This window comes from Haliaeetus leucocephalus, unplaced genomic scaffold, assembly GCF_000737465.1.
Source record: "Haliaeetus leucocephalus isolate CR32 unplaced genomic scaffold, Haliaeetus_leucocephalus-4.0 Scaffold517, whole genome shotgun sequence".
Taxonomy (NCBI): domain Eukaryota; kingdom Metazoa; phylum Chordata; class Aves; order Accipitriformes; family Accipitridae; genus Haliaeetus; species Haliaeetus leucocephalus.
This window is the reverse complement of record NW_010972953.1, coordinates 6971765-7115943: the sequence shown is the minus strand read 5'-3', so window position 1 is coordinate 7115943 and position 144179 is coordinate 6971765. Positions and strand designations below refer to the sequence as shown.

Here is a 144179-nt window from a genome sequence, read left to right as displayed (position 1 = left end):
TGATAGCTCCCCAAATACAGACTTCCACCCTCTGCTTAACGATAGGAAAAGTGTAGACAGGATATCCCTGCAGGGTGTCTCTTCAGGAGAGTTGTTGGCAAAACGTGTGTTTCTCTATACATGGTGAGCAAAGGTGCTTTGAGCCAGAAGGATTTTTTATTGTGTAAGAGAACAAAACAAGAAAGAACAAAAGTGGTTTTCATGAAAGAAGCATGTGAGTGTGTGTGCGTGTGCTCCCTCTGTAATAATCTGCAATGAAGTGAACGTAAATTGGCTGCCTGTGTCTCTAAATTGAAATCTAACATCACTGTAGACATTAACAGTCGTAACACATACAGAGCTCCATACACGATAGCACACATTTGCTTCCAAATCCTTGAAGAAATTCTTTAGCTGAAAGAGTAGAAGGCTAGTGTTTGTAGGTGTAATGCAAGGTTGGTTGTGGAGGACAAACTTGTCCCCACAGGGTTAGAGACAGTAAGGAGAAATCAGTCTGAGAAAACAGAAGCAGATGCTTAGGATGAAGTTGGTGTTTGTAGAAGGCCATGCATGGTTGGACTGCAAATTGAGGGTAGTTGGGTGTTACCACTCCTTAGAGTTGATTTCTGGAGGAAAGATAGGCACAGCTTCCCCTTTTCAGTCCCACCAGAGGGTGAGAGTGTCAAAATTAAAAGCCAAGGCCTTCCACTGGAATGGCATGTGCAGGACACCTGTTCCTGGGGTCAGCTAGAGCTTTATTGTCTGTGAAAGGAAAGGGAAAAATTGGGTACAGAGAAGAGTGATGTGTATTATTACTAATTGTTCTTCAAAATCCAAGACTTTTTCAAGAGCCTACATCAAAGAGGGCCCAAGAGTCTGGACAAGGTGACTCTATCGAAAAGACTATTCACAGCATCAAAATGACTGAAGAGTCTGGCTGACATTGGTTTGAGCGTCTAGTGGTGGGCAACTAGATGGACTTGCCTTTAGAGGGGGTCTGCCATTGCACTCCAAACCCATGTTCCTCTAAAGTACTGGACACCCAGGAATCAAAACATTTGAAGTTGTCTGTTGCCTTTGAAGGTCTGTCCATTGTGCAAAGTTAGTTTCAGAAAAGTCTTTCCAAACTCAGTTTTGATCTGACTTGGTATGGAAAGCACAGAAGGTCAACTCTTCCTTTTACTGATAGCCCTGCAACTTCCAGCACAGCTCTGAGTGCTCTCACTGTACTCTTAGCAGGACCTAATGCTGTTGCCCATGCATAGCAAGAGGGAAAGGAGTCCATCAGGAACAGATTTTGAACCTACTGTTAGCATTTGCCCTGATAAGTTATGAGCTGAGAGGGGCTGTTAAATGCTTTGGAGGCTCAGCTCTGGCTCAGTCATCCTCTACCCTGCTTTTGCAGTTGTTCAAATCACCATGTTTTTAGGCTCAAACCTTTGTAATTCAGTGCCAGCAAGACAGGATGCTTTGCACAGCTAATTGCACGCAGCAGCAGATGCCTCATTGTGCTATGGTTGTCTGGACATGATATAGCAAAGCCTTGGTCTAGCTATGTCAGAGGGATAAGCAGAAATACTAGGAGGATGATCTGCCCTAGGTTAATGGCATAATGAGAGAGGTGTGAAAATTATGAGTTGTGGCAGCCCTGGGAGGCATCTTATTTATCTACGTGGTGACAGATGCCACCTAAGGAAGGGGTATATATGCTACAGACGGATGATGTAACACAAATCTTAGTTAACATTAGGCACTTTTAACAATAACTATTCAGATGACAGTTCATGGAGAGCACACATTCCTGCAGGCAGAGAAGCTGCAACCAGGAGCATACCCCACCCAGCTCTGCAAAGCAACCCTAAGGCACAAACCTACACAGGCACAAGGGCTTGCCTGAGAAGGGCTGGGTGCAACATGCATGGCAAAGAAGGCAAGATGTTCTAGGGGATCTTAAATGTGTTCCCCCACACCAAATCAAGGGATCAAGCGTTGAGAATGACTCTGTTCCTGAGATCATTTGTCATGACTTCTGCAGCCGTGGAGGTGTTACTCTGTTATGTCCTGTGTCACCATGGTTTTAGGCCACTGTCTTCTGGATCTAATCATCAACATCAGGTGTAACTAGGAGCACTTCAGCTTCTCTAACCTGCTACCCTGTGCAAGCAGAACAAGAGCTCAGGCTGAGGTACAGCACTGTTTGTGGGATACTGGCTTACCTCTGAAATGCATCAGCACCAGCTGTAAGAGTATCATTGCAAATCGTATGAAAATCTTCCTTAAAATCCTGGGCTGTGGATTCATGTGGTGCTGTGAGAATGTCAGTTTACATGATTTGAAAGGAGGTCTCTTAGTCTGTGTGGCTCTAAGGTAAAACTGGAAAACATAAACCTAACTCAGAAAAAACTAATTATGTGGAGGATCTTCCTCGATAATTTTAGAGAAGACGCTGGGAATGCAGGCTGGAGATGATGACCTGACTTTCTTCTGGAGGACCACCTGTGGCTGCTGCAGTGACACTACCTAGGAATCACCACTACAGAACCTCTATATATTACAAAGCAGGGGTGGTTTGTGACCTGTTAGACGTGAATATCTCCCCACTGCCGTGCTGCTGTAATACATGCTGCCTGCCTTAACCTTGGCTTGAATCGGGCAGTCATGCCACATACCTTGAGCAGCCAACTGCACGGTAGCACCGTTCCAATGTGATGCTTTGCAACACGTAGGGTGAAAAGGGACGTCAGATGCTTTCATGGCACCACGTTCCTTAACTGTCAAGAAGCAAATACCTCCATGTGGTCAATCCAAAAATCCTGGATTTTAATCCACTGAGATGCCAGCTTAGTTTGGCCTTGACATAAGTGCTGAGAGAGGATAAAAGCTTCTGGGAGGACAGGTCAGATGGGAGGATTATCTCCACTGTTTTGGGAAAGGCTCTGACTTTACAAACATTCACTCACAGAAATGAACAAAAACATCTTTTGCGGTAAGTGCTGCCTGCACTGAGCCTTCTCCCCAGCTCGCTGATATGCAAATCTCACCACACGCAGCTGGGCTGGAGCTTTGCAGTTGGCAACCTTTCTGTACCAATTTTGGTAATAGCTTTCTACGTGACTTGGGTATGACTAAGCAGAAAGGAATTAGTGGGGACTCTTTGTTCTTGAAGCTCAGCCGAAATATGAACGTGCTGGCCTGACAAAAGCCGGCTCTTTGCATAAAGAAAATAAAGAGGTCTGGAAGGTTAATGAGTGACATAATCAGCTCTCTGGGAAATAAGCATAGGCAAGGAATGAAAACAATGTGCAACTGAGATAATTGATTACCCACAGTGTTGCACTCACCTGTGGCAGCATGGATTCCCCAGCACACTGACTGAACGCTGCTCACGGGGGCCTGGCGATGAGGCAAAGCCTGCAAAGGGCTCAGCTGGGATCCTCAGCACCTCTGTCATGTTCAGAGGAGGAAGACTGGCTCTGAAGGTGGGCTTTTGCAAACAGGCTGTTGAGGTGCAAAGTCTGTAGGTAGGTGAGGTGTGCAGGAGGAGCAGGGAATGCTGTACCCTTTTCCCACCCTAGTTTTAAACCAGGTTGTAGTCTGCTGTTAGGGATAGAAGAAACGTGAATTCCCTGTCTGGTCACCAAGTGCTTAAGCGAGTCTTTAAAGCTCTGAGTTTCTTCCTAAAGCTGGAAAGCAGCTTTTCACAAAGTCATGTCCAAAAGCAGCCCTTGTTCTATATTTGAAATAAACGGTATCTGCCTAATTTCAGGGCAGAGCTGTGCCTTTGGGAAGAGGAATTTCCCTGTAGGCTTCCTGCACCCTTATGGTCAGTAAGCAGCAAGAGTTGAGACACACTTTTCATTTCCCCAATGGCTGTCTCTAAGCAGTCTCCATCCCCTCAGCTCCATGGTGGGAGCCGAGCACCTAAATGTTTGAGGTTACAACACTCAGCAGTCACAGAGCCTAAATACTATCATTGACCTGCCTATGCCGGAGCCTGGAATACCCCTGTGGGATGACAGGGAGGTAGAAGGAAGATGTCCTGGCACCACTGTGTGCTGTGGGATGCCGGGTTATAGCACGGAGCTGTCAAACAAAGCATGGAAATGAACTTGCAGCTGACTTTGGTTAACTAGTTATATCTGCGTCATCTGACATAATGTTGCTTTTGATGACCAGATGAATGAATGATACATGAGCAGAGCTTCCATCTAGCTGCTGAGCGAGGATGTGAAATCCTGTGTATCACTCCCGAGAAGTCTGCTGAACACAGGAAAATAGGCTGGTCTGGGCGGTGACCTCCCTGGCCAGGTCCTTACGACTGCTTGCTTCAGTCAGGCCACCGCGTAGCCTTCACATGGGGCCTCCCATCCCAGGCTGTGGAGACTGTCAAAGATCAAGACGTCTGTGGAAATTATTTTAGCCTAAATACTTCAAACAGAAATGAATGTACTGTCAGGAACAATACCTACTCAAAGGCCAGGACGATCTCAGTGGATTGCAGAAGACACGGGCCTGTGACTGCATGAAGGATTTGCCTCCACTGCCGTGCAATGGGCAGCACACAAGGACATGAAGAGTCATGTCCCTACAGCAATGAGTGCCCGGGAGGCTGGAAGGCAGGACACTATTGTTATCACCCTTACTTAAAGGTTTTGTTTGCTGTTCTCACAAAGAATGAGTAACAGATCAGGCTTGTTTCCTAAAAGGGTATTAATCACTTATGCCTGTTGCCCCACAGTCTGTTCTCTGCAGTCCCTGTAAAATGAGCTTCCAGGTCTGGGAATGTACATATCTGGGTTTTATTCACAGTTATCTCTACTGACATCAGTAAAGATTGCCCAGGAAATCAGAGCACTGAGATTCACCTCTCTCATCTGCCACAGCACCACTGAAGAGTGGCTCAGCTCCCCAGCTTCAAAGAGCGGATGGTAGCACTGCTCTTTCCCACAGAGCACAAGGGAGAGTGGTGAGGAAGTCAAATGGAAATGTAACCAGAACAGGGATGGGCATTGATTTGCCTTTATGTCCTCATGGGGTTTGTATCTGTTGTCTACACTGATCTTTGATAATTAATTGTTGTGACCAGTCTCAGTGTCAACAGGAACATTAGGATGCTCACTTGCCCCTGGAAGCCATCTGTGAATCCACTTCCATTTGCACAGCCTGGAATAGGCAAAACCACCCTCCTCCCAGTGCATTTTCTCATATATGGGTGCCAGTGAACATTTCTACCTCTTGTATTGGCTTCAGCTTAGTAGATGGCTCATTTATGTGAAAATGTGTGCAAGAGTCTTACTCAGGGTCCTGGGAGGTGAGGATCTGGAGCACAAAAGCAATACAACCAGCAATAAACTTTTTCTGATCATGCACAGCAAAAGTTTAAGGGGGGGGGGGGGTGGAATGGTGATCTCCATTCCCATTTATTGGTGTTGGAGGGGACCATTTTAATCATCACTGTCCAGCTTTAGCCTTTCACAGAGTGGCAAATCTCAGCCTGATTCCTATTCTCATTCAGCACCTTTTCCCTATGAATGTGGATAACGCCATGTGCAGAAAACACCTTTGCTGTTTGCCTTTGCTGTGCCTGTTCTACCTTGGTAAGCCAGTTTCCAGGCCCTGAATTCCTGTGCTTTCCCATGCTTTCAGTCCAGCAGCAGCCACCATTATTAATGCATCAAAATGTGAAGGTCAGTTAGATTGGGCATTATCCCCTTTAGCATGATCCTTTACTACATCTGGTGAGTTTCTGTGTAGGAGTCTATGTCCCTCTGAAAGGCTTTCCTCTGAGTAACAGATCAGGCTTGTTTCCTAAAAGGGTATTAATCACTTATGCCTCTGAAGCTGTCCTCTGCACACCACTGAAGAAAAGGCTGACTAGTTTGGACATAGACCTCTGATTTTCAAAAATACATGCTCAGGTGGGTGAATCTTGCACCTGAGGCTGGGAAGGAGAGCATTTCTGGGCTTGTGCTCTTGCCATGGCACAAGCGGGCTTTCTAGACATGTCAGATTTCCTCCTTCCAACAATCACCTCAAGGTGAAAGCCATTTTCCTGCAGGTATTCCTGTCTCCCATGGGCCCCGGGGGGGGGGGGGTGTCCCTGGCCACTGGAATGCAAACCGTGGGGTATTAATCAGCCATGCTGTCTTGAGACACCGCTACTCTTCAGCTCATTAAGTTAGAGTAGGGGGGAATTCTTTGGAGGCTGATAAATTGGACCTGCTTGAGTCAAAGCCCCATTAACACTTGGGGTCATGAGAAGCTCAGAACAGCAGCTATAGCTGAAGGAATCTCAGGAAGATAAATATCAGTCCCCAGGGGATGCCCAAAGGAGGCAGAAGCCCACAGGAAGTCTCATAAATGCATGTCCAATGTTTTCTTTGCTCCTATTTGCAGCCTGCTGTTGGGACAGTCGTTGTTCCCTGGAATGTGGTCACACTTCGTTCTTCAAGTGAGCCGCCTTGCCAAGATACTGATCAGCACACTGGTCTCCTCAATCTGGTCAGTCAGGTATGGAAGTGTGAGGGACCAGGCAGGAGGGAAAAAGTGCATGCTGCAACTAAAAACCCAAATCTTCTGTCACGATCTGGGAAATGTATTGGCAAAGGGTCAGAGAAAACAACGTTCAACCCAGTGGCCTCTCCCATGGCTCCTTGGAGTGGCTCCAGCCTCACACCTTTGTTAGGCTCTAGACAGATTTCAGTTTTGTCTCTGTCAACACTTCCTTCTCTCCAGCATTGCCCTCATCGCCTCAATCGATAACCGTTGGCGTCTCCTCTCACCTGTACATGGGCTGGCACTGTAACCATTCCCTAAATCAGCACCTTAGAGAAGTTATGGCCATGTCTGCAAACAAGGTACAGGGCTTTTAGAAGGAGCACAGTTCATCCCTGGAACAGTGTTGCAAGGAAGGGTTGGCTTGCCATCACTTGGCATCCACAAATGAAGCAGAGTGGCTCATTTGGGGTGATATGGAGCCATGGACCACTGGGGAAAACAGTAGGGCAGAAGAGTCTTCAACCTCCTACACACACAGCACACTGCACCCACATACTCAACTCCAGCTAGCCTGAGCAGCTGCCTTTCGGGAGGTTAAACCATGACTTGTCTTGCAGTTGGACTGCATCGTCTTGCCTTGTCTTTCCATGTAGGAGTTGAAAAACAAGCTTTGCTTGGAGTAGATTAACCATAACAGGCTCAAGGAGATCTTAATGGCATCTGCCATATGCCCAGCCTAGCAAGCACAGCTCTCCCTCACCTGTGGTATTGATGCACGTATTGAAAGCCACACCACAGATGCTAACAAGTTCTAACGTAGGGGGGATCACAGCTGACCTGCCTAGTTTGCTCCTGCAACCTTTCTGCAGTATCTGTGTGTCTGAGGGGCAGTGGTGGATCTATCTTGACATACTTGTGAAGGAGGGCAGGCCCAATACCCTCATTTCATAGTTGAGAAGCAAAGGCGTGACAAGTAACAGTCCAGATCCACACAAATCGGCACCAAACTCCTAGTGAAGCACATACTTTCCCCACTGAAGCCAACAGGCAGTTCAGGATAGAAAACAGAACACCCCATGTCCTACAGCTTCCCCACATCCCAGTAGTGATGGGTTCCTTATGGGAGATGTCTGCCTCTCAACCAACGATCCAGCGGGGACAGTTAGGTGCCATCTTCCTCTGAGGATCCAGTCGGAGAGTGTTTGGGGTAACAGCCCTGTATAAAAAGCACTTCCCCAGGAAGGTGCCTTCTCTTCCTCAGCAGGCCATGCTTTCCCAGTGGAGGGGGCTTTCCCCACTTGCACTCACCCTGGTGTTGCTGAGCTGCTGGGAACTCAACAGAAGGTGTTGGGGCAGGAGGAGAGGGCTCTGGCTGCCCTGTGGTTACAGCACTCCTCTGCATGGATTCAGAGCTGGATCCAATCCCAGATCCATCAAATGCATTTATTTTGTTTATTTTTATTTCATTCAAAGGGTGAAAAAAAGCAGGCAGAAGGGCTCCAGCAGCAGGTCTATTCCCCCCTGAGTGTGTGACTGGAGAGATGACCATGTACAAGGTGGCCAGCACCCACCCTGCTGCCCATCATCCTCAAACAGGAGCAAGGCTGGCTCCCAGCTCATGAAGACAACCGCCATTTCCAGTAGCATCCTTATATTCTCAGTGGGGAGGTGGACACATCTGGAATCACTTAGGCAATGTGCTGTTCACAGAGAGAGGAACAGCAAAATTAGGCTGTTTGGCTCATTTTCTGCAGATTCTCCAAGACAATGGCCTCTCCTCTGACTGACATGGTTACTTTAGGCCATCTATCTCTCCTGACCATCCCTGAGGCAAGGCATGTGACATTTCCAGAGGGTAGCACTTGAATTAGACACCTAAATTAGGCAAACTGCATACAGCCCCAAGTAACTTTACAGTTCAGGTCCTATGTGACTTGTCCAACATCACCAGGACGCGTGAGGCCAGCACTGATCACAGCTCCGATGTTACTTGCCTCCCTATTAGGCACAGGACCAGGAGATAATCTCACATTTGCATCCTTATTTCTTTGGAAGGCAGTGGCTGCAGCAGTGCTGTCAGGATGGACCTGCTGGTTTTATGTCACCAGGTTTAATCGCAGCTTTGTTCTTAAGGATCAAAAATTATTCACATCTGACTGATGCTCTGTCATCAGGGCATCTCCGCTTGGTTTTCCTGTCACCACTGCAGCACACATTGTGGCTGTCACAGGCTGGTCATACATCTTCAGCTGAGCTTTCCTGCCCCAGTCAAAGCCATGATAAAGAGCCTGGAAAAACACATTGGCAGAAAAATGCCAAACCTTTGTCATACATGACATAATACCGAGCCCAAGCCTTGCACTGACAATTCCAGAGGTCCCAGGGGGGACAGCGTATGGGTAAAACTCAGGTGAGGCTATTTATTCTTATGTCTCAAACTTTCATATACTACCAATATCAACTGCAGAAAGCTATTATAACATACAATTTTTATTATTAATACAGCAATTAAAATATTGCCATGCAGAAAATGTCCAGATGCTTAAAACATCCCCCTTTTTGACATCGGAGAAACTTTTCAGCATTTAGTTAATGAGCAGCTTGTTGCTGGGTTAGCTCACGGCTAATCACCTTTACCAAAGAGCCTGTGAATTCTGACCAGCAAAGGGAGCTCCAAAATCAAACGTAAATGATCTTCTCCCATGCCAGCTTCTGGCTGAGCTAGATTTGGGGGTCTTGATAATGGGTGGAGGGATGGAGAGGCCAGATGCTGATTTTAGCAGCACTAGCATGACCTTGGTTCAGCAGTTCGCCTGGAGGTAACGGAGCTGTGAATCCGGCCCTCGACGTGCCTGACATCGGGTAGTGGAGGCTGCACTAGAGGCTGTGGCTGAGAGTGATTGACTCAGATGGCAACAGGTTGGCAGTCCTTCAAAGAGGCTTTCTTTGTCTTCTTTGTGGGAGGTGTAAATGAATTGAATGGAGACGCTGAAGGCTTCCCCGTGCCAGTTATTAGCAATCTCACTTCTATATATAGCTTCTGCCTAACTTACTCTGGGTGAGCAAGCAGAGTGGCATGTGAGTTATCGCTCTTGTCACGTTCACCTCTCTTGATTACATGCATTTTGTTTGCTTGCTCTATCGTGGTGATGTAAGGCAGGCTAAAAGAGGCTGCAGTGCTGCACGGCTTCAACGTGCCTGAGCTACAGGCTCCAGTCTCCAGTTAGGAGCTACCTGAAGCATTGGCACTCCAGGGTATCACAGCCTCAGGACAAGGAGCAGAGCTCCAGGCAATCCTCCATGGAAAGTCGGGCAGTTTCTGAGATGTTTCCTCATCTGTCTGGCCCAGCAGCAGTTCATGTGCAAGAAGAGAAGCAGTGGGAGACTAGCAAAATTATACTGGAGGAAAGTAGTGAAACTTCTTCCCGTGCCCCCCGTCAAGCAAAAGCCAATCAATTAGAGGCTTTTCAGAAGTTTGGTTAATTTTCCTGTTCCTTTTCATTTCTCTGCGTTCTGGACTGGCACCAGAATCAACACGACAAAGGCTGTTCGAATAGCACCATTGAGCTCACCAGATCCCAGCTCTCTCAGGGGAGGCTGGAGAAAAATATCTTGTGCACAGAGCTTGCTTATACTAACCCAGTATAAACATGCCCACTCTGAACAGATTAGCAATATCTATTTTCCCTCTGAGCTGCTTCATCCCCTCAACCAAGCAGCCCTCAGATGAAGGTGCTTTCTTCCTGCACTTTTTGAGGGGCAGCAAGTGCAGCAGCAGCTGGAGCTTCACACCAGTGAGCAGGGATGAGTCAAGGAAGTTAATTAGAGATAGCGAATCTGGGCCCAGTGCCCCACTCCCTTATCCCTGCCTCAATTAGGGGAGACTACCAGGCAGCCTGAGGGCTGATCCTTCTCTGAGTCATCTGTGCCAATGCGAAATGGCTGCAAAGCCTTCTTGTGCTGAGTTTGGAGTACCAGGTCCCTGTTGCATACATGGTTTGCAACGCTCATTTGCACTCACAGGGTCCCAAGGATGCTGGTGTAAAAGGGCCATGGATGTTAATTAGCCACCTCTGGTGATTTCGTTCTCTGTAGGTCTGGGAGCAGCTTTCCCCAACCAGTTGTCGCAAGGGTGAAGGAAGGTTGTATGCCACCACTCACACACAGGCAAAGCCAACGGTGTCCCTGCTGTGATCATTCTCTGCAGATCCCATCTGGGTTCTCTACCATATACATTGTCCCCCCACGGGAGCAGATGCTGGCAGCTGGTACCAAGCAGGGCCCCTCCGCCATGTTCCCATCTAAGCCCTGGTGCCGAGTGCTGAGCATGCCAACAATTCACAACATTAGCAGTTCCCTGGGGCAAGATTTCATGCACGTGGGCCAACATCAAGCCCCTTCGAGTGCTGAGGGGGTGTGTGTGTTGGCAGAATCAATTAAAATTCTTGGATCATCACCAACAGCTTTGACTCTGTTTGGGCCAAATTCCCAAAGGGGCCCCTTCACTGCTTCCATGTTGGCTGTGGCCAAGGTCTCTTGAGAGCAGACTGGTCCAAGTTGGAGTATGTTTTAGATAAACAGTGTGTCAGGTTATGGCATGTACCCAACAGCCTGAGCCAGCCTCAAATGCAAACCCCACCCACAAGCCCAGCTCTCCTGGAGAGACAACAGTGGACCATGACGATGGCTGTGGGCCCACCATGGATGGAGTATGCCATGAAGTCCTGTCGTGGTTTAACCCCAGACAGCAACTAAGCACCACACAGCCGCTCACTCACTCCCCCCCCATCCAGTGGGATGGGGGAGAAAATCGGGAAAAAGAAGTAAAACTCGTGGGTTGAGATAAGAACGGTTTAATAGAACAGAAAAGAAGAAACTAATAATGATAATGATAACACTAATAAAATGACAACAGTAGTAGTAAAAGGATTGAAATGTACAAAGGATGCGCAGGGCAATTGCTCACCACCCGCCAACCGACACCCAGCCAGTCCCCAAGTGGCGATTCCCTTCCCCCCCTTCCCAGCTCCTAAACTAGATGGGATGTCACATGGTATGGAATACACTGTTGGCCAGTTTGGGTCAGGTGCCCTGGCTGGGCATGAGAAGCTGAAAAATCCTTGACTATAGTCTAAACACTACTGAGCAACAACTGAAAACATCAGTGTTATCAACATTCTTCACATACTGAACTCAAAACACAGCACTGTACCAGCTACTAGGAAGACAGTTAACTCTATCCCAGCTGAAACCAGGACAAGTCCTTAATCCCAAAAGAAACCTCGGCAGCCAGGATATTTTCGCTTTGATTATGGCATCCCACTGAACAATTGCTCCTGGGTGTAATTTTAAGAACGGGCAGGATAATTTCAGGTGAAGACTTTTTAAAACACTGCTGGCCTATCTCAAAGCAGTGGCTGTGACAGGTTGGTGGTGACTCACACCTGCAGTACATGGCTATGCTTCCCTATCTGCACTGGTCCTTGGTGTCATTATCACGAGCCTCATTCAGAAGGGGAACTCACTTGGAATAAATTAAATAACTGCTCCTTTCTTCCCCTACAAGAGAAACATGAGCAGGAGTTGCCTGAGTGGAGCAACAGGCTGATCCAGTGAATAAACACAGAGCCTTTTCACAGTGAGGCTCCTCCAGGCACCAGGACTATCTGAGGATGAATTACAGCAAACATAGGAGAGACCACTAGCAGCCATAAGTATGGAGACAAAAGCCAGAGCCAAGCTAAATGTTTCCAAGCCCACTGACCCCACTTGGGAATCTAAACCTCCAACTGGGTTTGAGATTCAATGAAGGCTTTCTCTCTCTCTCCCCCTCGTATGGGGCCATCCGAGGTAAGAGGCAGAGCAGGTAACTGCCACAGAGGAGACACCTCACGTTGACCTGGATCAACCTTCCAAAGCATCACCAACCTATGTCATGGACAACCCCTGTGTTGCCACACAGCCATACCTTGGGTCTGATGCTGCAGGCAGGCATTCCTGGGTGTAGCAATGATGCAGATGTAGTCCTTTTCGGATATCCTGATGATGAGTGTGCAAACAAAGCTAGGGAGATAGCTAAGTATCTACCATTTTATATGATCAGCTTCTCAAGGCTTTACTCAGCTCTTCCTCAGACAAGTCATTTGTGGGTGGTGATTTGAATAAGGAATGAGTAAAATATGATTAATGCTATCTAGGACTGACACTGACAGAATAGACTCACTGGACCCACAAATGGTGGCAGACATATCACCACTCTGGCAGCCCCACCTTTATCATTTTATTTTAAAAGAAAATATAAATTTATGGACAATTTTTGACAATAGATTATGATAAACTGATTATTCTTTTCTGATTTTTAAAACTTCAGTCAATCAGACTGTAAGCACAAAGAGAGGGTGGAAGAGGAAGCACCATTTTTGCCAGCTCTTACCTCTCTCAATAGCCAGAATATATCAGCCATCCACCACACTTCTGGAGTAGGCAGAATAATTGTCTAGCAGTTATTCTGCTATAAATATATCAGAAATAAAATATCAGAAACAATACCTTATATATATGTATATATATGTGTGTGTCTGTAGGATATATATGTGGTATAAATATATGTATATATACCATATATGTGTGAGTATACACGTATTTAAAAATATGTACATACAGTGCTTAGACGAAGATGTCCTACTTTCTATTTAATGCATAAGCATACTGTAGCAACAACGGCAACCCCCCTCCCCCCCTATTCTACCACAAAAATAAATGTTTTTCAAACCTAAGGATTTTTCAGGAAATGAAGCCTCTCCCCACTGGTCTATGACATTTTGTTTCAAGAAAATATTACATTATGTTCCTAGTACAGGTGATCTGATTAGGTGGTCACTAAGATGGAGAGAGTCTCACCGATCACTGGTCTGGGGGTTGATCCCTGGAAGGTGCATCCCCTGCATCACTTCTCCAGAATTTCTTTGAAGGAACATCCTCCTACTTCTCTATAGCAGCCAGCAGAGAACAGCAGACTCCACAGCTGGCAGACTGAGGCATTGGTGTCAGACCAGCTGCCAGGTGAGAAGGGCTGGGAGCATGCATATGGTAAAGGGAGAGACAGAGAAGTCCAGTGAAATCCTGATCATAGCTTACATGGCCTCCAAAGGGCTAAGTCTCTTGCAGCTTTAAACCTGTCCCTTAGCACAGTACTGGCCCTTTCCAGCTCCAATTCCCTTATTGCTGGTCTCCCCTTGTCTCTATTGTTGGTCTCCCCCTTTCAGACTTGTGATTTCCAAACGGGTCCTCTCAATGCAGCCCAGCATCTCCCATTACTTACAGGGACCTCCAAGGACATAATTAGGCTATAAAAGCACTTGAGAGATTTTCGCTGTGACCCCTCCAATCACTCCAGGGTGGAATAACCATAAGCACAAGGATCAGGCTTGCTCTGGTGCAAGGCTCTTGGTCTTGAAGGAGAGATAGGCAGAACAGAGCACAGACATGCTGCAAGGAGCCAAATTCTCCCCTGCATTTCATGTGGAGTGCCACCAGCATGGAGGAACACACATATGTGCCTTGGGCAGGCCCCCACACATACCTGTGCTTGCAGTGACACACTTTGTGTTTTCAAAGACATGCAAATATGCACTTAAACAAGTGCAAACACACACACATATGTGTGCGCACACTCTCTCTCCTTCTGTCACATGTAGTCAGACACACAGAGATGCACGGATATATGCGCTAACAGGTTTAGAGAAGATATGGTTATTTCTGTAGGGTCTCTCACAAGAGGATCTCGATCTTACAATACTTATCCACTCTGTAGTAGCACTGACTTACAGGGCCCTTTAAATACAAGTGAAAACATGCAATATTTTCTTTGCGGAGCTTCTACTCTAAATCAAGATTGATAATGTGCCAGAAAAATGCAGACATTATGCAAGGAAGGGAGATGGAAAAACACAATTGGAAAGGCACTGCTGGGAGAGTGCGCGATAGGGAAAATTTGCATTAATTAGTTTGTTTTCTCCTCTCCGGCATGCATCAACCCTATGCATAACGCTGTATTTTTTTTTTAAGGAAACGCAGCTTTTTTTAAGGAAATACAGATGATAAAATAAAATCCCACTAGATGGCACTCCGTGGACATGCATAATTCACTTTCCAAATCATGCAGAGCCCTCTGCCAAATGTGAGCTGGCTGCAGGCTTGCCGCAGAGCTCGCCGGCCTGGCGCGGCTGATGCAACGCCGGGAGCTGGTGCACCGCATGGCCCACGAGCGCGGTCCAGAGCGTCTGTGCTCGGTGCCAAAGCCTTGTTTCTGCCTCCAACCTGACATGGCGGCACGTTTGTCTCTGTGTCAATCATTCCGGGGATCTGCTTCCCCTTCTGTAGCTAAGGGGGCTGTGATTTGTGTTTCGTGGGTGGGAAACTGAGTCCTGAGGCGAGGATTTGCTGAAATGAAGGGGGGAAGTGTGCTGGGGAGAGAAGCCCTGAACCCACAGCTCCTGCCCCCCTGCTCTCGTCAGGGGCCTTCAGCCAGCCAAGAAGGATGGCATCGCAGCGGTCTACCCTGTGGCATAACCAACATCAAATAGCCTTGAGTTAGGGCAACAGAAAACTTGCTTTGACCCTTCGATCGATAGCTCGTGCCAGGGAGCTGCCCTGTGGTGTAGCTGTAGGACACACACAGTGGAAAGGGGCACCTTCCTCCTCCTGCTCCCCTTGCCCACTGCCTCCCAGCCTAACCCCCCCAGCTGAGGTGACTCGTGTGGGGCACTTGTCCAGAGGAAGACCAGGCTGGGCACAGCCGGGGGTCGCTGCTGGCCTAAAGGGAGCTGGAAAGGGTCCTGTTTCACTTGGAGGATTATAATTATCAATGAGGAGAGGGTCTGGGGGCTTCCCAACTCCATAGCACCATGCCAGGGCTGTGAACAAAGGCAGAAGGGAGAACCAGACCCCACCAGGGAAACCTCCTGCATGCTGTGAAGATGTGGCTTGGGCTAGAGGAACATCTAGTGAAACCCAAGACCCAATCCTTTCTCCCATCCGGCCTCAAACCCTTTTCTTCTGTAGGTGTCAGGCTCAGGGATGCCTGCAGGAGCAGCTGAGCCCATGAGGGTCTTTTCTTCTCCAGGGTGATGCTCTTCATTAAGGGCCCTGCTCCCAGCCCTACTGCTGAGTCATGGGGACACCTCCAGACAGCCCTGCTCCCGGTGCCACCCCTGTGGGCTAATGGTGATCCTGGCTCCTTCATGAGCATCATGACCACAAAATGCTCATTTGACCGAATGGCTGCTTGGCAGCAGGACTGTAACTTGCACAGCTTGACTGACAGCTTCCCGAGGCAATTTAATTAAAGAGACGAGCATGCTCGGGAAAAATCATTAATTTCTCTTAAAGAGAAATCTTTGCCGAACATACCTGCCCGATGCAGGGCTGCGAGGAGCGGGGCTGCGCTCCAGCAGTAATTGGCATGAGCGCCCACATCCGTGCTAATCCAATCTTTTTATGTTTCATTCCTGCAAGCTCATTTTAATACCATCTGTCAGCAATCCGATCCCCTCTTATCACCACTGTAAGACCATCCAGCCATTAGACAGGCAGTGAAGACGGGGCCGGAGGGTACACGCAGCCACCTCCGCACAGGCTGCAAACCCTGCCGAGCTGTCGAGGAATCGTCGTGCCCAGGACGGCAGCAACCGGCCCCAGGAAACGCTGGCCTTTGAGATGACAACATCTCCAATGCCATTGCCACTGCTCTGCAGAAACAAGGGCAAATACGTCCAGTGCTGCAAGGGGTGGATGGAGACTGGTGGCACTGGGGATGGCTATGACTGGTTTGATTTTAGCTGTTCTGTGTGCAGGGTTGGTGGGAAAAAGGAATTTATTGCTAAGGTGATGCTGCTCAAGGGTTGGCTGAAGGTGAGAGGAGGGATGCTGGTGGTCCAGATACCTTACAGTGTTTGAGACTGAGGGGCCAAGGGCCACAGAGGGTGACTGGGGAGGCCTGTGACCATCTTTAGTCAAGCAAGGAGGAGAATGAAGAGAATGAAGGAAGCCTATGACAGGAACCCAGATCTGAGTGGGTCCCAGCCTGAGAAACCCAAGTGCAGATTCCTTTTGCCTGAGTGCCACTGCAGAGAGGGGACATGGCACATCATCACTGCGTCTGGAGTGACTCAAACCTGGCCAGCAAGGTCAGGCTGCCACTTGATGGGTGGTTTGTGGGGAACCATCTGGGACATTCAGCCTCGCTTCTGTCGGTGGCCATGTCACTGAAACCACCACCACAGCTACCATGGCCTGGCAGGCCTGAGGCAGGCACAACCACGGCCAAGAGCCAAATGAAAGCAAAGGGACCAGCTGTGGGAGCAGTAGCCCAAATTGCAAAGGTCCCAGGAGTGAGCCATGGGTCTCCAGACAGAGCCATGGATGGAATACCAAGCAGCACACAAGTGATCTCCCCTAGAAAGGCTGCTCAGGCTTAGATAATAGCCACTAATACCTCGATCATCTGCAGTATTCTTGTTGCCATCAGCTTAAACAGTACCCTCACTGCTTCTGTGGCTTGATCCTCTTGCACTGCCCTGTCTTGTCATTGCAGAGCTGTGTGTCCCACTGGCCAGGTGGCTGCTGAACCTGCAGCCCCCCTTGCTCATCTCCCAGCCCATTGCAGGTGGGTGTCTCCAGCGTGGACACACAGTGACAACGTCCATCAAGGGCCAGGAGAGCTAGCAGGTGGTGCTGGCCCCTCCAGCAAGGCCGGGTGCTGGCACCGCAAGGTTTGCAGGGATGCAGCTGACAAACCTGTGTGCACCCTGACCCAGAGCTAAACCAGATGCATATTTACCTGTTTATGCAGACAGAGCTGTCACACATAGCTCCTTGCAGCCACACGTTGGTCTGGGTCTCTGCAGTCAAATGCACACCCCAGCAGCTCTGGCTGGGTGCACACCCTGACATGGTTACACGCTCAGTTACCCTGCAGTTAACACTCCTCCGTACCCCGCTGCAAGGTGGCAGAGGGTGGGGATCTGTGCCAGCAAGAAAAGACAATCTGCTAGCCTCTTCTCTTCCCCTTCAGCCCCAGCCTGGCCCCTGGTGCGTGCCTTCGCTGCCAGCGCTCCCAGGATGCACACACAGAGCTGGAGGTGTTCAGCTGTGGGATTTGACACTTTGCTCCATGGTTTTGCCGCCCACAGGTGAAAAGCAGAGGGTCAAAAAAAAGAATCAGCTCTGTGCCTGTTCTAGCTGCAGGCCAGGGGTTGGGGAGCTCTTTCTTGGGATGTCCTGGACTTATGAAAACACCGCTTAAGAACCCTGATCTCATCGTGGTGCCTGTGGACCCCAGTGGGGCACACAGCCCCACACCATTGCAGTTCATCACCCTGCCGCCCTGCTCAGGACTTCCAGACTGCACCCGTTAGTTCCAGGCATCTCTGGCTCAAGCACAGCTCGAGGCTGGTGTGGTGAGACCATAACCAGACCTGCAGCGTGTGCCATGTGCCCGAGTGTGGGCTGAGCCTGGTCGGCTCCAGACTGTGCTCTTTTTCCTCGAGCAGATGTAACGCCAGCAGCTCAGCCCTGCACACCCCTCCATGCCGATGCAGGTCATCAGTGCCTCTCCCCTTCATCTCTGTGCAGAGGGGGCTGTGACTGAAGCTTCTGTTTGCTTCTGGAGCCCCAAGCATGGGCCCCTTGATGCTCCCCAGGACCAGCAATGGCTTGCACTGCTACCTAGCTTAGTGCAGCCCCATGGCCTGGAGCCCAGGCAGGTCTCTGCCTGCCCACCTCTAAAATAAAGGTTTGGCTGCAATTTTTGCTGGCTTCAATTATCAGCAGCCCAAAATGGGAAACGCAGCCCCTTTTCATCATGCACTGCAGTCAGGAAAACCGAGCTGCATTTTTGCCTTGGATGCTCTCAGAGCTGTCTTTTGGGAATAGCTCATGGGCCAGGAATGTGGCTCTTCAGAGCACAAGCTAGGATCACTGCTATTTTCCCACTTAAAACCAGAGGAAAATAGATCAAATGTTAATTAGCAGCAGAGGAACCTGCTGAACATTTATTAGGATTTTCCCCTTCTGCAGAACCACCTGATTCATGGACAGGCTACAAAACACCATAATACTTTCAACACTGCACATTTGCAAAGAGCATGGCCAGCGCCCGAAGGATGAATAAGTCGGGGGTGGGGGGAAGAATGGTGTAAGTGCAGAAAAGGAGGATGTGAGCTTGCCTAAAGAGATGATGAATCCCAAGCAGCATCCCTTGTTCTGCCAGTGGCTAACAGTAAGATCCTAGCACAGTCACATCTCTGGCTCGGTTCTTTATCTGTAAAATGACCTAACCTCTGAGCTAGTTTAGGCTGTAATAAAAAGGCTAGCGGCTGGTGCGAGCTCTCACCGGTATCACAGCAACAGTGGGAACATTTCAGAGCAAGCTCAGTTTAGCCGCAGCCTCTGGGGTTCTGGGGAGCAGCTCTTTAATGTCTGCAAAAATGCTTTGAAACCCGGGGATGAGAAATGTGGAAAGGGAAGGACGGCTGTTATTACAAACACGGCAGGTTGTGCTTCAAGCGTATCTGAATGCAACAGCTCACAGAAATCACGCCTGAAGAGTGTCTCAGTGAGACAGCTCAGCTCAGATCTCCCTCGACTGATATAGCTGAGAAATATCCAAGGAGACCCAGTGAGCTGCATGACCTAAAGGATGCTTCAGGTGCGATGAAGCCAGCAAAAAAAGCAAATGGGCAATTCTTGATGATCCAGCAGTGCAGAAGCTGTCAGTGCAATGCAATGGCAGAAAGACCTCTTTTTTTATCCTGCTTGCTGGGCAGATGGAGGTTAAGAATTGTAATGTGCTTTGGGCTCCCTCCCTCACACCCAGAGCTGTCTGCATGTCCCCAGAAGGATCCTGGAAACTGCCAGCCTTGATCGTTCCCCAACAAAAAGTCCTCTGGACCTCTAAAAGTGACCGTCTGGGATTTATGCCTCAGCCGTGCTGGAAGGCAGAGTGGGTTTTGTGGCCCTAATTTTAACCCACAGGAAGAAACTGGGCTAGGACAAGGTCATTGCTCTCTCGTGCACATCCCTGGAAGGGGAGGCAGAGAGAGAGGAGAGCCCAAAAATGAGCCACGCTGCCTGGAGGGGATGCACTTTGCCATCCTCAGGTGCCCTTTGGCTCGATCCAGGGGAGCAGCCCACCTCCGCGTGTGCTCAGCCATGCTTAACACCTCGCCAGGCTGCGTGACACTAATCCACAGGAACAGACCTGCACCGCCATTCTTCCATTTCAGCAGCTGCTGGCACGTTTTGTAAATGGAGGCTGTCTGACGAGGCACAGCTCTCCAGATCTCTTACTTGCCAATGGCATAAAGGGCTTAAAATGTTATAATGGGACCTCTGGTGTCCACCAAAGCAGTTCATAGGAGAGACTGTAGGATTTCACAGTTTCTCCTCCTTCCTGAAGCAGTACCCCTGGGTTATTGCACTTATTAAATTAGGAGCTGTAAAGCAACTGAGTAAATAATAAATTGCTAGAAGGAAATAAAAAAAATGCCACCCATTTCAGTTATTAGTCCAGATGAGTGAATTAGGTGTTGAAACAGCAGCTTTGAAGTTCGACTCATTAAATCACACACCAATTCAGCGCTTATTAGGTCTCCAGTCAGATATATAAAAACACCAGGAAGATAGGTTTGCTGTTAGCAATAGCCATTACTTTTTCTGCTGTGAGCAGCCTGTGAGTCTCACGCTGTTTACTGGGTTGTGAGAGAAGAATTTAAAGCACCAGATCCTGGTGCCACATGAGAGTTTGGGAATTGTGGGGTTTATTTCTGAAGAAGGAGTTCAGAAAGTGGGTGATAACTACACAAACACTCACAAAGAGTCAGGAAGAAATAGAAAATGAGCTGGGAGGAGACTTTCCGGTCTGTCTGCCCCAGAGGAGGATCAACCAGGATGCTCACATGCCATCAGCCACCACTGCAGTGTCTACTTCAAGAAGTTGAGCTCTTCCACTAAACAACATGGACCCACATTTTGGAGGCTTCCCCCCCTACGTCAATCCATCCATCCATCTATCCTGGATATCCTTGTCCTCATGCATCTCCTACGTACCTTCCCCATAACCCTTATTTCCTCTTCTCCCCACGCTTGCCTCCTGCCAGCTGGCACTGTCAAAATGATGGGCCAGCAGACACGATCCTCACGTGCCACCAGCTGGGCGAAACATGCCCCAAACCCAAAGGCACTGGTATAAAGCTTGTCAAAAAATATGAAAAGACCTTCCTTGAGCACAATACTTACTTTAAAACATTGCCTGATTTTTATCTAGTAGGACTCCTTTAATAAATTTGCATCCTAATGGCTTACAGAGATCTTAAAATTGGAGATCTCCTCTGCTGGACCTTAGTGTTCAGACATGGCACTCTTGGCACTATGCATTGAAAAGTCCTAAGTGAAGTCTTTGATGTTATGATGTTAGAAGAATAATACATTTTGCATTCTTCATATTTGCCTTATGTTAGGAAATATAAAGTCATGATTTCCAGCTTTTTTCACAGCCACAATATTTAGAAATCTATTTTTAAAGTGAAAATTTGGATTCTTAGTTAATAACCTGATTCCAGGAGCAAAAAGGTATAAGTGAAATATGTTGCAGGACTGAACAATCCAGACCTAGCAATGGCACGCATGTGCCTGGGAATTCCCAGTCCTCACACATTTGTAGGACCAAAGGTTTTACCAAACATTCGGACCACGAACCCAATCCTCTCTCTGGGAGTGTAGTATTTCATCTCCTAACCCAAATATTTCAGCTGGAACGCTGCATTTCTTTAGGACTGAAGCAACTGGGCATATCTGTGGCCTAAGCTGCCTTTCAACTTTGCCACTAAAACCAGGGAAGACCTTCTGAGATAAATAATACATAGAATATGCTCCCACCCACAGCTGCCTCTTACTGAAACCATGTCCTTTCTGTAGCTGATCTGTAATTTGAGGAAGAATAACGCCAACTCATCTCACAGGCTTTTTTTCTGAGGTTTAAAGTGGTTGCTGGTTACCTGGTTAAAGATGTGCCATAAGGGCAAGTTACTTGTGTCCTTTCAACACTACAGCTTGGAGAGTGCAGCAGCAGTAGGATGTGGTGGACTCACAGATCCCCTGAGCACAGTGGTGCAGAAGCAATGTTTGGCTGGTGTTGCCTTCACCATAGCTTCTGAGCACCTGGAAGGCTTTAACCCGTTCCTCACACATTGATGTACACACTTAGGATCATAGGATAATTCAGGTTGGAAGGGAGTTGAGAGCAGGGTCAGCTAGGAGGTCAGACCAGGTTACCCTGGCCTTTATCTAGTCTGGTCTTGAAAACTTTGCTTATGCTCCCTTTAGAAAAGTCAGGGCCACATTCCTAAGGGATGTGACCAGGTCTCACAGGAAGGCAGTGGCAGAGTCATGAATTTCGCATGGGTGTTAATCCCTCTTCGCAAGCATGCAGGAGCCACAGTTCCAAGGTTTCCTTCATAACCCAGAGGATACAGTTGTTTGCATCTTTCTAACAGTGAAAGCCAAGGTTTTCACTTAATCATCTGGGTCCGGGAGCTGTGGTTTTACAAAGAAGTGCACATTATGAGACACCTGATTAAAATGAAAAGCACAAGCTGACACTGTGGACTTACCCTAACAGCTTCCTGCATCTCTTGATTTTATGCTGACCCCCTTTTGGGCAGGAAAGTCTGTGAGGGCACACTGGTGACTCCAGTAGGACACAAAGTTTGTTATTAGGTGATTTTTTTATTTGTCTTGCTAACCGTCCAAGAAATGTCTGTAAGGAGAATGAAGTCATGCTTCGCCTGCCAGTGCTCCCCATGAGTGATCTGCTGCAATAATCAGCAGAGTCTGTTATATCGGGCATTATTTTCCCAGTTTTTGCCCACTGCACAAGTCCCACCAGCCGCACGCATGATGCTGGTGGGGTTTAAGCTGCCGGCATGCAGCACTGCAGGCATGCCCAGACCCTTCTTGTGCACACTGGTGTCATGAGCCGTGGGAGAAGGTGCAAAGACCAGCCCCTCCTGATGGCTGCATCCCTGGGGGTGTCCTCCATCCCTGCACCCTGCATGCTAACCCCATGCCTCTGCCTGACCCCTTCCTGGCTAAGCCCTTCTCCACCGCCATCCCTTTTCCTTCCCTTCCTCCCGTGCCGCTCTGCACGCAGCAGCCTCCTCCTGTTGTCATAACAACAAGCATCGGCCCGTGGCAGCCACGCAAAAACACCTCCTCGTGGGAGAAAGCATCGGCTCCTGCCCCAAACCGTCTGGCTGCGGTGGGGAGGAGGCCGAGCTAACCCCCAGGCAGAGGGATTGGGGGGCTGCTTCACCACATTTTGCCTGGGGCGCAGGGAACGCGCTGTCCCCCGGCCGGGCTCTGCAGTGTTGGCTTGCTGACACCCCCCACTCCCTCTGCGCTCGCCCGCATCCTTCCCTCTGTCCGAGCCACAGCAGGGGGATGTGGGGCAGATGCAGAAAGAGCCGTGTCCCTGCCCAGCACCCCACGGCGAGGCAGCAGGTACATCTGCAGCGCACATCCGTGACCTGCCCCAGCAATCCCTCCTCCCCACCAGCAAGACGGAGTCCCGATATCCCCGGAGCCAGGTCCCCTGACCCTCTCAGCCCTCGGGTCTCCTCTCCTCCCTGTATGACACAACCCCAATATGTAGCACCCTGAGGCACAGGCGGGATCAAACAAGACCAGGTCCATGCAGTTTAAGGAGTCCCATAGGCTCACTGTGGCTTAGGACGTGCTTCTCCGAGGGGCACCAGGATGACAGGCACAGCCAGAGCTACTCTTGAAGGCACCGGGGACACTGGGCATCCATCCTGTGTTCCAGAAAATCCATCAAATCCAAGGCCTCAAAGGCATTTCTCCTTCTGGAAGCCTGTGGCCAGCAACAGATTAAAGCTGCTCAAGACCACCCTGTTCAGAGCAAGAGGATGCTGCGACACCCAGAGTTAAGTAGGAAACAGAGCACCAAGATAAAGCAACAAAGATCTGAGGTTTACCTACTCCTTATTCATTCCTCACAAGCTTTGTGTGAGTTCCATTCAACCCAGACCCTCTATGCCAGAACTGAAGACCAACACCCTCCTTAGCCGCTCTCAGCCTCTCTCTCCCAGCTGGTTTCCAACAAGCCCTGCCAGCTCCACCCCCCAGGGGAGCATTCACAGCCCCTTGCACTGGTGCTGGTGTGGAAAAGCAAAACCAGAAACTGACAAAAAACTTGCTGGCAGGGCTGGGTCTTGGTGTAGACAGTTGCCTGTGCCCACCTCCACCCCGTCTCAGCTTCAGTCCTGCCGCATCTCCCTGGAGGCATTACTTCATCCCCGTCCCCAGTCCTTTCCCCTCTCTTATTCCTCCCACGCCAGCAGCTTGTTTTGGTGCAGCTTTGTGCAAGACTGCGGAGTGACTGGAAGTGGGTAAACTGATTTTTTTTTGCTAAAGCCATCCAGCTCACTCTCCACACAAGCTCATCAGCCCTTCCCAGTAGTGATGCTGGGCTACATCTTCCAACATGGAGCAGCTAAAACCCACCCCTCAGCTGTGTAATCTGGTTCCTTCTTCAGCCAAGAGCCCTATGAGAGGTCAAGGAGTGGATTTCTGAAGGTGCTTTAATGCCTGTGATGCACATAAAGGCCTGGTTATAATAGGAATTCATCTTTCCAGGTTCTCAGGTCAAGCTCCCGAGCTGCTGAGAGGCTGAGCCTGAACCTGGGGGGGAAGGAAAGACCATTTCACCATGGGACTTGGGTATTTCAAAAGAACAGCAGAAATTTCAGCTTCCCAGAGAGAGGCACTGGTTTGAACTTCCTACAGCATTGTCACAACCTTCCCCGCTTCACACGGTTATCGGTAGCTGCATTTCCCAGGGGGTAACCAGCCTGTAACATCAGCCAAAGGATTCTTAATGTTTTGATACTATGTTTGGCTTCCCAGGGGAGGAAATGTCTGGTCTCTGTGTCTAGGAAACAAAGCCCCTTTAGGGGGAAGGAATTTCTTGGGACACCTGATTAATTGGAGCCACTCTGGAGATTCGTGTAAACCAAATTGCTTCCAGGTTTGGGAGATTAGCAGGGTTTAGCTGCAGCATTCTCCAGACAGCTCTGGCTGCCTTTAAAGCGTCTCTGTTTTTAAGCATTGGAGAAACTATTTTTTTAAAAGGAAAAATCATTGCTCCATTCAGTGGCTAAAGCACACACTGGAGGAACTGGCAGCATATCTGGAACAAACGTCACCATCCCGCAGCCTCCAGCCAAGACTCGTTGCCTTCAACCACCATAAAGGAAAATACAAGGTGTTATCAGGGTAGTAAAGGATCGAGTCTTCCCCAAGCCCTGACTCTCACATATCTCCCTGGGCCCACAGAGGCTCTTTGGATGAACGGACCAAAATGCTAGATCCACTTCTACCACACCTAGCAGACTCTTGGAGCAGGGACAACAGCAAAAGTGGGAACCCCTTGGAGCAGAGGGACACAGAGCATAGCACCCACCACCCAAATGTTTCTAAGCCTTTCCAACACAGGAGAATCCCTGGGGAGCTGTTACCCAAAGCTGTGCATCTTTAGGCCTTGCAGTTGTGTATGCTTTAACCACTGGAGTTTTCTCATAGCCTTATGAGGAGGCCAGGATTGCTCCGTATTTGGGGAAACTGAGGCACAGAGCAGGGACCTGCTCCCCCAGCTGAGAGCTGGGGACTGGTTCGCTCCTTCCTCCTAAGCGATGAATAAATTAAAAAACAGTAATTGCTGCAAAGCCCGCCAGATCTCAGAGAGGAGGAAGCCAGAGGTTTGCACGCTGCCACCAACACCTCTCACTCCTCTTCATGCAGAAATGTGGCTTTTGTGAGACTAAATGGAGACCAGATGAGCTTCCCCACCCCTTCCCTCATCTCACTCATCCAGCACAGCCACCGTGCTCAGAAACCAGTGCCAGAGAAGCCAACTATTCAGGCTATGGGCTCTGATGTTTGGACAGGGAGCAGGTGGTTCTGCTGGCTGATGCAGCCTCAGCTGCAGGGTCACAGATAGAAATCGGATAGAGATTTCCTTCCTTGACCTATTTTGCAAAGCCTCTCTCCACCAGCCCCCCCCCGCTTTAGTCTCTGAACTTGTCTGCAAATGTCCATCAAAGGCTGGTCAGACCGCTGGAGGCGATGGGGTGAAGATGAGCAGGTGGGAAGTTGCCCAGGAGGGTTTACTGATGCATAAAGAGAACTGATGGGCTGAGGGCAGCCTGCTTCGTTGGAAGGACAATTAGCAGGGGGAAATTACAGGCTTTTCTTTTTTTTTGTTTGTTTGGTTTTTTTTTTCTAATGGTCATGCTCATTTCAGGAGCAGCACTGGCGGTGCCCCAGTCTCAGGCAGGCCTGGCTCCCGCGACGCAGTGCTTGCTGCACTGAGGCTTGTATTAGCTGGAGAGCGTGGTCAGAAAGGTTGGGGTTCGCAGGGGTGCAGCAAACCCCCGAGCTGCTCCCTGCCAGCAGGGCGAAGGGGCAAAGCAGGACGAGGAGGGGAGCAGATCCTTCCTGCTCCAAAATGACCTCTTCGGGGTTGCTTTCCCTCAGCTGGCCCCGTGCCGGGGTGCCCAGGCAGCGGGGCAGGCAGCACCCTGGCACACGAGTGGGGCAGAGGAAGGACGCAGCGGGGAGAAATGCCCAGACGTGCCGCGGAGGGCGAAGGACAGTCTGGAGGGGTGCGACAAGGAGGGAATGAGGAAAGCAGCCCCTTGGCTTTCTGGCAGGGCACATTGCTTCAACTGGCAGCAGAAAGCCAGGCAAGACCCCTGTAGCATATACGGCCACCTCGGGATGCTGTGCAGCATCCTAGGTTTTGGGGGACCCAGCAAGGAAAGACGCTTCTTAAAAAATCAAACCCAGCGATGCTTCCTGCAGATGGTCTCTGATCAGTGCACTGAATTCAGTCCGGCCTCTGCAGAGCCCCATTGGAGCATCCACCACGTACCTTTGCTTCCCTACCTCTGCACTGCAAGGAGGAAATTCTGAAAAAAACTATATTTGTCGCATTTCTGTGATGGCAGCACTTTACATGCAACTGGGGTGTTTCAGCAGCGATTGCTTGGGAGGGGTGGCTGCAACTTGACACTGGTTTATCTGAAGTTGCCTCCATCATTTTACATCCCAGGTCCCTGACTGTGCTAAATAAAATGAAAATTAAAGACTGCCAGTCATGCAAGTAGTAATATGTTGGGACTGTAAAATTTATTCCAACATGCTATTTTTTTAAAAATACGCTCAGACTGAGCAGACAATCTGAGCTGTAGTAAAGGCAATATTATACTTGTAAAAACTTCTCATTCACAGTACAGATGTCATTTACAATAAGGGTCACAAACATCAAATACTGAGTATTTTTTCTTCTTCTTTTTGTTTTTTTTGTTTGTTTTGTGTTTTTTTGTGGTTTTTGTTTGGTTTTGTTTTGTTTTTTTTTTTACATCAGACTGTGCTTTTACCTGCATTTTTTTGCACTGATATAACCATACAGACATTGCAAGATGCAAGTGTAGAAACTGGAGTTAAAATAAAATTACAGGCAAAACTACCAAATTACATTGTATGCTGTACATATTTACAGTACCTTTTTTGGAATGTATTGCCATTTTAAGAACATATAGAAACTTTCTACAGACTATTCCACTTACAGAATACATACACCTTTTAGAAAAAAAGGCAAATATTTATCTTACATGAGACCATGTATATTAAATTTGCGTACACATTATTATTATTATTATTATTTTTTACATTACATTTACTAAAGTGATCGTAAGTGCCATCATATCTCAGTAATGAAAACAGATTGGTTTTATGCCATCAGGACTGATTTTTTTAATTTTTTTTTTTATTTTTTGAAAATAATTTACAATATGGTTTTATTTGTAAATACTGTGCAATAGATGGAAATATTAAAAAAAAAAAGAAAAGCACATGATGAAACCAAGTCAGCAAATGAAAAGCTATTGCAAGACCAGCAGAAAAGGGCTAGATCAAATTGTCCAGGATTTTGCATGAAAATTGGAATAATTTTAATGACTTTTGCGTGACCAAGTATATTGCTTGTTCAGGTGCTGTTTCTGTGGATTTAAAACAAAAACCAGGTAAAAGTGAAAGCTGGCTTAAGAGAAAACCAACTCTTTTGCAGATTTTTTTGGTGGAGGTGAAAGAAGAGCGATGGGGAGGTGGCCAGTTGTGCCCGACATTGGTCCGATGGAGCCAATGGTCAACAACTGGAAGGGTGCTTGGACACGTCCCTCTGGTTGACTGCAGTCGGCATCACCCAGCTCTGCCCGCAGACATCTCCTGCCGTGTCCAGCTCCAGGGCTCGGCAAGTGAGTGGGCAGCGGGACCGAGCGAGCGCTCGCAGCAAACCCCGGCAGCTTTGATGGGGCTCGAGCGAGAGCAGGGTTTGGGACTGGCGGGTGGCTTTTATCAGCGAGCCCGAGCGCTGGCCCGGGAGTGTAACTTTATAGACACCAGGGTGAAAATGTCACCCCTTAGGAGCAGGTGATGAAATACATGTCCCAGTCATAAGCTGTAAAGTCACAGCTACTTCATCTTTACTTTTAAGAGTTTTCTGCTGCAGTTCCTGGGTATCCAGCCAACAACCTGTGAATAATTAGAGCTGACAGAGACCTGCTTCAAGGCACGGGGTCATTTTTGAGAGCCAACTGCCCCCGTCTCCTCCTCCCATGGTCTGCTCAGTCCCGCAAGACACTGAGCTCTGTAACCTTGATGAAAGAAGCTAAACTCATGCTTAAGCACAACGAAGTTACTGAAACTCCAGAAATGCTTAAGCCAACATACAAGTGCTTTATTAGCTCTGGATATAAGGCTTGGTATGTAACATGACTACTTCAAGGAGTAATTTAAGAGCATGGGCCAAGTCCTCTGTGCAGAATGATTTCTTGGATGCCAGAGCATCCGTTTGCCATTGAGTACCTGCATTCATGGGAGCTACACAAACAGCTTACCAGGGAAGGAAATATCAGAGTAGGGTTTTGGCTGATTAACCAGTGTCGTAACAAAGAGCAGCAGCCAGTCTCTGGAGGCTATGTGCCTTCATGGACTATAAATTTAAGAACCTCTGCCATAAGAAAAGCAGGGGATTTTATTTCCACCTGCTGATGAAGAGGAAGGGCTGGGCTCTGGTTTTTAATTTGCCTATTGGCATTATTAATACATTCTCTTGCAAATAATACTGCTAACTGCTCTGCAAAGTGTCTGTACAGATACAAGCTTAGCCACCTCTGCAGCCCTTGTGGAAAGTAAATCAGGATTATCCCTATTTTGCAGACAGAACAGACACCCAGAGCGATATTAAAAGCTGTGACCTGCAAACAGCTTTCACCAAGTGTGACACAGGGAAGTCAATGGCTGCTCCAGGTAGGAAAGGCAGCCGCCAGTGAAGGCTGGGTCTTCAGCCCCGCTGTAAATAACGCACAACTCTGAAAATCGGTAGAGCTGCATCACTGTGCTCCTCGGGTGAGTATGAGGCAGAGGGGAGACACGATTTGCACAAGGTCACGCTATGGTTTCACAGCAGGGCTGGGGCTGCCCCTCGGGGATGCCCGCCCTGCCCACAGATGGAGATGCTGGTGCCGGCGCGGAGGAGGACACCCTTCCCGCGGAGCTCTGAGCTGTCAGTGTGATAATTAGCCCTTAAATACAATTTTTTTTTTTTTGTGATCCTTTTTGCCTATCCAGTAGGCCATATTGCGCCCGTTAGGTAAAGCATGAAGCACCATTTCACTCCAGCCAGAGCCTCCCCTGCCATGCCCGCAGCCGCTCTGCTAAGGAGCCGAACCGGGTCAAGATTCAGCACAGCCTTGGGGTTTTTTTGCCCATCTCCTGAGTTTTCAGCGGTCCCTGCATGCACCCGCTCCGTGGCTGCCAGGTGGTGTGCATGGGATCTGAGCAGGGCCTGACCTGGGGAGCACCTCACTGCTGCACAGCCCTTTCCCAAACTCCTCTCCCCGCTTTTGTTTGGCTGCGGGCGAAGGCGTCTGGATGGTCACACACACCGCTGCCCCACGCAGCGCCGGCTGCCAGCCTGGATGCTCTGCAGCTGAGATGCAGAAAGCTTCAACTCATCTTGAGGTGCTGGAAAAGCTTTAAAAAATAATAATAATAAAAAAAATAAAGCACAATAACAAAAGCAAGAAACCAATGTAATGACTTCTGGGTTTTGTTGGGCCTTTTTTTTTTTCTTCTGCCCAGAAATGACAGAGGGAGAAAAAAAAAAAAAACCCCAATGCAAAGTAACAACAAGTCAAGGATTAAAATACAGTTACAGAAAGAAGCCGAGCAACTTTGATCTAGCCCAAAGCTCATGTCAAATGCACCTAACAAAACCAGGATGCTGAGTGCACAACTGCTGCATTATTTTTCTTTATGTACAATTTTTTTATATATATATATATATATATATATATAAAATTAAATACAAAAAGCTACCGTGGAATAATGTTAAGTGTGTGACAAGGGCAAGGGGAAGAAAAATGGCAGAAGCCAGGAAGGTCAAAACTGTCACTAGATTTGGTGGATGGTTTCCAGGGATGCTCACACAGACCCTGGTTGAGCAGTCCACTCTGAGTCATCTTGATATTAAGCACACGCTTAAAGTCTGAGTAGGATTTAAGCTGGTGCTTAAGAGTTTCACTGAACAGAGTTGCTACGCTGAACTGAACTCTCAGCCCCTTACTCCTGCCATGGGATCTGGCCAGGTTTGAAAGCAGGACCAGCTTCCAGGCTTGGGGCCAAAGAGGGGGAGATGGGAAAAAGGGAAACTTGATAAAAGTGCTAATTAAGGTATAAATGGGTTCTGGACATTGTTTTGGTCAGTGTCACAGCCTTAATGTTATTTCCATGATATCTTCTTTTGTACTTAATTCCCTTTACAAGAAAAGAAAAAAAAAATCACAGAAGATTATTAAAAAATTTATATTATTTGCCCGTGAAACGGGAACAGTTCATAGCTCATCAAGTCTGGCAAGGAAATATGTTCTCATTCAGGGTTTTATTTGATTTCTTTTAATTTTTTTTTTTTTAAAAAGTGTATTACGTACCCGATAAACTGGAACAGCTCTGAAAGAAGAAAGAACTGGTCCACTGGTTAAATATTTATATCTTTTTTTTCTTTTTTTTTTTAAATTAAAAAAAAAGAGGTTTGTACAGATTCCATAGACCAGAAAACCCTCTGAAGTAGTAAAGAGCCTGCTGTCTGCTAGGGCAAACATGTATCGAACATTTGTATTTTAAAAAGTATGTTAATGTGACAGAGAGGAATGGCTCCATCGGGTCTCCCTGTATTTGGTATCGTATCTATTGGCAGTAGAGGCCATTGCTCTGCTACGGATGGTCATAGTTAAAATTTGCTCTGGAAAAAGTTACTGTGCATGCATAACAAGCTGACTGCAAACATTAACCACTCAGCATCATAACTTTTTTCTTCTAAAACACCAAAAAAGGGCCCATCTGCACAATAAGGACTACGTTTGCGACGTTCCGCTTAAATAAATAAATAAAATTAAAATAAGACACAGAGTCACTCGTGAGTTACAGAGCCGCAGGCGTGCAAACGAGCAGAGCACAAACTACTCCTGCATCCCTAGAGCTCAACGAAGCCAAAGCAGCCAGGACAGAGCGGGGATGGGATGGAGGGAGCTTGTCCGCAACTAAAAAATTACGGAGGAAAAATGGTTGCAAGGCTGAGTTTACTTCCACTCTTAGACCAAGGGAGGGTGTTTACAGAGGGCTTCCAAACCCCAGAAAAGAGGGGCTCTCAGGCACAGGCATGACTTTGCCAGGGCGACATGGGGGGCATCGCGGAGCGGCCGTGCGCACGGGGAGGGGGCGCGGGATGGAAGGATTAAAGCAAGCAGGAGGCCGGCTCGTCCAGCGAGAGACACCATTCCTGGCACTGGGTCTACATTTGATACATTCCTATGTTCTTGAAGTTAAATCTTTGAAGAAGAACCTTTTTTTGTCCCTTTTTAGAAAAGTGCTTTGATGGGTTCTGCAGGAGGGAGGGATGCTCAAGATTCATTTTTCTCTTTTGAGTGACAATTTCTCTCGCTGCGAATGAACCTCCCCCTACTCAAGGAAGTGCTAGTTTCACTTACAAGTTCAGGGTAAACATGTTTTTCAAATGTAAAGCAGTCTCAACTGTTTAAAGCACAACCATAGGCAATCAGAGGGATGCGAGAAAAAAAAAAACAAGCACTTTGCGAGAATTAAATAAAGCATGTAATAAATACGAATCATAAACTTCTGTACACAGGAGCAAGGGTTTGGTTTTTTTTTTTTAATCATTTAATCAATATAAAAAAGTTTTTCTGTTTTGTTTTTGTTTTCAGTGCATCTTCTTCCTCTTAAAATGCTTAACCCTTTCCTTTCTGCATCTCTCAGGCCCATAATTACGCACACCTAAATGGCAAAAAAGACAAGGTCTAACAAACCCCTTTCCAAAAAACTCTAAAAAAATATTCACAGCCTCAAACAGTTTTGTACATTTCAAGCAACAAAAGGTATAGAAAAAGGCACAAGTAACTGCATACATGTGGAGATAATACCAGACTGGGACAAAGAAAACCAGGAATCTTCCATGGGTTTGGTCATTCACTAGAGTGCTTCTTATAGCGATGATTATACTAAAGGAAATAGTGTTGAAAATGTCTGTTGATTTTACATAGGAAGCCTAAAGGTGGAACAGATGGTGGAGGCTTAAGTACTTCCCGTGTTTTCATCCACCTTTTTTTGAGTTTGACCTAAATCTGCGTGCTCTAGCTGTGGACTGCTCTTCCTGGAGGTTCCCCCTTGGCGACTGGGCTCTCCGGAGAGGTTTCTCCTCCGGACAGAGAACGGCTGGGCATGCGAATGGCTCGATGAGGGCTCTGAGAGGCAGCCGGTGCTGCTGCTTCGGTCCAACGGCTGGGGGGGGAGATCTGAGATGAAAGTGCAGGATGATTCAAAGGAAGTGCTCGAGCTGCCAGATTGCTTCTTGCCCGGTTTTTTCAAGGGTTCTTCCCCGCTTGTCGAAGGCTTTGGAGAGTGCTCGTCGGTTGTGCTGGGGCTGGCTGGGGATGCCGAGCAGCCTGCCTGCTCCGCGTGGCTAGACTCAGCGAACATTTTTACCCTGTATTCCTCCTGGTCTGTCTTTTGCTGAAGCTCACTAGTCCTCATTTTCTCTTCTAAGCAACCACTGCTCGCAAGCTCTGGGGACAGTGTATATTTAGAAACCTTTGCAACTGGGGAGACAGATGCCGACGATGGCTCCCGTGGGACCTGTGGTTCCTCATCCCTCTTGGGAGCCCGGCTGAACTCAGTGAAGCTGCTGCCACCAGAGGCAAAGTATCCCGCTTGCAGGGATACAACTGAACTGGGCACCAAGCTGGGATGGGTGCTTGGCCTCGCCTGGACCATCTGGATGCCCCCAATGGGAATCATAGGATACGGGGTCCTCGTGAGCTGCTGCGAATGCAACGGGAGATGGCTGAAGACATTCTCCTCCCCTCGGCTGGGAGCGTGGACATGTATTTCATGAGGTGCCTGCAAGGGTCTGGAGCAGACAGGCTGCGTGATGCCAGGTGAGCATGTTGGGCTTCGTGGTTCTATCTTCTGCACCGGAGAGGGAAAAGAAACAGCTGCATCAGTGCAACGTAGAAGTTACAGCATTAGCATCATTAATGCTCACTGTAAGTATTGGTTTTCTTAATATTTTATTCTAATTTGAGGGAGATCAATCAATTGAGGAAGATTTGGACTCCCAAACCTTTAAGGTAGGGAGCAACACAACCCACAGTGTTTGCTTTCTGGGTACAAATATGCCCACAGCCTGTTGGGGCACAGATCCAGGACTTTGGTTCAGGCTTGGATCATTATAAAATCATAGAATGATTTGGGTTGGAAGGGACCTTTCAAGGTCATCCAGTCCAACCCCCCTGCGATGAGCAGGGACACCTTCAACTAGATCAGGTTGCTCAGAGCCCCGTCCAACCTGACCTTGAATGTTTCCAGGGATGGGGCATCCCTGGAATGCCCCTCTAGGCAACCTGTTCCAGTATTTCACCACCCTCATCATAAAAAATGTCTTCCTTCTAGCTAGTCTGAATCTACCTTCTTTTAGCCTAAAACCATCACCCCTTATCCTATTATCAGAGTTGCCTCTGAAACCCTGGCAGAGGATGCCAGTGTCTCCTGCCATCCAAGCTGCTTTGGATCCCTTTCAGTACATGGGGTTTCTGAGAGCCCAGAATAATGTTCTTTATTTTTACTGTACTTTCTTAAAGCAGGATTACATCCTTACAGCTGCTACTTGCAAGGATGTTTTGGACCAAGCGAGAGATAGCATTAACTCTCGTTTGAGACAAAGCACACCCGTCAGTGTGGTCCCCACCACCACCCTCATGGTGTGGTCTGTAGAAATCAAGGGTTAAGACCCTACCATTTTACCTGTTCCTCTTTCTCTCTCGGTGCTTCACATAGTTTCCTAATGTACATCATGGAGAGATATGTGGCTAAACAGAAATGGATTAATTAGTCATGAGGTTATAACTAAACCCTTAAACAGGACTCCCAAGAAGAGGAAGCAACAGAAACTGCAACCAACTTTCCAATAAGATGGGGTTAGCTATAAAATTTGAGGATTCACTGGAGGGCATATTTCTTTGTAGGATTATGGAGAATTGCCTGACCCTGCGAGCTGGATCTCCATAAAGAGGCAACAGAGGAAAGCAGCAAAAGAGAACAGAAGAGAGAGAAAGCAAGAGCCACTGAAGATAATGTATACTTGGTCAGAAGTTACAAGCCCAAAGACTTGCTAAATCTCACTTATCCACATGAAATCTTGGCAGAATCACTATAGGGAGGCTCGGAAACCCCCAAACAAATCATCTCAATGGTGCAACAGCCACCAGAAGGAGAGACTACCTACAGCAAGAGCCAGTGGGAAGAAAGATGGTCATGGTCAGGCCTGATGCACAGACTTGGCAGAAAGCCTTACACTGAAGGTAAGCTAAGATTGTTTCTAAGTAATGCTTAGAGCACCAGTTTTGAGCACAGAGCTCCGTTTGGGATCTGACAAATTCACCTCTGATCTTTCTGTCTCTTGTAGCCTTACCAGGAACATAATTTTGCAATGAAAGCCCAGCTGTCCATCTCGCTGATAAATGGAAAGTTTCCCGGTTAGATCTTTATTGTTGCTTTGGAGGCACATGAGAAAAGCAACAGTGGTGACTTTGGGTGCATAAAAGGAATAGGAAAATGGAGCAAAAAGGTATGTGTATGAGAGTGTAAGTTAAAAGGTGTGAACGGGCAGATAAGCAGGAGTATACAATATTGTCTCCTACTGTGGACTAGGCAGCTTTGGGGATTTGCCACAAGTAGTGGAAGTGGGCAGTTTTCCTGACAGAGGTGCTTTAGAGTTGAAGGACGGGGGTTTCCACAGCCCTGAGATTCACCACAAGAAGTTAATTGACAGGAAAGGGAAATAGCATTAAAGTAACCAAAAGTTTGGACCTAAAACAAAGGGTAGTCTCTGAGAAGGTAAGACAAACACTCATAGTGGAAAGCAGAAGGAAGACAGCACCAGAAGACGGTACGTTATCATAGACATGGAAGAAACGCACACTGGGCAGCGTGGCTTTTCTGGAGAAGACCTGGGTCAGCATCTGCCGTGACAGGCTCTCCAGAGGTTGTATAAAGGCCTCTCTCTTCCCAGTGCAGTCCCTAAGGGCTCGAGTCTCTCCTCACACCAGTTTCACAGCAGAGCAACTCCAGCAACTGAATCTCATGTTCATCAGCATAAATTACAGGAGAGCCAGGCACTTCAGTAGAAATGGGAAACGTTCCACCAAACCCGACGTCTAATTTGCCTGTAGCAGTGGGAGGAACATGAAATTTTCCTTTACCCATAGGATTTGATATGTCCAGCAGAGAGATTAAATAATTTTCTGGACCCAGTGGGACACACCTCTCTGTGCTGAAGAGAGAAGCGAGATGAAATCAGAGATGTCCAAACAAACATTTCTCAGCAGTTAATCTAACAGAGTTGGCTGCGTGTATTCGTAGCCCAGGAGCCAGCAATAGAGTGCAATGGCTAGTTTAGATCTGGTGCAGGTCACTGACCAGTGAAAAATGGTCACAGCTTCATCCCAGCTGGTGAGATCTCAGAAGTGGGTATGAAATTCCCGGGGGAAAAAAGCCTCTCAGTGACAACTAGTCATTGTTAAGTGGTCATCCTTACTGCTTGTCTCAGCAGGAGACTGGTTGGGTCGGGATTTTAAATAATCCCTTGGAGAAGGGACAACTTTTTATTTCTCTTCAACTGAGATGGACAGGACCAAAATGGGTGCAAAACCCATTGTTGTCCACTGTCACTTTTCTCTGGGTTACCTGTGACATTGGTCACAGTCAGAGTCACTGTGCACTTCTGTATTGCAACCCTCATTAAAAAACATATCAGAGAACATACTGCAGGGACTAGAAAGCAAGAGGGTCTTGAACTTACCAGCTTGGACTCATAGAGCTGTACATTTTTGCCAAAGAACCTGTGAGGTAGAGGCATCGAAGATAATATCCCGTGCTGGGCTTGATATGAGCTTTGAACTTTGTCATCTGCTGCTGATTTGCTAGTACCAGGCAAGTCCTCTTTCCCAGGGGATGGATACCTAGATGACTCTGAACAGCCTGGAGACGAGACTTTCTTCAGTGATAAATATCTGACTGATGACATCTCTCTGCTCGGTGACGAGTGCCTCACAGGGGAGACTTCTCCTTCTGGTGGAAGGTATGTTCTTGGGGACAGCTCTCTTCTAGGGGAAAGATGCCTGCTGGGCGACAGCTCAAGTCTTGGTGACACACATCTCAGTGGAGATGCCTCTCTCCTAGGAGAGACACGCTGGCAAGGAGACAACCCTCTCCCTGGAGACAGGCACCTGAGAGAAGACAGTTCTCCAGTTGGCGAAAACCGTTTCGGTGAAGTTTCATTTTTGGTTAATAGGTGCTTTCTTGCTAGCATTGGTCTGCTGCTGCCACCACCTCTGCCAGAGTCCTGGCTCGGAGACCACCTTTTTCTTGGGGAGGTGTCTTTTGAGGTTGACAGGTCCATAACTAAGGACATCTGTGGCCTTGTGACAGACTCTCTTTCAGCAGAAGCCAATTGTTCAGTGGAGGTCAAAGCTGGTCTGTGGAGACTCAAGAAGCTGTGGCACACAGCAATGTCACTGCTGTCTGCTGACCACTTTGTTTCCAGCGCTGAGGAGGAGGCCTGTTGGCCTTCACCTACTTTTTGGCTGCTGGAAACAGTTTCTTGGGCTACGGACAATGATATTTCAGTGCCTTCCTCTTGAGACGATGGAGAGCCACCTGAAGAGTGCATCGGAAGGGTGCTATGTTTGCCTTCCGGCAACTTTAAAGGTGGCTCATCTTGGCTCTCCTCTTCCTCCTCATCTTCCTCATCTTCATTGTCATCATCATCGTCAGATTCCTCTAGGTCTGAAAACTGGTGTTCCTCAATTGGCTCAGATCCCTCCCGCCCCTCAGAGTCCTGGAATAGGTCTTCACTGGTTCCTGAAAGGATGGGCAAACACAAAACAGAGAGTGTAAAGCACACATACAGGACTATTTTTGTGCTAAATCTGCTCAAAAGTTCTAAGGGGACAAGAGGAGAGAGGACCCAGCTATTTCCTAGATCTGAGCATCTTGTGCTTTAAAGCCTGCAGTCTTGCCCTCTGTACCAGCTCCACTCCTGATGATCCCAGCAGAACCCAGTGAATCTCACCACTGGGACCTCCTGCTCTGCCCTAATTTTGGTTCCAGACATTGCTCCATCAACACACGCAGCCATCGGTCCCTGCTTCTGCTGTACACCTTCACACCCCCTGCCTGCCTTTCTCTAGAAATGCAAAAAAGGCTCTTAATAGATGAGGATAACGGCAGCACTATCATCCTTTGGTGGGCTTTTTATGACCATTTGTTGCAATGGTACCTACAAAATATCTACAGCTGCCAAAGTACAGGAAAGTTGCTGGGATGACTGCTCCCATCCTCCACATCTTGGGCCTTTTCCTGCCTAGATTACATGATGGTTAAACATTAGCAAGACAAGACTTGTATTAAAAAGCAAACAATAGAGTTGGAAGAACCTCTGTGGATTTTCCCTTATTTTGATAAATTCTAGCTATGATGCAGACACTTCTTTATGGCAGAGGTTTTTGCTGTCTGTCTGTGGAGGGCCTTGCACGGGGATGCTTTGTGAATAAGACCTTGTAAACAGCGAGGAGTATACAAAAAACAAATTCTAAAGGATTTGAAATATATCTGCAGGTAAAAACCCAGCATCTCTCTTCTACTTTTAAGGGCCAGCAGAAGCTTTCTGAGATCAGTACCAAGCTCCCAAGCAGATTGCTGCCGGCTCACCCGCTGCTCTGCTCTGCACTGAGAAAAATCTGCGTTTCCCCATGCCAGATGTGCAGTGATCCTGGCAGAAATGCAAGCTCAGCCTGAAGAGGTCCATCGGGAACAGCCACTGGATGTCACTGTAGCTCAACAAAATTGCAGTCAGGAGGCTTTCCTGCAAATCCCCACTGCTCCGGAGGGGCTAATAAAATAGCAGTTTCTCAAACTCTGTTTGTGCCAAGCACCAAGATGATGGGTACAGAGCTGCTGGGACACGCTTGGTCCCTGGCTTTGGAAGGAGAACGTCTGGATGCTGCTTTGACACCTGTGTGAAGCCCGGTAACTAATTGCAGCACTGCTGGCCTCCTTTCCCCATCAGTTCAGCCTAGGACACTGTTTCTCGTCTGATGAACATGGAAACGGTTTTCCATTTAGAGCTGCCATCTGTCAGCAGGACGAGCCGGAGGGGAAATTAAACAGAGCTAACACTGAGGCTGGACCACACCTGCCTGCAGCAGGCAGGGTGGTTTTCAGAAGGGGACATGGCCACACAGTGAGAAGTCACTGTAACCCATGGATAAAAAGTCTAATTTTGTTTACCTTGAATAACAGGGCCTTACTAATAAATGCTCATGAAGTATTTGGCATTACCAGTGAAATAAGACATGTATTTTACCAAGGCTGATTATCCATCCAAGACTCAACCTGAAATGAATCTCATTTGCTCCTCACCCCATTTCAAAAGTCCAAACTAGTCCATAAAGTGAGACCTACTGCAGAACTCATACAGCATCGAGTTGAAGTCAGCAGCTCTCCACCAAGAGGCTGACTTGCATTGTGAAATTCTTGTATAATGATGGTGTTTGCGGGACCCGGGATCCAGTGCTGGGTTGTTTGCAAACTCCCAAAGGAACTGAGTTCAGAACAAATATTATTGCAAAGGACCAGTTCTCCCAGCCATAGGGTGAACTGTGCATATTTCTTGCTTGGAAAAGGAATGCATTTCACTACCAGAGCTGTGAGCTAGTCCCTGTCTCTGGTTCCAGGATTTGACATCTATGGGCTTCGGGATGGACAGGCAGCTATAGCCTCAGCCTCCGCTGCATGGCTCTAAGAGCCTTGTCCCATGTGGTCTCCTTTTTTGGCCCCACTCACAAAATGGACAGGCACTGGCCAGGACAGAGAGCAAGGTCAGAAGTATGGGGTGAGGGAAACATGAAGCCAGCTCCTCAATGGGGAGTTGTTTACATTTGCCACCAAGGGAAACATTTCAGGGAGTCCTGAGACAGCCCAAAGGGAATTTGCTTTGGCTTCCTAACACGTTTCTTGCAGGCAGAAAGAGAGCTCAGACCTGAGCCCTGGCTTCTTGCAACTGAAATGCATTTTGCTGAGCTAATGGGCAGAGAAAGGGCAAGTCAGGAGAAGACAGGGAGGGAGGGAGAGATGGAAAAAGGAAGGAGAGAGGGAGCTAGTGAAAACGTGCCCTGTCAATGGCTTTGTCTGAGGGTTGCATATCATTACACATGTGTTATTCTAAGGTTATTCCACCAAACTAGTGCAATCACACCAAGCAAAACCAATGCACAAGAGAAGAATTATACTCCAATCTCCTTTTATAGTAACTCTCCTTACTTTCTCCTGCCCCTTAAATAGAAATAAAAACAATCAAGTGAAATATAACTCTAGTTTAAAATAATCCAGGGAGTTTTAGGAATTGCTGCTCCCTCCCCGTCTGCCCCCAAAGGAAAGCACGACGATCTTCCTGTGCTGGTTTGTGTCACATGGAAATAGTCGTCTTTTTTTTTCTTCTTTTTCTTTTTTTTTTTTTTTAATTAAAATAGTCCTTGCTAGGCTCTGCTCTGAGCCTCTTTGCAAAGAAGAGAGAAGACGCTCTGTGGTTACACAGGGGAAGGCTCATTGCAATCCAGTACTCTGAGAACAGGGGATGTGTGCTACAGCTGTGATCGCTGATTTCTTATGTACCTTTCTGCCATTTTTATGTTATTTTCTCATCCATCCAAATAACCCCAACCATTACAGTACAAAATAGATTTTCTGATCATCTTCTTGGCTGTTTTATTTAGTATTTACTTAGTATTTGTGAGCAATGGGCCTCCTTACTCATGAGGCAGAATATGTGAAATTTCAGCAGAAGTCCAGTGTTAGCTTTAACCAGGTGAAAAAGAAACTGGAAGGAAACAAAGGAAACATCCTCTCATACCACGCCTTCCCGTTTTCACCTTTCTGCATTCCTTCCTGGCAGACCGTCCCCTTTACACAAACACAAATGGTCTTCATCAATGGGAGGAAATGGGGACTGTATATTTTTTGTAATTCTAAAATTACACGGATTGCTTGCATAATGCAATAAAGTCCAGACAGCGCAACACATTCCAGTGAGCAGCCACGCAGCCAACAGCAACAACGGGAGAGGAGTCCCTTCCGAAAGCTAATGGGTTCCTGTCCTCTGCAGTCCAGGTAGGGCCTTTCCTTGCTGGGCTTAGTAGGTGACCAACCACCACATGCTCAGCCACAAGCAGTCAGGGACTAACGAGTTAATGATGGCCCCCAAAAAAATCCCCCAGCTGATGGTCCCATCCTTTCTGCTGAGTGCTCTCTCGGCTCACACGGGGATGCAAGGGAGACCTTTCTTGGGCTTTTGTTTAGACCTACTCTTTTCACGAGGCCAAAGGCTGAGACCAGCTCAGCCTCACCACCTGCCAGACCTCCATTTTCACAAGCAGAGTGCTCCCATCAGCTGAAAGCGTGGATGGGCTTTCACACCGCTTGCACAACACGCTGCTGAGTGCGCTACTATTAACGCTGTATGAGCCCAGGGATGAATGACTGAAGGAAATCATGAACGAAAGCATTCCCCTGGACTAGAGAAGCAAGCCCTTGCGGTCCGTCCTCAGAAGCCTGCAATTACATGTAACATAAATAGGACTTCTGATATGCCAGTTTTCAAAAGTTACACTCAATTAATATGATTCATTAGTTCTAATTGACTATAATGGAAAGGTTTAAAATAACAGTTGCTCTTTTCAGAGTCATGCAACCAACATTTCAGGAGCCACTTTCCTCTTTCTCTATCTAGCTTTGATCTGCAGAAGCACCACTGACGGGTGGTATAACAGGAGAGAGGGATTTCTGGAGACATCATCTAATCAATTATTTTAAGTGAGTTCCTGGGCTGAAGGAGTTCTCCAGGAGTCCTACACGGGAGCAGCCTCCCGCTGCTAACACCATGCCAACACTTTTCCCTTGGGGCGGCTACCGCAAAATCCCCGACTAGGTTTTCTGTTGGCCATGTCCTCCTTTGGAAAGGCCACGGCCAAGTACAGCATGTCTCTGCCTGATCGAAAAGTTGCTCTGAAGAGCTGGAGAAAAGCCAGAATTTCAAGCAGATTTAAAAGGAAGCAAGCCATCCCTTGAGACAAAGTGGCACACCGTCAGCCAGGTCAGATATCCTTAGCCTTGGCTAAATGTTTATTCTGTATGGCCTGGAAGAGCCCTTTGTGCATCCCTGTACATGTCAGGAAAGGCACTGTGAAAGGGGGCACAGGTGTCTGGTAATGCCACAGGGCTCGCTCTTTCTCCCAGGTCCTCGTCCCCTGACCACCCAGGTGACTACACCTTGCCTGAACCAGAACCCAAGCCTGAAAGGGCATGGTACCATTGCACTGGGGGATCACTGGGGTTTGGAACTGGTTAACCAGTAGGACTTCTCTGATATCTCCTACAGGTTCTCTGCTGGCAAGTTGAGCTATGGTCTGTTCAGGTCAAGGACAGTCACATCAGCCCTCCAAGCCACACTTGTCCCAGGACAGTTACCCAAGCCCTGCAGCCTCATCAGATTGCTCTGCATCTGCACCTCTGTGCCTCCAAAACAGGGTGACCACATCCAACCTCCTCTGCAGGAATGCTAATTCCCGAACTGTGCTTAGCATTTTTTTGGAAGTGTGGTAGATGGCCTGAACCACAGATGTCTTGTTGATCGCTCCTGCAGTTTAAGTTGAGACAATGGCGTGCCAGTGCCTGCAAATGTCCACAGCACAGTTTAACTAACCAGCATGGAGGTACTCCAAGGATACAGCGCACAGCAGGGGACAGCATTTCTGAGCTTCGATATCCAAAAACTGAGACTTAAAGCATCTTAGGGGTCCCAGCGGCCAGGGCTGCCCGGCCGGCACAGCATCCCCAGCCCTGTGAACCACCTGCGACGCAAACTCCCTCCATGGCACAAAGGTTTGCAGCCTGCAGCAGAGCAAACCCCGTTCCCACCATGGGCTACGTAGGGAAACACACTTAGTGATTTTTAATTACCTAGGAAGCAGGAAACGTGTGACAATGCCCATGTCCCGGGAACCAGCCCCTTTCCCAATAAAGCCTCTGAGGGACTCAACCTCAGCATGGAACCGGGGTGATAAGCGCTGTTTGTTGTTCCTGCCGAGTTAACATTCCCTGGCTCACAGTGCTGTCTCCAGAACTTGCTCAGCTGATGTTCACTTTATAAAAATAACCGTGGCGCCATGTGTTTTATGAAGTTCATTTTAACCCATTGTCAACAAACCCTTGCGGGCTGTGGCAGAATGAATCCCAGGGATGGGGGAATCAAAATTGTTTCGGGTGAGACAGGGATGAAACAGGAAACAGGGAAAAAAAAATGCTGAAGACAGCCACAAGAGCTGCTTTCATGCTGGGATTTCTGGGGTGGCAGCCAGGAAGGGTCAATGGTGTCATGACCAGCCTGCAATGCAATGCAAACAGAAAACACCACCCTGCTCTGTGGCACTAAGTGTTTTATCCAGGAATAAACACACTGTGACAGAGACAGACCTGTGCTCCCAGAGCCTCTCTTCCCTCTATAGCTGCTGTGTGCAGTGTTTCCTATAAATGCAAACAACCTGCTGAACGCAAATGCAGATGAACCAAAATTTCATGAGGACTTGAGATCTGCTACCCCTAAGGCTTCTTCCCCATCATTCCTGCACTGCGGCTCCAGCCCCGAATACTCAGGGTCTTACTAAAGGAAACAGAATAACAATTGTAAAAACATCTAACTGTTCCCTGGAGACACATAACCTAACCCTTCACAGCTGTCGGAGCGCAGCCTCCAATAATTTCAGTAAAATATCTTTTTCTAGCTCAAACAGCTAAGTATACATGAGTCTTCCCCACGTTCCTTCATCTCCCAGCTTGGAGACCTTCCTCACCTTTCCCTCAACATTTCTGAAGGAGACAGGAGTGCTTATGGTCACCACACTCCTGCCTGATGCTGCCCAGCCTCCCAGGAGAACTGCTTCTTGGGATGACTTCAGGGAAATTCAGCTGCAGATACTATAAACCAGGGCGGAAATTACTAAATAAGAGAGTCATGCGTCCTTCTCAAAGAACAGACAGACTCCTGAATTTACAGAGCCTTGGACAGACTTCGTGTGTGTGTGTTTGTGCATAAGTAGATGAAAGAAATAAGCAGGTGAGTCAAGGTAAATGTATCTTCTTGTAAAGCACTCAGAATAATGCCATTAAATGCCAAAGCACTGTGTTATTTTAGTTTTGCTGGCTCTTTCCCTACTGAGAAATCTTCCAGATCATTTCTGACCTGGGTAATCCACCTTCATCTTACACATGGAAAAGATGCATGAGAGTGCGGGATGAGGGAAGCAGCTGCCTCCATGCCGCTCACACCCCATCCCGGTAGGCTGAGGTCTCCAGCAGTGGTGCAGCATCCCAGCTGGGTCTGCCTGCAGAGATGGGGGCAGCTCATGCATGCACCAGTCCCTCCAGACGCAGCCCGCGTTTGCACCGGTAATTTGGAGTCCCCTGGCATCAGCCAAATACAGTAAAATAGGCAGGTCCCTAGAAGATGATCCTTATGGAAAAGTCCTTCTCTGGAGGCCCTTTCAAGAGGAAGATATCCCCCAAATTATTAATACTCCTGCATTGCTGGAGTGCATCCCCTCTGCAAGATCACCACAACCTGCACAGGCCACGCACCAAAGGGTCACCCCACACTCATGCTTAGTACTTCAGCTGCAGTAAAATATGCTGTCCGGGTGCCAGGACTGATTTTTCTCCTTCACCCACCAGACTGTGCTTGCAGCAGCAAAGTGGGGGTTCACAGCCTCATGCAATGCATCCTCAGGGGTGGGTCTCATTTTGGTGCTTAAAAGACTCCCTATGCGGCCAGGAGAGACCCAGGTTCTTCCAGAGCACAGCAGTCAGGCTCCTGAACTCCCTGCTAGAGATACCCCAAAATACCAAGAAGCACCTTCTCACGCTACGGATCCACTATTTATTATTATGTATATAGCCCACATGCAGAGCACTGGGCCAAATGCAGGATGCTCCCTACCCGTCTGTTTACTCTTGCCTCTGTCTGCAGCCAGCCAAAATACTTCAGACAAACATGCACAACCCCCAGCAGGGAGACACTGGCTCACAGACTGTCCCACGGATGCAGACTCCCAGGATGGCCCCGTAACCCATCCCATGCAAGCAGAAATCCCCTCTTGGGGGCTGGAAGGAGCCTGGGGTGAACAAAACTGCTCCACATCTTTGAAAAGATGATCTGCGGAGCCTGCCTGAACGGGTATTGCCCTCTCTTAGCAGCAATAGCAGGTTTATAATGTGAAAGATTTTACCTTCTTCGGCTTCCAGATCCACCAGTGAAGATACCAACACGCCCATCTCCTGACATTTTTTGCTGTGGGCCTTTGACTTCATATGTTTAGTCAGATTCCCTGAAAAGAAGCAGAAAACATATTTCAGTCAATATGGCTCTTTTTTTCTTTTTTTTCTTTTTTTTTTTTTTTTCATTTTGCAAGCTCTGCAGTAACAAGTTAATAATTTGGCTCTGATCAGGACAAAGGAGACCTCTGACTTTCCCCAAACCACTATTCATAGCAAATTCCCCATGACACAAAGCTATGTCCTCCCTTTCATTCCTTTGCTGCTGCACTGGGGTAGAAGAGGAGGTGCTGGCAGGGTTGTGCAACCTTTCAGGTGTTGTGTAACCTGAAAAAACAGTCGGGGTACACATTTGGGTTTGGGGGCAAGAAAAGTCCTGGACTGCTTTCAGCTGTGATGGTGCAGCAAATAAAAATGGTAGGAAAGCAGGGAAGAGAAACACATCTCAACCTAGCATCACCTCCCACCTCATCCCAGCACACAGGGTCACCTGCCCAGAGGTGAGGAGCTCTTTAGCACCACAGGGCAGACTGGTACTACCGAAAGGAGTGCTCAAGATGCCAGCAACAGGGATAAACCCTACAATCACCCTCTCCCTGCTACTGGGACGGCTCAGTTGCTCTGGCATGCACCGAAGTGCCAGGCAAAAGTTCTCAGCATCCTGGGGCAAGCGGAGTCACAGATACCCTCTGAAGCCCTGTGCACCAGGGTCTGGCAGCACTGAGACAACCTGCTGATGGGGCTTCCTCGGGGTGGGATGGAAAGAGCAGCCCCTGCAAGGGGGACTCTGGGATGTGGAGGCTTGGTTACTGGTCTGAAACAGTGTGATGGGCTAATTCGTGGTCATGCCAGCCTCCCAGGGCACCTCTCTAATTCTAACTCCTAAATTACAGGCAGGTTAATTAGACAGTTGTTAACCCTACTTATATCCAAGGGAATTGCTGAACAAAGGGGAACCTTCATTGAGGGGGAAAAGGTAGGTAGGTAGAACAGAGAGAAAAATAAGGGGTAGGAGAAATAAAGAAAAAAATGTCCCATTTTTCCCTTTCCTCTCCCACACCTCTTTATGGGCTGAGCTGATGATAAGAAACTGGGCCCTTGCTGAAGCTCCACCAAGGGCTGTTTAATTTCCCAGCACAGTCCAGGAGCTGGCTAAGCACTCCAATTCACTGCAGCAATATGATGTGCCATCAGCCTTCCTGTTAGCTAACACGTGAGAGCAGTGCTGAACCTGAGGCTTATTTTTCTCACCAAAAAAAAAAAAGAAAAAAAATTGAGGAAAAAATGAATTCTCACACTTTATTATAACCTTCAGCTGAGGACTGAGGTCCCTCAGCTGCTTTCCTGCAATCCACAGAGTCCCCTGGTCCCTGAGCTGGGTGGGAGTATAGAGGGCCTCTATCAACCTCTCCTCCTGCTGCTCCGGATAGTATAAATAAATAAGCAACTATTCATTGGAGCAGAGAATTACCCGTGACACTCTCACATCTCAGAAGAGTGCCATAACCATCTAGCTACCAAGTTAGTTTCACTTTAGTCCATGAATTATTTATTTAGCCCATTTTATACAAAATGGAATAGCTCCAACAGGAAAGACCAAGAGAGACAAAGGCTGACTATATATCCTTGTGTATCTGGCACCCATCTAGGATGTGGATTCAAAGGATATTTAATAATTTAAATGCAGCAAAACAGCTCCAATAAGAGAGATTTATTATTTTTAAACTTCATGCCTAAATACCCTTAGCCCTATGGTTAGGACACTCGGGTATGAGGATGAGGCCAGCTTGGCTCAGGTCCTTGCTTCCAAATCAGACCTCTCTTTCTCCACTTTGGACCACGAGTTTTGTTGTGGACCCAAAGATACCCAGTCAGACAAGACCATGCTCTCATGGACACCTCTGGTTCCAGTGAATCACCATTGTTTTAAAGTGAAAAACTATTTCACTGAAAAGTATCCAATGAGTCCAAACTGTGGCCTCATGGAACTGGAATTTAATTTTGGACCTAACTAGCAAAAAGACAAACTGACTCAGTCTGTTGAAATCAAACCCTGCTGCTGCTGCCTGTCCATCACGGCACATCACATCTTGGATGGCAAAAATGATCCGTCTTTGCTCAGTTACCACAGCAAAATCCCTAAATGGATCCCCTCCAATGATAATAAACACAGAACATAAGCCCAAGTAAATGCCTGGTGTGAGCAGGGGGTTGTTGGTTAACCTATGGCCTGTGGCACCTCGGGAATCCAGCTGTGATCCCCATGGTGGGAAGAGTGGGGAGGGGAGGTCCACCAGCCATTTGGTGCTACTACATCCCCAAAACAAGCTCATAAATTCACTGTGCTACATGCATCTGGCTTTGGCTAAACAGGGAGGGCATAACATTAATTACTTGCGGGAGGCTGCTGAATGCAGTGTTTTGGGCAAGACTGCAGCCACCCCATACTCGAGGGAAGGACTCTGGTTCTCAGAGGCACGCAGCGGCCACCTTGGCCACTTCAGATGTCCCAAGGCTGGTTATACACACAAGTCCTCCCCACTGCCTTAGCTCCAGCGCTGTTCGGAGTGAACACACACTCTGCTGCTGCAGGACCCGGGCAGAGACGGGGAGCCCAGCTGGCTGCTTCGGCAGCCTGCAGCTCTCCGCCCGTCACTTCATTGCACCTCTGCTTTGACTCAGCTCCACCCTGAGCAACCGTTTGGGTTGACAAGCTCTGCCAGAAGCCATCAGTGTCACTTCCTTTTTTATTTTCTTTCACTGGAGGCAACTGTCCTTGTGCAAGGCAACACGATGGCTTCTCCTCTTCCTTCCCCCCGCAGGCTGCCTGCAGAGGCGTGAGCTGGAAGGCATTGCACAGGCAATGCCAAAACTCCCTGTGCAAATGAGTTTATGCAAAATACCAAAGGACCAATTCATAGCACGTGTTGCTTTCTTTCCCTTTCTACTTTTGTCTACTCCTTCATTCTCATTTGGTTAGATAAGGTAATACCCACACACGCTGATGAACAAGATAAGCCTGCAAAGCTCTTGGTGCAAATCCCCCTGGTGCACGGTCTGTCCATGCACAGCACCCTGCATGCACACCAAGAAGAAATTCCAACAAAACAGGGATGCTGCTGTCCTCTTAGGGAAGGGCAACTCAGCAGGCCAGATTCTCATCTGACCTAAGTTTCCATCATTTTATGGAAGTTAAAAGCTCGAGGCTTACTTACACGAGCTGAGAAGCTGATTTACCATCTTGGGAGCAATTTGGAGGACAATGATATTTATCTTATCAGGGTTCTTCTTACAGTTTGTGGTTTTAGACCCCTTAATTAATGCTGGCAGGATTAAATGCTAAAGTCCTTTGGCAAATTTCCAGTAAAATCAACACCACTTTGCCTAAATAAAAGCTGGATATGAATCCTACAAGGAAGGACTCACAGCTACTTGTTGCCTTACAGAGTTCTGGCCCCCAACTTAAAAAAAAAAAAAACAAGAAAACCCACATAGCATTGCTTCCTTGGAAACAGTGGAAAAAAACATATTTGAAGGAGCAAGAGAGAAACTAGCAGGCGGGGAAGCTGGATTTAAATAGCAAAACAGCTATATTGAATCCTAAGCAGGTAAGTCGTCCTCGCTGCAGATTGTTTACCAAAAAGTTCCCAGATTTGAAATAGACTGGCTATATTTAAAGAAATTCAGGAATCAGTGGAAATTGTGACCCTACCCCAATTATTGCTGCATTGGAGGAGCACATGCAATATCAGCACAGCTCTCATTATGCCTGCTTATAACTATGTATTACTGGCTGCTTAAGCTCTTCTGATGTTGTGAGGTCTTATTCTGGACTTAAAGCAGCTTAAATACTTGTGTTGTTTTGAGAAAGCTAAAACTCTAGTGTTCCAAAAGCACTTAAAGCAGCTTAATAGGGACTAGAAGTGATTTCTCAGTTAAATTTAAAGAGGGAAATTAATTTTTCAGAATATCCATTATCATATTTTAAAGGTGGTGGAGTTAAAGTAAAACGTAGGGGACAGAAATTCTTCCAGGAAAAATTATCCTGTCTGTATCGGGAATACACCATGCTATTTCTCCTATTAAACATGAGACATTTAACAACAACAACAAAAACCCAACAAATGACCAACTGCATTATCTCAGTGTCCAAGGCGACATTGTGATACAAACATTCACAGCTTTCCAGGACTTAAGTATTTTCATATTCCTCTTTTAAAATAATATGCAAGGGGAGCAACAGCTCCTCTGCAACTAGCAGACTCCCGTTTTGCTGTGAGATGCACTCGCCCACAGAGAACCAGCCACAGGCCAATACTCTTCGTCCCAGGTAAACCCTTGAAATAGGTTTTATGTATGACTTAAATAATGCACAGGTCTTGATTTTGGTCTCAGCATGGAGGTAATGACCCCAAGTGAGACTCTATGAGAAGGAAAGCTTTAATTTATTGGGGAAAAGATTTCAATTTTTAAAATTTGTTTTATTATCTTTTATACTTATTGACTTAAAGATTAAAGGAGAGAATTTGAACATCTAGCCTGCCGGCCTGTATTGATACAGGCTATAAAATATTAGCCATCTTCTGGATCAAGCCTATCAGCCTGTGTTAGCCAAAAAATAATCTTCCAGAAAGTTACCCGGGCTGGATTTGCAGATTTCAAAATACAGAAAATTAGCATATTTCTCATTGAGACTTGTGCTGAGATTTAATGGCTGCACTGTTTAAAAAAATAACAGCTAATATTTCACTTGAATTTGCCAGTCTTTTACTTCCAGCCCTCATTCCTTTTTTTTTACCTTTCCCATGTAAGTTAAAGAGCCCTTTTGCTTACAGTGTTTCATCTCCTGTCTGGACCACTGGGTCATTTTCTGTTCCCAGCGACACGTCTCACGTCACATTGCATAAGGGAGCAAGCAGCAAATTCTTGAGGATAACTCTGTCCTCATCCCATCAGAGGTTTCTGACATCCTGAGGAGCAGGGGAACCAAAGCCTCCTCCCAGCAGTGGCTCCACAGGGATGCTCAGACCCTTTCCCTCTTCCCAGCCGCTAAGGAAGGGCTCCAGTACACACAGGGTGCAGGGACATTTTGCAAATCTGTATATCAATCTGCTCTGCTATAACAGCAGTTAATTCTCTCGGAGCTTTCCGCCAGTTGGACCTGCTCTGTAGTTTCCAGAGGAGGCTTAGCAGAGCGCTGAGTCTGCTAGAGCAGTAATAATAATAAACTGTGCAGCCATAACCTTGCCTGTAAGGGCTGAGGGGGTAATGCATTTAATATATTAACATGTTCAATAACCTCAGTGCCTGTCATGTGCTGATTTAAGGAACTGCAAACTAATTTATTAAAGGAAGACTATGGCTGAGGACATGAAGAAGTCTGCTGTCTGGAAACTGTGGGTGGACTAGACTATCAAATGGATATCTTCAGCCAACAGGCACTGATGTCCTTTACACAAGCACCTTTTAAATTAATGTGAAGCTCCTTGTCCCTTCTGACCTCCAAGCAAAGGCAGCGGCATCGACACAGCGAGCTGCTCCATACACTTTGTCCAGAAATTTTAAGAAATCTTAAGTAATCAGGACGTGAGAGCCTGATGTGAGTCTGAATGAGAACAGAAAATAGCTGTGGAAAAGGATAATGTCTGCACAGGAGGGGAATTAATGTGCCAACACTGACCCACATCCCCAAGTCACCCAAGAGAAGAAGTGAAGAAAGGGGCTGCGCTTCCCTTGAGGGTCTGGAGATGAGTGACAAGGGAAGGCTGGCAGTTCCTGTGTCCCCTCTGGGAAGGTGGTTAAGGAAAAAGCTCTCCCTGACCTTCCTGAAAGGGAAAATTGTTAGACTGCAACTTTTTCTTCATTTCCTTCCTGGTAAGAAAACAATGAAGAAGTTGCTTAACTTCTTTTAGACAACCTCTTGGAGTCCACAGTAACAAACCTCTTAGGAGAGCGCTACTACAGTGGAGTTAGAGACACCTCATTAAAGAGGCACGTTTATATCTGGTCCAGAAACGTAAAATCAAATAAATCTTTACAAACCAAATTTCCAAGACTGCTGTTTCCATCAGCTAAGAGAGCACACAAAAATCTCATGGATTTGTTTTAAAATAATAATAAAAAAATTTCCCTGCAGTTCTGTAACCCAAAGGAACAGCTTTGCTTACAGTGACAGAAATGCACAAAAAGCAGACAAGCAGCATAATTAGTGAAAAGGGGAAAATATTTAAAGCTCTTTCTTTTGCAAAAGTTTTCCCAGTTCTTGGAACACAGATATGGATTTTCCGGGGTGGGCGGGGGGAGAGGTACATTTTAACCAGATAAAGATCCTCATTAAAAATAATAATAAAAAAAATGTTTAACTGCTTCCAGCCTACTTGAGAGTTTAGAGCATTAGATCATGCTGGAGAGATCTACCACAGCCAAAATGAAGACAGCTCCACAGATATCCCCCTTGAGTTTACGCTGAAGGCTAAAATTAACTTTGGAAAGCTGTTTTCTAAAAGAGCTTCAACTCAGCTTATGTTTTTGCAAGTGCAGTCCAGTAGCAAGAGCTCCAGCTTCTCCATTCTGCAATTAACTGTGGTTGCAAAACTGCACACCAGGAATGAGGATCCTGATGAATCAGGGCACAAACAAACTTATTCTAGACATTTGCAAACTAAGCTGTGAAACATCCAGTTCTGCAAACCTCCTGCACCTCTGGTTCGCACTCCATCACCAACAGCAATGATTCTGTAACTGGACTTTAACTGATGATTTTATCAGAACACAAGGCTGATCTTTTTCTCACTCTCCAGTAACTCTTCCAAAGGTCCTTGTGTATCCATCAGCAAAGCAAACAGCTTTTACCCAAGTGCTGCAAAATTATGTGGAATATAAACATGCCCACAGGAAACAGCCAGGGCTCTGACTGTCACCCGCTTCCAGCAAAGACCCATTTTCATGCAATTCCAAGTTACCATCATGCAACTATTTGTCCTGAAATTGCTGATCCGGGGAAGTTCTGCCCCCTTATGCATCCATAGGCAATTGGATAGTTTTGTATTCAAACCCCAACACTGGGTTTTTTTTCTGAAGGAAGCATTTCCATGCTGCCTTCCTCATGCAAATTTCCTGCAAAGCTAAAGAAGGCAAGTCCCTTGGAGGCAAGTGTCTATTTGCAATGTGCAATCGGCACAGCCAGTGCTGACAGTTTGTGTGCTTCAAGGGAGTAGAGATGAAGAGCAAAGCAGCTAGAGAGATGGTGAAAAGGATGGTTTGATCACAGCATCCTGAATAAAAGCCTAACAGAAGCATGGTGGAAAGCAAGGTGAAGTGACGGAAAAGGCTGAATGGATTCACCTCTCAAAGGAAAATCTCAGAACGAAGTGACAAAAGCAAGAGGGAAAGAGAAAGAAAATTAATCAGAAATAGCTCCAGGCTGGGAGGGAGAGAAAGAACCGTCACTCGGATCTGCTGCATGTGTCTGACGAGAATTTGGCCTCAAATTCAGTATCACTTCCCCATGCTCCCATACGCCTAGTGATTACCAACACGTTGTTACCCATAAATCGCCCACCAGCTTTACCAACAAAGCCATCAGCTCCAGGCACTGCCCACCCTGAATCACCCGATGTCTGGGTCACTTGTCTAGCACAGACATGCCCTCCATCGGCACTACTGGGTAAGCACGTGTGCCACGGTCCACGCAGCACCCAGTGCCTCCTTCCCACAGCCGTTCTGTGCCACCTCCTTGGGTAGGACTGTTTCTTGGGGGCTGATGCTCTTCTTGAGTAATTAACTCTCCCAGCTGTGTCATCTTCTGAGATGTGTAATGATGGAGCTACAGACAACAGTCATTTTATATCTATGTCAGACTATAATCAAGAACTGAACTCAACATCTTTATTGCAAGACTTGCTGCAACCAAAGATGGAGGGGAGATTTGTCAAACCCATGGTGCCAGACTCTTATGAGAAGTTAAAGGGACCTGGGCACCTCTGGCACTTTTGAGAACTTTACCCACAGTCTCTTGGAAGAGACTTTTTTTTTGCATGTGGTTTTACATGTTCCTGATAGAGTTCACCCACACACTCCCTGAGGCAATGATGAAGGTTGCTTGCAAAGAGTATCTGGTGGTAGTGAGATTGTGGATCATTAATGACTAGATGTCCTGGAATGGAGGTCTTTAGAGAAAAAGTCTATTGATATGATACAGAAAATGTCGAAGCTACATGCAACTGCCAAGGATGAAAATGTGCAGCGCAAACAGATCTTGAGAGCACTAGCATAAAAAGCCACCCAAAGACTGTCTCCAGGCGCTCACTCAGGGATGTCTGCCTGTACCCAGGAGCTCCTGCTCTCATTCTGGGGTGGTTTTGTTTAAAAATCCCTGGCAGCGAAGCTGTATTTCAGGATCATTCCCTTTAAGAAGCACAAATAGGATGGCGCAGATGCTCTGCTGCAGGCTGGCACATGCAGCCAGTGCTCTCCACCGCGACACGCATCAGGTGAACGCAGGACTGGTCCTCTTCGGAAAACTTCAGCCAATTTAAGACTCCCTCATCCCCCTCCCTCCGACTCCTGGAGTTTTCCAGACCCTGGGAAGGCTTTCCTTTCCCCTTCACCAGCGCCCCCAAGAAGGCTTGTAAGTCAATATACTAAGCAGAGGAGCTAGGAGCTGACTGTCTCTTACCTTTGGTTTTAAAAGCAAAGTTACAGTACTTGCAGACATATGGCCTGACGTCTGTGTGCGTGCGAATGTGTTTCTTCAGCATGCTGGGTTTCTTGCAGCGAATTCCACACTCCTCACATACATACTTCCCTCTTCCACGGCCTCGCACATACACATACTCTTCGTTTGATTTGTACCTATGAGCAACAGGTGTCATGATAAAAAAAAAAAAAAAAGAAGATTCCCACCTCAAAAGTAGTCACAACTTTCCTGGATTAATTCAGCATGTTATTGACACCACCGGTCTCGTTTACCATTTGCTAGCTCCGGGTAATTAGGCTAAATTCAAAATATCTTCAAAAGCTTTTGCCCAGATGCCTACTTCCTCTTCTGGAATATGTTCTTACATCCTACACCTGCTTGTCTGTACAGACAAATAGCCCAAAGTCTGAGATAAGTCACAGGGTCACACAAATGCCCTGATTTTCCCCATCCTCAAACAAAAACTGAGGCACTCATGACAGTCTGAATAAGATATGTCACAGTCCAGCCTGGCTGCCTGAATCATCTCTCTCTCAGTCTGTGCTGTGTTTTAAAATATGCACAGTCTGTTGCTGTACTATGCAAAGTACTGAGAAAATACATCCTAGCTAAACCTCTTGTGATACAACCTTTCCCACCCATTGCAACAGTAAAAGCCATCTGAGAAGACTCTGATGCCATACTGCAAGTTGTGGTCCCTGCACAGACTCTTGCTAGAATGAGACACCCAGAATGGACACAAAGAGAAGAAAACATCCATTTTTAAAATACGTTGTGCTAACACTAAATGTAAACACCACAGACTCCAGGCTTTTTTATCTTTGGCACAATGTCATGACTTAGGTTTACCCAAGAGAATGACATTGGTCATCCTTCCTTCACATTGTATATTAATTTATTTTCTGTCCACGCATTAGTGCATAGGGAAGGCTACATGATGGGGGTTTGAAAAATATTTGTGAGACTGAGACAAATCATTTAGCCTCCTGTCATTTAGCAAATGGAGTCTGTAATTTCCTGTACTTGCAGCACAAGAAGAATAAGGTAACATGAAATTGGTCCCCTCGGGTTTTTAAGAGGCCAAATTTTTGAAGCGTGGTACTTCTTGCAACTCATTTTTCTATCCAGTATGAATTATGTCTGGTCTTCAGAAATCTCCAAACATCCACCTTTGAAAATCAGGCCTTCTAAAGCATCTTAATAGGGGATCCAAAGACACACAGCACCATTAGTCACCTTTTAGTATCTTCCCAATAAAGCCTATTCCAAACCAGAATGGTGAGAAAACAGCAGCCAGACTGAATAGAAACTGAATAGAAACAGCAGCACTAGGAATATCTTAAGCACTTATTTAAGCGAAGATATAGTAAGTCCTAAAAAAACTATGTACTTATAATGCAGAAAAAAAAGATCATTTAAAACTGAGTAAAAAATACACAAAGATCATGAATCCAGCCCTCAACTGACAGAATGATAATGACATGGTCTGCACAGGATGCATCCAAGAAAATGCATCCCCGTTACCCACATGTGTGTATTTAAAAGCAGGTAAGTCACACTGCATGAACCCCTTCATCTCCCACCCAGCCAGAACGCACGTGGCCTTGGCTCCATTTTGTTTCATTCACTTAGGAAGTGTACAGGCAATTTCAGTTCCACATGGGTGTTTGGGGGATCTAATATACATGAAATTCAGAATAATCCTCCTGGGTGCCACCTGGTAGATGTGAGTTCTGGACTAAACCCTTCCTCTCCTGCCTAGTCCTGGTCTCTCCCCCTCAAGGTCTTATCTGTAAGAAGCAAGCTGAGCCACTCCTTTTCTTCATAGGAGAGATGTGAGCAGATGCTTAAAAGATGATGAGTTGCTTATGCATTAAGGTGATGAGGTCACAGACCTCCTATGCAGGTTCAGACACAGACTAGAGAAGAAAAATGGGTGTCTAGATAGCCTCAGTCTAGCCTGAAATACCAGTAGCAGCACCAGCATAACTAGGTCTCAGTGTCCAACAGCTATATGTGGGGGAGCAGCTTGTATTTCTGTCCTTCAGCATCATCAGAAGTTCTCCAGACCATAACCAGGATCATCTGGTAGCCCAGATACTTTATTCTATCTCCTGTAACTGAAGCCACAGCAATGCCATCTACATTGTGCCTTTCTCCCCACCAAAAAAAAACCAACACCAAAACCCCTTCATCACAAGGTTCTCATTATTTGGCCAGAGGGGACTGAGCTGGTGCCTGAAGAGCACACACTGACTGCCAGCCTCCATCCCAGTATGTCCAGCTATCTCTATTTAACTGTACAGATACCAGGCTACACATAATTAATTGTTAGGGATGGCCAATGTCCCTTCTTCATTCAGTCAGTGACTTAACACTAAAGCAGCAAAAGCAGCAAAAGGAACCCAGGAATCCTGATTTCTATTCTGTTCAAATTTGTATTTGAGGCTTCCTTCTTGCCCTCCTTTCATTCTGTCATTATGCTGGTAATCACCTTGTCATTTAAAAAAATGAAATTGCTCCTTTATCAGCCTTGTACTTGCACTACCCTTAATTACACTCTCACATGGAAATCTCTGAGCAAGTTCTTTGTGTCCAATAGTCCCTTCGTCAGCCTCATTAAAGCTATCGGGGCTGGCTTTTCCTGGATAAAAAGGGACACGTGATTTAATCTGAAATTAGACATTGCCGTTTATCTGACACTCTGTGAGACTGAGCCATCCTTCAACACAGATATTTTTCTACAGCTCCCTGATACAACGTGTAAAACACACAGGGAGAGGAGAGAAACAGAAAAAGAAAGGTAGCCTACAGAAATACCAAACCAAACAAGAAGAAGAAAGCAAGGGAAGTGATACTGCCACAACACAGAAAGGGCTGCTGCAAATGCCATCTGTCTACATCGAAGGCTATAATATGTTTATGGAGATAATTACTTCAATATGACGCTGGTTTCTATGTGGATCTAACACGCTCATATAATTTGCATCAGAAAGACAAATCAGAAAGACTTCACGTGAAGATTTACCCTGGACAAAGGATCTTCCTGCTCCGTAACATTTGCTGTAACCAGATCCCTCTAATATCCACAGTTGGAGTTTGTGTCAGCAAATCTGGCCTTCTCTTCCAGAGCACTGTGGAATTCATAATCCTGTAGTTAGCAACTTACACCTCCTACAGTGTCACAGCTCCCATCTAATACTGAGATGATTTGAAACCCAGGAGGCTAACTGGCCATAATGAGCTCAGAGACTAATTTAGGAAATAGTTCTTTCAAACAGACAGACAAAAAGATAAAAATTCAGTTATTTATTTGATGCATTTTTTGAAAGGTTATTTGCTGTGTTCTGCTAGCAAATACACATCTGCTGAATTTTGTGCAACCACTACAAACACTTTTCAGAGCAAGAGGAACTGGCACAGCCATGGCAGCATCGGTGCTCCCGTAGACAGTACCAGATTCAGAGACTTGATGGCCCCAGAACAGGCCATCACTGTCAGGAGTCACAAGAAACCCAACAATGGGAAAACATGAACCTGGAGAAAGCTTTGTCTCAGCTCCTTCCCTTAAATTTAGTTGAAACCTAAAACCATGAAGCTTTTATTCCTTTGCAGGCTTTAGGAGGCTTAGTTCTTAGTATTTGCAGTTACAAATATCTGACTGTCCTTTTTAGCCACAGACACTTCTTTTTTTCTTTTTTTTTTTCTCAGTGCTGTGAGCCACATCCAAAATCCTCATGTGGCTCAAAACCACACGATAAAACCTTGGAGAGCAGAGGGGGAAGGAAGTTTGGTGGTTCACAGGCAGGAAGGGAGAGCAGGTTTCTGGGGGACTCATTGCTTCACTATGAGACACAGTTGCGATGAATCACTCCATCTCTCCCCCTTTCTACAACTGCCAGGAATTTACCTTGCCCTGCAAAGTCTTTGCCAATGTGACCTTGCTGGTCACAGCCTGAGTACAGCAGCTGCACTTACCTTATTTGCAAGTCACAGGTAGGCAGCCTGATTTTGTGAATTTCCAGAATTTGAAGCTTGATAATGTATTACAGTAAAGAACACCCCTCTTCTTTCATTTTGCAGCAACTGAACAAGTATTTCCTCGACTGGTTTTGACATTTGTTAAACTCACTTGTTTGCTTTTTGGATTTCTGGTACATAGTAACAGGAATCAGATATCTGATCCCCTTCCTGAGCCGCTGCTTTAAGTTCACAGTCAAGTGAACCGAGTAGCTCCGGTTGTTGTTTTCGGTCTAAGTCTTCTGGTTTTACTGATGGCCCATTTTCTCTGTCATCAGGCTGCCCACTCATCTGGCTTGGTTAAATCCTTCGCAAGTTCCTGACAGTCTGCCTTTGTATTAACTAATCTAATGCCACCTGAAAAATTTGCCAGATCGCTAATATATGTGTAACTATTATAATGTCACTAATTACTAGTAAGTTTATTGCTTTTCTCGCAGCTCCCCACTAGATGATTAGACCACTTCTTCCATGGTGACACCTGCAATACCCACTCTGAAACTGCATGTGCAGCAGAAGTCCTTAGCCTTACCCATTGCGTACCCTAGGGAAACACAGGGTGGGAGACCCTACAAGACTGCAGCCTATGTTATGTTAAGGATCACCACACACAGAGGTGTGTCCTTAAGCCCAGACAGTTAACTATGAATCTCCCTTAACTCAAACCAAGCAAAAGCAGAACAAACAGAAGGATTTCTTTACAAAATCCAGACCAGACAATGTCATTTCCAGGTTTATAAAAGCATCACAAAACCTTCTAGTATCCCAATTTACCAGACAGGGATATTGCACCAAGACAAACAACAAACTTCCGAAGAATGATACAGCAAGACAGAGAAAGAGCTGGGTATGTATATGAGAGGACCTGGCACAGAAATCCCCTCTTCCCTGTCTGAAGTAATGGATCTTCTGCAAACAGCACTTGCCAATCTCCAGTGAAACTGCAGCAGACAAGAGTCTGAGCCGAATGAGACCCCAGGACCCAGACTGGACATACGCAAGAAGCCTGGTATGATGGTGTTACTATGAACATCATCTTGCCCTTGAATTAGGTATCAGCAGCTCAAATAAGATTTCACACTAGAAGAATTACACTACCGTATCCAAGATGACCAGCTCACAGGCAGCAAACCTAGGGCTCACTGTGCTTTGTAAAATATTGGAGCAGGGACTATCTTCTGCCACAGGTACAACACAGTGCCTGAAGCAATAGGACCCTCATTTTGAGTGCACTCTAATTCAGCTGACAAATCAGGATCGATCCAAAGATAAGCAGCTGGCTTGGAGTTGTGGGGAATCTCACAGAGGCTGAGGGGTATTAAATCTTCCCTTAATCAGCAAGACATGCTGCTGGCATGGGAAGAGTGGCTGGGCAGCCACTGCTCCCATCCCCACGTGCTGCAATGTCTCCACTGCATGGGGCTCTTTGCCGATCCAGAGGAGATGGATGGATGTGCCTTATCAAGAGTCCTCCCTCGTACAGAATCATAGAATCACTTAGGTTGGAAAAGACAAACTATGATTGATAGTGGACAGCAGATTAAAATATTACAAACACAGCTCCCTCTCAGGACTGCTGCTGGGATCAGCTTCCTCACGCATTTCAGGTCCATGGCTGCTTGTGGCTGCAGGATGGAAAGGCAAAGCAGAGAGACACCACAGCAAACTTGCCAACCACAGACACTTGGTGTCTGATTTGAAAACCTGCAGCTTTGCTTATGTCTCTTCCGCACAAGGAGCAACAAGAAACACATGGAAAAACAGCACATCTCATCCCTGAGTTTCTGTGGGCATTCCAAGTTTATTCACAGAATCATAGAATCATTTAGGTTGGAAAAGACCTTTAAGATCATTGAGTCCAGCCATAAACCTAGCACTGCCACGTTGACTACTAAACCATGTCCCTGAGTGCCACATCTACATATCGTTGAAATACAACCAGGGATGGTGACTCAACCACTTCCCTGGGCAGCCTGTTCCAATGGTTGACAACCCTTTCTGTGAAGAAATTCTTCCTAATACCCAATCTAAACCTCACCTGGCACAACTTGAGGCCGTCTCCTCTCATCCTATCACTTGTTACTTGGGAGAAGAGACCAACACCCACCTCACTACAACTTCTTTCCAGGTAGTTGTAAAGTGCGATAAAGTCTCCCCTCAGCCTCCTTTTCTCCAGGCTAAACAACCTCAGTTCCCTCAGCCGATCCTCACAGGACTTGTTCTCCAGACCCTTCACCAGCTTCGTTGCCCTTCTCTGGACACACTCCAGCACCTCCATGTCTTTCCTGTAGCGAGGGGCTCAAAACTGAACACAGTATTCGAGGTGCGGCCTCACCAGTGCTGAGTACAGGGGGACAATCCCTTCCCTGTTCCTGCTGGCCACACTATTTCTGATAGAAGCCAGGATGCTACTGGCCTTCTTGGCCACCTGGGCACACTGCCGGCTCATATTCAGCCGGCTGTTGACCAACACCCCCAGGTCCTTTTCTGCTGGGCAGCCTTCCAGCCACTCTCCCCAAGCCTGTAGCGCTGCATGGGGTTGTTGTGACCCAAGTGCAGGACCTGGCACTGAGCCTTGTTGAACCTCATACAACTGGCCTGGGCCCATCGATCCACCCTCTCCAGATCCCTCTGCAGAGCCTTCCTACCCTCAAGCAGATCAACACTCCTGCCCAGCTTGGTGTCATCTGCAAACTTACTGAGGGTGCACTCGATCCCCTCATCCAGATCACTGATAAAGATATTAAAGAGAACTGGCCCCAATACTGAGCCCTGGGGAACACCACCTGTGACTGGCCGCCAACTGGATTTAACTCCATTCTCCACCACTCTTTGGCCCCAGCCATCCAGCCTGTTTTTTACCCAGTGAAGAGTACGCCCATCCAAGCCATGAGCAGCCAGTTTCGCGAGGAGAATGCTGTGGGAAACGGCGTCAAAGGCTTTACTAAAGCTGTTGTCTAGGTAGACAACATCCACAGCCTTCCCCTCATCCACTAAGCAGATCGCCTTGTCATAGAAGGACATCAGGTTGGTCAAGCAGGACCTGCCTTTCACAAACCCATGCTGACTGGGCCTGATCACCGGGTTGTCCTGTACGTGCCATGCGATGGCACTCAGGATGATCTGCTCCATAGCCTTCCCCGGCACCGAGGTCAGGCTGACGGGCCTGCAGCTCCCCGGATCCTCCTTCTGGCCCTTCTTGCAGATGGGTGTCACATTTGCTAACCTCCAGTCAACCGGGACCTCCCTGGTTAGTCAGGACTGCTGATAAATGATGGAGAGTGGATCGGTGAGCTCTTCTGCCAGCTCCCTCAGTACCCTTGGGTGGATGCCATCCAGCCCCAGAGACCTGTGTGTGTGTCTAAGCGGTGTAGCAGGTCACTAACCAATTCCCCTTGGATTATGGGGGCTTCATTCTGCTTCTCATCCCTGTTTTCCAGCGCAGGGGGCTGGGTACCCTGAGAACAACTGGTCTTACTATTAAAGACTGAAGCAAAGAAGGCATTAAGTACCTCAGCCTTTTCCTCATCCTTTGTCACTATGTTACCCCCCACATCCCATAAAGGACAGAGAATCTCCTTAGCCCTCCTTTTGTTGCTAATGTATTTATAGAAACATTTTTATTGTCTTTTACCACAGTAGCCAAAGACAATAGTCTAGTTGGACTTAGGCCCTTCTAATTTTCTCCCTCATGACATTCTTTTAGTCCTCCTGAGTTGCCTGCCCCTTCTCCTTTTTTTCCTGAATTCCAGCGAAAGCTCTCTGTTCAACCAGGCTGGTCTTCTTCCCCAGTGGCTCATCTTTTGGCACAGGGGGACAGCCTGCTCCCGCGCCTTTAAGATTTCCTTCTTGAACAATGTCCAGCCTTCCTGGACTCCTTTGCCCTTCAGGACTGCCTCCCAAGGGACTCTGTCAACCAGTCTCCTAAACAGGCCAAAGTCTGCCCTCTGGAAGTCCAAGGTAGCAGTTCTGCTGACCCCCCTCCTTACTTCTCCAAGAATCGAAAACTCTATCCATGATGGCATATGATCATATATTCATATATATGGAGGAAAGAAGTAAAGTATAAACAACCACATGCTCCTTTGAGAAAAGGTGACACCTGATGGCTTCTATAACTTGTATTTTTAAAATAAAGTGAGATGTGGGTATGTGATTGGTTTATGAAGAGCAAGGATTGGCAAGAGACAGTACGGACTGGCAGGTAAAGCAATAGACGAGGATGGAGGAGACAGGAGCAAAATGAGACACTTTCAGATGCAGAACAGGGTACCTAGACTGGCTAAGAGTCATCACCATCTCCAGCTACTGCAAGTCTATAAAAGGAAACGCAGCTGGTACTCAGCTATGAATTTCCCATATTTTGGGATAAACCTTTCCAACCCAGCAGACATAGGCTAAATTCACACTGTTACTGGATACTAACACTAAAGGAGGAAAACTTACAGATTTACTCATGCTATCATCCACATTAACTAAATAAATATAATTAAAAGTGTTACTCAGATTTTCAGGGCCAGGTCCCAGGTGTGATTCAGGTCTTTACAGAGAAGTACACACTAGATCAAGCAAACCAAAGCCAGGATTTACTGCTTTCCCTTCCTGGACCACTTGCAGTTGGGACTAACAACTGCAGAAGCATCCCCTGGACTATGAAAGTCACCCTGATGAGATTATGAGCCCACCTGTACGGAAATAGGCATGGTGCAAATAAACATGGTTGCGGGCTTCTCCTGTCCATCCTCCCCAGCCCTGTCACACTGAGAGAGGACATCAATGGGGCTTGGGGGAACCTGCTGAAAAGTGAAGGACTTGTCAGGAGGGCAGGAGCAAGGAGACATTCCTCAATTTTTTCAAGTGTTCTGGACAAAGCCTTGGCAGTGTGACAGCCCACCAGCATTGGCACCAAAGAGCAGATCTTGCCATGCTTTCCCATTGAAACATCACTTTATTACATCTCTGCATAAAGTGAGCAGGATCACATTCTGTCACGGGTAGTTGTGGGGCAGTGCCTTAAAACTCACTTGTATTTTTTTTTTTTTTTCTAACATAGAGATGACAATGAGAATCATCTCTAAAATGAAGTCCTTTGTGAAGATGCCATGTGAAGCTCAGAAGAGGAACTTTTGTTCCAAGCCCAGAGCTGCTTTCCAGGCCCTAGGCTCTATAACACTTCTATCATGACCAAGCAATGAATACTGGTAGAAATACATAGGTCAGTAACTCATTTTTGTAGATTTAATTTTACTACATAAAGTGAGAAGCTTTTAACAAACACACTTTTGTGATGTTCTATGTGTTACCAGTTCTGGACTTGCTGACATTTTGTATTTATGTCTCATCCACGTACAGAGCAGCACACCAACTATTTGTCACTTATCAGGAAGCATCTTTATGAAATAGTTGGAAAGCATTGAAGAAGAATGCATTATTTGCAGATGGAAACCCCATTTGCCTACGTCAGGAGAGGCACCAGTCAAGGATATCATGTTGCTGTTTTTAAAATCTACCAGAATTGACTACTCTTGCTTAGAGAACTGAACAGGTAAAGTTACATGAGCACCAAATATTGTTATTTTTATATCAAGTCATATCAAAAACAGATCATACTTTTTCAGAGAAACCCTTTAAAGCATTTTGCACAGGAACGTTTTTAGCCTCACCAAAGTGCAGAACCTCAAAGGGGAAGATGTTGCTTATGATCATTCAGTCTGTTTAGGTAAAAAGAGGTGATGATCAAAGAACCATCAGGTTTCTTGCATGTAAACCCACTCTGTGCTGTGTGCCATGAGGTTAGCCATCAACTGGAGGACAGGCACACCATTCATACAGTCACTAGTGCACGTAAAGCGCAGGACAGCATGTGTGCTTGCATGGAAACCAGTACTCTTTGGCACCACTGGTGCCCCACAGAGCAAAACATCCCCTTGGTTTGCAAGCAATGCTGATCTCCACAACTGTGAAACGCAAATCAATTCAGCAAGAAACTCTAAAGGCAACTTCAGGAATAAATATATCCTGCTCATTTCCTCTCTGCGGGAATGTAAGCATAGATAGAAGGAGGAGGAATGTTATGGCACTGCAAAAAAAAAAAAGATCATACAGGACAGCTCAGGCCTAAGTTACCCTTTCTGCTTTTTATAATATCCCTGGTGGGTCCTCACAGCTCAGATTTTACCTAAGGCAATTTTCCACATTTCTTTGAATGGGAAACAATAAAGTGGGTGTATCCCCACAGTGTGCTCCTTGTGATCACAGCTCTGTCAGCACGACCTCAGTGGTACTGGGGCTGCATGGGACACGTCAGCTGCTTCAGAAGTGATGCTAGCACCACGGGTGGTCAAGGCACTGTTCAAAAGCAAATCAGTGATTCTCCAGCCTGCCTACAAAAAATGAACACTGGCAGAGCCCATGTATCATTGAAAAAAAGCCACCAGAGTTGATTCCTATAGCACTGCCCTGTGACAAGGCAGCTAGACCACCAGAACATGGGGAGGTCGGTGTAGAAACACCAAGTCAAAGGAAATCTCTCTCGATGTGATCACATCTGGGACACTGTGTCCAGGTTTTTGCATTTCAGAATTTGAATGGTGCCAGCAAACCAGATAAAATGGGAGTGAAACAACATCTCTGGTGAAGGGAATGGATGCAAAGATGAATTTGGGAGGAAAGTATACAAAAAGTGAATGATTCAAACTCATACTGAACCATAGACAGTAAAAGGTCTAGGGACAGGCTAATGATCTGGAAAAGATGTACGTGATGGTCAGGATGGAGAGACATTTATTATTGACAGCTATCCCAAGAACTACAAAGCGAAACCAAAAAGTGGAAAATTTAAGATAAATATGAATATAGATAGGCAATGTCTTTAAGTAGGTTTACCCTGCACAATACTGTGGCATGGATTTAAGCAGTATAACACCTCCTGCAGGTTCAGCCTTTAAAGCACCTTTCACTGGATACAGCTTCTTGCTGTAAATTCACTGGAAGAGCTGACAAAAATGTTGACACCTCTGTAACACACACAGAGTGGTCTCCAGAGGTAGACAAACAGCCAGAGTGAAAGCAATACAGAAAATATGCATAAAAACCCCAAATCCACACAAGAACCTTTTACTAACATAAAAACACAAGCCAGAGAATGACTTTTAATGGCATTTCTCCATCAGCAAAAGCAAATCCTTTTGCCAGTAGAGCCTATTTTGATTGAAGAAGTGCTGTGGGCTACAGAGACAAGAGGATCTGTGACTGCATGAGCTGATCTGCACCAGAAGGAATGCTCCGCCAACAGCTGTACCTGATCCCTGATCCTGAAGCTGGTCCTTGAGCAGTGTGGTATGTCCAAGACAGACCACGGGACTTCCTTCAATTAAATTAATCCAACACAGAGCAAGCACAATACCAGCAAACATTGTATATGGATGTAACACTGCAAAACTAGTGCAGTTTTGTATTATTTCTCCAAATGTTATGCTTGAGTGAAAGCTTGATTCAATTTTGGGTTGTGGCATCAGACCTCTTCTAGTCTATTAGAAGTAAAATTACAGTTATACTCATCATGGCTCTATCTGCTGTTATACAACTCCATCCTTTCTACTCTTTAATCATTTAATTGTCATTGCAAACCACTATAAAAACACATCTATTTCAGAAAAAAATCAATGTAAATAGTACTACGCTGCTTTATACAAGCTGAAAACCTGGGTTTGATTACTAAAATGCAATTAGAGATTAAACCAGACTAAAAAAATGAAAGTACATTCACTGCAATGTGCATTGTCCCTGCCAGGTGGTCAGCTTTAGCCACCTAAGCATGAAGAAATGTGGAATTATATTGTGTGTACCGGCTAATTAGTCCCTTCTGGGCTTCCCTTCCATTAAATCCAATTGCAAGAGCAGAGAGGTAATGCAAAAACTTCCACAGTCTCTCACTTCTTGTTTAATGATTGGGCCATGTGTCCCTATCCTCAGAAGATGCCACGCAAAAGTCAAACAGTTATTGCAGAGCACATGCAATGTAAATACCTCATCCTACCACCACAGTGGCATAAACAGGAAAGAAAAAAGAAAGTAATTAGCTGCTTCAGTGTTTTGCAATGACAGGGACATGATGGCAGCACCACAAAACAACACGTCTGCCTTCCACCTCTACATGCCCATTTCCAAAGATTTCTCTATATGTTATTAGAATAAATTAATGCTGCATGACTGCTAACACAGGGCTGGGCTTTTTTTCCCAGCACCAGTCAGACAGGTTAGGCCACAATACAAAAGTCCACATGGGTAAGCACGCACACTGTTCCCAGGACACTGTTCCAACGTCACCTTTCCCTTTTGAAGATCAAATACAAATAGAATAAAATACCAGATTAAAAAAAAAAACAAAACACCACCACAAACTCATGCAGCTGATTCATAAAATATTCATAGAGAAAGTCTAGCATGGAAATCCCCATAGATGACCTGTCTCAATCCCATTTCTTCCTCCTCCACCCCCATCAGAATTGATTAAACAATTTCCGGAGAATCTGACATTAATGACTCCATCTGATTCTAAGTGACTCTCATCTGACACAGATACTTCTTGTTCTCAAAACAGCTCTTTCTGCAACTATTTTTCTAAGTGCTATGAATGATTCTGGATGCCATCACTGTTTTAATTATAGGCTGCCTTCTTGTCCTTCTGTTGCTTGTCATGTTAAGGAGGAAGGACTGTGTTTACTTCAGTGTTTTATTTCTCAGTACTAACTGCACTCCCTGCAGTACCTGTATTTTTCGAGGCATGTTAAGGTCTCTAACACTTGTTAGTCCTAAACAGATAATCAAATTCTTGAAGAAACTGTTTTGAATTGAGGTCAATTACAACTCAAGAATTATTTCAAATTGCACTGAGGATGTTGAACGGAAATATCCAATGCAAGAAACAAGTGCCTACATCAATACATTTTGCCCACTACTCTTGGTGCATGGTTGTTAGCTCCAGGATCTATCCCCCCTCTCTATTTTGAAGCTGCTACCAATATACTCTATAAACTCTAGTTTATATTAACACAGTTACAAACATTCAAAGAAATTATCATTATGAAGATTTGGCTTCTGAGATGCATAAACATAAATGCATTTTGTTGGTGCATTTCTGTGTGCCTGTACAAAGAACCACCCTTTTTTGACAAAAGCACGCTTTGGGGGTACACACACCACCTCATTGTTCAGGATGGATACCACCACATTATATCTACCTCCATGTTTATTTCAAGCAGCTTTTTTTCTACACCATTTACTGAAAGGTTGATGCTATTAATTAGCATTTTTTACATTTTCTGACTTTTTCATTTGAGAAGCCGAATTTTCAGTAGCCCAGTAGAAGTCCAGTCCTTTTCAAAGTCAAGTCCATTCCTTACAGTAATCTTGATTGGAGACGGTTATTACTTACATGGGTAAATACTACCAATACTTCAGTCTCTAATTAGTCCATTTATTAACTGCTGAAATGCACATGCTACAGAATTAAGTAGATCTGTGATGTAACAGTCAGTGGAGTCTCTCGATAGCCATATTCTGGCAAAAAAATCTGCTTTGTGGAGTGACACTTTCCTGTGTCACTTTCAAAGTTTATTCCATTTGTGGATGAATTTTCTCTGGCTTTCAATCCCCTCCTGGTTCAGCTGAGGTACCCAGAGGATGCTCAACACCTCTGGGCCTGATGCATGGGCTGGTCCAGAAGATTTAATTTTTGAGGACTTCTTCCCTGTGTCCTGAACACGGTTGTCTCCTCCTCAAGCTCTCTGCGTGGTGCCTGTCCATTCTGAGGGGTTCACGGTGCTCTGCTTGCTCCATTTTTGACCCAGGTTTAGTTTTTGCCGGACACCATGTCATTAAGATGCAGCACAGGGGAGTGCTGTTACCAGACTGGCCCCGGTTACCTAACACGAGTCAAGGTGAAAAAAGCTTAATATTCCTGCCATGGGACAAGGTGAGTAACCATTGACTCCAGTGACTATGTTACAGAAATGCATTTTCTCTTCTGTCACCACATCTGATACAAGCCTTCTTGTTCTCCAGCCTATTAGAAATGAATAAATATCCCATTTACAACTTACACCTCAAAGTGGGTCTTGGGGACAGGGACAGGTACAGAAAGAAATCACCGCTGCCCCTGTGTGCTGTCCATTGCTACATTGCTTAGTTTTAAATTATTAAAAAGTGGAATTTCATCATTTCACTTGAGAAACAAACTCAACTGACACTTTACAGAAGGGTGCATTGGAAATTTTTTCTAGTATTCTGTCCAAAATTATATTTACATTGTTTCATCCAATTATTGCTTAATCTTCTGCAAGTAATTCCTCTGCTTTTAGAGATCACTGACCCTGAAATGGAGCTATCCCATCCACGGTCACTGGAATTACTGGTAGGCAGGCAGGCAGGAAAAAAAAGAGCCATCTACTGGCTTTTACAATAAATCTGTAGTGCAGCAGTCAATTTTGTAAGGTCTTTAACATAGAAAACATATTTTATGCTCAGCCTGAATGCTAATTGCTTTTGTGGTGAGACTTATAAAGCTGATACCTAATAAGGTTGGTTGCTTCTCTGTTAAAAAAAAAAGCATTTTTTTAGACTAAACCACTGTTGTGTTAAAAAAGCCAAATTTCTGCACATAAAGAAAAACCGTAATGAAGATGAACACCACACAAGGGAAATTTAACTGCATTGTTCTGCTACTGCTCTGGAGCGAGGCACTCTGAGCCTGGCTCCCCTGTGTCCCACTCCTCGTGTGATTATTTACTCCTCTGCAGTGGGAGTACGAAGGGGGTACAGCACTGCTAGATCTGAATGGTGCATTTGAAAACCACTTTACACTTCACTAAGCAGGACAAGAAGCAGCAAAGAAACTGAGACTGAGATCAACAACATCTACTGTTAAGTCATGTTTCCTAAGCTTATTTCATGTACTAGAAGTAACCTGCTTGCCAACATTACTGGAAAGCTATGAGCTACAACATCAACAAACCAAGTAAATGGCAAAGACAATCTCAGTAATAACAAGGAACACTCAGGAGTTAAAAGAATTGAACAGACCAAACTTACGCATCAGTAGTTTTTTAGCCCTGAGTTCAAACCTTTCACCACAACGATGCCAGAGATCGTTTTATCCGTATTGGCAAGGTGAACACAGCCTGAACCAGCATTTCCACACTGGTGCCATGGACTGGCCAGGGCTGTTTGCCCATGCTTCTGGACATTTGTGCGAGTAAGTCCATCAGCCCTACCCCAAACTGGGCTGATTTAATCACTCCAGACTTCAGACACTTCCGTACTGGGTTTCATTTCACAGCTCAGACACATCTCGGAGATGTTAACTGCTGTTATCAAGTCTGCACTCCAATCTTGCCTCAAGACTGAAGTGTCTTGACTCCATGCCTTATGCACTATTTCTAATTTCAGTATATATTACAAATAAAAATATCTCTGGATAAATAAATCATAGAATGAAATAAAATATATTTTCACTTAAAGTTGCAAATTCCATTAATTAGAAATTAGGAAATACTTCTTATAAGTTTGTCCACTTAACCATAAGTCTTACAGGTCTGACTACAACTTTGATGATGATCTTTTAGATTTTGTTTTTAATGTTGACAAGCTTTGGAAGAGATGTGATACGACATTTCCAAATTTTTATTTTTTTAACATCAGTAAATGCATTTTATTATGAACATTTCTCATCACTCAAATGGGCAATGAAGAGCATTTTGGCATTCATTAGAGCAGATGAGACATGAACTGCAGTCAGAGCTACAGAACCTAGTATTTTAATAGCATTAGCAACTTGAAGATACTTCCACTGGCCAAGTGCCCTGTTCATTGCTAGCGTCCTTGATGCTGATGGCAATGGATGTCCTGTCTTACAGGATCCTTGTGTCTCCTTACTGTTTGGCCAGGCTACCTACTTAAATCCCTTGAATACTCCAAGTGAGAGAAAGGAATTTTCAGCCATTCTTATTTGAGTAAAACTTGTAAAGTATTTCACAAGATGAAGAAAAGGTATTTCGTGGTGCAGCTGACTCACTCAAGCAAATTTCAAAAGCTCCCTGCAAGCAGTGGAGATGCCGCTCCTTTCTCTCAGAGAAGGTTGCAATATAATACAGGGATCACTGGTTACTTCCAGCTTCTCTTTAGTATCAGTCAACTCTAGTAATGCTAATCATGTTATTATTAAGATATGCACAGACAGAATAAGAAGGACTGATTCTTCTTACAAATGAGCCACAAAAATGGCTCAGACTAAACCCATTCACTGATGGATGTCTGCTTTGACATATCTGTTTTCCTCTTGTTTTCTCATGGGGCTTCAGCCCATCTTCCTTACATGTAAGCTTATTTCTGAAAGATTTTCTGAAAGACTTTGGTAAGGATGCTTTTACAGTGACCTCCTACATCTTCATTCCCACTGCTCAATCAGCAATAGACTTTGGGAGCATCACAGGAGGAATCCGTAAGAACAACAGGAACGGTGAAACAAAAGAAAACTTCCTCTCAAGTTCCTCCACCTCCACCATCACACACTGGACAAGTTTTCCTTGGGGAACACAGTCTTCCTCTCTAGTTTGTATAAAGAGGCTACAGCGCTCAGCTCTCAATGTAGGTGTATGGAGGCTTGGGAGGGGGGTGCTGTTCAGGAACTGTTTTTATCCCCATCCTTTTGTTACTTAGCAATATAAACCCAAACACTTCTCCTCCAAGTGTAGAAGGCTTCCAGCAGCTCCAGCAAGAGCCCTGCAGGGAGTATTGAATTTCATTCACTTCTTCACCAGCGACATGAATACCCATCCATAAACTGCTGGCACAATAAAAACTGAACGTCTAAGACTGCCTGCCATTAACAATAACACAAACCCCACCCGTAAGGCGGCCTGGTTACACTTTGAAATAACAGGAAGTGCCTTGATTTCAAAGAATCTTGGACGCAAACCTGATATCCTGCACATTATGGAATAACTTCTTCGAGACAAACGCTTGATTTCCAAATGTCTTCACAAGACAGCCCAGACAACCCTACTGCCAATCCCATGCAAAGCTTCAGCAGAAGCCAGGATGCTGGTTGGAAGCAGCAGGGTGTTTTTGCAAGAGAAATGGTCCCCCTTGGAGTCTCAAGCCCTTCAGAAAGACTCGGGTGAGAAGACGCCATGGATGGGACTGGCATCAGCAGCCAAGTCCTTCAAGATTTCTTGCAACATGCATTTCCTTGTGCTAACCTGCGGCTGACCTCGAGATGTCAGAGCACCTCTCCCTGCTAGCAGGATCCTGGGGGTTTTCTGCCAGCTGACTCTTCCGAGTTACACACCTTGGCTCTGCTGACCGCCAGCTGCTGGAAGGTGGAGGGGAATAGACCGGTTCCACCGAGTCTGACACTTCCCTAAGTGAGGTCCAGCTCCCCAGTGAAAGCTCTTAATAAGTAACAACAATAAATAATAATAATAGACCAGATTTATTTCTATAGCATGGAAGCCAAAAAGCCTCTGGCTATATTGAAACGTAGTAAATAAAAGCAAGTCCAGCTGCCTGGTCCCTTTTTTCCCCAAAGGTAACAAAACTGTATACAAAAGCATAGTAAAGACAATCTGAGAACCACCAGTAACAAAAATACTCAGTATCACTTTCTGGTCTGTTCCTGCCCTTATCACCACTGGGTATTGATGGTTGATCAATTTCTGATCTCCAGATAAAAAATACCACTGACAAAATACCCGAAGCCACTTAGATTATTATGACATCTTGACATCCCAGAGGATCTAAATGAACTGATCTTAGATTATCACCTACAAGTAGACCACCACATCAACCCTCATTCTGCTCTACAGGACCTAGGTGTTGTAATTCTGTACATTAGTCTGGTAGATAGAGAAATGCTTCAAGGGAACGCACACCTCAGACTCGTCCCAGGCCCTTACCCATCCTTCAAACTGGAGCCAAGACAAACCAGTTTCTAAGAACTGATTCCATTATTTCTCATTTCCTGTGCTTCCTGTCTCCTATCAAGGCCAAGCAAGGAAATGAGGACTATTCCTAAGGAGGCCTGAGATACCATCAGTCCAACTGGACAGCAGGAACACTAGGAACTGCATAAGAAAGTCCTGTCCTACCAAATTTCAGACTGATTCTAAACAGGTAAGAGATTCCAGATGAGCTGGAGTGAAGTGTCTTGACCCTCAGGCACTCATCTGGACTAGTGGGATGAGAGATTTTAAGCCCTACTCATCTCTAATAATGATGAGGAATCACCGACCCACGGGGAGGACCCATGTTGTGAAACCCCTGGCAAGACGCAGTAAGTCATCAGTCCCACTGAATCTATGAATGCCAGGATGCTCTTTTAGTGTTTCTACAACTAAGATATGGGCCCCAATCCAACCTGCCCTCAAGCCAGCGCGAGGGCCTGGACGTGGGCTGTAGGCAGGGTTGAGCAGAGGCTTGCTTTAGGCAGCATGAACTGGGTCCGTGCATTGTAAATGAATTCTTGACCAAGTGACTGAATTCTTGCCAGCTAGGCAGCTCGCTCCTCCAGCACAGGCACTCTGAAAGGAGTTTGGTGACTACTATTCCCACATCTGTACAAAATCGCACATCCCTAAGGACCATCCTCTGTCAGACATGCAGTCTTCAGCAAAGTTTCAACTGCCCCGTGGCTTTCCAGTTGAGGGCCACTCTCACAGGGTGAGGAGTGCCTCTGAAAGTGCCCCTTTCCATCTCACTGCTCCTCCCCAGGGCTGACTTCAGCAACTGAAAAAAGTTCGCAATTTCCCTCTTCTGCTATTGCTGCAAAACCCAAGACAGCCCAGAGAGAGGGAGCTGGATCCTGCTCTCTCTTGCACATAATCAACACAATGATTTAGGCAGCTCCAATCACACATGCAAAGCAATTGAAGGAAACAGGGCAGCACAAGGCTAACTAGGGGTAGAGCCTTCATTACGCATGATGATGTGTGAGGAGGTGAGCAGAGCCAAAGTTGTGCTTGCAGGACCTACAGTTCAAAACCCTCGTCTTTTAACTTGGAACCGAAGCACAGTAGATACCACAATTATTGAGGAAAAAATCTGGAAAACCCATAATGCTATTTTCCCAGTCATTTTTCTGCAACTGAGCTTAAAAAAAAAAAAAAGAAAAGAACCCAAACACCTCTTTCTTAGGCATCTGCTTTTAGCTGGTGCATTAGATAATTGCTGTGCAGAAGTTTCAGTGTATAATGATTATAATAATAATAAAAAATACAATTATGCCAAGAGCACATTATTCTGTAGCTTAAGCAGTATCTGTGCATGCCCCAAGTAATTTCTTTTAGAAGTCCTAAATATGCTTCAGCCATGGATAGTCTCAATTACATCCTGCTAGTTTTAGAAACCATTTCTACAGATACAGTTTTACAACTTCAGATAACAGATCTATGACACGCAAATGTTTTCATAAGCCCCAGTAGCACAGCGGTTCTCACGGGACCATCATTCAGCACAAACAGCCAATGCAGGTCTCTCCGCTCCAGCAGGGAGCCCCCACTTTTCAAGGATGCAACGCAACCCCCTGCATTCCTGCAAGGGCCACGGGATCACACTGGCCTGTCTGTTCCCAGACGTTATGCCACGCTCACGGGTGAGATCAGAGACACAAGCAGCAAAGCAGCTGGGAAATAAGTAAGGCAGGGATGCAGTCCCTTAATCGCCAGCACGGAGACACACCGGCAGCATGGATTTCTCTCCAAAGAATGTGGAGCTGGTGGGAGGAGGAGACTGGCTCCCAAGTCACTGATGGAAAACGCCGTGGGTCCGGCCACCTCCCCTGCGGGTTGGAAGGGACTGTGAAATAATCCCTCCTTGGAAAGTTTCCCATGGAAATCTCGCAGAGATAACACACAGAGAGAAAAACATGCCAATGTTTGTGTGTGCAAATGGCGGAAGATCATAAGGTTTGGGGGAGGGGGAGACTGTTTAAACAGGATGAAAAATTTATATTAAAAAAAGTCCCCTGAGAGCCCCAAAGTCTGCTGGTGACATTGAAGGGCTTTCACTTTGAGTCTCGAGCTCAACATTCAGCCCAAAACAGTAGCAGCTGAAAGCTGTCACGGTGTGGCAGTTTTCTGGTAGCTCATAAGAGAAAGAAGCTGGTAATTGCAGCTGAGCTCCTATGGACTGTGTCTCTGCACTGCAGAGCAGCTGCTCTCTTTAGCTTCCCTTCACGGGTCAGAACGAGTCCCCTTTGGCCCTGTCAGCCCCCCTTCCGCACATAGTGACTTTGCTCCCCAGTGCTCCCCAGTACCTTGCACAGATAAAAGAGGAAAATTTTCCAAGACAGGAACCCTATTATTTGTATTAACATGGTGTCTACAAGTCCACTATGCAGGCACTGCACACAGAATAAAAAACTGGTTTGTACCCTATAGAGTTCCCGCCCCAAGGATATATGAAGACACAGCAGATGGACACTGGTGGATAATATGGGAAAATGACAGGATGGCGCTGGATGGTGTGATGCGCTGGGATGTCCTGGCACAGCAGCCTAAATGTTGTCATCATTTCTGTAGACATCTCAGAGTAGAGGAATTGAAGGAGGAAAAAGAAGGTTGGCAGATGTTTTCAGAGAGCTCTTTCCAACAGGGAGGGTTTGAAAACGTAATACACAGGGAGTGGAGAGCATTGCTACCATTCAGAGGCAGGAGATGACATTTTTGTGATCAAAAAGAGACAACAGGTAGGGTGGTGCTGAGCTCTGGAGCATCTTCTTAGTGACACCAGCTTGTGTCTGACGTGATAGGGAGTGAGCAGGCAGTACAAGAGGATGCAAAGAGGGCTCTATGTGGACAAAGCACTAGGGAAATTACTTTTTCCTTCTGTTTTCCAAAATGCACTGAGACAGACCCAGATTGCCACTGTCAGCATGCAGAATAGGATATAGCAAAGGAATTGGATGAGCATCTGATGAATTTTGCTTCTATACATGGACAGGAAGGGTTGTATGCGAGATCTGTGTCTGAAGCATTGGTAAAGTGCAAACACAGCCTGAATGTACCATGGAAGAGCCCTGCAGAGACAGAGCTCCCCAGATAACAGCGGGAAGGTGGTATTGTCGAGTGCAATCATGCAAAGGTGCTGAGGATGGAGAACTTTCAGCGCAGCACATTTTTTCCAGGTTGAACTTGAGCTGATGCTTAGGGCAGGATTCCGCTCATTTCACCTCAGTCCTCTCCAAGCTGCCTGCCCAGGCCAAATAAGCCATGCAGATGGGAATACTCCATAGGCAGGAATACTCTGGTGGCACTATCCTATTTACAGCTGCTGGTTTTGCACATGTTCATCAGAGAAGAAAAAAGTCAGGCTGCATCACCTGTGCTGCCTTTCCACAGAGGGATCAGTTATGTGACAAGGGCAAGCAGCTTGCAGCCCTGTGCTGCCACTAGAGAAGCTGTTGCCCACCCAGCAGAAAGGCTGGGGTGCTGGGAGCCAGAATAACCCCCAAGGAATGGGGAAGAGATCTCCGGTCCCTCCTTTGAGATGAGCTGCCACCTGGAAGTGGATCTTGACAAGCTCAACAGCACATGGCTTGCAGACAAGACCCAACCTACTCAGAGTGTGTTACACCCAGGGGAGTAAAGACTATTCTCCATGTATTTCAGGAAACTCCTTTCTGCACTAACACTTCTGGATACTTCCCTTTAAAAGAAAAAGATTGAAACATCACATAAATCCCTGCCCAGAACTCTTTATATTTTGCATGTGTGCAAGGCAGTCTGTCAAATGTGCCAGTATATCATGCTCAGTTTTGCTGAGACCAAGATATATTCATTTTTATCTCCAGAAAGTTACAAAACCAGCCATCCTTGCTTATCCTATGATTGTGGCACTTTTCCCAAGCCAGGGAGTGACATGCAGGCTTCTGGGGGTCTCTCATGTGCACGTCTTCATATGGGACACATGGGCTTGCTTCCAGCTAAGACTCTGCTGGAAGACATGCCGCTGTCTGAAGACGAGGCGACACTAAACCCTGCAAGAATCCGAGGTGACTCCTCCTCAAAACCACTCATCTTCCCCTCTCTTAGATAAACATCGAATGGTAGAAGGCTGCCAACAACCATCAGCACTCATGGGATCACCATCCAGCTGGGAGTTCCCTTGACGGGGACATCTGCAGAGGAACTTGAAGCCATCTGATCCCAGGCACAGTTCACGAACTCACTGCTCCAGATGTGACCTTGGCTGCTGGATGCTTCGGCGGTTCTGGTGACACGACTCACACTTCTTAAGAGACAGCAGGAAGGCCACAGAGACTGTCTGTGCAAAAATAACTGGCTGCCGTTATTGCTGACACGTCCTCTGCTCTCCAGCATTTCTGGGCTGTGCAGGAAAAGGAGGACCATGAAATCCTCTTCTGAAGGAGGGGGGGCAGAGTTAGAAACTATTTTAACTTGCTGCTCTTCACTGCAAGAAATAAAAACTCCCTAAGCTTCAGCAGAGAGACCCAAGCGTGTTTTATGCCGCGGTACCCTGGAGAGTTGTGCTGTGCAACAGTGAAGCACCATGGCCCAGTGGTGCAGGGTCAGAAATTACAGTGACTTTCTCTGTTGGTAAAGTCCAGCTGCAGATTGCAAATGTTCACAGTACAGGACTGGCATCTTCCAGAGCTCTTCTATCTTCGTAGGCTGCTGCCACCTGCAAGTACTCTTTGCAATGTATTAGCGCTTTCTGAATTTACCATCAGCATTAATGGTGCAACCATGCAGTAGGGCCACAGTTTTCTCTCTTGGATGCTGCAGGTGAGCTTATTAAACTCATACAGTGATATTCACATAAAGGTCCAATTTGCACAGGCACAAATACCCACAGTTCTTAATGACTGCAGCAAGCTCTGCCCATTACTCAGCACCTGGGAAGATTAAGTCCTTCTTTGAGTGATGAGCTCAGCTTTCAGTTCATCAAATTTAACTCAAGATTCAACACATGAAGAGCTGAATTCATAATAAATTATTGTTATTAATGATACTTTGCAGCAAAACTAGCATGTTTCTGCTCCAAAACTCAAAGCCATTCACAACATGGGTAAGTAGACTAATTATCCTTTATTTGTACTGTGACCTTACATTCCCACATACACAGGAGATCTCACTGCAGTTCTCAACATTATACCATTTTGGGAAAGAAGGAAAATATCCACAAACCAAGGCAATAACAGAGTTATGCAAAAAAATTACTTCCCCCCCTACATGGTAAACTGCCTGAGTAAGCACGCAGCAAACATTACTCGGCCTTTTTGATTTCTTGTGAAAAACTTATCAATCTTTAGCCTGAACTCCCCAAGGCTCTCTTTTATCTACCGCATTTCTCTAGCAGCACTATACCCCCATGACACCTGACGCAGGGACCTCGTGCAGTACAGCATCCCTCCCCAGTGACTAACTCCAATTACCTGACAGCCTCCAGGTCTCTCACCCCACAGCAGCTCTCCTGCCAAGCAGAGGGCTGTATTTTTAGTAATGAAGGTCTTTGCTCAGTTCACATTTGGGAATGGTTCTGATTTTATCAAAATCAGCTTGCAGGCACAGGCTGCTCTGGCACACTTCAGACCAACGCTTTGCAGATAACCCCATGCTTGGAAGCGCTCTCTGGTCTTGTAAGGGGACTGAAATACATACAGTTGAATCTCAGAAGAGTGGCGTAAGTGCTCAGCCTCTCGCAACCTTGAAAACCACATAATTCTGCCATCAAATAGTTTGTTTAAGTAAGAATGGCAAGAAATTCACAAACATTGAAAACCACTGGTTTAACTGCTGATCTAAAACATCTGCAAGAAATACTTGCTCTTTGAAAGCACTGCTACTGTGCTGCTAACCCAACCAAGAGTTACACAAACCAGTTCAATCGTGTCCGGGGTCTACAAGAAGCCAAAGCACCCAAAAACCAGAAAGGTTTACAAAAACTTGGCTACACACATCTGATTATTCCCCTGCGTTTGACATACCAAGTCCTGAATGAAGTTTAGAGACAACAGCACCCAAGCATTCAGAAACACATGAACTTACAAGAAACCAAGCCACCATGCACAGATGCCAGGTGAACATCAGGAGAGTTAGCTAAGACCCTGCCTGTAATCTCACCTGCTTCTAGTTTTTAAAAATCTTGTAATTCTTGTCTTATCTCTACACCAGCACAAGCAGCAAAATAGAGCAGCAAAAATATCTTATTAGGTCACATTGCCTTTTGTCTGAGGTTCTAGACACAAAGAAGCATGCAGTTACAGTTAGTTGGGATTCATATTTTTCAATGCATATGCATGACTTTCTCACATGGTTCTAAAGAGGGACACCCCATCCCACCCTCCCTTTTCATTCAATTGATTCTGTGTAACTATCTGAGCAGCAGCAGGTCCTTCATGACAGGGAAATGACTTAAAACACTTGCAGTGAGTAATCACAGCTTTTCCCCACTCCTCCATCCTGGAGAAACTGAGCTGGGCTGGCAGCCACCTTATAGCACTTCATGATCCAGAGATCATGGGACTCAGATTGGCTACAGGTTTAAGATGCATCTGCCTGCACTATGTCCCTAGTGAGCTCCTCCTCAAAAAAAGACTAAAACTAAAAAGTAGGTAAACAGGCTTTATCATAAAAAATTGGACACCTAACTTTTAAATAGTGAAAAGCAACTTGGGAAGATGGACTATTAAAACAAAAAAAAGTTTATATGCAGCCCTGCCCACCACATCTTTGCAGTTGGATCCTTGCCTCCAGCAACCCGATGGCTTTCTGAGCAGCAGCAGACTCTGCCCATTCCCTCTGGTCCCACTGGTCTTCTTTCCATCTGCTCCTGCCACGTCCCACAGCCTCTCAAACCTCTCCCTGCTCCAGCAAGCCCAGCAGCGTCCCATGAGAGGGAATGATCTCACCTTCCTTCCATGGCATTGCACCTCCCTCAGTGGTGCAGATGAACGATGATATTCATAACCATCAAAGATCCACTTACATCATGGGCTATATCAGGACAAAGCACACAAGCTAAGCTGCTCTCCTTCCAGCAACAAACAGGGAAGAATTGGAAAATCTTTCTCCAATGTCGAGTCTAGCTCTCACAGTCCCACTACTTAAGGATGTAACAGGCTTTACTCAGTTCTTACAGGCATTCTCACCATCAGTATGACTTGTGTGCTCACTTCCAAATTATGCAAAAAAGTAAAACTTTTCCAAAAGTAAAATTTGGAACCCAAACTGGGAGCGGGGACTGCTTAATTCCCAGTCTCAGGGACATGGTCCCTCTCTAGGTGAAATACCTAGTCAGTAGACAGATTTCATAGGATTCATGCTCCCAAATGCATGTCATTTTTTGAAAATATGATTTAGGCACACTTTAATCTCAGACCTCTATCATTTCCATCACACATAATGTTCCCAAGAATTTCACATCCCATCTGTCATCACTGGGATTCTCTGGTAGTCGATACTAAGGAGAATTGAAAATCAACTGCTACATTTGGGAAGACTGAAAAAAAAAACCAAAACCACCAAATAGGAATCAGATTAACATCTGCCTTGAGAAGAGACCTGTCCCCTCAAAAGTAATGTTTTCATCACTAGAAAGGGACAGAAAAGGAAGTCCCCAAAAGCCCGTTCAGAATTATATTCTCAGAGTCATCTTCCTGCCATTTACCTAGTGGAATATGGATTGAGTAATAAGCAGTCAGGTCTGGATCTGTCTATTTGAACATCAGGTTTCTAATTGATTGCACAGTACTTGGAATCTATTAAAGGGCTTCTATAAATTACATTTCTGTATAGGACAGGCTGCCTAGATATGCAGATGTTAAGAACTGGCTAATCCTAAGTAAACCTGGTAAAAACGTTTGCCTTCTCAAATTTTCCACTGAATTAATTGTAGAGATTGTGTCACTGAACCAATAAAGCGAAAACCCTATAATCTTGATGTTTGCCACAAGCCCATAAATAGTCTGCTAACAGGGAGAGCTTATTATTCCAGACATTTGGCCCATATCGAACAGCGGCTCAGAATAAGACATTGTGTCATTCCTGTGAATCCAAGATGCAGAAGGACAGCCCAGGTGATCACAGACTTACTTCAGGACTTCACACAGATTCTTTTACATTACCATTTTCAAACCCCTGACAAAGGAAAGTGTCCAGCTTGCCTTTTATTAAACTGCAAAAAAATGCTTAGTCTTACAAAACTGAGGGCATATACAACCTCGGAAATGTGCACAACATGAGTGTTATTAACTTGGTACCTGCATGAACCCATTCCTATGAGTATGTCATTTGCCCTATCCTGAGATCATCTCTGACCCTCATCCTCTCTTTCTCTTCATTCCTTTGCTGGCAGCAACTGGTACCATTTTTCTTTCCATCCCACACCCTCCCTCTTTGTTGTGAGAGCTCAGATCTTCCAGCCCGATCCTCTCCTGCTTGGATAATTGCAGTCTCTTACCTTCTAACCATTTTCTACCTCTCTCCATCTCTGTTCAGCTGCCAAAATTGTCTGTCAGATCAAATCACACTCTTCCTTTCCACTGGCTTTCCCTTACCTGTGTGATCAAGGCACTGTGAAATGCTCATGCGTCCCTTCATCTGCTCTTAGATGTCACATTTTCTCCCATCTCTCATGCACAGCTCTGCTTATCAACAGCCCTGGACCTATAACACCCACTAACACTTTTTGACCCAAATGCTGTTTGTCCATTTTGTTTTGTAACTCTCTGGTATAAAACGCATGCCAGCACACAGGTTACATCCTCAGACTCCCCTCACCTGGGATGACGGGATCATCTTCCCCATGTTTATCTTCCCCCCTCTCAGACCCCAATACTCTTTGTGCCCTCACTATAGAGAATGGCTCCAGAGTAGTGCATGCAGGGTTTCATGCGCAAACCTCAGTCCCAGAAATGAGATGAAGTTGCACGTAGGTCCAGGAAAGAGGCAACGCTGCAGACTTGTGAAACGGTCTAACCATCCCCAAGGAGAGACATGAGGTCTAAAAATTAAACACTCACTACTGTCATCCTCGACTTTGCCCCCATTTTTGCAAAGGGATGACTGAGAGAGGGAGAGGCAGGGTGATGTCCAGGGTCACAAGTCTCTGGCAGGGCATGGAAGAGATACCCCATGCAAAGCAGTGCTCGCTTTCTGCCTCTTTGCTTGCAGCGACCTGAACTCATCTTTCCACTGAAGAAGGAAGGAAAATTGTGCTCTGTCCTACCCTAGGAACCCACTTGCTTGATGGTTCTCTTGCAAAACAGGGGCCACCTCTCTTTATATACCTGGACTGATCCTTGGATCTACAAGGTGTTATAAGCAAAGTGATTGCTAGAACAAATGCAATTATTAGTAGCTTTTTAATACATTTAGTGCTACAAAGGTAGACTGACAAGCCTGGCTGCTGGAGCACTCTTCATTCCCCAAATAAGATACAGCACAATGATAGCAAGGCAGGTTTGCCCTAGCCAGGTACCCAAGCACCTGTGTAAGGCATCAAAGACATGTTCTTGCTTGATACTGTTTATTAAGTCTGTATTTTTTATTATTTGAACTGAAAGCAAATGGGAATTCTTGTCTTTGTGTAACACAGAGAAGACAAAAGTCATGGTGAGTGGAATAAGAGGCTGGGAAAACCCTACTGGGAATGCTGAGCTCAGGAAGAGTACCATTCTCCACCCAAGGACCACACATAGCCTTTGTTCCACTGTAAACATGTCACACTGGGGAACCCCACAGGCGGGCTGGCTGGATCCTTACAGGGATCTTTACTTAGGAAAGAAATCCCTGCAGAAAGTTGAGCATCCCACACAAGGTCAGATGGGAAACTGGAGATAATATTTTTTAATAATTGGCTGTGGGAAATTAGCATCAAGCTGCATTATGAGCGCCTGCCAGCAGGACGTGTCAAGAAAGTGGGCTGGCTGTACAGGCAAAAATAATTTAGGAAAAATAATAACAAAAACCAGACAACAACCTCGACTAAATCCTTCTGTGCTTGTCAAATTTCCTGGGAAAATAGGAATAAGCTGCAGAGTGAACCCAATTTGTCAAGTGAAGTGATGAGATATTCAGGACAGGAAACATTAACAATTCCCACTGAGCAATATTAAGACATTTTAAAGGCATAATATAATCAAGCTTAGCAGTAGGTGAGTTTGTATGTCCCTCCTCACAAACAAGGAAATTGAAGCATAGAGAGGAGAATGACTTATCCAAGAGTCACAGTGAGTCATGAGTCCACCATCCCCAAGTCACACTTCTGTGCTCTAATCACCACCATTCGCTGTCTCTGGGATGCGCTCAGGAGGCCAAGGAACAGTATGTTCAGGAACTGCTCAGCACAAACACAGCTGGTATTAAAGGAAAGCTCCGAGCTGCAGGCACATGGGGACATCCTGCATTTTGGAGCCAAGGTGGAGGTGATGCAGGCACAGCCAGTCATCACCGCACCCAAAGCATGAAGAGCACAGGGGTCCATGTGTTGCAAATATTTTTTCATCCAGCTGTATCAGGCCCAGGGTGATAACTGAGAGTGGGTCCGTGCTTAGTTGACTGAAATGTATGCAGGATTTAATGGGGTTTTTTGTAGCCGCATCCATAAGAGGAAACAAAAGGAGGTAGCAAAGAGTAGACTGAATGTGAATGATGCTGATTCGCATTGCACAGACCGTTGAGAAATGTTCAGGGAAAGTATCAACTCACAGGTTGCATATACTTTCATAAAAGCAAGGAAAATATAAAGTGCTTCAAGCCTTGAGCTCTGTCCCAAAGATACAACATTTGGGATCTTGCATGAAGCATCAGTAGTGGTTATACAACCAGAAGCTGCTCCCAACAGAAATTAATAACCTGTTTTAAAGTTAATAACCCGAGGTTACTTCTATATTATACAAGGTTACTTATACAAGAGCTCTTGGCACACAGCACCATCTGCTGAGTGGCAGGTTTGGGAACTGGCACCGTTACAGAGCCGTCCCACTCTTTCCCTCCGAAAGGAAATCTGTCAGCTCTCCCAGACACACCGGCTCTTATCTAACACATCTCAGCAGTGGCTCAAAGCAAGCAGATAGGCTGAGGTGTCCAAAGTCAGAGTCAAGCACGTTACACCTTTGCTTTGCTGCTCTCTGCACTGACTCTACCTGCAAGCTTCTTACTTTCCTCCTCTTCCATGTACTGTTTCCTGCCGTCTACCTTGCTGCTCCCAATCCAAGAAAAGATTTCCTGAACAGACCACTGAAAAGAACTGATTTTTCAGTTTGGCTACTCCTTGAGTCACCAGGGGAAAATTTTTTTTTTAATTAAACACAAAATTAAAAAGAAAAAAAAAAATCCAAATTTTCATTAAGATATATTATAGGGAGAAAAAAGCATTTGCTTCAAGTCAAATCGATCCTTTTCTTCAGATTAGCTTTTAAATATATTTTAATGTAAGAATGCAATGCTTTCCAAAGCAAAAAGCACATATCCTTTCATTTTGAAAGTATTTTTTCTCTAGCTGCTATTTTCCTCTGCTGCTATTCCAGAATGTATCTTTCAAGCAGCCTTTCTCACTGCCTGCAAACCTGTCTCTTCAAACAATTCCTCCTTTCATCTTGTCAGCATTGGTAAAATTCACAAACCTGTCCTTCCTTAAATTGCCACCCTGTGTCTTGTCTCCTTTGGATTGTTATCTTTTTAAGCAGAAAATGTGCTTTGCTTGTGCTATGAAAAAAAAAGAGAGTGTAAACGTATGGTGCTCAAAAGAGACCTTATGTTCTTTTAACGGGCATGAGAAATGAGGCCTGTCCTTCCCCCCATATGGAGCAGGGTGCCTGGGCGCAGCCCCAGTACCCATGAGGACAGATCCTGGCGAGCGTGAGCATCATGACCCTTCGGGCTTTACCCAAACTCCATGGGTATGGACCACCAGAAAGCCAACCTCTTAGATGGAAATGGAGACCAGCCACTTTGGTGGGGATTCCTGGAGAGCTGCCAGCATCTAACACGACATGCCTTTTTTCATATGAGCTTTAACAAAATCAGGGTATGCTCTTCCCTTTTCCTAGCATCCCCAACACAAGCTGGTTAATAATTTTCAGATCTGCCTAGGCAATAGGACTGTCCCTGGTAGCCTCAAAGCCAGTGGCATGAAAGCTCTCCTCTCCATTTGTTGTAAAGTCCTATCTGAAAAACAAACAAAAAATTCCACATATAAGAAATACTTTTTTTTTTTTTGAAGGTCCTTTACAGAAGCAGGACAAACACCTGTGTACAAGCTGATGCTTGAGACTTTAAAATCATGTTTCAGAGAGCAGCTTGACACATGCAGAACCAGATTTTCACAAGGGCTGTGCAGCCAAAAGGCTGCCCAAATGGAGCACAGCAATGCCTGTTTAGCACTTCTCAAGATAGGGAAAATCCAGCAACCAAACCCCACAAGATGCTCAAATTAATGTCAAGTGGTCAGTGTGGCACCACTAGCCCTAATGGAAAAGTTTTAACACCAATTTCTCCCTCCCGTGCAAAGCGGACAGTCTCAGGAAAATCCCTTTCACTTAAAAATGCAAATTACAGGAATTCTTTGCTTATATCTAGGAACAGGGTATAGAGTAAAATATTACTATTTAACACCAGCCCTGCTTTGCAGAGATGTATTCCTATTTGACGCACTGCCCTGGGGCTGTAAAGTGAGTTCACCTCCAGGATTCAAGCAGTTTGCAGGTAGATGAAGGAGTATCAGCCGTTAGCTCACACTGGTGCATGACGGCAGCTGGATGTGCTACAGATAAGAGCTTGCTCAGATTCCTCCTTCGCTGCTAATGTGCGTGCTCAAGTTAGTGTCTTTGGGATAAATGACTCCTTTCAAAATAAACATGGTGAATTCTTAGAGCTCATCTAAGCAGCAAAGGAAATCCCCTGAACGAACCAGGTCTGATGCAGGGGTTTGGAGTTACATGCTGAGAAACTTTGCTTGTTTAACAGAGAGGCTTTCTCTAGGGTAATAAAACTCTCGCATTGCTGTGCCAGGGATTTTCCATTAGGTGTGTGTCAGCGGGTGGTGGGAGCTGCAGTTTCTGTGGCCGGTCATAGAAGTGGAGTGAGATCACCCCGGAAAAGCCGACCAAAAGCCGACCACAGATCCCAGTGAGTCCACAACAGTAAGAACTGGGAAGAGAGCTGGGGGAAGGGAGGCTTGCATACAGCTAATGGGTCCCTCAAAATTTTTTTTTTTCCTTATGCATCCACTAATTAGCAGTCCTGTTCAAGTCTGATAAAACAGTCCCAAGGTTTCTCCATTTTCCTTCAACCCAGAGGAAAGTCTCTTGCTAGACAGGCTAAGTGAGGCAAACGTACAGCTCCATCGTCTTCCTGCCTGCCTAAAATTCCTCAAGCAGCCCCACAGCACGGAGACAAAGAGCAGTGCAACACAGCAGCCTCTACCCCACCAGCTCTGGGGCTCTCTAGGGAATGCAATGGTCAAACTTCATACAAACCCCCAGTTATTTGTACTGTACTAGGCAGAAGAGGCTTCGCCCAGGCTCAAGGGAGCAGGGATTTAAGGTGGGGGTTCAGGACCCCATTTCAGAAGATCCCATGGCTTGTGAACCTGCAACTCTCTGTTACTTATTGGTGAGGGCAAAGAGTGAAGGACTTGGATTCATATCTGAGTCAGACCAAACCAATGACTAGAGTAGCCTGGGTCACAAGAGCACTATGAGCATCTCTCTTAAAACATATACTACATTACATCACCATAGGTTCTTCTTGGTGTGGATTTGTACACATGGGATGGTGTGAAGGGGAGGTATTTTTTAAGGTGTGAATGCAAGGATCCTCATGTCTGCAACCATTAAGTTGCACCCATAAGGTTTTTTCCCTAAAGAGGGAAAAAAATGGAACAGTTTTCCAAAGAGACCCTTCCCTTTGACATAGTTTTCATTTTACATGACACTGGTTTGGGGATGTCAGTTAAGGTTAGTGGTCTTTAACCTTCTATATCTTGATATTGCTTTCCATACTAGTTGCAATCAACTAGTGCAATAAGCTAACTGATGGGCCCCATAAAAGCACAGAGAGTTTGGCTATGAAATAGAAGAACATATATTGACTGTAACTACCCCATTACTATCAGATTTCATCATGGTAATGCTAATGCACAGTAAACAAGCAACATTTCCCTGACAAGACCACGATACCATCACAAACCTCACTCTCAAATCAGGTCGATACCAATCTACAGTTTCATGATGTAAGATTTCAAAATGGGCCCAGTGCCTCCAAAGTACCAGAGTGGATTGATGAAGGTGACACAGAGCCACCAAGGAATCACAGCACTTCTCCTGAAGCAGTGCTGGCCAGCTTGACCTTCAAAGATCAGTTTCACTGCTCCAAACCACCACAATATCCCTCAGGACAAGTCCAATGGATATTTTTATTAGCTTCTTCAGGAGTACAAACATTGACCTGGCTGCTTAATGGCATGGTTCTCCCAAACACAATCTAACAAGACTGTGCAGCGTCCAGCCTGTGCGTGGGATGTTAAATGACTCCCACCTCCTTTGCAGTCAAGTGCATGGGGTATGCTCGTGGGGCAGGGCGTGAATACTGGTTGCAATGGAGGTATATCCAGTCTTACAAAATTTCAGGACTGCAGGTAAAAAGCCACTGCTGAAATTACATATGAAGTGATCCTAAGACTTGCTGTCTAAGAAGAATTTGTTCTTTAAACAGGAGCTCAACAGAAAACTCTGTGTATCCCATCTACAGTTAACTCTGGAAAAGTCAAGGCAGAACCACACACGTCCCTCCTGCGGTCCCCAAGAAACCCGAGACACAATACAAAGGGACTACAGGTCCTCTACTTCAGAGGAGGCCAGGGGAGGTAGATGCTGAAATGGCTGGGTAACTCAACAGGAGCTGAACAGCTCCACCACCCAGGTCCTCTTGACAGACCCAGTGGCCGCTACTCCACATCCTGAGATGGCACCACAGGAGCCAACTGACATCCTTTATGGAAAGAGTGATGAGGGAAGAAAGTGAGCCCGAGCACACCCCATGCATGGCATTACTGAGTCTTGATCCTAAACCCAGGTAGGAATGTACCTCAAGGCTCAAGGAATCGGCAAGCTGCTGTTTCCAAAACACTTCTCAGTGGGTAAACACAACCAAAGCAACCATCCACTTTCATAGCTAAAGAGGAGACATCTTCAAGTGAGAGAGACTTTGCAAGGGAAGCCAAGCTGCCCTGCACACTCCGACAGCCTCTGGGGGGTTCATCAGTTCATTACTTAAAAATGGGCAGTGGGTATGATGAAAGTATGAAATCTGGCTTCTCTGGTTTTCTCTGAAAGCCAGGAAATACGATTCTAGTCAGCAGGCTGGACAGCAGCAGGGAAAGTAGCAGAGCTGGTCCTGGCAGTGCTGTAAGCAATGTAGCAATGGGGGAAACGTAGATATGGGATTGGGGAAGCCAGAAGAATGTACAGAGGGAAAAGCAAGTGTTGAAAATGGCAGTGAGAAAGGCAAGAGCCCTAAAGATACAAAAACTGAGATGAAGAAGGAGCTAAAAGAGCTGCAGCAAGTTCACCTTTTGTAGGAACACTTGAATTTCTTTATAATCTCCCTCCTTGGTTGAGGCAACAAAGCATGGGATGGCTCCAAAAAATTTGAAACCAACTGCATCCCACCGGAAGGATGGGTCTAGCCAGCAGCAGACCATGTGAAACCAATAAATAAGGGGAAAAATGAGACACGGAGGAAATTTTTATGGGAAAAAAAAAAAGACAGTGAAATAATGTCTTGAGAATAGATGCACTTTTTGTAAAACATTTTCAAGAGAAGGCCAGGAAAGGGGTCTGATCCATTTAGTATCTTGCACAAAGCACTAGGCACCCTGTGGATTCATCTGCAGGCTTGTTCCTTCACTGCAAGAAAATATCCTCACAGACACAAGCCGCTGAGGCTCAACGTTCGACATCAGAAGCCTTGCGGGAACTAGGCACAGACCACCAGGTATGCACCAAGCACCTCAGGAGAACAGCCTGTCCTGCCTGACCTCTTAGCAGTGCGTATTGCCATGTAATTTAGATATAAAATTTATTTCTGTGACCTGGTGTGTTACATTAGTGCCTGTGCTTGGCATTAAACAGCTACTATATTCTGTCTCACATCCAGAAGGACGGCTGCCTTAAATCAGTGCTACAGGAACTTTAAAATAAAACATAACATACGTTCAGGATGACTAATACATTCCCTGATGCTGGCTTACACAGAACATGTTGGAGAAGTTGCTTTATTTTGAGTCTGTCGTTTAGAAAATGTGACTCCGCATCCGTTGTGCTAGGCTCGGGGACACAGACAGCCTCCCCGCGTGAGTGCAGGGACATGGAGATGCATCTCATCTCGGTGGGGGCAGTTGGGGAGCAGCCAGCACCAAGCACCACCGCATCTCTCCCCAAAAAACCTCTGCAGAGCTGCTCCGCAAGGGACAGGGCGATTTTCATTTATGTTAACGCTGACCCTCTTTAATCACATCTAGGAAGGAGTCCAAGAGTCCCCCTGAAATGGCTGCAGCTCCGGGACGATGCAGTTGAGGGGAATGGAGGCTTCTCATGGGCTTTAAAGCAACAAACCCTGGAGATCAGTTAGTCCCATGGGTCCTATCTGCTACAGGAGGGTGATGGCAACATACCGAACCCATCGTAATTCTCAGTCTGTTGGTTTCTTGCCATTCCCTGGCTCCCTCCCTAAATCACTTCAGGTCATAACCATTAGAGGTTGCCACTACTTTAGCTCTTTGCATTCACTGTTCACTGCCGACATCTATCTAAACCTGAGCTGGGCACATAGTGCCTGTGTCTGGGTGAGAGGTGAGTTCTCCTGAACAAACAAGCAGGTTTCCTTTCCCAAAGCACTATTTTACTCTTTTGGTTAGCTAGTTTGATCATCTGCTAATGAAATATTTTTAAATAAAAGCAAACTTCAACTGGTAACAGCAGAAAACCACAACCACTGACTAATTAAACCCTTTTTCTAACACACAAAAAACAAGACCACCCAATGGCAAGAGCAGGACTGATGAATCCTGCAAGGGATTTCTTACATCTCTTTGGCCCCCTCTGCAACACAGGAAGGATGATCTTTAATTGTATCCCACAGACATGCTACTTATTAGCTGATTGGTTTTTTTTAAAAAAGATAAACAGTAGTATTAGACTGGTGCTGAATTACTGAAGAGTACTCTGAATTACCTGGAGCCGAGAATTAAGATGAAATTTAGATCTTGCATCCATTCTGGTTTGAGCTACTTTGGGTGGGTGGGATTAAAATCACATAAACGATTATCCTTCTTTTCTCTCCCACCCAAAACCCAGGCATCAGAAAAGATCTCCCCAGATCCTCCCGATAATGGTAAAAACCATTAGGAACATCATTTTCAGGAGAAGGCTCTGGAAAGGTTTAGAAGATATGGAGTACACCTCTGTCACATCAGAAACAGCTACAAGATGTATTTGTGCTCTTCAGCCGTCTTCGCTCAACCACCCACTCAGAAAAGAGATCGAGGTGCTTGCTGACTTAAAGACAACTCAAAAAAAGAAAATTAATGCAGTCCGGAGTACCTGCTGATCTCAAGGGCCAGGGTTGTACAGTGGCTGTAGAAAGTAAGTTGAAATCCAGCTATATCTGGCCTTCTGCTCACCTCCACGTGGCACCTTCACTGACTTGCCATCATTGTTACCAGTAACTCCTATACAACTGTGACAAAAAGAGAAATAAAATGAGACACTTACCCTCCTTCAAAGATCTTGATCCTGACTGGCTCCCCTCGTTTGGTTACAAGAGCCTCTTCTTCTGATTTTCCTCTTTTATCTTCTTCTTTCTCAGCTCTAGTTATATCTTTTCGACCTTCATTAGAAAGGAGCGAAGGCAAATGAACCTATCTCCCCAAAAGAGCAAAATAATCAATGATTACATACAAAATCACTCTAAGACAGACACAGACCAAACAGCCTCAGAAAGAGCCAGCAATCTACCGCACATGCTGCTCCTGACAGCTAAGTGCAGTGATTAGGACATTCTCTTATCAAACAGGGCCTCTCGATTTGAGCCCTGCTGGTTATGCTATATTTACTGTGACCGCTTACAAGTTTTTATATCACCCCCTGCATATGGCGGCTCAATATTATCCAGCTCTTGCCAACTGGAAACCTGAGGCATAAAGAGAAGTGTCTTGGCCGGGGTCACCCTGAGCATGTGGTGGAGCCATGGGTCTCCATTCCCAAATCCACTGCTCTGTCCTTGGATAATCCTCTCTCTGACATATACATCTACAAAGGTCTAGAGTGGAGGCATCTGTAGAATTCATATATTTAACCTCAACCTTTGGGTTTCCCCAACATACACACACATTCACACAAATTTGGACTTTAGCCATCTAAACTTGATATAAATCACTTGACAGTCAAAGCTCTTGGGTGATTTCCTTTCACCGAAACCCTGTTGCCAGGGGCGCAGTACAGAGAAAGCCACAAAACCAATGGGAGAAAATAATCCTCAACCTCCCCAGATGTTCCCAGGATAAAATTTGCTTTTTCATTGTTAAACTTGCCACCCCTTGTTTAGACCAAGGTTAAAGTCATGCACTGACATCTCATCTAGCATGTTTAAAGTTATCTGTTATAATATACGGACCTAAATATTACAGCTGCCTCTCTAGCTCTGTACGATGCAAGGGGAGCTTTCTACATCCAGAATGAATTCTTGGGATCTTGCCTTCCTACAACATAACAGTACAAGTAACAGGGGTCTCCAAAGCTCTGAAAGAGTAAAGCAGATTGCCTTTCACCCAGGCTACTTTTTACACAGGTTCAAGAATATCTTTGAAGCTCAACTGAATTACCCATATCCTTGCTTTATATATAATTTATGGAAACAGACTGAAGGTGTTTGAGAGACCAGGGTTATTAGAGGGATTTTGGCCTGAACGTAGCCAACGAACTGGCAGAAGTCTAAAGCAGAGCTGGTCACCCTTGACTCTTTACAGTTGCTGGAAAGAGTGGCAGCTCTCAAGGGTGATTCATCTGCCCTACCTTAGACACTTATCTTAAGGGGGGATGAATCACCCAAGAGGTGCCTCTTTGTCTCCCATGGTTATACAGAAAGCCAAAGAGTGACTAGCTCAAACTGAGACATGCAAAATTCAGTGGGCTATAACCCAGCCTCCACAGCAGCACGCTGCTGGTACTACCATCAGATGCTGAGCAGGAGGAGGGATGGACTCACTAAAAAGTAGCTTTGCAAAACTGAGGTCAAACATTTCAAATTTGTCCAGTAATTTCAGGAGCACAGCTTAGAGCATTAAATGCACCCGGGACTGCTCTTTGCCCTTGGGGCCGGCTTGTGCAGATTAGCCCATGTCCACACCATCAGACCCACATACTGTTCCTAGATGCCTCCTGAGAACGGTCCTTGTCCTGTCCTATTTCCCTAAACATGCCCAGGAATTGCTTGGGAGAGGGCTATCAGCCCAGGACAGAATGGTTCCAGGAACCATTTTAACAATTTAACAACAGAAATGGTCTTGAGCTGGTGTCTCTGGACATGGAGATGTCTGTGCTCAGAGAAATCAGTGGTAGGAGACACACTGAGCACCTTCAAAAATTAAACCCTGGCTGTTAATGACTTTACCTCCTGATATGAGCTACACGCTCATAACAATGCTAGTGATAACCTTCCAGTTCATTTCCTTATTTACTGAGGAATACAAAACAATTGACTTTCTAGATGTAGCATGAGGTTTATTTATTGCAACTTTTGAAGCACAAAACATAGACAGATGAAAGGCACCAGAATGAGCCAAAATCATACAGTCACTACTATCCCCTTTTACAATCTCGTTTAATTTACAAAGTGTGCAAGCCCGATACAGTGTAATTAGCCATCCCTACATGCACGGTGGAGCCTACAGTCACTTCAGAATTGATCTGCTCAGTAAATCCCACTGGTAATTTAAAAACCAAGCCAAGTACGTAGACAGTATATACAGTACTACTGCTTGCTGGTAGCTTGCTGCATGCATAATTGTACAAAATATTAGAGCTGTTTTACATTTTCGGTTGTGTTGACTGACAACTTACAGTTACATAAAGAAGAAAATATTTAAGGGAAATAGCTAGAGCAGAGTTAACTGAAGGTTGAACTTTCAACCTCTGATTGATGCTACTGCTACACAGCTCCTGTTAATCGCATCTTCCTGAGTAACCAGCAACACTACTTCCTAATCTGTGCCAGTCATATGTATTTTAAAAACTAAACTGAGGATTTCACTCCCACTGATCATCTAATCAAAAATTATTTCTCTGCTTGGCATGAGATCAATTTATCTCTATTGAAATTAACATAATTTCCGCAAACCGTACTCCTTTAAGCAGCAGGTATTAATATTAGATTTAGGTTACACCATTTTCTAGGTGAATTTGGCAGGACAAACTCTTACTTTTGCAAACTGTACCATGAAAACCTTAACTTTCACCACCAGTCAGCTTATAGGGGTTGGTCTAAAAGGTTTTTGAGTCTTCTGAGCAAATGCATGCAGTGAAATATGTATTTTGATGACTAAGGGCTGAACAATTCCTGTCTAGAGCTTAACCTTTAACTTCAGGGTATGAGGGTCTTATATTTCTGAAACACACACTTGGTGTGCATTTTAGCACCATGTCAAAGAGCAAAGCTCAGAGGAGCACAGGCACTTCTATTAGAGAATGAAATCAAGGATGGTACGACACCATTCAGATAAAATCCTTTGAAAAAGAGTGCATAAATATCAAGCATTAGTGTGGTTATTGCACTGCACAGGTAATTATCTGCCCCTATGTCCCTAGAAATTCTGTCTTTTGGATTTCTGCAGAAGAATGATGGAAATGCTGAATAGAAATAAAGATTTATTGAATCAAAGTGACTCTACTGTGTATTTTAAGACATATTTATAAGCAGCAGCTGCAGCAGCGATTATGATAAATTTAATATTCAGAGTTCATTTCATGATACAGAAATAAAATGAATAATCCATCAATATAAATTGACTTGAGATGAATATCAAATTGCAAAATCTTTAAAGCAATTCTGTTTGCTAATCTACATGAACATGATCTGGATTAAAGGGATCTGTATGGTTCAGCATTAACCAAGAGGGGAAAAGTCTGGCCTCAGAATGAGATACGTAACACTAGGCAGCTACCAGAAGTGTCTCAAAGACTTCTGTGCCCATATAGCCGATGCCTTTGGTGAGCTCTGCCCCTGTGAAGCTGTTTGCCTTGCTCCCCTTAAGTCTAAAGACCAGGTATAAAATATCCTTAGATACCTGGAAAAGCCGGCAGACAGCTAAGGACATTAACTAAATGGACCAAATGACAGGGGTGTATTAACAAGACTCCATGTCTAACCTAGTGAGGCACTTTTATAAATGTCACTGCATGCCTTTACGCTTCTTTGGGGGCCTAAATACACTTGCAAATCTCCCTTTAATATTTTTAAATACTTTTAAGCATGCCTCTCCATGTTCATTAATGTGAGATCAGTAGATGCACAACCAGACAGAATCCCATTTCCCCAAGGTAATCCTTTTTCATTTATAACATGCAAAATGTATGGAATTATAACAGCATTTATAAAAAAAAAAAAGTTGTAAAGCTATTTGAAATATCAAGACAAATGCAAATCAAGTCTAATCCTTTGTGCTCGAGCAGTGGCACTTCATGGTGCGGTGGTGACTCCTACATGCTCTTTTGATTACAAGGCAAGTAGAAACTGGAGAACAGAAATATGGCACGTTGCCTTGGAGCAGGCTTGCCTTTTTTTTTTTTTTTTATTACACTGGGTTTTAGCTTCTTCATTCTAAAAGTTTCACTGAGAACAAGTGCTTACCAAACAGGGAGGGATGAATAAACTCCTATTAAACTAAGAATAGCAATTCCCCATCCCTCATCCCCCTCTTCCCATGTATCCAAATGGATGAGGAGAAATATATAGGATTGCATTACCTCTGTCATTTTTGGCTTCCTGGAGCTGGACGGGACAAGCCTGCCTGCCTCTGGACGTGGAGCAGTAGCCATGGTGTAGGTTTCCTTGCTCACCTTCTGCTTGGACCTCAGGAGGGACAGGGCTGCTTTAGTGGATATACCTGGAAGGTTAGGATTATACAAGCTAATACACCAGCTGGCATACACTGAAGACCGTCGATCAACTTGCTGGATATGATTTGGCTTTATGTAGTTTAAATAGCACCAACTGACATTAGTGGTTGTGTGGAGACTGGGGAACTGAAGTACCTTCTTCGTATCTGTACCTTCTCGAGACTTCATTGCACTATGAGTGACCTCAGACAGAGGTGCAGGGCTTGGAGGGTTTGGTGGAGACTGCTCCACCAGTTCTTTGGAGTCTTCTTTCTTCACAGGTTGCAAAGGTGCCTTGCTGAGGAACTGCTTGCCAGCTGGCTGCTTATACTCTTCCAGTGCCTCGAAACTTGGAGAACCTGAATGGGACACAGCTTGCTGCAAAGTACTTGGGATTTCCTTTGGCTCTGACTGCTCTAAGGACAAACTAGGTGGTGTTTCAACCTCGACCCTGCCTTGGCTTTCTGTAAGAAAGTGAGATTTATCCTGCTTTTTCCCTTCCTCTATTGCACTGGGTGGCTTCACCACTTCCAACTTCTCTTCCGCTTCAGACACTTCCTCCTCCTTCACTCTCTTCTGCTGTTGTGTTTCCATTGTAAGCTCCAAACTACCAGCTGGAGAGAGCATCCTTTTGCTTCCACCAACTGTTGATGGGCCTCCTTCCAGTCCAAGGACACTGTCTGATGGGGAGGTGAGTGGCATATAGCCTTTTCGTTCCGGTAAGGGTAAGGGCACTCTCAGATACGGGCTCTGGAAAAGGTTTCTTTGATCCTCTGTGATCATCTGTGCCAGATCGAAACCTAGACCATGAACATCAGCGCTACAGACCAGGGTACCCTTCGGCTGGCGATCGTCAAACTTCGGGAGAACAATAGAAGAGGAACTGCACTGGGATTGAGTGACCAGAATCTGGGAAAGCGTTGTGTACATCGCACTCCCATAGGACGGCATATTTGTCTGTATGCGAACGGGGACAACGAGTGACACCATTGGGTCTGACCGCGTAGGAACAACGAGCTGAGATGTGGATACAGACACTGAAGGACTTGTGCAGGTCAGAGGGTGCAACCTACTATCCAAGCTATATTCTGTGCATGGGGAAAGACTGGAGGTTCCTGCTGCTGGGAATAAACTGGATTTGATCTGTGGTAAATGTCCACCAGATTCACCTGGCAACTGGAGAGCAAACTGAGACTGAAGAGGCAGAAAAAAGGCTGAGGGGATCGGTGAGGAGCCAGGGTAATGCACTGGCAGGAATGAAGTATGCTGCCTGAATGGCACCTCGGCAGGGTGAGACATTAATGGAGGAGCGATATGAAGTGGGCCTGGGTGGATGAGAGTTTGCGGGAGAGGCAGTGGTGGGGTCTGAAATATCGAAGGAGGAATCTGAGGCATGGTGAACTGAGCAGAGAGGATGTCGGACATAGTGTGTGCGGCAAAGAGCTCTGCAGACTGCCCTGGCTGTGGCAGGAGATGCTGGTAGGGAAAGATAGAAACTTGTGGGGACATGAACTGCTTTTCATGCAGCGTTAGCTGTGGTACAGGATGATGAAACACTTGCAGAGCTTCTGTGTATGGCTGGGTATATGCTGGCTGAGGGCTGTCTTTTGGCTGACTCTTTTCACTTGGGTAAGTACCATGAGAGGGCAAAGGGGATGAAGATGGAGGCTGATGGGGCAAACTTGTTGAAGGAGATTTACTTGAAGAAGGAATTGGATCTTCTGTCTCTGGCCGGCCTGTTGGGGCTGAGTCTGGTTCATGCTCTGGGTGTCTAGTGAGGGATGCCTGCCTAACTAGAAAGCATTTTCTTCTCTCCTGTGGAGCTGAGGAGGCTGAGGGGCCGGGGGTTGAGGCAGGAGTGGATGACAAGCTCCCGTAGTCAAATGATTTACTGCGGGTCTCTGACATCTGGGAAGGGTGCGACACATTCGGTGTCTGCTCAGAAGCAGATCTCCTCATTTCCCTGGAATGATGATGGTGGCTTGGTACCATCAACATATGTGAGCCAACGCCAGGAGGCTTTGGGTGGGATTCAGAGGGCTGGCTAGTTGACTCTGACTTGCTGTGATCTTCACGATCAAACGAGACAGAGTGGCTGGAGCCGTGGGATATGCTGCTTTCCTGACTTGGGCTTCGGGTGAGAGAGACTGATTCAAAACTGGACTCTCCGGAGGACTGAGCCATTTCTGCCAGCCGCAGCCTCTTCTTTTTTGGTGGGAGTTTCTCTGCAGGGAGCTGAGAAAGGGTCTGACTCCTCTGCGGCCATTGAAATTCCTCTGTTTTCTCTGGCTCTTTCAGAGGAGGCTCTGGCTCCGTTTCTGGTCTGTCAGGCTCTTCTGTGACCAGAATCTCTGGGACCTGGATGTTGGGCTGGCGTACCAGCTTGGGCTGCAGGGAGTGAGGCGGTCGGCTGTGCTGGGGTGTTGGCTGAGATGAGTACTGTGACAAGGGTTTGTCTTCTCCTTCCAAGCTGCTCACTTGCTCGATAGAGTCAGACTTCTCAAAGGAGCTCGTATGCTGGATGACAGAGATCTCCTTTGAGGTTGTTCTTCTCTCTTTGCCCTCCGCACTCGAAGCCGGTTTGGTATTCCTGGAATGAAAGCTGGCACTGACATCAGAAGGTGCGGATTTACCCGGATCTGCTGGTGACTTAATGGATTCACGGGTTAGGTTTAAAGTGACATCAGATGATGCTGGGTTTGCAAACTGAGTCCCTGGCCCAGTACTGGAGGAGGGAGTGTCAGACAACTCGAAAGCTGGAGGCTCCTCATCATCACCGAGACTCTTTTCCTTTCGTCTTTTTCGGAGCGGGGTGAGCTCCAAACTGCTCCCTAGCTTGTAATGCATCATCTGGGGCCATGTGTCAGGATCCGCAACACTTTTCTCAGTCTCTGAAGAGGTATGGGAAGTGGAAGAACGAGGCTTTGAGAGCTGCAGTTCTGAACAGTAGTATTTCTTATGGGCTTCATAATTGTCCCTTTTCTTATACCGAGCACCGCATACGTTACACTCGTACATGAACCCTTTAACTTTCGGACCCTTCCGTGACTTTTTGGTAAGATCGCTTTCCTTGGTTTCAGGCTCCTCAGGAGGTTTGGAAACAGTTTCTTTGTTCACAGGGCTAACCTCCTCTGAGACGTATTCTACGCCCAAAGGTAGCTCAATAGCTGGTTGTCGTTTTAGCATGCGAGGATGGGAAGAAAACGCTTGACTGCGGCTTAAGACTTCAGGCTCCATGATGTGATCATCAAATGAATAGCTACCTCTAAAGGTGTGTGGGGAGCTTATAGTGCATGCAGCAGAAGGCATTGAGTGGCTTCTTAGGAGAGGCACTGTCTCTGTGGCACTGTGGGATTGCTGAAGTGACAACAATGATTGTTCAGGCTTAATTTTTTCACTGTGGGATGTCAACACTTTTGATGCATCCAACTGGCTACTGGAACCAGACTTGATATCAAACTGAAACGGTTCTCTATATACACCAGACTTTGGAGATTCAATGCTGCTACGTCTAGATAAAGAGCTTCTTCTAGGCTTAACACTATCTATTTCACTGGTATCTACAACAGCTTCATTAATTGTAATTAGCTTAGTGATGTGTTCAATAACCTGTGTTCTAGGCACAGATAATGGTACCATACTAGGTTTCTCTTCAGTAGACAGGTGCGGAAACCCCTGGGTTGTGTTTGCAGCTAATGCTGCAGTCCTTTGCCCAATTCTACCACATTTCCCAAAAATAATTTCTGCATAAGATTTTGCATTAGTATTTGGTGGGCTGATCTGCTGCTCTGCACTTTCTGATCTTGAGAAGTAGCCCGACTCAGTACTCCCTTTGCTCCCAGGGCTCAGGAAAGCTTGCTCATCTATGACCTTCTTCCGTTCGCTTAAGCGGAGTGCAAGCTTCTGCTTTATAGTATGGGTATCTTCAGATTTATGGCTCAGAGCATGGTCTGACGATGGCTCCACAAACTGGGTGCTGTCCTCAAGAGACTGAGACATACTGGAATGAGACAACGAACACCGGTCGTGGCTGGAGCCTTGGCTCCCTCCACTCAGCAAACTACTGGACAACAGGGTGTGCTTCTGCCTGGGTGAGAGCTCTACCGAATGGCCTGACATCGCAGCCGTTTCCTCCTCAGAATCTGTGCTTTCTCCTTCTGTTGGCTCTTCAAAGTCCTCCCCGCCAATCCTTTCCATTTCCAAGCTTGATGGATACATCTCTGCTCCGATCCCTGAGGCCAGTCCAGCTTTTATTCGATGAGCATGAGATTTCCTATGTTTATACAAATTGCTCTTAGTCTTAAAAGAAAAGCCACATGGAATGCAAGGGTATGGCCTCTCACCCGTGTGTGACCTGATATGTTTTTGGAGCACACTTGGCTTCGCACAAGGCCTGCTGCAGTACTGGCAAATATATTTGCCTGGCTTCTGAGGTTTCTTTTCCTTCTTGTGCACTTCCTCAGCTTGTTTTAAGGAAACCTGTGAAGGGCGAGGGATATAGACCTTTTGAACGGACGGCATGTCCTCTCCAGGAATGATTGGTGAATGGGAAGGTAAGAGCTGGCTGTGGTGAGAATGAAGCCCAGGTGATGAAAAGGAGCCAGAGGGACCTGGTCTTACTGGATCAACTAGCTGCCACGTGGGACCTTCAAGGACATGCTCTGGTTTCCCAGGAGACATAAATGCTGGTGACAGTGCGTGCTGCTGAAGCTGTGAAACGTGGGGAGGATGTTCAAAAGAGGAAGGCTTAGGTTGCTTCTGATGTCCAGTCTTCTCCTGAGACTCCTCTCTTGGAATCGACAAAGAACCAGAAAAGTGCTGCTGCGATATGATATCTCGGAGAGGGGTTCCTTGCGAAGAAGCAGAGCTGCCCTGGTACGTAGCTGTGGACGAAATACTGGCTTGGAAAGCCTCTCCTTTGGGAAGCCTCTTTCTTGGACTTTCCTCAGCTTTTTTTGTGCTCTTCTGGCTTTGTTCAGGATCCATGACCTTAAAAGGGTCTTTGAATGCTATTTCGGGAAGGTTTTGGCAGGCTTCATTTACGAATAATAAAGGTCTCTTCTGTAGATTCCCTGTTTTGCCTGCATTTGCTACGAAGCTGGAGCCGCCAGGAGATGGTTGTTGATTTAAGATTTTACTAAAGTGTCACTAGTTGCTATTTGATTCAAAAAAAAAATGTTTCAAGGTCAATAAAGTTCACATTGGTAACACATGACAAACTACTTCAAAGAGAGAAAACTTTCCAAAACTTTTAGTCCAAATATTTTCCTTGTGAACTTGGTTAAGGCTTTAAACCTTGCCATTTTATTTCAGTTGACAGTGGCAAGCCTTCAAAGTCAAGATGCAACCCACAATGTGTCTCTTGTTTGTTATGCAAACCTTTGAAAACTTGAGACTTTAGTGCTCATCTCATAATGATCTTTTTTTCCTGTGCAAGGAAAATAACACTGAACGGTGTATGTCCCCCTGTGTCTTCCTTCTGTTCCACTTTTGAGTTCAAAAGCCTTGGAAAAGTATTTCCCACATTTCTGTAATTACATCCAAAAGAAAACAAACAGAAAAAATTACTTTAGCTTTTGTATTTAAGTAATTAAATGCTGCTATTCCTATAGAGAATAACAGTAAATATTTTGCACAAAAGTAATTCAGAATAACTGACTGAATGTCTACCATTCACGAGACATTACTTTTAATGGTAATCTAAATATAAATTGTACTAAGTCAAACCTCAGGGACTCATGCTCAGTTTAATGCACACATAACCTGGCTCTGTAGCAGTAACAAAAGACAGTAACCTGAAACACAGACAGTTTTGAAAAATGTATAAAATGGTTTCAAACTTGAATTCCTTCTAATCTCCTGCAAACTTTTATGGTTTTACAATTTTTATAATTATATTTCCCTTCCAAACAGACTACACAGTAAAGCTGACTAAATACAAAGCACTGCCTAATGCAGCACATACATTCACTGACAAATAAAAAGCAAATCTTTTCTGTATAAAATCCGCTCTTAAGCTTGCAGTAATCTTCAGTGTCATTTACAAGAATAGCAGGTAAAGAGAAAGCACACACACTCTTTTACTGAAATGTTGCCTCTTTAATTTCCTGCCTTTTGTTACCAAACAATGGTGCAAATCCAACTTCTAAAGCATGCATGTATTTCATACAGGCGGGATGTCGAAATTGGCTGTCTGTAAAGGGGAACCCTTCTTACAATGAATTTGAATGGGAGGCTCTATTAAACCTACCACCCTTGTCAGCAAATACAGCTATTAATGAGACACTTGGGGAGGAAATACTCCGATTCCACTGAAATAAGACAGCATCACCAAGAGATGGAATAGAAAATGGGTGGAATACTCCTAAGGAAAATAAAGATGGTGCTTTTAAGTGAAGGAAATTGATACATATAATTTACAATGAGAAAAGAACTAGCTTCCTTCTTTACGAAGCTATTAGCCTTAGGGTGCAGTGCGTTGGTTTAATTATGGGAAATTGCTCAAAGCCCTGCTGCTTTGATCTTGCCCCATGCAGGGGGAGGGTGCATGGCTGGGGCTGAAGTGTAAACCCGGCAAAACAGGGAAGCACAGGGGACTGAGATTTTAGGTGCACAATGGCCTGACTTCATGTTGAGGAGCAACAGTGAAGAGCCAGCAGAAGAGGTTGGTTGTGTTCAACATGAAGTCCTCCAAGGATTACCCACTCCTTATTCATTCCTACAACCCTGTGGACTCTCCACATTCAATGAGAAAAGAGAGACATGGAGTGTAAGGTAACTTAGTTTAATTTAGCAGAGTCTGAAGATATGATAACACCCTAGGACACATCATGACCAACTAGACTTTACAAAAGTGGTTAAAAACTGTCTATTCTTTGGATAGGATTGATTTCACCTAACCTTAGATGGCCACAAGTCAGAGTTCAAGTCCTTAGACATGACTCCCTATACTATCACTAAGAGACGCAGGTGCCAATGAGGGACCCAGCGAGGGCAATGCATCCCACATTAAGGTCTCAGTTCAGTGAGATTATTTGCTCTGAGATGTCATCTCTTATTGACTGGATTAGTGGCTTACTTGGCCACCTGTGACACCCACATTTTAGGTAAATATACAGAAAATCAGTCCTATCTTTAAACTTCACCTTCCTTTTCCCCAAATATAGGCTCTGCTCCCCTCCAGCATGAGCTTCACATCTTCCCAGGACCTGCAGAGCACCTAAACTTGTCCCAACTTGTTAAGAATGGTGCCTCATGTTTATGGGCTCATTGCTATGAGAGTAATTCATTACATTTTGAACCCCCTTTTTAGAGAGTGCTGGCTCCTTGATGCTGACTAACACTGACCGTGGTCTGGGCTAGACTTAGACCACTGTACTTATAGCACAGAACTTACTCAAGATCAAAGACAATTGTGGAGCTGATTTATCATGTTGATTTTTGCCCAAGATGCTGTTCTTTGCCCCACTCATGACACACAGAGGATATTAATTTGGTAAAGTGGATTTAAGCAGAGACTTTTTCAGCAAGCGCAAAGTGAACACTGCCTCCCACAAACTCAAGCACTCACATTTAAGAACTGCCAACTCAAGAATGCCTGAAAAACATTTTAATACTGTGTCTTCTCCTATAGGCTTCATATCCACTACTAAGTGTATAATAATTAGGGTTGTGAGGAAGCTTCCTGAGATGATTCAGTATCATCCCAAACGTTCAGACCATCCTCGGCCTCCTCTGATGAACACATGGGCCCCAGCTGATTTTGTTAGAAGCTCTGCAGAAAAGTTAACATTTAAAGAATTGGTCAACAAACAAGCACACCTGCTGCCTACAGCAGTGAGCACAGCCATTCTGGGGCAATTCAGGCTACTTTCTACATATTTTTTCCATTACTGGAAATGACCCCTGGAATGGCAATGGCAAAAGATAATCCTCCTAGCTGGATGCAGTTACTCCAGACTGATACCTCTCACAAGGAAAATTCAACAGTGCAAAATAAAGTGGTGGAAAAAATTAAGTCCACCCAGCTAAAAATTGTAGGAGGGTTTCTCCCCTATGAACTTGGAGGCATGGTAGAGGAAGGGAATGAGAGCTCCCAAAAAGCTGGCTGCAGATGCCTAACACTATTCTGCCCAGCTCAGATACAACCTAGAGTAGCTAAGGAGCATCTCGCTGCATTACATCAGATAAGAGATCTTGTTCCTGCTCCTCTCTCTTTTGCCTGATGCATCCCTCCAGCTGGCAGAGACAAGGGGCCTGGCACGAGTCAGCCCTCCACAGAGCTCCTCTGCACACAGACAGCTTCCGACTGGCTCCTTCTGGAAATGCAATGGGACTAACGCGGGTGGGAAAACTGACTCTTGTTTTATCTTCCTCATTTTCCTTCCAGTTTCTATTCTCTTCACCTCGCTCCAAATCTATCTTCAGACTTCAGCCTTTTAATATTCATTACACTTTCCCAATTCCCCCTTTTTCCTCAGAAAAGGCACATCTGTTGCTTTTACTTTCATCTCCTCCTCCTCATGACCCAAGTAGCTTCTTCTCTTTGTCACGTGTTATGCCTCTACTATTTTTGCTTATCACTTTCACTTAGCATGTATTCTGCACTGTGTTCTCTGTAGAATAGCACAACAGCAGCTAACGCACAGCACGGCAGTGCATGGCATTGGCACAACATCAGCAACTCTTTAAGAAAAAAGTCACATGGATTTTATGGCACATGGTTTCCAGATGCTAACATTGCATGTCTGTGGCCAAATCCAAAGTACAGGCACTAAAACTGGGGATTCCAGCTATTATTTCTATTCAAACATAATTTCTTAGGGTTTTACTTGAAATGCAATGGAGCGAACATGAACAGAAATGCCTGTTTTATTTGCAATGATGGAAACAAAGGCTGCCACCCTGATGAAAGAAATCAATGATAGAATTCCTTCTGATTTTAATGGGACCAGAATTTTACCCTAAAGCCTGAGATAAAATGCTTAGAAACGCTCTTTTAGACAATCACAACTGTTGGTATTTTGAATTACCTTATTACAGCTGAAATGAATTCCTGCAAAGAGGCCCAGGCACAGTCTCTCCCAATCCTAAACTTCATCTAAGTCTTCCTAAAGGGTTTGAGAAACCAGTGTCAAGCCTTAGGTTGGCCCCTCAGTGCCTGGGATTATCACCACATACATGCAGCCATGCACCCAAACAAGCTCTTTACCATTGGATTTGGGATTGAGACCCCCCATAAGTGGGAAGAGAAATGCTGCAGGTTGCACGTGACACCTGAGCTCCAGGTGGGAACATCACTCAAAAGACATTTGAAGGCATCAGGCCTTTCTCTACGTTGTGGTTGGCCTCCAGAATTCATTCCTTTCAAGTGACATGTGGAAAACTGCAGTGCTTGGCTTTCTGTCTCTTGTCTTTTGTTTCCAGGACACTGAAACATCTCGTTACAGTGTATCCTTAAAACCCCGTTGGTGGCAAAACTCTGCTGTTTGCAATATTCAAGCAGATGAAAGGATTTTCTCTGCTGTTTGGTCCTGTCCCAGCCAGATTGAGATCCAGTGTGATTAGTGGGAAGCTATTACAACTCTGCCTTTTCTATACTATTCCAACCATAACAGCATTTTCTTCTATACACCAAATTTTAGCCTGTTTCTAAGGATGCCAGGCTTATGTGAGAATGCCTGGTGTGCTAGTAGAAAATCCGCCTGTTTATTCCTTGTGATAGCTTTTCAGCCATTTGGCCAATTTTAACCAAATTTAACCAATGACCAACATATTTGACATATGCTAAATATATTTTAAAATCTTACAAGTTTTGTGAAAGTGAGTGAACTAGGCAAAGCACAAGTTCCTACTTCTGCTCCTCTGAGGGACAGATACAGCTCCCTTCTTACTGGCAGCCACTAAAATGTCCTGTCTACGGAAAAGTCACATTCAGCATTTACCCCTTTACAGTCTACAGATGAATCAGTCTGAAGAGACACATCTGTGGGAAAACAGATCCCTGTTTTCAGTAGCCCACAATGTTCCTCAGTTCTTACAAAAAACCTGCATGTCCATGCTTTATAAAAGCAGATAAGGTGATGGGCAAAGCACAGGGTGGTAAGGCATTCTGCTACCTGGAGATCATGGTCTTTGCAACTAGAACCCAACTGTAGCTTTGAACAAAAGGGCAGATGCCACCTTAGACATTTAAACTGATTTATGACGGAGAGCGATTTACAATGCAGGCAGCGGGCAGCAGTAGTAGATCTCCTGTCATTACCTCTTGTAACCAGACTCAGTAATATAAAATTCTACTGCAGCACTGGGAGGACTTGCCAGGCAAAATTTTCTCAAATATATTGAAGAAAAAGCAAAGTAAACCAGACAAACAGAAAAGCAATTCCTGTCCCCAGGTTGAGGCCACTGCAAAGGGCAATGCACACATCCAGGATAAGTCACTAGGGAAAAAACAAAGATTACTTACAGTGGACTTGGTAGTCTGTAATTTTGACGGTGTCTCTCTTTTGTTTGCCCACGATTTAATTCAGTCTGTAAAAGAAACAGCACATTGGAATCGTAATGCGCGTTTATTAAAATGCCATCTCAGCAGTGAGCACGCAGGACTTGCATCAGGTGCCCTGATGGAGAGGATTGCTTGGTAACCGAAACAGTACACAAACTCAGTCCCAACAGCTGGAGAAGCCCTTGGTGACTGCATTCACCTCCTTCAGCACATTTACCCTGATGGTGACGTGCATGCTCGTAGAAAACACGCTGCCATGGGGTATTCCTCCTCCTGGATGAGGCTGCAAGGGAAACCACCGTCCCATGTCCCAGCTTACTGTCCCAGCCCCATCACCAGTGTGGTGTATTTTTGTCTTTCCAGATAGGGCTGGCCCACCCTGCAGCCAGGAGCACAGCGGTCACGAGTCAAAGAGAGGAGAAACAAATGGGACCTTCACCCTGCAGCTCTATGTGATGGTGGAGAGGGGAGCACACCCTGGGTCCTGCTCCCACCTTCAGCGCAGCACTCGGAGTTGTGCTCTGTGGGTGAAGAGCTGTGGGCTGGACAGACTCACTGCTGAACTTCGTGCATCAAGAGACCATGGGGTCACACAGCTATCTCTTGCTCATACCCAGGGTCGATGAATGGTTTGGACCCAGCAATGAGCTATTTCCACAAGCCACAATTTATCCATCTGTGAGTCCCAATGATGTGCTGTGTCACATAACACAGAAAATAAATGCTGCCACAAGCAGCTTACACACTAAGAGAGGAAAGAGGGGATGTGCTCACAGGCAGAGGTGAGATGGATGTGAGCAAAGCAGGGAGATGCACATGGGCATTGCTGCAGAAAGAGGTGTACAGCAGTAGTTAATGCTGATGGGCTCTGCAAAAGCTCCTAATGTCCCTGTGCCCATTGCTAGCCCACAGAGCATCATCAGGTCCATGGTGCCTGCTCTGGACAGCCAGTCCTCAGGCCACCCTCTGAGTAAGAAATTCCCAAACCACTGCCAACAATGGCATCAAGCCAATTATGAGAGCAGCTTCTAGACTGAAGGGGCTAAGTTGTGGGGCTCTTCAGTCCTCCTCCCCTCTTCCCCAAGGCACCATGAACAAGCAGCTCTCCTCTTTCCTCTCCAACATCTGCTTCTGCTGGAGAAAGGAGGACTCTGCTCTAACAGGAGCTGAAGTTCTTCTGAGTGGGCATGTGCAGCTAACATGGGCCAAGAACAGCCCTGTGCACGGGGGCAAGGGGACCTCCATGCTGACTCCCAGCTCACCTTCCCCCCATGCTCTGGGGTGAGTGCTGTTTCCCTAAGTGGGTACAGCTGATTGAAAAAGTAGTGACAGAAAGAAAAAGCACATCCTCCATTGCTCAGAGCAACACTTAGGACTGGCAAAAGATCTCTCCCTCTGTGCTCCTCCAGCTCAATGATAAAACAAGTTGTATCCATACGAAGTGTGAATTTCGCTCAGGCAGTTCATATCATCTGCAGCCCCCTCCCCTCTAACCCTGCTTCCAGCGGGTGTCCCACGCCATACTTACCCCACCGCATGCCCCCGGTCCGCTGGCAGAGCGGGGCGAGGAGGCAAAGCATGGAGGGGAAGGGACAAGAGCCATGGGGGGAAAGGCTGCAGGCATGAAAGGGCTGCCCAGCGCTGTCAGTGAGAACGGAGTGTACGATTACAAAGGTACGGGATGGCTGTCCCAGGGAAGAACCCACCGTGGTGCAGGCGAGCAGGAAGGGCAGCTCAGCGGGAGGCTGGACGTGCTCCCCAGGGGAAGCCGATTGCTCGATGTGTCTGAACTTCACCGCTGCCCGAGCCGCTCAGTGCATTCAAATCCTGCCCGGCTGAAATACACCTGCCAGATCTCCCTTCTGTCCAGGGGCAGACGCACAGAGCAAGTTTTATTCTTTCTCATTGGCAGCTGATTGTTAGAAAATAAATAATTTCTTAAAATAAGGATTTTTTTTTCCTTCTTTCTTTTCTTGTTTAGGAAGCAGCAGGTTTTTGTTTTAAAGCTACAAACTCAGGCATCTACCAACACGATTCACATGTTTGATTCTTAAACCAATTTCACACGTGCAACATCTGCCGAGTTGCTGTGGACTTGCCGAGGGGAGAAGGCAATCCAGTGCTAAACTCAAGTGACTTGGGTTCAATTCCCACTTCGGTTACACATTTCCTGTGTGAAACTGGGCAAGTCATATCATCTACGGTCCACATTAGTCCCCATTTCTAAAACGGGGATACTTCCTTATTTCACAGATGTGTTGTGAGTCATCCATTAATGTCTGTGAGGCCCTCAGATACTACGGGAAGGGAGAGACCCACAGAGATAAACAGGGATCCATATAACTAGAAACAGACGGGAAGACATCCAGGAGACTTTCTGTGCTCATGAAAAACTGTAGGATTGAATGCTGTGCTTATTAACTTTTACTTACACCCCACATGGTTTCAGCAGCTTCCCTCCTCACCTTTCCAGGCAACAAAGGGCACTGGTACCTGCACCATGAAGAAGGCAGACAACTAAAAGCAACTCTGCATTTTGCCAACAAGGCATGTGCAAAGGATTAATCTGTTTTCATAACATAAAACAGTTTTTCCAGAAAAGCATTTGAGTCGGAACAGAGTAATTATTGCAAAATCTGCATATTTTAGAGCTAAATATTCCCAGAAATATCACCATTGAAACTAGAAGGAAAAAAAAAAGCAACAAGCCCTGTGCAGCCTGGCAAGCATCACCACCAGAAACCCAGAGATGGAGCAAGGCTCTCTGCACCACAAACCCAGATATGGCAAAAGGCAGCTGAGAGCTCCCTTCCTCCTGGTCACACTCGAAAAACGCAGAAGACACAGCAGTTTCATGCTACCTTAGAGCCCAATACTCAGCTCTGCCCCATCCAATGCAAACCTCTGGTATGGTTTTAAGGCAGACCCAGCTCTTGCACAGAGTCTTGCCTGTGCTGCCTGGACCAGCTCACGGCTGCTCCATTTCCACCATTAAGCACAACTGGGAAGTCAGGCTCCTGCAGACAGGAAGGGCATGACAATATACCACTCTCATATTCCAGAGGGTTTGTTGGGGTTTTTTTTACATTTGTAATGAAACCAATCCTGTTTTCTTGCAAACAACACTCAAGAAAACCAAGTTCTCTTGCAATGTTTAAGATGACCCTCAAGAACCATTCAATACTTGTGACTGAAGAGGGATTACGTGCATCACCATCACATCTCCTCCAGAAGATTGTAAAAAATCTCTGCTGCTTTCACTTCTCACACACTTACTGGCGCAAGAAAGTCATTAGTAAACTAATATTTTGAAACTACTGCTGCATAATGATTCTTTCAAAATTAATCTGAATTGAACGCTCCAGACCTGCCAAACCTAGAGTGGGAAGCCAGCTATCGGTGAGATGGCGATTCTTTCCAAGTTAATGTGTCTTGCATACAGCTAAAGCAGCAATTGCCTTTCCCCGATAGTATGTTCCCCCTGCTGAGACTTATGGTTAAACTCATGTATTGAGAAACCTTCCAAAACGTTTCTACATAGTTTCAAACCACAGGAGTGAAAAAAAAGAAAGGGACAACTACAGTTCAGATGGAGTTTATGATTTCTGCTCAATCGCGTAATTGTAGGGTGAATCAGTGGGGAATGAGGTTTTAGTCAATACCACAGCCCCTGGTCTCATGGCCAGCAGTCTTTGTAGAGATCAGCTGAAAACGGTTTCCCTTGACCCTCCCCTGACTTATCGATGAACCTCGCCTCAGAGACTGCCTTGATTTTCTTCCATGGATAGCACACAGCCATGTCTGGACAGTCTTGCTGAGCACAAGAGTCGCTGCACACTGGGTGCTCACTTCTCCATTTGCCTTGTGCAAAAGCCAACCAGCCAATGGATAGTGGAGGTATGATGCAAAACCCAGGCAGATATAGGGATTGTCTCGCATTATTTTGCTGTTTGAGAAGCAGAATGTTGCTTCAAGATGAAGCTTGTCCTTCTGCAGAGAGTACACACAAAGCCTAGACACTGAGACGGAGTGAATTTCTTCCATGTCACAGGCCCTCAGGGTCGGAAAATCGATCCTGGTTCCTTTTATTTACTGGTAAAAGAGTAGGCACAGTTGCTCTGAAGTTGGAGTGTGGAGGTTTGTATCTGCAGCTAGTCACTACCCTGCTTCTCCTGCCCTGAGGAACTGACTCCCCTCACTGTCTGGTGAACTCAAAGGTTGGGACGGAGCAGAAGGAAGCGCACTACGGGAAGTTGAACAAAGAGAGATGAACCACGATGGAGGTCAGTCTGCCAAAATGTTAAGAAGCAGATAACAGGCCAACTTTCAGACATCATACTCAATGTTGTCTCATAGCATGGGGCTCCAGTTTGAAAAGACCTGTAAGCAGCCGCTGGGACAAGGAGGGGGTCCCAGCCAGACCCATTGCACCCTTGCAGCCAGGGTGGTCTGCAGACCTGCAGCAAGTCAGACAGAGCACAGGTCACAAAGCTGCCGTTTTGCATGCGTAGGAGTCTGGGCTCACTGCACACATCTTGTCAAGCCCTATGCAAATACATACCAGACCCAGAACTCCACTGTGCTGCAAGCAGAGTACATCATCTGTATTTGAGAACCAAAATTAATATCATGGTAACACAGCAGTGATTTTAGCACTCTGTGAAAAATGGACCTCAAATCATCTACCAAAATGGAAACAAGTTTGTCCCAGAACTTTTCATATTTCCTTTTACCCTGCAATGATACACAGCAAGTCCCATGTCCTGGCTCCTATTCACACACCTGGACTGTGCTGTCCTTAAGGGACCAATTTGGAACCTCTTCTCTCGTTGACTTCAGCAGAACAATTAATGGAGTAAAGGTTTACCCAGCAGGCAAGTCTGCAGCTACGTAAATTAGATGGTCAGTTAATCACTATGCAAAACAGTACTGAATGGCAGAAAAAAGACAGCAGCAGCAAGGAAATCATGACTGTGTGTAATAATGAGATTAATTCCCATTTCTTGTATTCAGTGTTTTATACACACAGATTTTACCACCCATGATAACACATGACCACACACCAGACTACATAACTCTTATATCATTTTGCTTCGTTAAGTACAGAGAGAAAGCTCTGTGAAAAGGTTGTAACTGTGTTCTTTTCAGACTGGAGCTAGTAATAACTCGTTTAGCCTTCCACAGCTCTCCACAGCAGGGGTAACGCCAGGGACAAGCCTGCATGTCCTAGCTTCTTGCATGACGCTCACCGGCTGAATTAATATATTTTCCTTTCCAGTTTATCTTGCATTTCATGGGCTTCCTGAGAGTAGTATTCCTCTCAGGCTTCACCAAAGAAAAAAAATTTGGAAAAAAAAAAAAACCCAACCAACAAGTGTCATGGGCTTGTTAGCTGTATTGTTTAACTCAGCCTCTGGTTTTCTAACAGTTGGTTACTGTAGGAGTCGAAATCATTCCACAATAGGGAAAATGAGGAATTTTGGTGTATTTCATTAATAGAAGAAGAGAGCGCTACTTGTGGCTAATTGCAGAAGTGACCAGAAACAAAGCACTGATGGAGTGTTTAGGCAGCGAGGCGCTGCCTTGACCAAGTGCTAGTATGGGCTGCGTACCATCCTGCCCCATGGAGAACTCATCCTTCTGCCATAGTCCAGACGAGTTTGCCCTAAAGATGTACTTGCAGGACACAGATGGGTCAGTGATGTTGCCTGCAGGGCACAGCAGGTTTGTAGGACTGAACAAACCAAATGAGGAATTTGAAGACAAAGAAAACAATAAAAAGAAACTTTTAACATGCAAATTCCATCTCTGCTCCTTGATAATTTTACTCTGCAAGCTATTACACAAACTGCTTTTTGTCTCATTAACAATAAAGCAGAAGCAATTAAGCAAAATGCAATAAAACTTAAGCAAAATAAAATTAAAACAGACTCCAAGATTATTGTATCATCTCACTAAAATGACAAAGTGACCTTTCAAGCTGACATCACAAAAAGCTGCCAGTTTGCTTTGAATACAGAAGCAAGGAGAAGAAATGCTACAGAAAACGTCTCTATGCAAACAACATCTCTCACTGGGACTGTAGGTCGCTGGTGGCTGTGAGCTGCATTATCATTCATCCCCATGCAGAATTACAGTCCAAGCCCACAATAAGGCTCCCTCTCTTTATACAGGCATAGCAAAATGGGGCAATGAAGCATCCACTCCTGAATACATTTGCACCTTTGTGTATATCTACATATACGTCAAACTATGCAACAACACACAATGCTCAATCAACTCATTGCTTTAATTGTCAAAACAGAAACAACTGCTGAGGTTTTACCAGTTTTGGTTTGCCATCCTTTCAATGTCAGCATATACATACACCCAAACTGACGCCCTTTCGTCCAATGACTCAATTTTTTTTCCTGATGAATTGATTTGTGCAAGATTACACAGGAGTTTCAATTTTCCAACCTTCAGATACACAACAGATCTGAAAAAAACAGGTATTCTTTAAGCAACATGTTCCTGAGATGGTAGAACTGGGCTGCAAAGTGCCTTGTAAATGCACTGTCCCCCAGCCCCCAGCCTGCAAGGGGAGCAGCTCAGAGGTGGCAAACAGAAACCCTGACCTAACACCTGAAGACAACACGATGGTCTGCCTCGTGATCCAGCCACCTCCACCCACCCTCACCCTCACTGCACACGCACTTCCAAGGCCCTGCAGACAGAAGGGCATCTTGCCGTTGGTTTCTGTAATCCATTGCTGTTAGCAGAGGAAGATGTTCTGACAGCTGCTACTGGCTGACACACGGGAAACAAACCAGAAACCAGCCAAGCTGGAAGCAGGAGCAGCTACTGCCCGAGCCAAGGCTCTGCCGTTGGCAGTTGTAGCATCTCGCATCCTGTCTGGATGGGACAGAGAGGGACCTCTGCCATAATTCACCAATGGGTGGCAGGTTCCTTTCTGTAATATATTACTGGCAGCCCAAGTCTGGTGTTCATACTTTGTTTTGGCTAGCCCATACATACTTACTTTTTTTTTTTCTTTTAATGTTTTCTGGTTTATACTTCAAAAAAAATAAATCATTAAATATCTATGGGTTTTTGTCATTTCCCTCTCTGAGAAAACAAAGTAAATTTACAGGTCTTTAGCAAACGCTTGGAACATGCCAAGGGCTGCATCCTTCCAGAGTTTAAATGCCAGTCACTGGTAAAGGTGAGAAGCATTTGAAAGGCAGCCAGGAAAATCTGGAGTATCACATTCGACATGTACAATACTGAAATAAGCCAAAAGCATGCAGGCCACAACCTCCAGAGCTCCTCGCAGAGACGACTGACTGGCCTGCTCACCACAGCATTCTCCCACAGCTTCAGCAAAACTAACACACGCTCAGCAGAAAGTTTCCACAGAAAACATGAAAAGCTTTGCCCTCTCAGCTTGCTGATTTTTTTCTCTCTCCTCAAGGAAAGAAGAGAGGGATCAAGGCTGATAAAGTACCCCTGCCGTGAAGCTTGCCATTGCTCTGGCTTTAGAAAACACGGTGCTGACACAGGACCAAAGCTGAGGAGCTCACTGCTGAATCAACCCCACAGCTCTGCCTTGCTAAGCCATCGTCCCAGGGAGCTGCAAGCACAGAAGGGAGGAGACAAGAGGAAAGCACTGATCATACACAAAGGGAGCAGAAAGAAGTCACTTTTTCGCAGTAAACTGCAATATCAAGGCATGTCAGAATGAACCTATCTGTCCTTAATTCTAGACCCCTCCCCTCAGAAAAACCCAACCACAAAAGCCACCATAAAACAGAGCAAATGCACAGCCACACTGCACACCTGCATGACATCCCTGGTGATGGGAAGCAAACAGCAGTGGGCAACCTCCCCTGCCTGCCCAGCTTCAGTAAAGGTTGTGTGCTGCTGCCTCCAGCAAAAGGATTGAGTTATAAACCTGGTATAAGCACAAGAGCCAAACAGAGCCAAAGGATGGGAGTTTTGCATTGCAGGCTCTTGCTATTGGTTTTGTAACTCTGGTAGGAGCTCCGTCGGAGCAGACCCATTTCTCATGCCACCCAGAAGTCATGCTACTCCCATGCTACCCAGGGTGAGTTACCGGTCTGCATAACTGCAGTTCGCCCAGAGGCTCAGAGCCAGAAGAAAGCAGCTTTCTTCTCCATGTAGCAAAAAGCAAGCTTGTATTTTTTGCCTCGCTTCCCTGGATCAAGGCATACCGGGTGGGTAATCCCTGCTGCTGTGAAGAGTTTGCATCACTTCAGGTCATGACCTCACCGGATCTCACTGGCTACATCAGGATCTGGAAGACGCTGGTATTTTGCTAGAGGTCTGCAGGGAAATCCAGGCGGAGATTCAGCAGACGGTTTCCCTACCTGGGAGGAGCAGCTACATCAGTGCCCCCAGGCCAGGAGGTTGGCTGAAGTTTGTGATTGAAATCTGAGGACCGATCATTAAAGAGCCTATAAGCCCTTCTGGGCAACCACAGCCTGAAATTCCCACATTCTGTTGGACAGGAGGGTTTCCTTTCCTTGCTGCCCTGCAATACTGTGCAAGGTTGCTGCATGGTCTCGCCCAGCTGCCCTCTCTCCATGCACAGTATTCCAGCATCAGAAGTGATGCACTGAGTTAACCAAGTTCCTACGTGCTCTAATATCCAGTAAGGATAGAAGATACTATAGAAATATAAATACATTATTAATTCTCTGAAATAGGATGATGCAAAAGCAGGATCTAGATGGGGGAATTACTGCATCTGTCTGCAGCCCCTGACAAGAAAAAAAATAACCAGTAAGAGCTCTTCCAAAGTAGTGCATTACTTTCTGGACACAGCATCAATACACAATGCTGTATTATTCCTGTCTGTATGTTATTTAACCAAACACAAAGAGGAGATGCTGAAAGATTTCTGTTTAAGTGACAGTGAAAAAAACCCTGGAATCTCAGTGGAAAAAATTCAACAAGCAAACTTCCCCCACCGATTCAGGACCAAAGACAATGGAGTTTTTCCTATCGTCAATGAAAAGAAAGCCAGAAAGAGAAGAAAATGGTCCTTTTATTCCCTACAGCCAAAACCAGCTTCTGATCCTATCACCAGATTGGCAACCTCCTATTTACAGAAACAGTCTTGACTCGTTGGCAGCATACATTGAAATTCATTTATAGTTTGTCACATAACAGAAATGGTGAAAAAAAAAAAAAAAAGAAACCCATATTACACACATGAGCAAGTGCCTGCTTGTCCCCAATGCCACCCTCATCTTGAAAACTTCCTTGATAAAGACTGCTGTGTTTTTGTTACGTGGCGGGGGAATTGGTAGAAGAGTCAGTTTAATTAACACAACTTTTCTCAAGATAAATATTTTCTCAAACATTGCGGAGCTGCTGAAACACCATGCATTGGCAGCTGGGCAGATGGAAGCAGATCTACCAATGAACTCAGAACCAGCTGCAATAGATGGTGCAGCTCATTCAATTTCTCCTCTCCAGCAACATGCCTCAAACCTCACTTTGAAAGGATAATATATATATTGCAGATGTCTGTGCACACACACACATATATGTACATTAATGATTCCAAATTACAAGCTGCACAGCTCTTTGCAAACAGCTATGAAGGGTGTGAAGACACGTCACTATTGGAAGACCCTGGTGTTCCTCAGCCCAATGGCGTGGAGGTTCAGAGGGAAATGTCACGTTTTAGAGTTCTCATACTGCCAGTAAAGGCCAAGCCAAGTCACAAAAAGCAGAAATAATTTTAAATCAAGATATACATTTGTTTAACAGGAAAGAAAGAAAAAACATGACTGAGTTTGGAGGGAATGTTGTTAGCTTTGTAGGAAGAAAAGAATCAAGTCTGGACAGTGTTTGCTTCCTTGTCATCGCAAGCTCTACAAAACTCCCTTGTATGCACATACAAAAATACACCTTATGCCAGTGAAATGAAGGGGCATTTAATGAGAACCAGAATGTGTTTTGGTTAATTTCCAGGTGATTGGCCTCTTATTAACAGATACTTCTTGTAGATGAATGCAAATATTTATGTAGGAACCCCATCGGCTATATGTCCACCTATTCCTGTTTTTCCCCTCATAAACCTGTTCCTCGGAATCCACAGCACCAGCAGTCACTGGGGGAAGGAGACAAAACCCAGAGCAGGATTTTCCATGTCTTCACCACTCTCGACAGGATCTCCTCCGCACCAGAGAGTCTCAACTCTTTTAGATCCGATTGGATTAAAGTATCAATCAAAAATTCCCCATCCGCAACTCCTACACAGGGATGCAGCTAGACCAAATATTCGCTCTAGCATCTGCTGCTTCCAATGGACTGTTGTGGCTCTATTGAGAGCTAAGGTGGTTTTGGATAGGGAAGCTGCTCTCCACTTTGGTGGGACAGATTTACTGAGCGTATAGCAATGGGGCAAGACAAAGAACAATTCTTTACCAAAATGAAGACCTGGAGACTTCTGCCTGTGCCTGAGATATGACAGGCATTCCTAGTTTTAAAAACCAATTTAAAAACCAAGAAGCCTGGTGCTACCTTGTCCTTTTCTTGCTCTGAGTCTCCAGGCTGCTTCAGACAATGCTACTTCCTTACATTTTCCTTCCCCTTACCTCTGTTAAGGTTTGAAAGCTCCAAACAGGAACAAACCTCGGGATGCAGACCTGGCGTACAAAGCCATACAAGTCCACCACACCACCTAGTCTGACAGCTGTAGGTCATGCATGGACTTGGAGTGAAGGACAAGCAGGAGGAGCCACCCCAGAAGAATCTGCTCTATGAGACTTCCAGCTTCATCCCACTCCCAATCAACTGTGCAAAACCATCCAAACTTCACAGCATGGGAATGGCCTTGGTCTTCTTCGTTTGGGGCCACCTGAATACGTCAAAGGAAGAGCTAATGTGTGAGATTTCTCTTTGCTACATCCACCTGTTTACTATTGTAAGGCAGTTACTTAGACAACCTGGTATTCATGAGAAGCAACTCAAGTTTTGTGACTTTTATTAGTATTTCATTGGCCACTGAAATCTGTCCAGTGAAGGTACCTGCAGATGGAGCTGGTGAATTGAGACGTGACACTGAGAGTCACCATTTTTTGTCAAAAGCAGATGGGAAGTTACAGAACTTACCGCAAATCAAAGGGAAAGGGATCTTACGTATGGTCTAACCTTCTGGCAATATTTCAGCAGAAACTGTATATGCTGCTATCATATTCACAGACTGGATAATTTATCCTAACTTATCAAAGCTGTAAGCAAAATGACATCTTAATGTACATCAGGAGAATGAGACCAGTGACACAAACTCCACTTTCTAATCCTAATAGACTTATGGAATTTGCTTCTAATAGCTAATGAATTAAGAATCAACCAATTATGTGTACATTTATTATTATGCTTCTAATGAAATAAAGTGTGAGTTTCTGTTTAATTAGAAATGAGCTCACACTGGTGACCAGAGACACCTTTAAAACATCTTTGAGCACTTCACAACTGAGCTCATCAGGGCTTTGAGTTGGAATGGCATTAAGGAAATGATATGAAGGTCAAATATTAAAGATTTCAAGGCAAATAAATATTTTTCAAAGCCTGGTCCCAGAGCCCCAGCAAAGCAGGTGGATATATCTCTGTGCATAGTCATCCAAGAAATCTGAGATCATATTCCGTCTGCTTAGCACAGAGCTCAAGAGAAACTAGTTAGGCTTTAAAACGTTTATTTGGTGATATTTTTAAAAGAATTTAAATGTCTTCGGCAAGAAAAAATGGACAAAGATTTTCATTAACACTTCCAACCTGATTGTTTTCTTTAAAAGCAGGTTACCTTTTTCTAAGAAATTAAAATAACAGATCTTAAACCTGCAGAGAACCTAGATCCAGAAACTACTCATGTGCCTCGGCTGCTGATCCAAAAAGCCTCCTGCTTTGCAAAGCCTCAGGAGGAAGAATGCTTCAAAAAACCTCACCTAAGATGAAATCTCTAACTGATTAAACAGCTAAGAGATCACAAAAAACCCTCATTATTTTAATGCAAGCAAGAAATTCTTTGGTCAAAGACCACACTAGGTACACATCTGAACTTTAGATTAAGTGGCTACTTTAAAAATAACAACACTTAAAACCATCAAGTCGACATCTGCTGGCAAAACGGGTCTTCAGCCAGTGGTTCATCTCTCCTCCTGACTATGCCATAGCAGCATGAGAAATAACAAGAGAAGTTTATGAGAGTACTGACAACCCAATTTTTGTCCAGATGCTTTGGTTAGATCTAGTAATCCTCACATCTGGATTCACAATAGGCTCTCCTGGCGTATCCCAGAGTAGCAACAACTTTTTGCAAAATACCGTCTACAAAGCACAGCACTAAACCTCTAACCAGCAAGTCTTTATTTAAAGGGCTACTGAAAACAAGCCACAACTACCTCCACCTTAATATAAAGACCATGTCTATTATTCACTGCAAGCTATTTTTGCTGGGTCCACGGACAGACAACTGCCTGTTAAAACTACCCTGTACAGATGCACCAAGTGTTGTAACAAGACTTCTGTCTCTACCTTCCCCTCAACATGCAAAACAATGTTTGTAGACGAGGCAAGTCTGAAATTGCCTCCAGTCACTTTAGGAAAGGTTAAAAAAATATATTAAAAAAAAAAAAATCTATTAAGGGGCCAGCATTCCTGCTTTATGCCTGAGCATTAGCAGGCAAAAAAAGAGAATAGCTACAGGCCTTGACAGGAATGAAGCAGACCTTCATTTACTGGTGTAGGTCTGTTTTATGGCTGCTGTCTCTGCAGACACTACTCACTGGCTTTAGGCAGCAGATAGCAGAGACTGTCTTTTGTCTGCTCGGCAGCCGAACAGAACAGTTATGTCAGTACAAGCATAAAACAGTGGGGGACAGGTTCAAAAAAGGTGTTGGATGAGGTTTCTGCATGCCCCTAAACAGACGGCTCCAGTCACATCTTGTTAAGGAGGGGAACTCAGAGATCTCTCATTAATGTAACCAACAGCAAGGCTAGCGCTGGAGGAAGAGTTCTTGTCTTTAAATAGACCAGCTGATACAGTCGGAAACACCCAGACCAGCTTTCAGCCACACCAGCCCTGTTGCAGATCAATAATGCTACAACTTCTGCAAGAGCAAGTCATTAAAAGAAATGAGCAGCTCTCACGCCGCCAGGGTGGGAAAATGAGGTGCAGCAGTAGACGTGTCCCCCGTGGCGTGGTATAAAAGGGCAGGTAGCTACTAGACTGTCTGCTTTCTCTCCCGCTCACCCCTTGCTCAGCAAGTCAGTCTGCAAGATCAGTAATTCTCTCTGCACGTTTCCTTTCGGTTGCGATCACAGGCTCCGGGTGCCTGGGGCGTGCCCCGCAGCGGGGGGCAGGATGTGGTCCCACACCTCCTGTGCATGCTGGCTTACTGGTGCGCAACATACAGCACCCCAGTCACAGCCCAGCACTTGGAGGGCTCGGAAGCCCTGCAGAAAAACACGTCATGAAGGTTGCTTAGGTTTCCCCCCAACTCCTCCACCACCTCGGTAGCTGCCCACAAGCCGCCCAGGAGTTTCACTCCTCCACTTCCAGGCTGCAGCTAGTGAAGAGCACTTCTGTGCACGCCTCCCAACACGCTCGCTGCATCACCCATGGCTCCTCCATCATGCCGGGCTGCAGACCAGAAGGTGGTGCTGCAAGAGTGGTGGAGACGCAACCACCTGATCTGAGCCGGGGTCGAAGATGCTGAATCATCCTTCGAGCTTCGTAAAGCCTATCAGACCTGCTCACCCAAACCCAACAGGGTCCAAAGCTGAAGGAACCCAAGCAATTAATTGGCCATCTGGGTAGGAGCCCTTTTCTGAGGAACGTGAAATTACGACCTTGGGGTTTCTGCTTTGCAAAATTTTCCTCTTTGAGTCTTTTGCATTCATTCATGAACAACAGGACTGTGGGGGAGGAGAGCCATAAATATGGCCCTGCTCTGGTTGCAGAGAGAGGACACTTGGGCAGACAAGTAGAAATCTGACCACATACCCAAAAAGAGAGAAACATGCTTTCTCCCTCACTGCCTTTTTTTTTTTTTTTTTTTTGGTCCTTTTTTTTTCTCCTAAAAGTCAGTTTGGAAGATACTGTCCCTTCCCACAGCAAAAGTAAGTGGCATCCTTACAACCAAACCTGGAGTTTAAGAGAAGGATCCCAGAAATAAAAAAAAAAAGATCATCCAAAAAAGAGGGAAGTTCAAGCCTGGATGCAAAAGTGTTAAATTAAAAATACATGAACTGCATGACAATTGCACAAGAGCTTGTTTGTTTTCACCGTGAGCTTCTGCACAGCTCACGAACCAAATACTATGGCCTGCGGGGGCTCCATAGGCTATTCTGTGATGCCAAGTCCTAAAGCAATGAACTGGTGTGCAGTTAGTCCAGCATTTGTTTGGGGAATTCCTATTCTTAGCCCTAGACTGAAGAGCAAACAACATTCATGCTCACATTTATGGGGCACTACACATAGAGAATTTCAGGAAAACAATTATACTGTAGTCAAGGCCCTTGATTTTTTGGAATAAACATTTCCAGCAAGATTAAAAGCTTAATTTTCAAAATGTGATGCCACAATCTCACATGGTCTTCAGAGATCCTCAAATGTTAAGACCAGAAGACAGCATGATAAATGATAAAGCCTGACCTCCTGCTAAACAGAGGCTGCAGAACCTGTCAGACATTTCTGCATCAAGCTCATTCCTTGTCCTTGAGCCTCAATGTCTCTTATGCACATAGAAAACAGTCTTGATTTAAAGACTACAAATGGTGGTAGAAGAAGCAGTTCTCAGTTAAGATGTTCCAGTGATTGATTTCTTCTCTGCTAAGATTCTGTTCCTTTTTTCTAGGCTTACTTTGTCTAGCTTCATTGCCCAAACCCTGCATCTACAAAATTAAATACTGGACTTTTTTTTGTTGTTTTTGCTCTTCGAGGAGAAATACCCTGACGATCACAAGCCAAGAACAGATCTTTGTGGGCCCTTCCTAAAACCAGCCATATATGTTGTAATTCCCCACCTACAATTACTACTTGAGACCTATTTGGGGTAAGAGAAACATACTTTAAATTTTAGACCTTACACAAACCAAAACATAGAGAATTCTTGGAAACATGCTTCTTTTTCAATCAGCCTTCTATACATCTTACACAAACTTTCTAGCTGCAACTGGTTTTGCGGTCTGCAGAGGCTGACTGTGACACTGTGGAACGACTTTTGATGAGCAGCAATGGTCAGGAGCCAGAAACCATCATAATTTTCTCTGGTCATAGAGACCCTATGGTGCTGAAGGTCAAAGTGAAAAAAAAAAAAAAAAGAGGTATTTCTATTCTTTGCAAACTAGTTGACATTCCAGTACCCCCATCTGGCTATCCGCCAATGGCAAAATTTGTATTTTTTTTTCTGTAGCACCAAGATTTTTAAAATGTTATTCTTAAATACTGTAAACAAGAAAAAAAAAAGATTTTTTTTTTTTCTTAGCAACTGCAGGGCTTAATAATCACAGAGTGCATAGTACCCGAGACTCAAAGTTCAACACAAGGCAACCATCAGCCCCTGCAGTTTCCCTATTAGCTCCCCAGTGCATGGCTTGAGGACTGGGTATGCGGGCTGTTGTTTTTAAAGCTATGTTCCAGTTACTTAAAGCAACAATAAATCTGCAGGGCTATTATAGCAATTTAAAAAGTAAACCTAACAGGGAAGCAAATTTGGTAGCTGTTCCATCTGGCTGGCAGATTGAACAGAGCCAAGCTGCACTCGTTATTTTAGGAGGGACTTAGAGCAAGGTCAGCCATTAAGACCAGCTCTGGAGCCGCTTCCCCCAGCAGCATGGAGGAACTGGTTTACTAGAAGACACTGCATAAATATTTTGCTGAGCTGCAAAAGGAGGAAGCTTCCCCAGCCCCGGGCTGACATGTGTCATGATGAGTTCCCAGGCACAATGCTCAATGAATGCTATTATACGAAAGGGTGTTTATTTCACATTGCAAAGTGGTTGCCAGAACACACAATCACGCGTCTTACCCGACGGCCCTGCAGGCTGCCACGGAGAAACTCCTCTCCGAAAGAGAATGAGACGATTATGTTGGGATTAACACTTTGGCGGCAGCAGCGGGACTTCCCCCAGTCCCTGCACCGCTTCAACCCCTGACCAAGCAGCACCAGGGGCACAAACGTTGCCATTGATGTCCCCCCACATCCTGGTGAGCTATGAAAAATTTCAGTGCAGGCAGGTGAGACGGGGGTTCTTCCCACTTCTTCACTGGTTTCATTATCTCACCCGCTCACCGGCTTTGATGCTCTGCAGATGATCTCGTTCCCTCCACCGTGAGGCAACACAAGGAACAACCTTCTCTGAAAGGGCTGCACTGTAGTGCTGGGCAGATCTAATCAAGAGCTGAAACGTTTTTATTTCCCTGGGGTATTTCATTTTCACTCCAATTGTCATTTTCTTAATGAAGACAAATGAAGGAAACACCAGGTTAAAAAGCCTGTATCCTTGCAAGTAAAAACAATACGCCTCTGCTCAGCCTCAGCAAAGGTCCTGCCTTGCATGCTTTTGCCTTGATAACAATTCTGATTTTCTTTAACTGCTTTTGGACTGGGTGACTGCTCTCTTTGAGGCAGCCATTACTGAAATGCACAGTAAATAAGATCAGAATTAGGCCTAATTTGACCCTCTGCTCCTATCCCTACTGCCAGTTCGAAACACAACGAATTTATCCAGCAGCATGTTTTAATCCAGGATCCCAAGTCCAACACGAGCGAATCCCAGACACCCCCACAAAAATAGAAATGCATCATTCCTGTATTACAGCTGAAACACAGGATCCTGGAAAAGTGTTGAATGACAAGCCAGTATCAGAGCTGAGCCCAGACATCCTGTTTTGCCTCCTCTTATCATGATAAGCTTCTCTTTTTCCATTCTAAAGAACCACGCTGTAAGCAAGCAATGATATTTTTCTCCCATTTCCCATGCAGCAATCTTTCCCTTGAATTGTGTGGTGAAGCCTCATCACTTCTTCTAGGAGGGAAAGAGGATCACTGTCTACTTCACTGCAACATGCTGCAGGTTAATGCCACCATAGAAAGCTCTAGGAAGCAAGAGGTCTTGAGGGTGCTGTCAAGCTCTGAAAGGCATAGTCATACGAGAAGGAGAGGAGGTGGAAGATTACAGACTAGCACCCAATCCTCTGATACCGAGAGGGCTTTGACCTCAAAGAGAACAGGATCAGACTGTGGGTTTATGTATATCATCATACAACCTTTCATTTCTGTGATCTGCTTTCCTGTTGTTTAGCAGTGAGATGTGGACATCTCTACATGGCCAGGGCTTTTTGGCCATCTGTGGTACGCAAGGATACCAGTACAGTCATCGCTTTAAGTAATAACTCTCCTCTATGTCTCTCCATGAAGTATTAATGTTTTGTAATACATTTGCACCACAGGACAGGTCTGGAGAAGAAAAGTCACATTTGCAACTTCTGTGGGACAGGCTCTTCTCTTGCATGCATCAAGTTTGGTACAACATCACCCTGAAACACGACTGGGCATTTCAGATGCAAACAGGTCTTCTTCAACTTGTGCTTCCCTTTGCCGAGGTGCACCAGCAAGAGGACAGGACACACTGGCTGGTTCTTGCAAGAGGAAGGAGCCAAGTACAACCTGGCTTCTAGCAGGGAGTTTGTTAGTGCTAGACACATTGCTGGCAGCACAAAAGCAAGTTTTCTGGGTGGAGTAAAGGTGACCTTACGTCTTCCACGATCCTAGATCGCTTATATGAACACCCTACAGGAAGCAGCACTTCCTCTTTTAGGCCCACGGTGGCAAATCCATGGCCATTGGGTCACCTACTGCCTATGAGACCTGCTGACATGGACCACGAGCAGACACAACCAAGCCTACTGCTGCTCTGCTCCAAATCAACAGGAAGAGCAAACGATGGCATACCTTCAGCGTGGTGATTATTTGTTCAGTATTGCTGTCCCAAAGCTGGTAGGCTGGAGATCACTGTTCTTGAGGTATTTGGCCTTTCAAAGACACTTCAAGACAACAACCTTGAGATCCTGCCACTCTCACGGACATACAAGAACCACTGTTATTGATAGTAATTTCAATAGTCTATTCGGGGTACTTGAGCCATTTCTGCTCCCTTCAATTCTTTCCATTCTTTTTCCTTATTTCACATTCATTCCTAAATAATCTCTAAGCGTGCACTAACCCCAGGAGATGACACATCTTGGCATTGGACAAGAGGCCAAAGGTTTTCTTTGTGACCTGCTCACATGGTTGGCTGGGCAATAGTGACCATGAAGTAGCTCAGCAAAGAAGACTTGTTCTTCTTAATGTTAAAAAGAACAAACTTGTCCCACATGTTGTGAGCTACAGCAAGGAAGCTGTTCCCCCCAAGATGTGGAGATATTTGGTGACACTGTGGGAAGGGAGAGTCATCTTCTGCTCTCTAGATACTTCTGCAATGCCTTCCTCCATTTCACCCAATATCTCTGGGTCTTGTACTTCTTCCTTGTAGCTCTGAGCACACGCAAAAAATTTAAATCTCCACCTTATTTCCCAGAGCAACCATCTCTTTCCTCATTACTTCCCTTAGTCATTATTTCTCATTTGATGTGACAATGCCACCAACTCTCCAAAGCACTGTGGGACACTGTCCACATACAGAATGTGTTGTATTAGCTACCAGACACCTCCAGGAGAAAGAGTTTGTCCAGTGTTTAACATGACACTTCAGCCTTAGGGGAAAAGCCAGCAACCACAGAGCTAATCGGAAAAGTCCTCACGACCGCGTAGACCTTCATGTACGATCAGCAACTCACCTACCTTGTTTCACCCCAGGGTAAAACTAGTAAAGCTCATCTTCTTTCTATGAATCATCCTAAGAAAACAGCCCCAATTAAAATATAAAACACTGCTGCCACAACACCAGCTTGTGCGGGAATTTATTTTTAGAAGCAGCTTAAAATAGAGTGTGTGTTACCTTGTTGAAAAACATCGCCTCTCTATTTTGGTAAAGGATGACATAAGAGCAGTGATACACACTCCTGTGTGGAAAGGCACTTCACACCCTGCACCAGAACTTCTGCATGGCACCACGCTGAGAGAAAACACTAAAAAAAAGGAGGGGAGGAAGTCCAAAATTGGTCTTAATGCCTCACTGCCAACATAATAAGATGCCAGGGCTTGAAGAGAGGAATGTAAAGAGATGAGGCAAAGAAGATTTTGGAAATAACAGCATATTTCCCACTAAAAACTGAAAAGAAAAAGCTGCCTTTAACTTTGCAGAAGGGTTTTGGTTTCTGACAGTCAGCCACGGGTCTGAAACAGTCTCTGATGCAATGTGGACTCTTGATTTGAAATGCCATTACCGCTGTGAAACCAGGCCTTGATGCAAAGACTTGAGGACGTATCCTGAAGTGGCACCTCCAGTACACCCTTCTGCACCAGTAAAGTAATGGAAAGGAAAACAGCCCTTCGCAGCAGCATGCATCCCTGCACACATGCACCCCCAGCACCAACACCGTGGGGTGCCCTTTCCCCAAAATAGGCTCCAGCTGACTCCTGACACAAGGACTTGAGAGGACATCACATCCTCAGGTGTTTCACTAAAAACCCTCGCGGATAATAAAATCTCTGCCAAGAGCAAATACTTCTCCACAGGCCGTGCTGTGTCCACTCTGCACCTCCTTGTGCTCCTTGCCCTTTCGTGAAAGGACATGGGAAAATTCATCAATGAAGACATTGTTGAATCCTAGCAAGATCAAACGTGATGGATACACCTCAAAAACACCAGAGGTTCGTGGCACTGTGAAACCAAGTAAGAAAAGAAAAGCTGAAAGCTGAATTAAACCAAAAGGGAAAACAGTAGTCACATGAGGTTTGAAAGTGATGAGGAAGAGACTCGGCAGAGAAGCCTCTGCCAGTGCACATGGCCTCTGCTTGTGGCTCCACAACATCAAACCTTCCCATTTAACTGATGAAGACATAAAGTAATGGTCATAGCATCCACACAGCTATTTTTACAAGGAATATCTTTTGGTCTTTCAGACTTGTAAAACTCAAAGCCATCTTAATATTTTGATTGAAGTTTTCCAAGGAATAAATATGAAATGAGAATAGAGGGATGAATCTGATGGAAAATTACCTTATTTGACAGATACTGTTCTGCAACCTTCTCTATACATGGATACATATGGGCAAGCACATATGCAATGACATACAGTTTTGTTTTGTGAAAATCTGAACAGCTTTTCAGAAATGGAAAACAGTAAGAGAAAGAAGCAGTAAAAAAAGTGATGGGAAAAGTCAGCGGCATACGCAAGTGAGAAAAGATATGTCTTTTGGTGAGACACACAAGTGGAAAATTATGGAAGGACTGTTCCAGAGGGAAAAAGCCACGTGTAGGACAGGGGCAAGGATGCTCCACAGACGTGGGGTTTTGGTTATACCAGATGATCAGGAGCAGAACTAGGCTGCTGCCAGAGGAGAGATTTGGTACAATTCTCGAAAAAGAAGCTGCAAGAAGAGAAGAAACTTGAAGACATTAGCACAGGGGGTAGCTGGGCCACCTACAGATGGGCAATACAGGAAAGGTGACAGGAGAGGGATTTACTGACAACAAAAGATGTAAGAGGAGATGGAGAACTAATGGATGGTTCTAAATGCTGGATGTAATATAATTCTCCCCAAAAGCCCAACCAGCCAGAGATTTATTTATTCATTATACATTGCACCATATGAAACACGTAAAAAATATTACTAAAATTCATAAAGGTTTTAAACATAATTCTTTAGACATGTTGCTTTTACTTCACATAAATAAAAGCCAGACAGATAAATTAATCCTAATTAATCTGATTAGGATTACTGTAGCAGTAAGGATAATTTACTGGTACTGTAAGCCTTTTTCCCCGCTCTCCAAAAAGAATTCCCTTTGTGCACCTGCTTTTAACACCACCATACTAGATAGCACATCCAAATATAATTCCATTATGGTCAGGAGAGGTTTCATCCACTCAGTGAAATGCAATGAATAAATACAAAATCATTCACATTATGTACTCTCTACAGTGATATTTAAGGCTTTTTCCCCCAGAGTAAATCAGTTTTATGTAGTTAGAGTCCTTGAAAATATCAGATTGCAAGTCTTTGTTCACAGAAATTCATTTCTTCTCAAATTCTTGTAACTTTGGGAAAGACATACAGGTCACAGAGGAGGGGACTAGAAATCAGAGTTTCTCATCCAGGCTCACTCTATGAGCCTAACACAATACTGGCCTCCTGTGCCTCAGTTTCCCTATTTGCAACATGGGAATAGTATTTCTGTCCCTATGACACAGGTGCTGGAAATCCTAATTCACTATCACATCTGTGAAGTCTGAGGTGAAAAGCAAGTAGAAATTATTTTTCCTGTTTAAGCTTAAATTTCCACAAACAGATGTCACAGAGGAGACGAGGTTTGAAATCAAGAGCTATTCTGACAAACACATATAGATTTAGGTGCAGCTGACAACAAAACCCAGCTTTATACTCCTCCTGAGAGATAAACAAGAAACTAATTCTCATCTGAGTTCATTTGCAACTAATTACCTTTGGGGTCTGTTCACTGTTTTTGTTTTCATTTCTTATTTGTTAAACACTGACAGTTACAGGGACATAAACAGGGCCTGGCCACTATATCTTCGGTCTCCACAGGCAGCATCTGGCTCTGCCCCTTTGCATTATAAATATAAGCTTGGTCTATAAAGCTTCATTTATCAGACCCCATGGAAATTCATAAATCCTGGAATACTACACCCTTCACTATCTCCACCAAAATGAACCTATGTGATAGTTCACTGATACAGAAACACAGTGTTTGAGCCAGAGGGCAAAAATCCAAGCAAAGGACATAGACCATCTACTCAGACACATACCTGCTGCCACCCCCAGCAGGTCCAACACATCCCCACCATCACCCCCAACTGCCTTCTCGGTTTGTAAGTCATGAAACAAATCGTGTTTGCTTTTCTTCCCTCTGGGTCTCAGCCCCAAACACTCCTTAATAAACAAGTATTTGCTGAGCAAAAGGGCAGCTATGAGGTGCGAACAGAAGGCGGGTTTTCCATTGAGAATGAAGGAAAAAAGAAAACTGTAACAAATACATAGGAAAAAGTCGACTTGCTGATTTTCCAAGAAAGCAGAGCTTCTACTCTTTCAGACTCCTGGCCCTGCACATAACTGGTCTTGTTCAGGCATCAGTATGGTAAATAAACTTATTTCTCATGACAAAACTTCAAAGGGGCTGATGAAATCTCTTGCTTTGGGATACAAATCTCATTGTCCAAGGGAGTTGCATTGCCTTTCGTACCTTTTGAAAGGCAAATACAGCATTGCAGGATGCTGCCACAATGCACACTGCCAAAGGGAAAGACGTATCGAGTGGGTGTCCAAGGTGTCCTAGCTCTAGCATAATTCGGTATCTTTGTAATTGGTTTGAATGATGGAACATAGTATGCTTACTAAAATTGCTGCTGATACCAGGCTGGGACAGGCTGCAAGTACTTCGGAGGCCAGGATTAGGATTCAAAATGATCTTGATAAATTGTAGAAATGGTCTGGAAAAAAAAAAGAGAAAAAGAAAAAGACAATTCAGGAATGATGGGTGAACAGTGCTAAGACAGGAATAATCAATGACACGGTCACAAGGGAAATAAATATCAGCTCACAAAGGTTTTGGTTTTGTTTTTTTTTAAAGGATCTCAGGATTACCATGGATCACAAACTGAACAGGAGCTGAACGCAGTCACAATACTGCAATAAAACCAAACATCACACTGTGATACATAGAGAGGTGTACTGTTCACCAGATACACAAAGGGAACTTTTAATTTATGTAGCACTACCGAGGTTCTGATAACAGACACTGCATTTCAATAAAGTTGTAGAGAAAGTCCCAATGCAGATAGCAAGAATGATCAGAGATCAAGAAAGCACAGACTGAAAAATCACTGAAAAAATCACATTCATCTGGACCAAAGAGTAAAGACGACAGGGAGGCATCATAATGGTCTTCAAACACATCAAGAGGGACACGACAGAAAGGAATAAACTACCTTCCTGGCTTGTCAAGAGTAGCACAAGATGTCATAGTCTTAAATTGCACCAAAGAACACAGGTTAGACACTAGGAAGAATCTCCTGACTAAGGGAAGAAAAGCACTGAGATAGAAATTGATGGACAGCTGAGGGCTCTCCAACATTTAGATGAGAAAAGTTAAGGCACTGTCCATCAGGAAGAGGCATGGAGGAGGTGGCTTTACCTTGAAGTCTGAATTTTCTTTGTTTCAAAGGGTAAAAAAAACCTTAGGAATCAACCTAATGACTGCCCAATTGATCCTGCATAACCCAGCTGTTAATTAATTAACTACATTATAACAGTTGAGGCGATGGCCCCATCTACCACATGACCCACACAGGCAGTCCATCTTCCCCAGCTGCTGTCTATCTACACAGACCAGGTAGGGGAAAGAAGTATTATTACGTCAAAATTGTGGAGAAGAAACAGAGACTTGAAGAGACCAAGTCATGTGCCAATGTCATACAGAGGATCTGCCACAATAAAAGAAGAGCCCTGTCCAGTGGCGTAATCTCAAAATGACCCTTCTACTTGGGGAAATATTAAAGTATATTCAATAGAGGTCTCACTCAAATATTTGCAAATGTCCTGCTTGTGGCAGTACATAATAGGATCTCAAAACAGTTTTATTTTTTAACAAATCTACCTTCCCACATGGCATGCAAAATATTTGTTTGCAGGTGAAAGACTGCAACATAAATGCTTAGAGCACTAATTTCTCATTAGAAGTAACCTGCACAGAATAATGATGGTGCTGGAGGGCAGGAGTTTGATGGCTGATGAGTGAAAGCAAATATTTTTAGCAATTTTCATCGAGTGCAAAAATAGATTTATAATAAGCTTCTCTCCCAGTCTGGCAGGTTGCTGACAGCCACAGCGGAGGCTGCAACAGGCACCTCACCTGGGCTGGCAAAGGGTCTTACAGCTTCCTTCGAGTGGCAGGGGGACAGTTTGGTCCAGCCTTACCACCAAGCCACAAAATCTTCCCTCTGCACACCCAGTGAACAGGCAGTCTATGGTCTGTGCAGAGATCTTCACCAATGATCTCAAGAGAACAAAAGGGGCTCACTGAAGCCACTGATAGCCCCCAGCATCATCAAGCCCTCGCTGCCACCTGGCTGTAGATAAGCTAGGAAAATTCAGGGCCAGAACAGGCATTACAGATACTTTTAACGGAAGTGAATTTTCATTTTAATAGGAAAGTTAAAAAAAAAAATAAAGAGAGTGTTTCAGAAGCACACAGTGATGCTAGCCAGTGCAAAACTGCTCTGGCGTTAGCAGAGTATTACTGTTGTGTCACTCCTCTACCGCTGAGGCTTCTCCAGGGCATCTCTAATCACAAAGAGCAGCTGAAATGCCAATGGGAATAAATGTTGGCCTTGCCACCTTGCTGATGCATAAACATCTAAACAGATTTCCTTTAGCACTGTCTTTGACAAGCTGAATCTCCAGCCTTTACCCCAATTTAGTTCAGGAGCATCCTATGAAACAGCAGGCAGACTTCTGCTGATAAGCTACATCAGTCTTAACTGGGAGGCATCTGCCCCTTCTGGGTTTTGAACAAAGAATATCAGATTAAAAGGAAAAAGGGAAAAAAAAAAAAAAAAAGCAGCAGTCCAGGCACTTGAGATAAAGTAGCTGTTATCACCCTCTCTAACAAGGCTGTATGCTTTCTATCTCCAGGCAATGACTCTGTGAAAGTAGTTTGAACACAAGTTAAAAATTCATATCCCAGCCAAGCTGTGCTTCCTAAGCCAAAGGAGGGTCAGAGCTCCTATGACCTCTCTCTGGAAGATGGTCGCACTACCAGATACACCAGGCAGCTCACTGCTCTGGCCACCCTCTTCAGACAGGGAAGGGCCTTGGTGCTTCTCCTTTCTTGTTGAATAAAAGCTTGCAAAACCATTTAGATGAAAAAATCTCTATTTGGGGTAGAAAACAACTTTGTAAATCACACAACTAGTCTAGCATGGAGACGTCTGGCAAAGTAAGTCTCCTCTGCAATGACTCTGAACAGGGTGATAACATACCGTCTAGCTCTGCTTTCTGACAAAGTAGTGGGTTTCTGCAGTGCTGCTTGCAGGATTTCATCCCATCTCCCCCCACCAGTGCTGCATCCCGAGCAGACTTACAGGACAAAATGCAGCCAATTAAATGAGCAACTGAAAGCATCCAGGGTCTTGGTTTAGCAGCTGAAAACAGGTACTAGCAAAGCTTTGGTTCTCAGGAGGTAATACAGCACTGAGGAACTAAATTTCTGTAGTGGCTATTCACCCACTAAGAAGAAAAAAAAAATCCACCATTTATGTGCTATTTCACCCTGCTGACAGGAAAGAGCTGGAAAGGGCCATTGCTTCTGAGCTTAATTACATCCGATGCTTCTAAGGGTGCGGGAAAAGAGTACTTCATGAGCCAAAACCAAAAATGTTAATATATTATACTGCAGCAAGAACACAGCATCTTCAAAGCTTTCTCTCCCCACACCCTGAAGTGTGAAATCAGAGATTTTTTTTTTTTTTTCTCAGTAATGCTTTTTGCTCATTTCCTGCCTGGCCTCATACTCTTATAACAATGAATCAGGATTAATTAACATCAATGTCAAGATTAAGATCATGCCTAACCAAGACTTTCTTGTCATCTTCTTGGGAATTAAACTACAGCCCACGTAATGATGGACTGACCACACTGCCAGGTTGGGTTAACTTTGTTCATCCATGGGGAGCTGGTGCTTTCAGGTGAAACCAGCCTGCCACTTAATACAAATCTCTTGCTTTGGGGAAACTCAATCTCCCCAAGCTGGTTCTTTGTTTTCCATGCACCTCTTCTAAACCCACCATCACCATTTATTTTCACATTCCCAGGCAGGAAGCAAGAAGCCATGCAGAAGCCTGAAGCTGTGGTCTGAGGTGAATGAGATGCACTTTTAGCACAAGATATTGCAAGGCACAAACAAGTATAAAAAGAAAAAACAAGTCCAGCAGTCTACGGCACTCTGAAATCAGTGATTAGCAGCTGAGAAGGAAATTTCTCTGGATTCTCCTCCAAATGTACACCTCTGAGCGTATCAGGCTCCATATTCTCATAAGGTTGCTCACTATCAATTAAACTATGAACTTCCAGGCAGCTTCTTGAAGACCAAGGAGACCAGAAGGTTTTGTCATTTTCATCTTCTGGGCATTTGCTCAGCAGGCTACTGCAAGTTCAAACCAAGTGTTTCGGCAAAGAGGTGGTATGAAAGGGTGGGATGCAACCCCATTAGTCACCTTCCTGCAGGGGACAGGACGTGCCTCCTCAGCCCGGCAGCTCAAACATCTCCAGCCTGGCAGGGACCCACCAAACTGCCTCCCCAGCCCAGACGATGCAGCCGATAGCTGCAGCACCACGAGCACGGTGGTGTCTCGACTTGAAGACCCTCAGGAGATCTGCAGCCCCCCGCTTCCCAAGTTTTGTATACACATTATAAACACAATGTTCTCAAAAGATATCTGCTGTCAAGCATGAAATAGCGTCTATGGCCGTTTCTACAGCTATTCATTCATCTTTCCCACAGCCGTATCAACAGCGTATCAAGAACAACAGAAAAATTATTCATGTGGCACATTTCTGGTGCTCGTTGGTTTTATTTTACTTCAGTATGGTATTTTAGAAGTTTTTCAAGATGTTAAAAGGCATGACCTTTGCCTTTAGAAATCATTAAGAGAAGCAAAGAGAGTCACAGGTACGAGAAAGCATTAGGCACTTTTAACTTTTTGACACTTCTGCAGAGTAAAAGTGCTCTGCCGAACTAAAGGAAGTGGAGTGAGGCTATGAACTGAGATTGAACCAGCAGTTCATGAGACTTAAGTATAGGCTGTAATCAGTTAAAGAACAGAGTGTAAAAAAGAAAACAGAATCTCTTGCAGAACATTGGCCTCCATCTCCAAGCAGAAAACATCATATAGGCAGTTATTTCAGTAAAAAATAAGATGGCCAAACATATGTACTAATGACTCATTTGGATAAAAATCTTTGCTTAATCTTCCCAGAAGTGTGAAATGAAAAATTTCAATTTCCAGCCTCCAAAATATGAATATCCAGGTTCCTCCCAAGAGCGAGCAACCAGAAAGCTCACACCAACCTTCCCACCCCATCAGCAGCAAGGGGAGAGATCACACCTCCTGCAGTTCCCTGCAACGGTCTGTGCCCTGAGGTCCAAAGGAGAAACCAGAACCTTTGGGGGGGTTAAGGCTTTAGCAACCTGATAAAGTTACCCGATGACAATATGAACTCTCTTTGCTGCAGCGTGGCCAACAGAAGCACATCTCCACATTGCACATGCTGAAATGCCACAGTATTTTCATCTCACTGGTCAAGAAGCTCTGACATATTAGCAATTTCTATGCTACCACTCACTTTCTTCAACATCCTCATCTGAAGGACAACACAAAAGTGTAACCTTGATCAGAGCATCCAAGACTAATTGTAATTTTTAAATTCCACTTATGTCACAGACCCAATTTGTACAAAGCACAGCTGGGGGTTTTTCGCCTCATGAGAGAGAAAAAAAAAAAAGTAGCAATTCTCTTCTGTGCACACAAGTTCTGCTGTACTTTTGCTGGATGACACACCGAAGAACCACAACTGCACAGCCCAAAGGAGACAAACGGCTGATGCAAACGGAAAACAATGCAGCAAAAGGAAGTCATTCTGTAAGGCAATTACTTTGTTCTTTCAGGGGCTTTTTGGGGTATCTTCTTTCCATAGAAAGTTTCCACTACAGTTATTTAAATGAAACTCATGTATATTTTTGTCCTCAGACCTATGAGGCTGCATAGCAGGAGCTCTGCTGAAAATCAGTAAAACAACATATAATTGTGCACAGGTCCAGGTTCTTTGGTCAGAAACACAGAGAAAACACAAGGAATGCTCCAAAACAATTAGCAAGTCATTTTCTTAAACTAAAACCTGGAAAGACCTCAAGGTACTATTTAGCAAAGCCACTGGAGATGTTTTAGGGGTGACAAAACTGTCTGCAAGCATGTGAAAGGTAAGAGTCCAAAGGTACCTGCACAGGCACATAGATCTTCATGGGATGGGGCAAAACAGGGAAAGGGAAGGCCTGAATGAACATTAGGAAATCCCTCCCCCAAGAGTCATCCCATCACTTGAAACATATCAAGGCTGGAGAAACATCTCAAGGCTCGACAAACATCCTCACGCTATCGGGTTGGGAACACTCCCTTCCAGGATGCAGATTTTCATTATCATCATCTCCATTTTGGGCTCCAGCAGACTCAGACATGGGGGAATACACCACCACGCAAGAGAAGTGCAGCCTGGGTCAGAGCTTCAAACCTGAGCCTGAGCCTCCAAGTGATTTTGGGACGTCTGTGCCAGTCTCCGGTGCGCTGCCGGCCTTCCCCCGAGCATGCAGATGGCTGAATATTAAAGCAGCTTTTGCTTCCTGGCACTGTGCAGCAATGCAGTGGCATGAACACAGCATATAAAAGACCATTTCTGCAGAAGATTTACAATCCACCTTTAAACCCTCTAAAGGGGTTAAATAACGCAGTGAGCACGGGTTTCTTGTGGAAAAATGACTCACAGGAAGGATGGCAACAATGCACTGCTATAAAATATTAAACATAATAGGTCTCTCTGCCCTGGACTGAAAGAATAAAAAACAAGGTAAGTGGACCTGCGTTTTTCTCCTGGTTCTCAAAGTCACTAATGGCCCTCTGGGTCTGTGAACAGATGTCAACAGCATACTGCAGGTACCGCAATTTACTCGCTGCAAATTATTGCCTGGCATTTAATTAAAATTTTATTGTGGCGATTCCCATCAGCTCTCTCCACAGCACCAAGCAGAACAGACTGAAGAGAAAAGTGGATCTTTCGGAGCAAACGAGCCCAGTTCATCAATAAAATACTGTAGCTCTGAAAGAGGAAAAGAAAGTGTGTGGTAAGAGGTTTGGTTATCTGACATTTTTTCCCTGCACGGGGGCCTTGCAGTGCTGTTCCCGGCACTGGCACCTGATCTGAACCAGCCTGAAGTCGGCTGTGGAACAAGTCCAGCACATGGATGGGTCATGCAGGATCCCTCTAGGAGCAGAGGATGGAAGAACCGGACTCAACAGTTCACTTGTCCAGCTTAGGAGGAAAGCACTTTTACTACAAAAAGCTCCTTATTCACCATTTCATTTCCCACGTCACAGACCTTTTAGGAATAATCCCAACCTGGTGGGAGGATCTGTTCAGCTAATAGAGACTCCTCAATGATTTGTGCTTTTTTTGCCCTAAAATGATGAACGACCGTTCTTGCTCCCATTATAGCAGCTGGAGCCATCAGGGAGCTTGAGGGACCTAGTGCTTTCAGTGGATGAAGCAAAGGGACCAGGTCTGCTCGGTCCCAGACTGCTTCTCTGTGCACTCCACCATGCCCAGATCTTGCATAGTTTCAGCTGGGGGCTGGACAGGAGCAGAAGATCATCTTTTCTCCTGCACATTTTTCTGGTGGCTCCTATGAAAGCCAGTAACTACAAGCACAAGTGTAGGAGACTCAGAAGCTCTGGGGCTTACACACAAGGTCCCATCTATCCCAGAGGTTCTGGCAATGATCAGGTGTGCAGAGGTCCCATAAGTGCCCCTGGCTGTAAGGGAAGAAGAAAATCCCACAGGTACCTCATCAGAGATCTCCTCCTGGATCACATATACAGTGACCCCAAATCCATGAGCAAAACAACACAGCCAAAGAAGGAAACAGTCACATTCATGAAAGCTGACGCTTGATAGCACCAGATTATCCTAAACCTCAGTGTCCTTCTGCCAGTTGAGGCCACCCTTGATCCTTCAAAAAAGAGGGGGAAAGAGCCAAAAAAACAAGATAAAACATCCTCAGCTCCTTGTGCATTTAGAAAAATTGCCCTCCTGATACCTGCAGACATCTGCTCAAAGCCCTGAAGCACGAGACCCAAGGAAAGCAGAGTTTTCATGCCGAGCTGCGAGTGATATGGGATGCCAAGAAAAACAATGGCAACTCCTCTCTGTCCACAGCTGGAGGAAGAAGAGGCTTATGCACACACCAGCTCCAAGCCCAGGATGGATTAACACCATCATCTGCCCTACAGCTCATAGTACTGGGGAAAACACAGCTTTTCGGGCTTAAAACTAAGGGTCTCTGAAGACCTGAAATACCCAGGGCCAAAGTAGATATTAGCACCTTTCTGGAGTCTCAGGGGTTAACACAGGCACAGCTGTGCTGCTCTAAACAAAGCTGCAAACCTCTCCCTCTAAAGGTATCTGTTGATACTTTACCTCCCATGCCACTACTCTGGGAAGTCAAGGGAGACAGAGCTAGAATGATGGATGCAAAATTAAAAGCTCAATAAATAATTAATGACTGAGGTCATCAAATTGTATGAATCTGTCCGTCTCACTCTCCACTCTCCTGTTAATCAGAGAAGTCTCTGTTTCAATGGTGGGTGAAGTGGTCCTGGAAGAACCATAATTTCTGCACCCGCTGCCATGAAGCTTGTACTGGGTGCCATATAAATCAATAGTAATAAATCATTTGCTGAGTGCTGTAAAGACTTCAAGAGTGTTAAGCAAACAGAATGCCTCCAGAGATCCCAAAATAAAGTGAGAGGCGAGTTTGAGTAACTTACTAAGGTAATTATTAAAATGCATAATCGCAAAACATCAAATATGTATAGCATAGACAAAACCTCCTTTCCTCTTTCCGGTATCAGCCTCTCCACAAATGCCAATGAAAAAGAGCACTCTTAAGTACCACAAATAAAATACAGGGCATGCATGAAAGCTAGCAAACACACCTCACCGCCTGGCCACCGTCACCCTTTCTCTTCCCCCGTCTTCTCCCTCTGAGTTTTGCCCTCAATGGTAAGCTCCCTCAAGCTGGGACCACGCGGCCAGTTTTTTGTGGTATGTGCAGTTTCTAGCATGTGATGGTGTTATTCTGATCATAAATAAGTGGTTAACAACAACAAACATGAATGCCCAGAATGGAAGAAGTTTATCCCACAGCTGATGTGTTGCAAAGCTTGTTGCACCCTTCAGAGACAGGCTGCTGAGCAAGGTGACCTGATGTGATCCAGCCTGTCAGGTCCTTGGGCTCTGACCAACAGCAATGGCATGATTCAGTCTCTGGACTGGGTCAGATCAGCTGCTTGACAAGGAATATTGACACCCCCCTAGCATGTCAGGCACAAACAGAGGAGAAATATTAGGTTTATTTCTATATCTAAGGAGAAACTGGGGAAATTTAACAGCTCAAACTGTAGTTTCGTGAGGGTTAATAGCTAATATTTGCACAAAATGCCAGTGCTTCACAGCCCCACGCAAGTGCTCAGGACCTCTCTGCTTTGTGCTGCACCTACAAAATGAGTTTTAAAAGCTCTCCGGAAGTTTCTTCCTGATTTGTGAGCAGTATTGTAACCATATCCATGCAGAAATGTCACATTATCTGTGAGGAATACCATGCTGCTTGGTTAAGCACAGCCGTGCATATCACTCTATTACTGTCTAATACATTACAGTAAGAGAAGACCGCCCAGCACCGACGGTGAGCTGGCAGCAGCAGATGAATGTCCTCACCACTGTCTTTGAACACGGGACGACAACAGCCTCGGGTGCGTGGGCCGCATGGCATGGGAAGTGCACGCTCCAGCTGCACACCATCCTCTCCCTGCAGTTACGTACTGTAGGCTTTTCTCCCCAAATCCCACCTGCACATCAGGCGTGCTTCACCGCACACAAAGGTGTAGCACGGAAACTTCTGTGCGTGCAGAGCCAGGGTGAGACTGCGAGAGCCGGCTCCCAGCTGGAGGCGGCTCCTCCACCAGCAGCGAGTCCAAGGGTTCTCCCACCCACAGTCCTCCCCCCACGCCACGGCACACAGGAGGTGCTCACACATCTCGGCACCATGGCACGTCAGCACCCCAAATGCAGCCTCGGCCATGCGGCAATGCCATGCCGGTCTACTCTTTGTGGCCACAGTAGAGTAGGATACCTGTTAATGTATCTAAAAAAACCCCTCACAATAAATGACCTGCATCAGTAAATTCTCGTATTTCTCTAAGACAGGGCCCAGACCATTGCTACTCTGCAGGCAGATTCCATCTATCTTCAAACTTTTTTCCTTTCTCAAAAGAAAATCTGACTTTTTTTTTTTCCTGAAACACCACCATCTGGTGCTGTGTACAGCACCAGAGTCCAAACATCAAACTGCCCCTTTTCCAGCATACTGGGCGCTCTTCTCTGTCATTTCACTTTAGCTGTTTCTCAGCTCCATTAGAAACACAGCCAGTAAAAATCTCCTGAAAACACTGTTCCCAATTAAAGTGAGCCCTTATGAAACCAGTATCACAGCCACTTGCTTAATGTATTTCTCCCTAGAAGAACTTACAGTGTTTCCTTGATGAACCCCCAAGCATAACAGTTTCCACAGTGATTACAGAAAAAGCAGCAGTGCCAGAAATAACAGTTAAATGGAAAACATCCCCTGCACTCACTCTTACACATGCACACACCCATCCAGCGCAAACGGGCTCGCCGGCACTAGGGACGATTCCTCACGGTGAGAGCCCAAGCACAGAGTAGCCACCCCAGTGCAAATGGAAATGGAGATGGAAATTGAGTCAAAATACCACTTTTCAAGTAGGTGTCTTGATGATGGCACATGGGCAGGTACCCCCTACACACAGGCATGCAACAGCATACTTTTGAATAGAGATATAATCCGTGACCATATACCAAAAGCAGCTTCCCAAGTACAATATTCAAAATATTTTCCCTAGCAAGGCGGGACAAAATGACCACTCCAGATCGTGTCTCCTGCCTTGTGAAAGGCAATTTTTGTTCTGACACAGACCTGGTGCAAAGGCAGGAAAGAAACGTACCAAGTCTCAGAGCTTCTCTAAACCAACCCCCACACACCCCCTGCTCCCTGCACTCACATTCATTCAGTTATTCAAGGTCTAAGGCATGCAAAAGCTGCAGTTTCCATTCACATGAAACTATGTGTATTTTCAGGATGCTGCCATACTCCTTTTCCCCACTCCAGGCTGCGGGCAGCCTGCTCTCTGCATGCCGGTGGAGGGAGGCTTCAGGCAGTGCCATCTCCACCACTGCTGTGACTGGACGGACACCTCTGACTTTCCTCATTTATTTACCAAAATAAAGACGTGGCTTTCGGCAAACACCTTTCCAAAGCTATTTTTCTGCAACAAGCACCCTCAGCAGCTTCAAACTCTTTCCTGGCTTATTGTTCTCAAGAAAAGAACAAAACGAACTTTTTTTTTTTTTTTCCCAAAACCTAATCCTTTTGCTCACCACCAGGGCAGCAGTCCCTGCGCTCTCCCCACACCCCTCACAAACATCTTCTCCTTTTTAGCTCTCTGTCCCCGTGTCCTTTCAGAGTCCTCACCAGCCAGGAGCCTTGTTTCGCCTGGGAAGAACTCAACATGCTTATCTCTGTAAAAAAGGACCATGTTTATCACCTTGATTTGCATTAGAAATTATTAAAGTACATGACCAACCTACTGTTCACTTAGGAAGGTATCGCTCTAATTTAAGATGGCAAGAATGGGTTCAAAAAGAAAAAAAAAAGCAAAACCCTAAACAACAATGTCCAGCTTAGATTTTTTTGTGATAGGTTTTGTGCTTGACAGGACTGACACATCCACAACCAGAAGCCTCCCAGGACAGGCTAGATACATCCCCGACTGCCAGCAACGTCTTATTTCCAGTTCAGAAGAAATGGGATTTGAGGATTTCTGTTATATTCACACACTTCATTTCTGCCTTTACACCTGTTTACTTAAAAAAAATTTAACTGCTAGTTTAACATTTTGGCATACCACCTCCTATCTCCTGAATAATTCTGAATTCTGATTAATGCAAATACAAACGCAAAGTATTTTCTAACTTTGCAGCAAATCCCCACAGGTGGATGACAGATCAAAACAAGAAGGCAGCAGACCATATCTACGGCAATGAATTACAGGCAGAATCAAAAAGCAACTATATTCCATGGAGACTATAAGGCAACCAACACCTCATCGGGGACTTTCCCTTAACTTCTTTAAAGACCTAAAACCTGCATAATACATAATAAAACCAACACTGCAGGCTTTTTCTTCAGCAGAAAAACAGCACAGCGCTGCCTTAGGGTTATGAAAAAAATCTTCAGTTTGGCAGTAATGGTTTTACCCTTCCTTGCTTTACTGTTTCTGAATGCAAACGGCGCCATTCAAAGCAGGTTTGCAAAAGCAGCAAGGGTTTGGTTTTAATAAACGCTCCTTGAATTAAAAAGGATTACCTTAGTAATGATACAAACCACGGTAGTAAACTCATTAGACACTGAGTCATTACTGTAGGACGCATGCTATCAGATGTGAACATCCAGCCCATGCTGCTGGCGAGTCTACTCGTATGGTGCGAGGAAGATCTTAGGTGATTCTTGGATCTCTTTTACCCATTTCAGCAGGTTTTTGAGTGTCTGGTGGGCCACCAGTGCTGAAAAGCAGTAGCTTCCCCAGCCTGGAGTGCTCGTGGACCATAACTGTGAATCTTTACCATAATATGTTTTCATAGTTATTTGTAGTCATTCACTGTAGCATGAAGCACTTAAAATATTATTTAAAACAGTACCAATTTACTTTTATTTAGCATTTTCACACTGGAGGAAAAAAATCTGTGGTGTTTTACAAACTGCTGTGGAGGGAGTGTGGCAATGCTCCTGGGAGGGAAGGAGAATATTTTTAACCCCATTTTACAGAAGTGGGAACTGAGGCACGCACTCTTCCACAGAAGGATATTGGCCAGAAACACTTCTGAATTCTTGCAGGATAACTTCCCACAGAGATCCTCACTTCCAGAAGAAATGTACACTTATTCCAGACTACAGTGGTGACACTGTTGTGCCCCAGCCAATTTTCTCACGTAAACAGCGTGGTGAAATGGTGGGGAAGAGTGGTTTCTCTTCAGGTTTTGTTAATTTTAGCCTGAGAAAGTCATGAAGGAAATACCTGAGCACTATGGGCAAGTTTGTGGGAGGTAATTAAACACCCAGCTCGACTTCCCTTCCAACTCAGAAAAGCTTCACATTCTTCTGTAGATATCTACAACTCTATTTTTGCACTTGGTTCTAACCTGACCTTTCATTGCACTGTTTTGTTCCAAAGTTAACCACTCCACATCTTCAAAATGAAGGCATTTTTCCTTTAAACATGACCAAAACTTTATTTTCCTCTTTAAAACATTCAAAGAGTCAACACATTTTTGATGGGTTCAAATACACACAAGAACACTTTGTCCTGCCCCTACTAGCCCTGACATCCCCCCAACAGAAACCTCCCAGTTCAGACCAGCACCCCAGATGGGATGCCAAGAGACCTCAAATTTGAGTAAAGAAATCCCTTAGCTGTTTTCACCTGGACAAAGTATAACTGCTGGGAATAGCTCTTCTAAGGAGAGCCACTCCAGAAACACCATGCAATACTCTTCCTCCCGGAGGATGCATCCCCTTAAGGAAGAGACATTACCTCTCCATCCTTCCTCACAGGAGCCAGCTAATCACCCTTAACTTGTTCCTCTGCAGCTGATATAACCTCGTGTGGCTGTAGTGCCTCCAAGGGAGTTTATCAGATTTACACCTCTGTGGCAATAGGGTGGCAACTGCAAATTACCAGCCCGTTACGGAGTCACAGCTGACCCAGCCCAGCAGCTGCTCTTGTTTTACAGGTGGCAGGTGCCATCCCAGTGCTTTCCGACACACATGAACTTTATGAACCTTTTTTATTTTTTATTTCTATTCAACTCATTTTAGCCCCATCTTCAGTTTTTCTATAGCTTTAATTTATGTTAGTAAATCTCCCCAGAAGGGAACAAACACACACACAAAAAACGAATAAAGGGCAGGAGGGAACACAGGAAACCCGTGGGCAGCTATTTAAAGAGTCAGCGATGCCTCATGGAAAACTCTGAAACACATTCCTCTTAGTGACAAACCCGCTGCTTTGTCCCCAGGTCGCTTGCTGCATCCCTTGGGGTCCTCACTGCCTCACTTTGAACAGCAGGGAATGCGGAGAGCCTTCCTATCCAACACCTTCTCCTGGGCATCTCCCAGCAGCTTGGGGCAGGAGGAACCAGCCAAAAGTCCAGGGCCCAGGGTGTTCCTCCTAAACCCCCTGAAACGTCTTAGAAGCTCTCTGAGTTTCACAACCTATTTTGTGAACATTGTACCCCACTACCTAAATAACAACCACTCATTCACCTTCACCAGATGAAATGGGTGGAGATGGCACACCATCACTTCCAGTGGTGATGCAGACCTCTAAAGTGCTCAACCCAACTTATCCTACTGCATTACTTTTGGGGAGCACGTGTCCGGTCACACACTTATGTAGTTGGCCTTTTACCCAAGACCATACCCTACCTTGAGTCAGGAACGCAACCAGCTCACAACGCAACACTCCTTGGGTCCCTTTGTCACCGCTGGCTCACAGTTCATTACGATATTGAAAATCGACAGAGCTATCAAGACAATTATCATACACCTGAAGATGAAGAAGGCCAGTCCATGTATACCTGAGACTTAAATCTACTAGTAATTCTTATGAAAAGTGACAGTAGGTGGTTATAGAATTAATGGTTGTGTCTGGTTTGCGCCTTTTGAGTGCTGCAAAGTAGTGAACTGCCCTTCAGAAGAGACCATTTAAGCAGTGCAGAAGTTGGATTTCAATCTGGATGTAGGAGCGTGGCGGTAAGGACTTCAGGGAACTACTACACTTAAAACCAAGTTTGCTGGGAAAAGGGCCAGGCTGAATTTTATTGGATTCTCCCGAGGTTTCCCCTCTAAAATGCACCACCAGATGAGGGCTCAGCAAACCCCTCCAGGTCTCAATGCATCTGACAGCAACATTAGTGGAGAAACCCAAATCCTATGTCTGAATTCAGCCAGATCTAGCCAATTTTTGACACAGCATGCCTTCCTGCCTAAAGTCTGTAGGTCTAATGGAGAAACAGAGCAAAATAACTGAAACCCCAAAGCTTCCCAGGCCTGCAAAGCCTGAATAATGGTTTAATGAGCAGGTGACCCTCCAAAGTCCGAGGAAGGAACAAGGGAAGGTCTGGATAAGTGGCAGGAAAAAGACAACTTGGGATCTGAAGACTGAGGAGCTGCTAAAACTGAAAACCTCATTTGCACCAAAAAAGATTTTTGTACTGTCAATGTATAAGGTTTCCCACAATGCTGAAGATGCTCTGCTTGGAGTTTCTACCAGTGGCTGACCCACCTGCTCACTTCTACAGCGATGCTCTACAAGCGCTTTGTGCCTATGCAAGATGGTGCACGGGCTTCAAGGCACTGAGGAAGAAGCAGTAGTTGCTTACAACAAGTCCATTTTGGGAAGGTAGGAAAACTTGATCTCACTCATGTTTTCCTCTTAGTTATCCCTGCTTAAAAGTCACTGAGCAATTCCCAGAAGTGACCCCAAACTGAAATTTCCATACAACTGGAAAAAAAAAGGGGGTTACAAAAATACCATCTAGGTGTCTTTAGATAGGTTAGTTACTGTTCCTCTTAGGGAAAAGGCTTCTCAGAAGATTTCCACGCAGTAAACGCTCAGGAGCGTCTCTGCTCATCTCACTCAGCTCTGCACAGTTGATTTCCTCGCCTTACCCTGCTGCATGTGCAACCCCTGTTCACCTTCTCAGAAAGCTCAGAAAAGCAGGCAGTAAGCAAAAACCAGTGCTACATGAGCTAGTCACAGCTTGGACTTCCTAAGGAGGAGGGGTTGGGCTTGGTTCAGGGCTTTGCAAGGAAAATGAGGCAACATAGAGGATAAGGAAGATTTATTGCACATTTACTTTCACCAAATATTTTTTGAATGACTGAATAATCCCCTAGTACCTTTAACACAGGCCCTCCCTGACACACAATGCGTCTTTTGATGCTCATTAAAAGGTTCACCTTATGCAGGCACGTAATTAGAGCCGGGCAGGATAAAAATCTCCATTCTGATTACTGCACCGATTATAGAGACCGAGATCCCAGCTGACTGTGCAAAGCTGGCCTGGGAAAGACCATTTTCTTGAATTCAAGTCGTGGCACAGCGGGAGCACTAATCACAACTGTCCTCTTGCAAGGTGGTCTCGGCAGAGCCCAGGAGAGGGAGCACCAGTGAGAAATCGGTCTGGATTAACAAGCGAAAGGTGGGAAGAATTCAGCAAGTGTAATGGGCAGAATGGAAAACAGAATAAATATTTCCCTGCATCCCAACTGGCCCTACTGACTGCAGATCCCAGCAGAGCTATAAAGATCTACTAACAAGCAGCCTTTTTAAAGTCAGAGACAATGGTGTTGAATGTATATTTTAAATAAATTGCTTTCCTTTCCAGAGAGGGGTTGTTTTTTCCCTAAGTTTGAACTCCCTTGCCAAGAAACCAAATGCTTTAAAGCACTTTAGAAACGGCGAGTCTGCTGAAACACTTTTTGCATTCAACATGTGCAGCCAAATGTGGCCAGAAGTTATGACGGCAGAGCTCCTCCGAGCACAGAATCAGCAGGAACCTCGGTGATTAGGGGAGACGGAGGAAGCCGGAGGAAAGCCAGCTTTCCTAACGCAGAAGGAGCTACCCGACGTGGCCATGGGACTTTGCCAGTGACGTACAGCAAGGGAGTTCCCAGGAGCCCCTCATTAATGACTTGCCACCCAATCAACAGGATGGCCGCGGTGATTTCCCCAGCCGGGATACACTTCCCTGCTCTCTCCAATTACTGCTAAACCACCCATGTCAGCGATGCCTTATCCCTGCAGCTCGGGAAAGGTTTCTCAACAGCGCTTTTGTTGTTAACTTCAGAATAAATATTATTTTCGAAACTGTTTCTCCAGGGACTCACCCCACCGGATCCCCTTAGTAGTCCCCCACATCCGATCACGCTCACACACACTGCAAACTACGCAAGCTGAACACTGAGCTATTCTATTGACGGCTGCCATATATTTTTCAAGAGCAAACTCCAAACATTTCTGAGCTTGCTCACCCCCCGGTCTGCTCTCTCCTCCACCCCAGCTGCAAGAACGTGCTTTTGCTCAGTTGGGAAAACCAAATGAGCAGAGCCTGCAGTCCTGTCTCTCCTTTTTCTGCCACTTGTGCACCTGGGGCAGCCACTCATCAGGGCAAGTGGGGAAAGAAATCTTGTGAGGGTCCCTTGTTAAGATGCTGAAAGAGCAGTAGAGAAGCTGCAGCAGAACCTTACAAATGTTTCTGAAATGGATGATGTCCAACACGCAGAAATTAGAAGTGCCCATTGTGGATTACGATGAAAATGGTCGATCACAGTGAATAAGTCCCCTTCCTTTATGCTGCAAGAGCTTCCCCAGGAGAGCAGAGGGCTCCTCAAAGGCATTTCTCAGGGGCTACACTGCACTTCTGTGTGTGCTGAATGTATTCCAGAGAACACAAAGCCCAGACCTGCTGCAAGCAGTTTGGTGGTAACACACTCATTAATTAACCAACTCGTAACTTCTGGAAGTTTACACAAGTCCTCTGCAGATTTTGTTTTTCCTTTCCTTAACAAGGACTGCAGTGAATCCTTCACCAGTCCGAGAAGCCCAATGGCAAGCCTTGGAGGCAGAAGGCATTTCTTCTCAGCAGCAGGTCAGGGCAGCACCTATCAACCCCCACCACATCCTATGCCAGTATCTCTGCATCCTCCACTGAAGGATACTTCTCTACAGATGAAAGAAATCATATTTCCAGGACCCCCTGCTAAGAGCAAGGCAGGAAGGAGATGGGGCAACTCCTTGAATGGGCTTTGGAACTTCTTGACACCTGTGAGCCAAGTGAGAACCACAATGTCCCACCCCACACGAATCCCACCCATTTTTATTGAGGAAACACCCTCTGACAGCATTATGAACATCTTCCTACATGAATCAGAAAAGTTCCTGAAGCACTGAGATTGTGAGAAAAATATGACAGTCCCCAACA

The 144179-nt window shown here is 45.4% G+C and overlaps 1 protein-coding gene across 1 annotated transcript; it reads right to left on the bottom strand.

The window, feature by feature from the left end:
* Positions 1-31545: 31545 nt before the first annotated feature.
* Positions 31546-98510, bottom strand: HIVEP3 (human immunodeficiency virus type I enhancer binding protein 3). The gene is made up of 6 exons (XM_010576248.1): positions 93393-98510; positions 89145-89290; positions 53309-53484; positions 44586-44684; positions 36050-37110; positions 31546-33159 (listed from the first exon to the last, which is right to left on the bottom strand). The coding sequence occupies exons 1-6, from the start codon at positions 98508-98510 to the stop codon at positions 32266-32268; spliced, it is 7494 nt and encodes a 2497-aa protein (XP_010574550.1). The 3' UTR covers positions 31546-32265.
* Between the last annotated feature and the right edge of the window lie 45669 nt (positions 98511-144179).

Excerpts from the sequence above, each read along its gene's own strand:
- HIVEP3 (XM_010576248.1), bottom strand. The coding sequence starts at position 98,510 with ATGGATCCTGAACAAAGCCAGAAGAGCACAAAAAAAGCTGAGGAAAGT. Across the intron at positions 89,291-93,392 it reads GGAAGCCAAAAATGACAGAG|GTTCATTTGCCTTCGCTCCT; the intron begins GTAATGCAATCC and ends TTGGGGAGATAG. Across the intron at positions 37,111-44,585 it reads GGATCTGGAAGCCGAAGAAG|GAACCAGTGAAGACCTATTC; the intron begins GTAAAATCTTTC and ends CCATCCTTTCAG.